At 43.8% G+C, this 113,602-nt stretch overlaps 5 protein-coding genes across 6 annotated transcripts; 1 reads left to right on the plus strand and 4 right to left on the minus strand.

Annotated features, from left to right (window-relative positions):
• Positions 1-3,033: 3,033 nt before the first annotated feature.
• On the minus strand, positions 3,034-7,709 carry LOC134100724 (bile salt-activated lipase-like). The gene is made up of 11 exons (XM_062554112.1): positions 7,647-7,709; positions 7,237-7,387; positions 6,395-6,514; positions 5,932-6,132; positions 5,446-5,576; positions 4,911-5,018; positions 4,649-4,763; positions 4,106-4,292; positions 3,783-3,986; positions 3,429-3,626; positions 3,034-3,301 (listed from the first exon to the last, which is right to left on the minus strand). The coding sequence occupies exons 1-11, from the start codon at positions 7,707-7,709 to the stop codon at positions 3,121-3,123; spliced, it is 1,659 nt and encodes a 552-aa protein (XP_062410096.1). The 3' UTR covers positions 3,034-3,120.
• A 3,924-nt stretch (positions 7,710-11,633) lies between these two features.
• On the minus strand, positions 11,634-19,553 carry LOC134100725 (bile salt-activated lipase-like). The gene is made up of 11 exons (XM_062554113.1): positions 19,467-19,553; positions 19,092-19,242; positions 17,746-17,865; positions 17,452-17,652; positions 17,101-17,231; positions 16,575-16,682; positions 16,171-16,285; positions 15,870-16,056; positions 15,063-15,272; positions 13,419-13,616; positions 11,634-12,104 (listed from the first exon to the last, which is right to left on the minus strand). Exons 1-11 carry the CDS (start codon positions 19,527-19,529, stop codon positions 11,927-11,929), a joined length of 1,662 nt encoding a protein of 553 aa, XP_062410097.1. The 5' UTR covers positions 19,530-19,553; the 3' UTR covers positions 11,634-11,926.
• Positions 19,554-21,209: 1,656 nt separating this feature from the next.
• gtf3c5 (general transcription factor IIIC, polypeptide 5) lies at positions 21,210-28,590 on the minus strand. Its single transcript, XM_062554114.1, has 11 exons — positions 28,253-28,590; positions 27,871-28,069; positions 27,432-27,630; positions 26,798-26,993; positions 25,888-25,992; positions 25,332-25,446; positions 25,106-25,186; positions 24,578-24,666; positions 23,849-23,931; positions 23,244-23,386; positions 21,210-21,429 (listed from the first exon to the last, which is right to left on the minus strand). The coding sequence occupies exons 1-11, from the start codon at positions 28,463-28,465 to the stop codon at positions 21,275-21,277; spliced, it is 1,578 nt and encodes a 525-aa protein (XP_062410098.1). The 5' UTR covers positions 28,466-28,590; the 3' UTR covers positions 21,210-21,274.
• Positions 28,591-43,085: 14,495 nt separating this feature from the next.
• On the minus strand, positions 43,086-49,552 carry gfi1b (growth factor independent 1B transcription repressor). Its single transcript, XM_062554991.1, has 7 exons — positions 49,418-49,552; positions 48,865-48,986; positions 47,601-47,789; positions 46,915-47,147; positions 46,315-46,452; positions 45,568-45,733; positions 43,086-44,374 (listed from the first exon to the last, which is right to left on the minus strand). Exons 2-7 carry the CDS (start codon positions 48,977-48,979, stop codon positions 44,196-44,198), a joined length of 1,020 nt encoding a protein of 339 aa, XP_062410975.1. The 5' UTR covers positions 48,980-48,986; positions 49,418-49,552; the 3' UTR covers positions 43,086-44,195.
• Positions 49,553-52,894: 3,342 nt separating this feature from the next.
• Positions 52,895-89,418, plus strand: tsc1b (TSC complex subunit 1b). Of its 2 annotated transcripts, none has more exons than XM_062553667.1 (22): positions 52,895-53,071; positions 58,701-59,039; positions 60,275-60,378; positions 63,521-63,673; positions 64,511-64,655; positions 65,707-65,861; positions 67,552-67,625; positions 68,169-68,347; positions 68,809-68,921; positions 70,673-70,838; positions 71,202-71,317; positions 72,015-72,111; positions 72,627-72,722; positions 73,377-74,253; positions 76,167-76,225; positions 77,290-77,456; positions 77,901-78,083; positions 79,671-79,781; positions 81,346-81,468; positions 83,156-83,343; positions 83,982-84,152; positions 86,065-89,418. In XM_062553667.1, exons 2-22 carry the CDS (start codon positions 58,931-58,933, stop codon positions 87,068-87,070), a joined length of 4,392 nt encoding a protein of 1,463 aa, XP_062409651.1. In that variant the 5' UTR covers positions 52,895-53,071; positions 58,701-58,930; the 3' UTR covers positions 87,071-89,418. The 2 variants fall into 2 exon arrangements, with proteins under 2 accessions (XP_062409651.1, XP_062409652.1); XM_062553668.1 differs by having other exon boundaries at positions 76,167-76,210.
• The last annotated feature ends 24,184 nt before the right edge of the window (positions 89,419-113,602 follow it).

Genomic DNA, 113,602 nt, shown 5'->3' on the forward strand with positions numbered 1-113,602 from the left:
ATTGCATGCGATGTAGATGAAATTTTGTGGCCGTACCCAGAGAGATGTCATGATGTAGACAGATTTTTATTTTATTTGTCTCAGTGAAATTACTCTTTTGTGTTTTGACTTTGTATTTGTTTTGATGAGTGTGAACACCAATACTTAAAATTTGGGTCCCTGTATGTCTACAATGACAAAAGTATGACCTCAAACTGACATACTGTAGCCTACCTTGTGCACAGAGAAAGCAAAAGCCAGATGTGTCTTGTATTCATACCATCAGTGTGTAGTTGAAACATTGTGTGCTTATTAAATGATGGCTTGTGTCTACTGTTTGATACAGAAACACCATTTTTACGAAGGTGTGGAGAGTTGATCAAGCTGTGTTCGCTTTTGCAAGAGAACTACAAATGTTTTGATAATTTGGTGAAAGGTTTTGTTATTTGTGTGTAGAGTTTTGCAAAAATAGCCAATAGTTACAAAAAATGTGCTTAAGCAATCAGAAAAAAAACTGTAAATGTGCAGATACTCTGTTACAGTCAATACAGACAGATAGCGTCAGCCATTCCTGGAGGAAAAAAATGAATTGGTCAGTTTCCTCAACAAGAAAAATTTAAAGACTAAAGCTAAAAAAGAGTTATTGTCCTGATTAGCATTGGATGAAGAGTTAACTATTCCAGTGAACGTGGAAATCCGTAACTTGACCTTGAAAAAAGACAAACCAAGCCAAGCACTGGTAATTAGGTTTTATTTGTCCCAAAATATCATTTAGTTTTTTTCTTGTAGATGCAATTTATAATGTGTTCTATTTTGCATTTGTGTATTACAACTCACACATGCAAACACAACTACAAGCTGTTAAAATTGTTTTCTAGTGTTTGAAAATGAAAAATAAATATATCCAAATGTACATAGACCCATAATGTATTTCCCCCCCTTTTCAATTCAGTCTGTTTCATTCAATGTCATTTGTATGTGCCTTTAGAACTGTCTGCGGGGTCTTCACAGACAACACCTAAACTTTTAAGAAAGCTAATACCTAAGGTCAGTTTTTATTTTCGTTTAAAAAAAACTTTACATTTTTAACAAGAAAAAGACTGGTCCAGAGTACTTTTCTCTCAGTGTTGGATTATAGTGACACAATATGCATGCACCTTTATGTCTTCTCCAAAAGCTGGATGCAGTTTATCACTCTGCATTGTGGTTTGTAACAGTGGCCCCCGCAAGAACTCACTGCTGTGATCTGCACTCTAAAGTTCAATGGCCATCTTTGCATTTAAGGCGGAAATTGCACATGTTACTTTTCATTGCTGAGGCATTGTTGGGAAAACTTCCCCGCTATATCTGTGATCTTCTGACTTTTTGCACTTCATCATATAGTACACGTTCCTCACACAAGTTATTACTGCAGTCTGTCACCCCTCGTACCGAATTAGGGAAAACAGGCTTTTCTTTTTTTGCTCCACATCTCTGGAATGAGTTGCAGAATACATGGAGTATGGATTCTTTGCCTTCATTGGTGACTTTTAAGAGAGAAATTAATACTGTGTGCACTGGGGAATGTCATTGCTTTTAGAGGTATTTCACAAAACTCTTAGCTGCTACTGTGTTTTATGTAAATGTATGGGTTTTTTTTTTTAATGTGTTAATGTGTTTGTCTGTGTCTGGAACTATTTGTTTGGCTGCCATTTTGACCAGGACTCCCTGGCAGAAGAGACGCTCAGTCTCAATGGGACAATCCTGGCTAAATAAAGGTTAAATAAAATTAAAATAAAAACTGATGTCCAAATCTAACCACTAAATTGAAACCTCACTGAAGACCTACTGAAGAATTATCCGACAGCTAGCTTAGGCCTATCCTATTTACCCTATTTACCTCAGTTAACCTATAGCTCCATTTTAGCTAGGCCAGCTATAGGCTGGCCTAGTGAATTATGATATGATAGGCCAGCGGCGTCAGAATATTGCACACACAGCCAAGATAAGGATAGCACCCTCTTGTCTAACTCTTGAGTAGGCAGAACATAAGCGAAATTTCCAAAAAGGTGGTGTGATCCTTTAACCCAACCCTACTCTTGTCATGATCATTTGAAATTTCACAAACCATGACGTGACCTCTCAAACTCAACCAATGTGGTGTACATTTCCAATTTTAAGCCTCCCTTTTTGGATGATCTCGTACTACAACTCATAACCACATGATATGATAACTGTAAGAAGCAAGTGCATTAGGACTGTGTTAGGACTTTTTTTTTCATTTGTGACGCTGTCCATATCTTGTACAACAGATGTGATAGCTGAATCGAAAGATTTAGCTTGTCCAGCGACAGGCTTTATCAAGCAATATCAACTCAAGCGTGCTCAGGTGACGTGAATGACTAGGCACAGCTGTTGCTCATCTGTCCATCATTGTATAAAGCCTACTCAGACAATTTGATTGATGTGAACCGGTTTGGTGCGGGCACAGATGCTTCTCAATAGAGCCAGTCCAGACTGAATTTCCCGACCTCAAATATGGTGTGCGGGGTAAATTGGGAATGGCTTCCAGGCTAAAACATAGTCATGTTCCCCTGTGCTTGGTGCATGATCACATTTATATTTGCATTCATTTATTTAGCAGGCACTTTTCATCCAAAGTGACATGACATACTGTATGTGAATTCTATGACAAGGGACTATGTTGTCCCCGGAACAACTTGGGCCTTGCTCAAGAGCACCATGGTGGAGGCCGGGAATTGAACTTATCACAGATCAATACGTTTTTTTTTTTCTAAGAAAATCATTTGAAATGAGCAACAAGTATCACTAAACAGCATGATTCTGGCATATAAATATTTCAGAATTACTCCTCATGGGTTTTTCTTAAAGCAGCTTTAGAAAATGTAAAGCTAAATGGTTGAATTACCAGTCAGTATTACTTCCAAGTATATTTTGGAGTTGAATATGCATAAAAGCATAACTACTATAATACAAATCATTTACATTTTTTATTGCAATGTTCTGTTTCATTGTCTTTAACAGCATGGTGAACAATCAGTTGATGTGCTTTTGTGCTGAACGTTGTGTATTTTTCAGTCTTGAGAAAGTCCAGAAAAAATAGCTGGCATTACTGATGACTATATATGATTCTAGGCCAATTTACTCAGAGATGGTGGGCAAGCTGGCAAAAGTGTTGGTCCAGTAGTTGACAAAGCGCATCCTCAACTTCTGCTTGACAGAGTTTCTACCCATCCTGTGGTTGATGTCCACATATTTGTGGCTCTGATTGTCGAAAGCAGGCCAGTTGACGGGAACATCAGACTCACCTTTGTTAGGGTCTCTGTTGGAAAGAGAGGGAGAGAGAGAGGATTTAATGGAGCATGTAAAATAATTCAATAGAAGTTAAACCATCTATTTTTGGCCAATGTGTCTGACTGATCTGATTTGAATGTATTTTTCTCTCATACCCGGTCTTTGCAAAGTTGGTCCAGTAGGCGATCATGTATCCAGAGACATCACGGTGCTTGGGCCAGTATCCCAGAGGCGTGGCGAAGGGCTTGCCGAAGACATACTGCAAGTCGTCGGCGTGATCAGCCCCCATCCAGCTGGGGTAAATGGGCATTCTAGAAGGCTGAGTGAACAAGTAGGAGTATGTGCGTCCGGTCCTGAATAAAGACAGGATAGAGAAACTTGTGACTCAAAGACCAGAATTGATATTTACTTATGAGCACAGGTGCCGTGCAAAACGAAGCCCTTTGCTGCCTGGACTTTGACTTTGTCACCTACAGATAGACAGTGTTTCTACCATGATGGGACCTTACGTGGCAACGCTGTTATGCAGGTAGAGAGCGGCCTGAGTGGGCACCAGGAAGATGTAGTCGGTCTCCACTTCCACAATAGCCCTCTTGATCTCTTCCTTGCTAGGCTTGTGGCCCCAAGTGGAGGTGTACTCGTTGTAGGCCAGGTCAACAGCCTGCTGCCCCTTCTCTTTGGTTAAGGCACCGATGAGGGCCTTCAAATCCTCACTAAGATAAAAGAATAATTATAAGTGGTTAGGTCTGAACTGACGGCATGGAGTTTAGTGATCCTCATGGATACGTATGAGGAGGTTAGGACAGAGATAGGATAGCGGCTAGCCACTCACATAGGAGTAGTAGGAAGAGGCCGGTTGATGGATGGCACATCAACACCGGTGAAGAGGTGGCCGTCCATGTCATTGGCACCGATAATGTAGTCCCTGTCTGCAGCATTGACGAACAGGTTAGCAGGCTCATCAGGCAGGAAGTCTCCATCGATGACAGGAGCGAGGACCAGGTTGTTGACAATGGGAGCTGATGGAGAGAGACCCCCACTCAGAAGTTAGCATCCATGATGAGAGGGGAAAGGGGGAAAAAAAACACCCCCACCCACCTATAAAACCTGCAACTTTCCAAACACACACACACACACACATACACACACACACACACACACACACACACACACACACACACACACACACACACACACACACACACACACACACACACACACACACACACACACACACACACACACACACACACACACACACACACACACACACACACACACACACACACACACACACACACACACACACACACACACACACACAGATATATATATATATATACACTTTGTAATATGGTACACATTCTGAACCCACCATCTGGAGACCCGTGCATGTTCAAAGTGCCAGCAAGAGTCAAAGTAACAGGATCAGTCATCTTCAGACAAGCCGCCATCTTATCGTCAGTTGGGCAGCCCACCCTTTCGGCAACCTGTGAAGGATTGATTTCATTAAACTTGTGGCAAAAAGAAGATTGATTGAATGTCTCCACACCTCCAATCGGAATGAATATTTATGAATACACATGTACATGAGGATAATGTAGTAATAATCAGACAACAGGGGTCATGATGTTTACCAGCTCAGCAAACTCTCTGGGGTTCTTGTTGATGCCCCAGGGGCAGAGAGCCACTCCACTCTGGGAGATGCCTCTGCGGATGAGCCCCTTATTCATGGGAGTAATGAGCTGCGGGGAACATAGAGAAGATGGGTGAGAGGGGTAACACTATAGATGTGCGTTTCAACTGGATAACTAAGGCCAGTGACTGAAGCCTTTAGCTATAGGCACACCTGCTGCAGGTGTACGGCCATGCTCACTGTGCCTACCATCACGCTACACAACAAGTGAGAATTTCCCCTGTGTGTGTATATTCACACCAAATTGGCCTACCATAACTTCTCAACTCTGCACAGTATCCCATTAACTGGACGACAGTAAGCTATTTACAATTTTCTGTAAAGTAAACTTTGCAAACACGCTATTGAAATCAGCTTAATGCAGAACTATATGCACGTACACACCTTTTGTTTCAGCAGGAGAAAGAATGGGGTGTGTGTACCATAGCATTCATTCCTGCAGGCACCCTGAGAGACAGAGGGGGGTGGGGGGTTACCTGGAAGTTAACACTGGCGCCTCCAGCAGACTCTCCGAAGACGGTGATGTTGTCGGGATCTCCACCAAAACCCTTGATGTTCCTGTGCACCCAGGCAATCCCAGCATGCTGATCCCACAAGCCGTAGTTACCTATCAGTGGTACGGATCACTCATTTTAGTTCAGGTCAGTCTTTAGATGAATTATTCGATGTACAACATAATGCCTCTTCTTAGTTTAATCCAGATTCAGTTCATTTTCAGCTCCCATTCATTCTACTCTCCCATCCAGTTCAGTAACTACAGTAAATGACAACAGATTTTCTCGGTCTGAATTCTATATATTAATTTATATTGTGCCTTCTTAGTTTAATCTAAATTCAATTCCTTTCAGATCCAATTTATTCTATTTGGTTCAGGTTTATATAATTTAATCCAGCTCAGTAACTACAGTAAATGACTAAAGATGCTCTTGGCTGCTGATGAGTTTGTGTTGACGTTTGTTTACCAGGCATGCCGGCGTCTCCCGTACTGAGGAAGCCCAGAGATCCCACACGGTAGCTCAGTGTCACCACAATGACATTCCCCCTGTTGGCGATCTCCTCTCCATCATACAGATGGTTGTCGAGGAAGTTTGCTCCGTTGGAAGCACCGACAAGGAAGCCACCCCCAAAGAGCCAGACCATGACAGGGAGTTTGGTAGAGACCTCTGCAGAGTCAGAGAGAAGACACTGAAGCCATTAGTGGATATGCAAGCAGTAAAGCATCTATGTGAGGTGCTAGCCTATGAGGCATAAATGAGGAAAATATGATGGTGAAATAAGGTGAAATAATGAAATGTGAAATGTGAAATGTGAAATGTGAAATGATAAATGATGGATCTAAGCACTCAAAGCTTTACAATTTCCTGCCTCGTATGTTCTTTGATGTGTATTCAAACCAGTCTTTGCATGCAGATAAAGAGGAAGTACCTTTGCGTCCCTGGGGTACCCAGATGTTGAGGTAGAGACAGTCCTCATCACCACGAGTATCTGTCTGCAAGAGGTTGAGCTGCAGACATCTCTTTCTGAAGTCTTTGGCTTTCAAAACACCTGTAGACAGGAGAAGAAATGGGTAGTCATTACTGCAGTCTAACAGAAATAATCAATGGTTGTAAAATAGTTGTGCTTGCCTTACAAATTGCACACTCCTGCCTACATTTTTTTTTTTTTTTCTTTATTCACTTTCAAATCACTACTTCACTTCTTGCTGGTTGTCTCACTTGAAAATGCTCACCAGTGATGCAACTTTACATAAAACCTCATAACCATAATTAACATAACCATATCACAAATTGATCAATTATGTCCAGTTTCATCAATGTGTTAGGGTAATAATAGTAACTGTCAATGGCCGGGTTTCCCAAAATTGTTAAGAAGCTCTTAAGTGCTAAGAACTTCTTAGGAGCGTTGTAAGAATGTTCTAAGAACGCTCCTAAGAAGTTCTTAGGACTTAAGAGCTTCTTAACGATTTTGGGAAACCCGGCCATTGCTTGTTGACTGTGATGACCAGGGGTGGAAATTCAAATTTGAAAATGTGACAATCTATCAGCCAATAGCAGATTTCTGGTGAAATTAACCAGCCACTCAATGTTAAAATATGACTTTGTGTCTGAAATCTACCGGCCACTCTCACATTTTACCAGCATTTGGCTGGTGGCTGGTGCTAATTTCCATCCCTGGTGATGACCACTTGAAAGTGTCATCAAGAGACATGTTACTACATTGACCACACAGCTTCAATAATTCCCATAGGAAAATCTTAAGACACCCACCATCCCAGCCAGGGTGGCGTTGGGGCTTCTCAAAACGACCGGGAGGAGCGGCGAATGGGATTCCCCTGAAGACGTCCATGTAGTGGAAGAGTCCAGAAACAGCATAGTTGTCTCCAGAGACCATGCCACCTTCGGTCAACACAGTTCCCAACTGAAAACAAAAACTCAATTAAGTAAATCAGGCCCTGAAGATGTATATGTAAATCAACAAAAAATAAGTAGAAAAGGCGAAACAGTAATTTAAGTAATAATTACACCACTATATAACGGTAAAGCCTCTAGGTTTGTATTTCTAGCTCATAATTATAGTATACTTCACATGGTGAACTTTAATGTCATCCTGTGTACACACAATCGGTTTAATTAAACTTTTTTTTTTTAAAAAGGTAGTCAAAATCAAAAGAGCTCACAGAAGCAGCAGAGGCAGAGCCCAGACAAAGGGCTGCTGCCAGCAGGAGTCCCAGCATGACCATGGCGAACACAACAGCAACACAGACAGGACTGAGAGGCCTTTTCTCAGGCCATATATACCATCCCTATCTCCCTCTTCCTATAGCCGTCTATTTTTGCCAACGTTGCATAATTACCCATCGGCCTTTACAGTAGATAACCTGTGAATTTGCACATCTTTCTCATGAGGAGTTAAAAATAACATGTAGTCAACTGTTGTCAAGTGAAGGGGTCCTCCCCAACTGAAATTCAGATTAAAGAAAAATATCTAGTGCATAACATTTTTATATATATATTCATATATATTCAAGATGTTTTGATGCCTACATTTCATTTAATTAAATATTATGTTAGACTTTTTCAAACCCTGCTTTATGTAACAGCATGGAAGACTGACACATTTAGGAGCAATTTATCCCTTGTGCTGTATTTTTTATTTATTTATTTTCCAATTCAATCATTTGACATTTGATTTATTGTGCCATTGAAACCATCACAAGACAACACACCCAGTGACTCAGATCAGAACACAAGTTGGTCAACATATAAAGCATGACTCTCCCTGAGGATCATGAGCTCCTCTATTGCCCTATCACATCCTTACCCAGACCCTATTATCTCCAATAATCACAAAATTATAGGACAAAAAAATAGTTTGATCTAAATTTATCTGATGTCAATTTTCCCTTTAATGATCTTATCCCTAGTTTTATCCCCACATGTACAGTATGGTACAAGAAGGAATTTCATTAGAGCTGGCAAAAACTGGTGCTTAAAATACAAACTGACTGACGTGTTTCTTCAGAGAGTGTGTTTCTCAACCAAAAATGCACAACAAAATACCATGTTTTTCAGTGGTCCAAATATTCATGTTGTCAACCATGTTTGTCAGCCATCTCATTCTCAGTGCCACAAATGGCTGATACTCTTTGTTCTCCTCCTCATTCCCTTCATCATCATTGCTTTCTACTTTGGAACCATGTTAGTCTAACTTGCAGTGGTTATGGCCATGCTGTGAAACAAAACTGGCTGAGGCCCAATGTGGCTACTGTCATAACCAAAAAGGAATGTTGTGCATTCTTCAACTTTTCCTGTGTGAGTGCTTTCCATTGACTGACAGTCCTATAGGCTACCTGATAAAACACTTTCAAGAGCTACACATTTGATTGTCATAACACAGAGAGAACATGATTTAACATTTTTCTTGAAACTCTAATCGCTAAGTTCCATTTGGCTTATGAGCTCTATCACAGTTAGATACTGTCCCATCTATAAGTATTGGAACACATGCTAAAGTTGACAATATAAAGCTTTTGGAAACTGATCTTAATGCCTTAAATACAGGGGTCATAAGTATTGGAACACTATGTGTTAAAATTGCCATAGAGGCAGGCAGATTTTTATTCTGTTTATATTTTAAATGCCAGTTACAGTATTTCATGTGTCCAGGACACTATGCACCCTGATCAAGTCCCCTTGGCTGTTGGAATTAAAATAACTCCACATCAACATTATACCCTTCACCATACCAAGAGATTGGCATGGTTTTATTTCAGTTAGCCAATTAGCTGGTTTCATTCTCATTGAGCTCAACGCAATTCAAACCAGCTAATAGGCTAACTGAAATAAAACCATGCCAATCTCTTGGTATGGTGAAGGACGTGTGATGATGTGGGGTTAATTTAATTCAATTTCAAATTCAATTCAATTAAGATCAGTTTTCAAAAGATTATTTTACATTGTCAACTTTAGCATGTGTTTCCATACTGTACTGTATGTCAAACTCAGGGCCCGCAGCCACGCTACAGCTTGCTTTTTAGAGTAGCCTACACTTTGTTATTCACTTGAAATTTGTAATCTTTGATGGAAGAGTAATGATGAGGGATTCTTTGTCTGATAAATTAATAGCATGTGTTTCAATAACACAGAGTAGTGCGAGTTTGTACCCACATGAAAATGCACATTGATGAACAACCATAAATTGCGTTAACAGAATATAAAAATATCTGATTGCCATAATGCTAATGGTAACTCTACTTTCAAAGATGGTTCATTTATTGGTAATCAATAATAATAGAATGGAGAGGCAATTGTGCAATAATATTATACATCTTATGAAGCATTTACATAACCTTTCAGCTACCACCGTCCCTTTAAGGGCAAGAATAGTGCTGATGTGGCCTGTGATGAAAATTAGTTTTACACCCCTGTTCTAACCCAATCCTGGAACAGCTTTGCCAGTGACTCTGCCACTGTTTAATATGTAACTGGAGTCCTTGAGAAACAGATAGTACTGACACATTGGGAGTATAATCATCACATGTGTGATATGAGCCTTGGTGCAATGCAAATATTTTTCAATTGTCTCTATGCAACATTGACATGTGAAAGATTTGTTATAGAATTGTGTTTCAGTGATTCTTGATATTTGGGACAAAACATGTCCACCAGACATTTTAGAGGTAGAAATATGCACAATAATTAGGAAAAAAGTAAAATCAACAAAGGATGATTTAATATTGCCTTGTTTTTATTCTAAATGATATAAAATGTAAACGTCGGTGCCTGGAAAACCCCACGTCCGGAAGCAGATCTCCTCACATATCATATCCTCACTAGCATATCTTAAAAAGATGTAAAAGTAACGTAAAATACATCAAAATGATTATAATGTATATATAGTTCATTTAATCAGTATCAAAAGTTTAAATTTGTATATGTTTTTCGTTTTACTTCTGTATAATTGATCTTGTGTCCAGAGTTTTGGTCAACACCATCATTTTTTTTGTAATTAATACAAAATCAGGAATAGGCTAATTGTGGGCAGCTAAAACTCAGAGGACCCGTTTAACACTTCTTAGTTCTTCCTCATGTCATGATAGCTTTCTAGCTCTGGTAAGTTTTTCATATCGTATCTAATATCCATCTATTAACACCTGGCATGTAACAACCATAGTGTCAACACCAAACTGACCAAAATGTAATATCTGTGAAAAATGTATCTTAGGTATGGTGTGCCACAGGAGTTGGCTTAGGGACCAATTTTATTTTCTTACATGATTTCCCACTATTCATAGACTTTCCATTTCACACTGACAATATGCAGCACAAACACGTTAACAGTACAGATTCAACAACCCGTTACATCCTCAGATCCTAGCGTGTTAAAATGTACTATCTTAACTTTTAAAAGAACAGAGACTGTACAGAGGTCTGATGCCAAGCTTCTAACCAAGGCCAAAAAATGTAATCACATCTTTCATGCTTTAGCCTGCCTCTCTCTAAATTGTTTTCATTGAGAACCTGATTGGGGGGGCTGTGGCATATCCCAATCCCACCCCATCTCTCTCTCCCACTTGTTTCCTGTCTACCTCTTCACTGTCCTATACTAATAAAGGCAAAAGGACAAAAAAATATACTTAAAAAAACCCCCCAAAAAAACCTGATTGTCTGTTTTTGAAGATACATTGGTACTGTGGATTTTGAAAACGTGCTGTATAAATAAATAAGATGGAAATGGTATTAATGGTCATACCACTGTGCCCCATTAGCTAGAGCAAGCTCTGCACAGTGGATGCCCTGAAAGAAGCAAATGTCTTTGGTACCGTCTTTGGAGCAATGGTCACCACGCCCACCCTCAGGTGAGAAATGAGGGAGGGCCTATTGCGCCACCTCCTATAGATAGAGCACACCTATCTAAACAACGTTACTTAGACGGCAGCTACGGGCTCTAAGGTATGTGCACTTATTAGTATAGGCCTACTGCTTTACTGTGAACCTTTGTTAAAACAGGGGGTTTATTATTCAAAATAAATAAATAAATCTGTCAAATATTTGAAAGGACTAATAACTAAGCTATAAACTAAGCTAAATCCACAACTGACAATAATGAATATCATGTCATGAATATATTGAATTAAAAACACAATATGTGTATGCAAGTGTAACGCTGGAATTTATTCTGTTTCAAAACGACTGAGAATGGGATTCATTATACAGTTTAGACGCGAAATTGAAGGATTCTAGGAACAGACCTCAGGGAGTCCCAGGTATGTTTTCAATTGAAATTAAGACGGAATCACCTCTCGAGTCATTTCTAAATTGCTAAATGGCTGTTCTGGAGTCAGGAGATAAAAACATGACTACTGATAAAATGCAGAATAGGTTTTAATCCATTGATCAATTTTAATGACCTGATGTGCAATTGAGTTGTGGAGACTGTATGTGATTGTAGGTCAATCTACTGCACCAAGGTGGGCATGTTGGCGAAAGTGTTGGTCCAATAGTTGACAAAGCGAAGCCTCAACTTCTGCTTGACAGAGTTGCGGCCCATATCGTGATTGATGTCGACATACTCATGGTTCGCTGTGGTAAATGCAGGCCAATTCACAGGAACACTCTCACCTTTGTTAGGGTCTCTGTTGATGGAGAAGAGTTGAAAGACAGAGAAGTAGAAAAACAGAGCAATTAATGTAACATGTACAGTACATGATTACAGTTTTTTCCAATCGTTTACACACTAAAATCAAGATTAACAGACAGTTAACAATACTTAACACTTAAGAAGCAAAACGCCTGCGCAGAGTAGTACAACAGTAAGCACAAATTCAGCTTCACACTTTTTGCGAAACATTACACACAGTGAATGTCAAAACGTAAAACACATTTTCACACCTTAGACACAGATAAAGATTGTTAGGTACTTCCTTGTCATTATAAAGCCCTGGCTTGCCAATGACCACACCAATGAACAAATTGAATAATCACATCCACCAGGTGTGTAAGCACACATGTGCAAAATTGAAAACGCAGCACTCAGGTGTGTTATGCTCGATCCTCGAGGGGCGTTCCCACTGATCTATAACTAACACTGGATAGACTATCCCATTGTTTCGCCCCATCATTCACTATGTCGATCAGTGAGGATCGACGCCAGAGGAGCGAGGGAGGACGTATAAAAGCCCAAATGAGAGGCACCCATAGCCTGTGATGTGGTGAACTCTTATGGCCTGATCCAGCTAGACAGAGAGATGATTAGAGTATTATGTATTGTTGTTACTTGTTTGTATTGTTGCTTTAGTTTTTCTTCAGTGACTGTAAGTGTACAGTACTTTTTGTTTGTGTACAGATGTTTATTTTTCTACACTTTACAGTAGCAAGAACTATAATTTTGGCATTTTCTGTTGATTGACTTGTCACTGTAACTGAACATATGGTTCAGTGAAAGAAAGAAATATTGTCTGCAGCATCAGTTTTGTGCATTGCTTGATGAGGGTTCATCAAAATATTTTTGTCATCTAAATTATCCTAATGCTCTCAAACAATATGTCTGAATAAGATCCATATATTGGAAGAGGGTTTTTACAGATGTGTTTTGAATTTATTGTGTTGGTGTTTATAAGATAGCGACAGTGTGGAATCATTCAAAGAATGTGTTAGTGATATGAGAACAGTATAAGGTTTTATCAATGTGTTTATTGTTTTGACAGAAATATTTCATTTTGCTAACAATCTGTTATGTTCTGCTGATTGGGTGTTGTGTTTGGTTAATTGTGTGATATGTTTAGACAAAAAGAGCCCCGTTTTCAAAATTGTGTGTAAACGATTGGAAAAAACTGTAAATTAATATTGACTTTTATCTTTATTTTTTATCGTCGTTCAGTCTAAATAAACTAATTTGTCTCATTATAACATCATAGCTGGAGGCATATTGAACTTATTCTCGGTCATACCCGGTCTTGGCAAAGTTGGTCCAGTAGCGGATCATGTATCTGGAGACATCACGGTGCTTGGGCCAGTATCCCAGAGGGGTGGCGAAGGGCTTGCCAAAGACATACTGCAAGTCGTCAGCGTGGTCTGCCCCCATCCAGCTGGGGTAAATGGGCATTCTAGAAGGCTGAGTGAACAGGTAGGAGTAGGTACGGCCAGTTCTGAGGAGAGAAGGAGTGAGAGAGAGAGAGAGAGAGAGAGAGAGAGAGAGAGAGAGTAAGAGAGAGAGCACTAGCATTCGAGGGCTGAGAACCAAAGGGGCGTAAGGGTCATTCCATGCCAAATCAACCAGAGTCCACGCACTTGCGTCTCAAAAAAATCTGGAAAAAATACCATGTGTGCCTATGTTACCCAGGAGACACTCTGTAAAATGTTTTTGTGCTAAGATCAATACTTTTCAAGTAACAGCCAGTTTTACGGGGGGAACATTTAAATTAGCACCGTAAACGAACACAACTCCAATAAAATTTTGATCAACTTTGAGGGACTGTTATGACCATGCAGGGTCATCCAGACTACTCATGGTGATTTTACTGCATACTATTCCTATTTATGCACCAGCCTGCAAAATTTGAGCCTCCTACAGATTCTAGTTCTTGAGCAATGAGCTTGTGAACTTTGACAAAAAAAAGAGGCAGAACAAATTTGACACCCCCCTCCCCCAGTAAAACTGGCTGTTACTTGAAAAGTATTGATCTTAGCACAAAAACATTTTACAGAGTGTCTCCTGGGTAACATAGGCACGCATGGTATTTTTTTCAGATTTTTTTGAGACGCAAGTGCGTGGACTCTGATTGATTTGGCGTGGAATGACCCGTAAATGACATTTCACCAACTTTACAGGAGAGCCAAAACAAATCTAACTGCTTCTATATGTTCACAGTTTATGCCTTTAATCGGACAGGACAGTAGAGAGTATGACAGGAAACGAGCAGGAGAGAGAGTAGGGGTGGGATCCGGAAAGGACCACGGGGCGGGAATCGAACCCGGGTCGCCGGCGTGCAGTGCAGGTGCCCCAGCCAATCGCGCCACGGCTGGGGCCTATAACTCAATTTTGACCAAAATGTCACTTACGCCCTTTGGTACTCAGCCCTCGCATTGACATATAAAGTCCACAGTAAGGAAGCGTTGTGACAGTAGCCCAAACCCAACAACCAAGACAGTATGCAGTGTGCAGTATCCTCCGTTCTATCAGTGTGTGCTTGCTTTAGCTAGTTATCAAAATCAGTGATGCTACATTAACCTGTATAGTTGTACAGGTCTAAGATTTTCTTCATACAGCAAGACAAAGTGGTAATGTTTAAGTAAACTTAAGTTTGTGTCTTAGTAAGTTAAACTTGTGCGTGTGAGTGTGTGTGTATGTGTGTTTCAGTTTTCTTGTGAACAGTATACAGATGTAAGGTTATCATTATTCATTTTATTGATTCTGAGTCTATTGAAATGAAAGTGTCTTAACCCTGGGAGTCCTGTATCTCAATAACTTTGGGTCTAAATCAAGGAATCAATCAATTTCATATCGGTTGGTTTGTATTTCGAACAGACACTTTAAACAGTCAAGCAATCATGCAGGTAAAACCCTAAATTGGGTCTATATCAGAGATGCTTACGTGGCAACGGTGGCGTGTTGGTAGAGAGCGGCCTGAGTGGGGATTAGGAAGATGTAGTCGGTCTCTGCGTCCACAATAGCCCTCTTTATCTCCTCCCTGGTAGGCTTGGCCTGGTCCCCCCAAGTGTAGGTGTACTCATTGTAGGCCAGGTCAGCAGCACGCTGTCCCTTGTCTTTGGTGAGGGAAGCCAGGAGGGTCTTCAATTCCTCACTAAGATGCAGCAAAATGTACAGAAGTGAAATAGTTAAGGGCTGAGCTAACGTTATCAAATGACTTTAGTGAATGATCTATGTGGTGATGTATCATAAGCATACATGAGATAAAAACAAAGGGCTCTAGTTTGTATGACATGTAATGTGCAATGCAATGTGTTTTTACCGACCTGCACAAACTAATGCTTACTTAAGGAACTGGGCAAAACATATTGTAGATTTAATACCACACAACAACACATTACATGCAAGTGCACGGATGAGGAAATTCTTAGTACATTAAATTGTTGAAAGAGATACTGTTTACATGAAGTTTCTGAAAATGATAGATGACAAACTCATTTAAAGTCAACATCCATCAGGCAACTCGAGATGTTACTGTAGATACAATGCAACAAATAACTCAACTGGTCTCTGCTACATTGTGCTATGGCGTGTATCTATAAATGAGCAGATATTTGTATTTGTATAATATTTGTATTATCGTCTGTACTTATACTTTGTTTCTGCAAGATAGTCGTATACCGGTAGTCGAAAATCGCACTGTGGATTCAAATTGGTGTCCGTAGTGTTAAAACAGTTGACCATCGCTTACACAGGTGTTGCCTGAAGAGGTTGATTGACAGAGGCCACATCAAGACCAGTGAAGAGGTGGCCGTCCATGTCATTGGCACCGATAATGTAGTCCCTGTCTGCGGCATTGACGAACAGGTTAGCAGGCTCATCAGGCAGGAAGTCTCCGTCGATGACAGGAGAGAGGGCCAGGTTGTTGACAATAGGAGCTGAGGGAGAGAGAAGTTAGAAGTTAGCATCTATGAAGAGAGGAAAAAGGAAGAAAAAAAAAACACTCTCACCCATCTACATAACCCACAACAATCCCTGCTGTCTCTACTTACTGGCTGCAGACCCATGTATATCCAAAGAGCCAGCAAGAGTCAGAGCTGCACCGTCAGTCATCTTCAGACAAGCTGCCATCGTGTCATCAATTGGGCAGCCCACCCTTTGGGCAACCTGTGGAAGATACCTGCCATTAACCTAGTGGCAACATAAGCACTGTGTAGGGTGATGATGATGATGATGTACTCTCTCAATAAAGACATGATTGATGGTCTCAGTGTGTGGTAACTAACAGTATGTCGCACAAACTCTGAAACAAATTCGTTTTTGCGTCTTCGATGACTTATACCTCAATCCTCACTATGGCCCAACATTAAAGCACGACCTCTGTGTAGTAAGAGAGTAAGACATAGACTCACACACAAAAAAAAAAACATTATCTGACAACAGGGTTCATGTTTACCAGCTCAGCGAATGCCCTGGGGTTCCTGTTGATGGCCCAGGGGCAGAGAGACACTCCACTCTGGGAGATGCCTCTGCGGATGAGCCCCTTATTCATGGGAGTAATGAGCTGCGGGGAACATAGAGAAGAGGGGTGAGATTGTCTGGGTCTGGGTCTGTGTGGGAGAGATAGATTCAGCCCAACCAGACTCCCTATCCACAGTCACTGATACCAGACAGAGAAACACCTTGACCAGGTACAGACTAAGCAATCACAGCCTGGCTATTGAGAAGGGCACACACACAGACACACAGACACACAGACAGACACAGAGCAGTTGCAGTACTGTATGATGGATGTTTTGGTTTCATACATACTACTACTATTTACCTGTACAATAAGAAATTGTCAATAAGATTTTTTTTTGTCACGCCAAGCTCAATTGAATTGAATTTTGATAGAGAGAATGAGAGAGAGATAGAGGGAAGGAGGGAGAGAATGAGAGAGAGAGAAAGAGAGAGGGGGGGGGGTGACATTTGCTATTTACCTGGAAGCTGGTACTGGCGCCTCCAGCAGACTCTCCAAAGACGGTGATGTTGTCGGGATCTCCACCAAAAGCCTTGATGTTCCTGTGCACCCAGGCAATCGCAGCATGCTGATCCCACAAGCCGTAGTTACCTATATCAGTGGTATGCATCACTCCTTTTAGTCTGAATTCTACATATTAATCTATATATATTGCGTCTGCTTAGTTCTATTAATCTAAATTCAATTCATTTACAGATCCAGATTTATTATATTTGGTTAAGCCTTATATCATTTAATCCAGTTCAGTAACTACAGTAAATGACTACAGATGCTCTTGGCTTCTGAGGAGTTTGTGCTGCTAATCGCTTACCAGGGATGCCGGCGTCTCCAGTACTGAGGAAGCCCAGAGCTCCCACGCGGTAGTTTGCTGTCACCACAATGACATTTCCCTTGTTGGCGATCTCCTCTCCATCGTACAGATAATTGTCAAGGAAATTTGCTCCCATGGAACCACCGAGCAGGAAACCACCTCCATAGATCCACACCATGACAGGGAGGTTGGTGTTGACCGCTGCCGGAGAGAAGATGTTAGTTAGCTGAAGAAAAGTTTAACATGGTCAAGAAACATTTAATGTTTAAAATTGTCTGGGGCAAAAAAACGTACATCCCATTCCCTGGGGTACCCAGACGTTGAGGTAGAGACAGTCCTCATCACCCATTGTGCCCGTCTGAAGGAGGTTGAGCTGCAGACACCTGTTACTGTATTTTGTGGCTTTCAGAACACCTGCAGACAGTAATGGCAGTACCGGTGATGCAAATACACGTCCATGTCTGTGAATATGTTATTGTGTAATCAAAAGTTTCAACCAAAGCTGACATTTATACAGTCAATGCATAGTATACATACTAGCTCATTTGTGTGGGTCATACAAAAACCATGATCTTTGTTTTCTGTTTTTTTCTTTCATCATCATTTGCCAATTTGAACTCTTACATCAGTATACCAATCTGCAATGCTTAAAAGCTTTTTAAAAAAATATTATAGCATTTTGTCCAAATAAGCACATGCATAGACGTACGTAAATTAAATGCTCTTACTGTAGTATGCGCATAAACTATGCGCTACATCTCATATTTGCATGCCGCACTTTCAAAATAGAATTGACTTTCTGAGCCCTGCAACAGTTTTCTTGCCTGCTATTAATGTCTGTGTCATACCTTACCATACCAACTATAACTATAATCGTCACACGGATGTTTCCACCAGAATTTATATGTTACATTTCTTAATAAATATAACAATCCAGAAAGAGGACCATTTTAATGAAGTAAATGTTGTGTATGGAGTTGTAGCTTGCAGTTAAGACATCATGGACAATTTGTTTGAAATTGGGAGAACAACTTCTACATGGCATTATATTTTTGGCTACATTAGCTTCTATTGACAGCCACAATTTTGTTGAGTTAACCAATATGGCCAAATATACTTTATGAGATGTGTGAAAATGTATAGAAAAAAAACTTAATTTAAGTAATTGGTTCTTCAGATATTGCAATTTGCCTGTTGTAGTGCCCCCTATGGATGCACTTTGGGCTGTGTCTATTGTTTGTACTGATGGTGTGTATCAAATGTCCGTCTAATGTCAAATGACCATCTTCAAAACAAAAGATATTTTGTTTGGCCATAGAGTGATTACAGGACATAGCTTCAAATTAGATTGACCCCCAGCTATATTCTTACTTTATATATTTTACTTTCACATTACATTTTCAAAAATAATGGGGGAAATGAGGCTGACAGAAATGGGTGAGAATAAGTGTGGTAGATTTTGGAGCTAGGGTTAGGGCTATCTGCTAAGACCCTTTTTACAGTCAAGACAAGTGCTGTATACTTCTTGATGCCCAGTATCATCAACGTACCATAGTACCAATAGTAACTGTCATTTCACATTCACTGTGATGACTACTTGAAGTCTCCTCAGGAAAAGGGAATACTATAGTGAAACGTACCATCCCAGCCAGGGTGGGGTTGGGGCTTCTCAAAGAGACCAGGACGAGCAGCGAAGGGGATTCCCTTGTAGACGTCCATGTAGTGGAAGAGTCCAGAAACAGCATAGTTGTCTCCCGAGACCATGCCACCTTCAGTCAACACAGTTCCCAACTGAAAACAAACAAACAAACAAAAGTAAATATGTATACACTATCAAATCCTGAACATGTAAATGAAACTCATTCGAACAGGTGAAAAAAAGTGTTACAATAACTGTTAAGCTTCGGATGGGTTTGCCATTTCTAGTACACTGTTATAGCATGCATCCTGTGTATACATGGTCATCTGATACTTCAAATTACTCTTTAAAGGTAACCAAAGTCAATAAAGCTCACAGAGGCACCAGCTGCAGATCCCAGACAAAGGGCTGCAGCCAGCAGAAATCCCAGCATAGCCATGGTGAACGATCAGCAACACCAGCAGGACTGAGGGCTATTTCCTCCGGCCACACATATATATCCCCATCATGACCTCCCTTATCTCCCTCTCCCTATCACAGTCTGCTTTGGTCAGTGTTGCATAATCACACCATCTTTCCCTCAGTCTCTTGGAGAGTTAACAAAAACTTCTGGTCAGTTTCCAGTAGTCCACTCTTAGACTCCATTGTGGTTCTTTTAGGTCGCTAGACTATGTATGTGAAAACTTCCCTACATATGTGGTGGGAAAGTAAGAAGTTAACTTGTTGCTCCCTCTCCATTCACTCAATGAGCCCCTCTGAGACAGTTGAGCAGTGTCATATCATAGCAACAAACTTTTCTAACAATCAGAACTCCATATGAATTACCGGAGTGCATGTTGGAGCATTAGTTCCTTTCCATCTTTAAATAAGGACGTGACCTAAAGAGACCTTAGGGCACTGAAACACTAGGGGAATTCAACTTGATGTAGCCGCCTGCAGCTGTCTTAAGATGACAGCATAGCGTGATTATTTCTGAGATTCTAATGGGTTTTCAAACCTGAATTGTGCATACATCATGGTTGAAAACTTATCAGAATCTCAGAAATAATCACGTTATGCAGTCATCTTAAGACGGCTACATCAAGTCGAATCCGCCTAACCTCAGTAACATATCTACCACGTTGTAATTTACATTATTTCAATTCATATTCATAGAGGCTTTTGCCAGTAAACTTACCTTAGGCTACACACAACACATTGACTGATGACTTAACTCAAATTCCTGATTTTCCCCTTGGGGATCAATAAAGTATCTATCTATCTATCTATCGACCTTAATTTTTACCACACATACACAATTTTCTACCACACATACCCCCATTCAAGTTCAAGTTTCTGGGTGTCTTCATCTCTGAGGACCTCCCTTGGACCCTCAGCACCTCTACCCTGATCAAGATGGCTCACCAGGTGTACTGTACTGTACATATCTATTGCTGGTCACTAGAATTTAATCTTGCACTGTTGCACTGTTGGACTTATTTGCACTACCAACTTGACACACACCTCATACTGGATCACAGTACCAATCCTCAGTACATTCATGCACATCTTATCTATAGTATTTTACTGCTCCTTTAGTCATGTTGATTTGTTGATTTGCTTTGTATTTTCCTGTTTACATTGTATTGTATGTTGTGTGTGGTGTCTTAAGCTGCTGGGACCTTGAATTTCCCCTTGGGGATCAATAAAGTATCTATCTATCTATCTATCTATCCTTTTCCTACGACCGAAAAGCACTGCAGATAGTGGTGAAAACTGCCCAAACACATCACCGGTTCCTCAGTTCCCCCCATCGAGGCCATCCAGGGCAAGTGACGCTTGCGTAAGGTGCGCAGCATCATTAAAGACTGTTCTCTCCACTGTCCTCATGCAGGTGTTACAGGTCTCGCACCCAAACCAGCAAGTTCAGAGGAAGCATCTTTCCTGCTTGACTCGAGGAACCACAAAGACAGCCCCATTGCAGCATCATCGGACTAAACTGAACCCTATTCCTGTTCTCATATAAGCTTTCAACCTCAAACCTCCCTTTTCGAACAATCGAAAGCCATGTCCACATGTTATTATGCAATTTTGAGAAGGAGTAGCACTGACCAGTGCTTACAAACACACAGTGAAACGCTTACATTTTTAGAAAACATAATTTATTTCTTACCAAAAAACAGCGTATTTTTCAATGGTCTAAGTCTACATGTAGTCAAGCATCTCTGTCTCCATTTCATTCTCACTACCATCAGATGCCGGAAATTCTTCTGTTTCCTCTTCATCTTCCTCCTCATCTTCAGCTCCTTTGCTGGTACCACTTGGATCAGAGCCTCCTTTTTGCTTTTTTTGCAGTGCAGCTAGAGATAAAAATAAATATAAATGAATAAATAAATAAACAACTAGTCATATGGAGAATGGTCATAACCATGTGGAAGGGTTTTAATTTTACAATAAAAGTTAAATGTTATAATGGTAAATTGGAGCTACAGAATTACTACCAAGGCACAAAGTAAATAAATTGCACATTTATCTGTTGAAGTTGCAAATACAGTTTTGTTACATGTGATCTATCTGTACAGTTGAGAAAAATAACTACAATAGCTAACAACTACAATCTATGCCACCAGAATTCATACGATTCAATTTGAGACTTTTTACGGCCCGTAGAAACCCTGTGTTGTGAAATTAACATGAGAGTTCTGCTGAGGCTCAAAGTGGATATTGTTATAACCAATGAAAAGGAATGCTGTGTGTACACTCCCACTTTCGTGAATATGTGAATGTTATGTGAATGCTTTCAACTGCCTATGGACGATCTCACACTTTCAGGGGATATACATTCCTCTGACAGACTTAGATTGCCACATCACAGAAAGAGCATAATTGAAGCCTTTTCTGAAACAACTGAATCAAAACAGCAGATTTCCACTGACTCACATTAAATCCCTATATGCTTTAACCCAGTTTTAGTCAAATTGATGCCCAATCATGGTTAGGTGTGTTAGTTAATGTGTGACTGTAGTCCTTGAAAATCTCACAGGTGGCATTGGGTCATTGGCTCATTGGTTTTCTCATCTGATCAGCCTTGGCTTCCTCGTGGAGTAGGGGCCCCCACTATATTAGCTGGCCAGTGTTTTTCCACTAACTTTTAAAAGGTGATATTGGGTGAGTGAAAGAAAAAAAAAAAGAGACAAGGACCCGTAACAACCTGCTACGGGTCAAATTCACAGATTTAAATCAGTTTTTTAATCACGGTCAGAGATGGGGCCTGGTATTTTAGAACCACTGCACTTAGGACTACTCAATAACGCATGGTTAACCGCGAATCGGAAAAACGCAAAAGCACAGTTTGCAGTCAAACCTTCAACCTCCCATACCATTCTGGAGGTGCGCTGTGAATGACTGGGAAGCTAGTCTGGCTATCACCATACTAAGCTCAATCTTTTAAGACTGAACATTAGTATGGGGAGTCTGCGCTTTATTTCTACTGCACAAGAGGCGTGATCAATGGGCATCGTTCAAATGATTCTGTGCTCTTGGATAGTCCTTCAACTAGACCAACGATACGGTGCATATTTTGGATAAGCTAGTTTGTGATTGGACCCAAAGGTTGTGGACAGGAAGCAGGGGAGATAGATGCGCAGGTTTCCAGCCTGAGCTGCCGGGCAAAATCCAAATTGGCCGGTAGGTCAGGCAGGGTTCACCCAGCCTACAGGGAAGCTACACCGGGCACATAACTGAGGTGCTCCGTTCGCGGCGGCGGCGCACAACAATAGTCTTAGATGACTGGTCCATCCACCATCACGCATAGTGTAGCCAGATCTAAAAATGCTAATTGTTGCAGGCAGTAGACAGAATGCAACAGAACGCTTCAGTTACATGCCCGGTGAGTTGTGATCCCTACTGAAGATATCACCAGTTCAAACAGAGAGACTGTGTTGCCTGTGGAAACCATGAGATGAGACTAGGGCCAAACTATCAAATCAAATAAAAAAATCAGATAATCAACAGGGGAATTAACAACAGTGGACATCCAAATAAACAGGCACAGATGAGGTATCTGGCAGTATGATAAAGATAAGTGGCAAGTCCATTCAATTCCTAGAGGGGGGCGAGACAAAAAACGGAGCAGGGAGCTGGCATTGACCGGTCTGCCAGTTGGTGGCCTTACCAGATTTGGACTCGCGGATGGTATTCTTGATCATGGTGGACATGATGTCTCGGAGCTCGTCGGGCGTGCGGGTCACACACCAGCCGTCCCGTTCGTCACAGGTCTCCTCCCGTCCGTCGTTTTGGTGGATGATCTTCTGTAACCTGTGAGGAGGCAGAGAAGTACGGGCTCATGCTGATGATGTCACAATGGTCTGGGTGAGGTGCAGTGAGGAGGAGAAGCAAAACTTACCAATAATCTAGTAATGGAGTGCATGTTAAAACAGACATTTACGCACGTCAAAGACAGAGAGATTCTGCTGATTTAAGATTTAATGAGATAGAACATTATTAGCATGTTCGATGAAAAGACTAACTACTAACAACTAATAAGGCCATATATCAATTAAATATTGACTAATTTATTATCCAAACTCTTTGCAAACACTGAACCATACAGTCATGAACACCTCAGAGAAAACAAAAAAAAGACTAAGAGTATTATGTGCGTATCTTATTGTACAGCTTCATCTGGGAAGGCAGAACATGCAGAAACTATATCAATATAAATAATCACGGAAGCAAAAACATAATGCAACTGTAACTGTTGCAGAGTGTGGTGCTTACTCCTCAACCTCCAGGTCACAGAGTTGGTAGAACATCTGCCTATATGGTGGCAGCATCCCGGAGTGAAACCTGTATGCAGACTCCTGAAAATAAGAGGTAAACAGTATCCTAATCAATGATGGAGCACTATATAAACTGACGGACTATCATACAAAGACCCATCAGGACTGCCACTGTACTACTGTTGATATCTGGGCCACCATTCCAAAACGATGGAAAGGCCCACTGGGTCATCTTTAAAAAGATAGGCTCCAAATGGCCTGTCAATCATGCCAAGCCTCAGGCAAAAGAGAAACAATTACCCTATAATAATTTAAAACCCCTTTTTTAGCACTCATGTCCTTAGAGCTGAGTGACTTTAATGGACATTTCAGTACTATTATGGAATTGAGAGCATTTAACAGAGGTTCAACTACCATGTCCTTTAATCCAATCATTTCTGTTTATAGTTTAACCACTTTTATTTATTTATTTATTTATTTATTTTTGCGTGGCAATGTGGAACAATTGGACAGCTGAGATATTGCCATGACACGTCTGCGTGTGCATGAATCTGGATGAATATAATGCATTTGAAGTATTATGAATAGTTCAAATTCAAGTTTATCGTCATGTACTTTTTCATTTATAAGTAATGAAATTCCTTGTGCTCAAGTGTCCATTCAACTACAGAATTCAATTCAAAACACTGTATACAGATGTGCCCTGTGTGAGACACGGTGGCGGCACCTTGAGCATGTAGCGGGGCAGCGCGGGCTGGCGGGAGGTGCTGGGGACGCTCTCCTCCGTGATGTCCTTCAGGCTGGCCGGTTGGGGACCTAGAACAGAACACAGCAAAACAGTTCAGTTCACTTTTCAGTTTATTACCGGTAATAAATGGCCAGTGCATTATCAACATAAAGTCAACATCACAATCAAATGTGTTGGATGAGGAAAAACAGCAGGTTGACATAACAACTAGAACACTAGTAAAGAATGAATAGGGCAAAGTATCGTTAAGTAATTAAATTAAACCATCAAGATGAATTAAGTTAAAATAGAACACTATAAATGTATGTAAAATGAAGATTTAAGATAAGTGACGATGCAGCATTGTTGCACATTAGATGTCTTGAACATTGTTCCATTTACCAAAAGAGACATGTATTTTCTCTACATGCAAGACAAGGAAGCAAAAGTCGCACAGTCAAAATGTGATTAAATGTGTGACCCCTTAAGCGTTATTATGGATACACATGCCATTGTTGTCCAACTGACCTGATTTGTTGAGTGTGGTGTACAGACTGTGATGGTATGCACTTCTTTTGGCCTTCACGGGCATATCACCAACACCATAACCTTTATGAGGGACAGGAGGAACAAACACTTGGGCTAATGTTTGCAGGCAGCATATGCATACCACATGCTCACCAGATGGTGACCTATAATATTGTGTTTGTAAATTGCATTAGTTCTGATTAGCGCTGGACTTTGGAGCCCTCACCATGCCTCATCCCACAGCGGATTCGGAAGTCCAGCACTTGATAAATCTTGGCTTCTGGAGACTTCCGCGGGTCATAGCCAAACCTCACCCACATGCTTCTCCATGGGCCAGTCAACTGAATGAGAGAGCACACACACATGAACAAAACATGAACACACACACACACACACAAAGTTCTGATGTGATAATACAAACCATCAGAATTCGGATGCACAATTATTTTCGGAAATCGTATGACTATTTATTTACTGTGTATAGACCATTTTCGTTCCAAGACACAACCATAAACAGTGTTCACCAGAGCAAAGGCAGTGAAAACACACTCCAACTCAATCTAAAGCATGACTTATCTCCACCACGTATCAATCACTTTTTGATGTCAGAAATGCATCACTGTCAAAAACAGACAAGATTCTACAGTAAACACATATTGGGTGAGAGAGGGACAGGAGTGGAGGTTGACCTCTCTCTTGTCCTTAACCCAGGCAGAGGCCAACAGTTACTGCAAGTTATCAAGACTGGGCATGATGGTAGCCTGGCCCATTCACACACTCACCATGTAATATGCCACGTAGGGCAGAAGCAACTTGAGCTTTTCTGGATGCACGTCCATGTTGGCCTTGACCGCATTGCGCGACCAGATGGGCCTTCTCTCAAACAACTGTGGTAGGAGGAGGGGGAGAGAGAGAGAGAGAGAAAACAGGTGGGGTAGAAGATAAGTGTGAAACTGCACTAAAACATTGCATAACATTTCTCAATTTCATGGAATTCTGATCACAGTGACACAATCCATGTTTACACAGTCTCAGTACATGCTAACTCTCTCTCTCAAATTAAAATTCAAAGGAGCTTTATTAGCATGACTGTTTGGGCACAGTGTTGCCAAAGCCAGTGTTACAGATAACACAGGAGAATCACAAAAGAAAGAAAATAGACATACAGCAAGCAATATACACAATAGTGTGTGTACGTGTGTGTACGTGTGTGTACGTGTGTGTGTGTGTGTGTGTGTGTGTGTGTGTGTGTGTGTGTGTGTGTGTATGTGCGCGTGTGTGTGCAATCTGTGCATGTGTATATTTGTGCACAAGAGCATATGTGTCTGTTAACACAGGTGGACCTGTAAAGAGGTTTTTGTTATTTGTTCTATACCATGTCCCTCAGGCTGTAACACTTTAAGACATGTCATGCCAGGGCAGCAGAGGGCCTTTCTCTAAGGCCATTTTATTATCATATTCAATGTCTATAGAATTTGGTATATAACTTTTTGGATGCTAGCGAAAGTGTCTTAAAGTGTCATATTTTTCACAGTGAAGAAGAGCGTGTCTAAACCTCCTCTGCCTGACAGTGACCACACACATTCTTTGTTCTCTTGGCAGCGAGGTCTGTCGTTTTCTACTGCTAGGTTGTGGTCTCTCCCTCTCTCTCTCACTCTCACACACACACACACACACACACACACACGCAACCTTTAGAATCTCTTCTTCTGCCCTTTTCTCACTGGGATGGATGCTGACTTTCTTCCAGTTGACCTTGGCTGCCTCCAGTGGTTCGGAGGGCACTTCCTTGTCATCAAAATTCACAAAGATGGCGTTGTGTGGCCGTCGCGCCCGACTCAAGCCAATTAAGTTGTCGCTGGAGGCCAGAGGAGGACCGTAACCCTCTCTGCAGAATCACACACAAGAAACAGTGTGGCGTGTGAGATCAGTGTTGAAGCATTTTAAGACAGAGAGAAACAACAGTCTTCCCTGATCGTAATGTAACCCTCCTAAACACACCAGCTCTGAGCACTGAGGCAAGCATTAATATCCTGTTAGGCATTATGAATGGCTTACCTGTAACAATCATGGGACAAGACTAGCCTAACTTTGCAAAACACTCATGCAGTAAACTTTCATATTACTTCTATATCTCTCAGTAAAGCAAAGTATGACTAAACTAAAAAGTGCAGTTGCATTAGACAAAACATTACACAATAAACCCTTTTGTGCTGTTCATCATAGCTAAGAGTACATGTCATTCAGAACATGGTAAGACAGAGAAAGCAGTGTACTCCAGATTGAAGTTAAAAAAAAAACTAATACAGCCCTGTCCTACACTGACTTGTGCTGTGTGTCTGGGCGGTAATAGTAGTCCACGGTGCTGTCCAGGCGAGAGAAGATTGGTGGAGGGAGAAAGAGAGGCACATCCTGGTCAAAGAACTCCTTTTTCTCTGGTTGGCGCAGAATCACTCTGTTGTACAATGAGGTCCATGACTTGTCTGATTCTGAGTGTGCAGCCAGATACTGGATGTCTGCCATTGCTGTAAAAACAAAACCACCAAGACAATACAGAACTTGTATAATAACCAACATTTAATGTAGTTCATTTTAGTCGCACGCAGTATTACCTAAAATATGATGTGATTCATTTTCTATCATTCCCGTAATTCTTACACTTGACCACAACAGAATGTCAGTACAATCATCAGGGGTAAATTAAGCATCTGCGACCTGGAGACAGCAAATTACAGCTTTGGGATTTTTTATAATCTAATTGCTACCTTGAAACTTGTACGTCGTCTCAATCACACCCAGAATTTCCATGCTGATTTGCACGTCTTGACTGTTTCCTTTCCGAACTCTTCGACGAATCCGAAGCAGGAGGTTAGTGGCGGGATAGCGGTTTCCATACACTGGATGGCAGTATGGGTCTTTAGGGCGATACCGAAGTTCTAGACGTTTAGTAGAGTCTGTATATGTCTGTTCAAAAAAGTGGGCACATTTCATTAGCAATACAGGTTTAATGAAATAACGTCAAAATATCAAATAATTTATTAAACTTTCATTAGGCTACATTATCTCACTATGATACCTACGGTCTGGCGCTTAACGTTACATGACAAACACACAGCACAGTAGCCTACAAGTGTCAGTGACAGTTACCTTTGAAACTCCCTTTTCACCCCCAAGTGTATCCAACATCTTGTCGACATTGAGAACAACTCCTGGATATTCCACGCACACCAATTTGGTACGTGGGAGACTGACAGTGGCAGAGTTGCCAGGTACAACAGGAACGTTTGTGTACGTAACGTTGGCGCCATTTAGTTCGTCGTCTTGAGTTAACGTTGAAGGTAAAGACTTGGCAAAAGCCATACTGCCAAAAAATGTTGTTAGCTGAATCTCAACATTCAGTGAGATAATGGTGCATCAAATTAACAATAGAGAAACATTTCAGCTCCCTCCATGCTACTTCCCTAAACACATGAGATCCGTCTGTCTAGAAGATCCGGAGGGAAACAGTAGGCAACATGTTGTTCCGCTTAAAATCTAGCATGGTTCTCACTCATTTATATTATGACAATTGAAATAATTATAGGCCTATGCAATCTTGCTTTTAATTGTTGTGTGCTAGATGTTTTTACATAGGATATTCCAAATAACTAGTGACATTTAGTTGATAATGCTTTTTCGAGAGAGACCCACACATTCTGTCCATATAGCCAGGGCAATATACATTGTTGGCCCGTATTGTAGGCTATATGTTTCTGTTTGCTCTTCTTAAGTTATCTATGCTTTATGTCCCTGAGTAGCCACACCTGTTCTGTCCTGATTGAAGCTTATTCTTGCTCCCTCAATCCTGTAAGCAAACCATTCATTTGTTCTCTCACTCATTCTTTCTTTCTTCTTTTGCTTGAAAAGTGGCCTAGGTGTTGAATCTGTAGGCAAAATCCCTACCACGCCACTCCTAGTTTGGACAAGGATTTCAGAGGTAATCCACGCTTGACCCAAATATTTATGTCTTTCCATTTGCAGGGACACACAGAGGTCCGAAAAAGAAAACAATTGATGTCAGGATGACCAAGCAAGCACTCCTTCCCGTCATAAAGTGATGCAATGTCGGCTATAGTGTGTTAGGAGAGCTTGCATTCAGAGCTGACCCCAGGAATGGATGGGTAGGGGACATGTATAATAGGACTACTTTGATTTGTGCTTGTTTGAGGTGAATGCATGTTTGAAAAAGGAGAAGTGTCTACTTTATTTTGCATAGCCTATTAAGCCTATAAAACAAAGGGACCTTTTCTCCCCACATGGTTCTTTCTTCAAATCTATAACCTGACATTTCAGTTAGAGCAGCCTTCTAAAGTAGTCATATCTGCCACTGCTCACATACATTTTCCTTTTCTCACAAATAATAGACTACATTAAGTACACTGTAAAAAATTTACTGTGAAATTTACAGTAACTTACTGGCAACAATTGGCCAGTAAGTTACTGTGAATACCTTTTACAGTAAAGGTACTGTATTTCCATTTACAGTATTTATATATTCACTGTAAAATGAAAAACAATTACATACTGTGATTTCAGTTGTATTTACAGTAACTTACTGGCCAATTGTTGCCAGTAAGTTACTGTGAAAACCTTTTACAGTAAAGGCACTGTATTTCCATTTACAGTAACTTACTGGCCAATTGTTGCCAGTAAGTTACTGTGAAAACCTTTTACAGTAAAGGCGCTGTATTTCCATTTACAGTAACTTACTGGCCAATTGTTGCCAGTAAGTTACTGTGAATACCTTTTACAGTAAAGGCACTGTATTTCCATTTACAGTAACTTACTGGCCAATTGTTGCCAGTAAGTTACTGTGAATACTTTTTACAGTAAAGGTCCCGCATTTCCATTTACAGTATTTTATATATTCGCTGTAAAATGAAAAACAACTGATTTTAAATTAAGATTATTTTTTTTTTAGTTGTATTTACAGTATTGGTTGTTTCCCTGTAGAAGCTGGGTCAGTTAAATACTGTGAATTCAATTGAACTTACATTAGCCATCATTAATAGAATAACTCATATTCTAAAATATTTCAGTTAACTGCAGACAATAAAACAATTTAAACTTTTGTTATTTATTTAAGACATTTCAAATGTATGACTGAAGTGGATGTTGACAGACAACAGTAGACATGGTTTGAACACATGATTTGACACAGATAAGGGGGTTAAAAGCGCAGTGTGTGTAAGTGCAGTATGGCAAGTCTATGTAATGTAGTATAAGGAGTTGTGTGTGTACAGGATGCGGAGTAAAGAAACTCATCCCCAGTCTGTTTTGTGGGTGTTCCCTCAGTCTGCCACGTGGGAACAGAGATGTCTGCTTGACCTCAGTGGTTTAAACAGTCCGTGGTCAGAGCGTGAAATGTCTTTTGAAATACTTTTGGGCTGTTGTTGTACTCTTCTGGTATAGGTATCCTGCAGGGTAGGGAGAGGTGCTCTGATGGTCGCAGTAAATGTCAAGTGTCTGAAAAAGAGAAAGAAAGCATACATTACAATTGACCCCGTTCATGAATATACAGTAATTAATGCAAACTACTCCGGTTGTGTGACAAATAAAAGCAAACCCACACTAGTCAGGTGCAATAGATAGAAGTAATGCAGATGTGTACAATACACCACCATAGCAAAGTTTGGGAGTTCACTTTGATATGTCCAGTGTTTTTTTTTTTTTTTTTTAAAGGGACATTTCGAAGTGACCCTACACTTCTGAACAGAAGTATGTCTGTGATATCATACCTAATCTCATCGTTGCCTGCGGCAACTCTGCCTTCATGCGTACACCACTTTTCTGATGCCTAACATACTGTAGGCCATCTCCCATCTGACTTGTAATAGCAGCCTCTGGCTCCAGGCTGGCTCCTAAAAAGAATAAACAGCAATTGCCATATAATGTGTTAATAGACAGCAATTGCCATACAAAACAAATCATAGCTTTAAAAAATAAGCAAGGCAATCAGATGTAGAAATAGAAATGATAATTACCTTGCCATGAGGCACCCTTGCCACCCTTGTCACCATCTATGTTACTTCTTGATATCAGTTTATTTATGAGGGCTCTGTCAATAAAAATAAGATTGAACAAAATGATGCATGCTGTACACCAAATTGAATTTGTTACAACAATGGTAAACATCGCTAAATTGCAAAATTTAAAGGAATATTTCGGTATTTTACACTTTAAGCCCGTTTTCTGTATTGCCTAGCATGAAAACTTGTCAACGACACCGAAATCTCGACGATTGAGCCCATTTGTGGAATTTGTCAGCTTTAGAATGGAGCTCTGTATGGCTTTAACATTGCTCGCTTTGTGCATGGTCTATTCTGTCCTTAAAACACCCCAAAACGTTCGTTTTAAAAAATGTCCAGCTCACTGAGTGGTTACTGGTCTTCAACGATCTTCTATAGCAAGTTTAGCAGCGAAATACAGCTTCTGTCATCTGTTATCAGGGATTTTCGAAATCCCAGAAGTAATTTTTCAACCGTGTGTGCCTAATATAACACAACAGAATTTGAGTTTCACTGCGAAACTTGCTATAGAAGATCGTTGAAGACCAGTAACCACTCGGTGAGCTGCACATCTTTTAAAACGAACGTTTAGGGGTGTTTTAAGGACAGAATAGACCATGCACAAAGCGAGCCATACAGAGCTCTATTCTAAAGCTGACAAATTCCACAAACAGGCTCAATCGTCGAAATGTCGGTGTCTAACACTCGTTTTCATGCTAGGCAATACAGAAAACGGGCTCAAAGTGTAAAATACCGAACTATTCCTTTAAGACTGTTTTAGTAACTACAATAATCATGTTTACTTTCTGGATTAATGTATTACACAGCACATATGACAAACAAATTAGAGCATGCTCAATAAAATACCCCATAGCCCCCCCCCCCCCCCCCCCCCCACAAAAAAAAAGCATTCAAAACACAAACACTTACACCATGTTGAGGGCAGCAGCCATGGCTAACATCATCAGGGTAGTGCCATCAGGTAGTGCCATCAGGGTAGACCGACTTCGCCCTGGACAGTTGAGCCCACTACGAAGTCATAACAGACACATGAAAGGAGGGGATAAACTAAACAGTTACAGACACAAATACATGCACACACATTAAATGCTATATGCGTGTGTCTCTATCTGGTGAGTGAACTCACTTGCGGGCTTGGAACTTCTTCCTTATGGAAGTGACACACATTTGGAACATTCCAAAATGCACACAGCCTAAGTGTCTCTGACACAGCGTTCTCAGGGCAGCAGTCCTCACACCACCTACAAACAGAGGGAACAGAAAGAGGCTTACATTAATTAATACATTGCAAAACACACAGAACAGGAAAAGACCATCACTGAAGCACTACTACACTCACATGCATCTTAAATAAACACATGCCTCAATACCCAGGGGGCAAAACCCCCTATTTTAGGGAAATCAGACATGGGCTGCTGTAAAAGGTTGTCATACAAAAATAAAATCTAGGGTGTCCCAGGATCACAACCTGGGTGGCCAACCCGGTCAATAAGCTGCTGTTTGTGTGTTATCACCCTCTTTATGCCCCATTATAAGTCTATGGACGAATATATTATGGGGTGAATAGGGTAAAAATTTTAACAAATAGATATTCCCACAAAAATTCCTCAGATGATTACTCACTGTAAGATAATACTTTTTTGTATTGCAAGTTTTCTGAAATACTTTATACATTCATGTAGATGAACCATTATCTAATGAAATATGCAAAATGTGCATACATTTATAGCCTTGGACTTGGGGGGCTTAAAGTGCACCTCTATCAACCCAACAAACTTTTTGTGAAAGATCTGGCTATGCTGAATATAAAAATTAATGTCAACATGGGACAATTTTGGGTTACACTAACCTAAAGCTACATGGGTGTTCATTGAGAATCAATGCATTACAATACAATGCAAATACTTTAGAGAGATGCATTGTCCAATGTTGTGGAAGAAGGTGAGACTCGTCATAGCACATATTAAATCATATCTACAGGGTGTAAGATCCTAGAAAATATATAGGTTAGGCTCAGCCTAGGCTGTTTCTTACTGTATTTACCCATAAGGTACAGGCCAAACATTGATAATTTGGCTATTGCGTACATTTAAGTGTATGATGCCTCATTTACATACTTGTACATGATATTTAAAAAAAAACTTGCAATACAAAAAAGTATTGCCTTAATGTAAATAATCATCTGAGGAATTTTTGTAGGGATATCTATTTGTTAAAATTTTTACCCTATTCACCCCATAATATATTCATCCATAGACTTATAATGGGGCATAAAAAGGGCGATAACACACAAACAGCAGCTTATTGACCGGGTTGGCCACCCAGGTTGTGATCCTGGGACATCCTAGATTTTATTTTTGCATGACAACCTTTTACAGCAGCCCATGTCTGTAAAACCCCCTTTGCCCCCTGGGTACAATGTAAGTCACCAAACATTGGGCAAATAAAGGCTATAACATGAATACCATTTAGCCAAACACTACCCTTCACAAACTAAAGATCCCTTTACTTATCGGCATGATATTTCTGGTAATTGAAATTCCCCAAATGCTCCCCTTTCACATCCACTATATGACGGATCTATGAGCATGACTATGCAAAACTACAGTTCCTAAATTAGGGGTGAGATAACTTACACATCAGCCTACTTCATTAATTTGTTTTACTGGTCCTCTTTCCAGTTATAGCAACACTACATATTATGCATCAGCACTACATGTATGAAGTTTAAAGTTAACTACCCATGCCCCATGAAGTTCGCAAAGTAATGTTACTAACTAACTGCTAACGTTAACAACTTTCACCTGTGTCTGTCTGTCTGTAGCTAACTTCAGCCTGCATGGTAACAGCCACTTTAAGCTAAGCTACTTGCATCTGATATTTCATTCAAACTAAAACTCTACATTCATAACGACATATCAGACTGAATTATTGCTAGATATGATATTGACTATCATTCGAAAAATCCCACATGATGGTTAAGTTAGTTACTGGAAAAGTTAACATTAACAGCTAACATCGCTAACGCTAGCGACGTTAGCAGCTAGCTTGCTAGTTCTCTTTATATGGCTCTGGTTCTAGCTATCGATATGTGCTATGCTATGATTCTAACAGGACAATAATGGCTTTGGTTAACATTTCATTGTGAAAACAATACATTTCTAATAAATTCCCGTTTTCAATTGGCATACAAAAGTACTGTAATTCTTACCTTGAATATGATGTTTGTACAGAGTTGAAGATTGCAGTCAGATTTATGACTGGAAAGTGACGGTTGATGGTTGAAGTGAAGTGAAGTCACTCTGGCTTGAGTTGAAAAGTCAGGGGTGGGGGATGGGAATTACTGCGTGTGCGCATGCGCTTATCAAGAGGCGATAAGCAGCCGTTAAAAACCAAACAATCGTGGAAAATGATTAGCCCTTTCATGCACGCATTATGAAAAAAAGTGTCTAGATTTTTTTAGCATTGATTTTATTACTCTATATGAGCCCAATATTGAAAATCAGTTGGAATTTTTTAAAAATATGCTTTTATATAGAAGTTATGTTATTGTCCACGTATGTGGACAGTGCGCAACAAAGGGGTAAAAAAGAATAAAATGTAATGACAGAAAATGTGGAAACTATGGCCCCCTACTTCCTCCATACTACCCACCCAGCCCTCTACTACCCCCATACTACTCACCCACCTCTCTACTACCTCCATACTACCCGCCCAACCCCTCTACTACCCCCATTATTGCTCACCAACCCTCACCCACCCCTCTACTACCCCCATATTACCCACCTCTACTACCACCACTACCCAACCACCCCTCTACTACATCCCTACTACCCACCCCTCTACTACTAATCCACCCACCCCTCTGGTACTCTCATACCCACCCCTCTACTACTCACCCACCCCTCTACTACCCCCATATTACCATACCACCTTGGCATTACCACATGTAATTAGGTCATTATTTATAAATATGTTTACCAAATGTTTGTTTCTTAGTAATTTAAAGCAATTAAAATCATATTTGAAAAAAAAAAGAAAAAAAAAGTCCTAGTTACAAAATCTAATTTTTGGCCATTTAACTCCTCTGTTGCGCAACGTCCACATACGTGGACAGTTGCTTTTTAGGGTCTACAAACTCCATTTTACATCCGATTTAATTTCTGAAAACATAGAGTTGTTCAACACACTCTCCTGTACAGCATAATATTTTTTTTTACGTGATTTTGCCTTCTTGAGTACTAGATTTTTACAGATATGCCTGGAGCATTCAGCATATGGCCATTACTGTCACTCATGTTGAATTGATGATGTCATCAAGCAGTCAATATTCCAAATATAAGATGATACATATTGTTAATATATTGCCAAGGACCTACTAAAACTGCCCTGAAGTGGATTGGTGTATATCAACATGATACATAAGTAGAAAACAGAGTTAAAGTTACTGTCCACGCATGTGGACGTTGCGCATGAAAGGGTTAGGCTGAAATGTGTTATGCTCGCTCAATAGTGTGATCAAAGTCTTAATTCTTGACATCAAATTGACTTTCTCAACCGTCTCTGTATGTCATTAGGAGTTAAAAGAAAGATAAGATTAAAAAAAGGGAAAACACAGTAGTTTACTTAACTATTTACAGTAGCCTATGGCTATATTGTGATTTGTTTACAGTAGTGCTTTGACTACTGTAATTTCTACGGTAACACTTAACTACTGTAATTGTAGTTTACAGTAGAGGTAGGCTACCGCATTTCCATTTACAGTATTTTATGTATTCACTGTGAAATGAAAACCAATTAAATACTGTGATTTCAGTAGTTTTACAGTAACTTACTGCCAAATTGTTGCCAGTAAGTTACTGTGAATACTTTTTACAGTAAAGGTACCGCATTTCCATTTACAGTATTTTATGCATTCACTGTAAAATGAAAACCAATTAAATACTGTGATTTCAGTAGTATTTACAGTAACTTACTGGCCAATTGTTGAAAAGAAAAAATACAGTAGTTTACTTTACTATTTACAGTACTATAGTGGCTATACTGTGTTTGTTTTACAGTAGTGCTTTGACTACTGTAATATCTACGGTAACACTTATACTACTGTAATTGTAGGGGTGTTACTGTATATTTTACAACATTCTACTGTAAAAAGCATATACAGTAGTGCTACTGTGAAATTTCCTGTAAATAACTGTGAATTTCACAGCCATTTTTTACAGTGTATTACATTAATCATGATAGATAGCTACACTCAGACCATTTGACCATTTCAGACCATTCAGGTTCAGACCATTTGACTTTTGCAAGGCACTTGTTTTCTTACTGTATTTTATTGTGTTTTGTAGAATACAACATGAAGATGTTGATAGTTCTAACCTTGAGTTTTAATGACAAAACATTTGTCTATATTCACATAGCAGCACATGATCACTCGGAACATTCTGTTGACTTTTTTCAAAAGTTTATTTTTCTGTTCTGGCTGCATCTAACTATAGCATGAGCTCATTTGCTACAGAAAACAGTCCAGGATTAGCTTATAATTATGTTTGGAAGCCAACTTGGAGCATTCATAGTGAAGGCCTCAGATGGGGAGAAGACATGACAACAAGGTCCAGGAAGTGTGCATTGTCCCGAACATGAAACCATGTACCTAGAGTACTCTGTTCTGTGTGACATGATAAACTGCTCCCAAATATCAGATGTTTAAATAGGCACCAAACCATGTCAGTGACTGTGTTTAAACACACAGTGAAACAAATATGTGCATATAGCCTACCTTGGTATCACTCTGTTTGAACATACTGTAGGTTGTCAAGGTTTACTTTATACATCTTTATATTTCTACTCTACCTTTCTCATTTGGATTATTGTAAGGTCATTAAATTGGACCACTCAATGTGGCATGAAATGGCCTGTCCAAACCAAACACAAACCAATCCCACATTTGCTAGTGAAATAACCACTTTGTAGCTGTGTGTGTCTTTGGTGGTGTGATACAGAGAAACTAAACTAAAGCAACTAGGATTTATTTTTGGCGTGTGTCAGCTGCTGTAGCCTGACTGCCGAGTCACCCACTCCCAACACTCTGATAAGGCATCCTATGCTGTCTTATGAAACTCTGAGCTTTGTAGAGGAGGAGGGTGAAAGGAGACTGGCAGAAAGGGAGTCACAATCTGTCAGGGTGTGTGTGTGTGTGTGTGTGTGTTTGTGCGTGTTTAGTGATATTGGTGCTTTATAGAACAGGAGGGTACAAGACAAGGGTAGCAGAAAGGGAGTCACAATAATGTCAGGCTGCCACACACACACACACACACACACACACACACACACACACACACACACACACACACACACACACACACACACACACAGTTTCAGTTTACTTGTGAACAGTATATTGATGTAAGGTTATCGTTGGTTTTATTGATCCTGTGTCCATTGAAACTAAAGTGTCTCAATGATTTTGGGTCTCAATAAAACAATCAATCAAATTCATTTTTGTTGATTTGTATTTAGAACAGACACTTAGACAATATCCTGTACATTTATTGCAATTTACTTCGGTCTGTGAACATGATGCAGGTTGATCATTCATACAAGCATATGTTGTGTGTGTTTGTGTGCATGAATTCATTTGCTCATTGGTCCATAATGTGTTTGTCTTGTGGAACGGGTCTGTTTTGCTAGCTGGCCATAGTGCCGCTGTAGTTTCTGTGTGTTTCTGATTACTGCTGCGCATATCTCTATCTGCGCACTGCGGCTGTTGGATCCTCCCTTCAGCACCACTTGCGAGTTTTGACCGTTACGGCCTGCGCCGTATGTGATAACGCCTATCACACATGCATCACAGCCCGGCCTGCTGCTCGGGCCTCTGCTGACCTCAGATTTCACTCCCGTTCTGTGTGAGGTCCTCAACATTGGTTTCCTTTTCATTCGAGACACTATCTTTTTTACTTTGACACGCTTCTTCCTATTTTTTTTTCTCTTTTTGCTCTAATCCCTTTTTTCCTTCACCTCCCTCTAACCCTCTCTTAATGACATATGTCTCTCAGTCTCACACACACTTTTCCCCGGTCTGTCTCTTCCTGACATCACACAATGCCATATTTGGTTGTTGTGTAGAAAGCTTCACTGAGAGCAATGCTCTTCATGCCTCAGTCACACGCCGGGAAGGCTCTTCCCACTCTGCTGTCCAGTAACTGTCAATCACTCCGTATCTCCTGCCAGCCACTCAGGTCACGTGACCAGGGACATGTTTCCTGTATCCAGGCAAAAAGACAAATCATCCCTCTCTGACTTCTCCAGTCATTATTGCTGCCCTATAAGGCCTCCATGTTGTTTTCAGCTTGCACTATTTCCCACTAACTCTTAGCCAATATGACATTTTCTCTACTTAGGTGTTAGGACTGTTAATGAACAATTCAATTATCATGTCATATTTCAAACGACTGTGTCTGTTTCAGTTTAATGCACTCAGTGCCTGTAGCCTGACGAGGAAACAGACACACATGATCACGCTTCGCTGACTCCGGTGAAAGACACCATGTAGAATGGGCAGCTGTGATCATCATTTAAGTTCACAACACACCGCTCTGATTGAGTGGGAAATGTGTCACCGTGCCACACCTTGGAAAGCAGCAATGGCTCAACAGCAGATGTCACATGCCGATAGGGAAATCAGAGGTGATACACTTCGCTTTCCTCTTTTCCCAAATGCCTCTCTCATCATTGGGCCCAACTCACCTCCGGTTGGCTCTCTGTTGCTAATTAAGGGGAACTTTGCACGAGTAAATACTCGCCTCCTTTGGATTTAAATAATGATTGGCTCTTATCTGCCTGTTCTCCAGTAATCTGTGTGCTTTGGGATGGTACTGCGTTACATTCACTGCTGTATCGTCTTCGTCTGTTCTTATCTCAGGCCGTTTAGAGTGTTGAACTCAATAAAGCCTGCAGAACTAACTAAGCCATTGTAAGTTATAATCTTTTCCTCCTGATACATGAGCATAGGCCATCATACTTAGTCTACTAAGAGCTTATCTGTGAGAGTCAGTGAACTAGTATTATTGAAACGTATTAGACTGTCCACTTAAAAACAGTTCATAAAAGCCATCATTGCTGTGAAACAAGTTACAACATATGTAATTATGCATGCAAATATACAGTGCAATTTCACGTTTATACTTTAATATACATTTTTGTTTTCAGCATTTGTTTTTGTTTTTATTTAGAAGGTGCACTCCTAGTGAAATCATTTGTCATTTATTTGTATTCGCACAAACAAAAACACAAATGAACTGTGAAGTTAATGTAACAGACTTGTTGTTTTGGGCCAACGTAATCCTGTGTCAGATTTCTAACTCATTGGTCTGTCAGGCTCCTATGCACAGTAACACTTGCCCAAGCAAATTCTTGGCTAAGCCGGCTGTTTGTTTTGCCATCATGTTTACATTTGAGGTGGAGAAGATATATGAACATGCAGTAGCATGGATTTGTTGCAATAATTAACTTGACATTCCTGAATCCCCATTCTCCTGATGTTTCTTTGGATGTTTGCATTGCCAAAAAGAGGAAATGGCTGAGTCAAGGGCCTATGCTTCTGCTCAGCTCATCTTATGACTCCTTGATACATCAGGTATGTACCCTTAACCCAGTGAAACAAAAACAGTTTGAACACCACATTAAAAAAAAAAGCGTAGTGTGAAAATACCTGGTATAAAAATTAAACAGATGAAAGGAAAATAAACAGATGGGAGAGGACTGGGAGAGTCCCTGCTCAGATAAGACAGCTCCACTTCTAACGCTGGTCTTCCTGAGGATTTAGCCTCTGGCACCCAGCATAGGCATCCACCAGACCTGAGCCAGGTCGCTTTGCATACATAAAATTTGCAAGCCAAATCTCCCTTCTCCCGTCTCTCACTCCTTCCTGACCTAAACTGTGTGCGTGTGTGTGTGTGTGTGTGTGTGTGTGTGTGTGTGTGTGTGTGTGTGTGTGTGTAAGAGAGTGTATGTTTGTAAGCAGTTGTATGATAAATCCAGTTGCACTTAGACATTAATATAAAAAAGTTTGTTTGTGTGTTTCCAAGGAAGATAAACATATGGGTGTGTGAGGGCTGATATTATACTGTTTGTGCGCACAATAACTGTACAAGTTTGAGGACTCAAAAGTCAATCGGAGATCACAGTCTTTCAGTTGTATGTTTTTACAGTTATGTTGCCATAGTAACTCTCTCTCAACCCTTTGCATGTTCACAGGAACTGTGTTTCCGACTCCAGTAAAACAGTCACTGTCTTCCAGGGCCCAGTTTCACAAAGCTATTTTAGACTGGCTTGTAATGTCAGGTCAGTCTTAATTGTGCTCATAGACTTCTTAGACAACTTGGCATCAGAGTGAAAGTGAGGGAGAGAGAGGGGGATGGTTGGGTACAGAAATGGGGAAGTGTGGCATGAGGACGTCTGAGTGTGTGTGTGTGTGTGTGTGAGCACGCATTCCCATTTCCTTTAACCCACAGGAGCAGAAACCTGTTTTCTGCCTGAGCCATCGCCCTTCCCGCCCTTCCCGCTCTGATTGGCTGGGCTGTGCAGGATTCTGATTTGCTCGGTTTCCCCACAACAGGATGCAGCCCTAACTGTTCCGTGGCAGACCCCATTGCTGCAGTAATATACATGGCTATTTGCATTGCCACCACAGATTTGTTTACCAACTGTACCTGTGCAAGGTCGGCCCTGGGAGCCTTGCCTTCTGTTTGGACACTGATTTCCTCTTAAATCCCACCACCCGCTGACCCTATCTTAAACAAGTTTGACTTTGTTTAGTTCAGCTGTGTTACGCACTTTTAGGTTTTTAAGAGTAAAAACAATTATCCACAGGTGCAAAATGGAAGTTTAAATAGTAATGTGGTGTCAGTAGTCACAGCTGGCAACAGTTCAGCCTTTCCCATGCATTCTAGACACAGTGGTCCTTGTAACTTTTGAACAGTACCACTGCTTACCAATTAAATATATCTATAAGTTTATGTGTGGTGTGTATCAACAATCTAGCATCAGGTGAGAGGTTCTACATGCAAAGAAATCATGTGTATTTTTTTATTTTTCTTTTATTATTATTATTTCTCTTGTGATACCATTGAGAAAAATCTCATCTTGGGAGTCGAGGACAGTGACTAGAGAAAACAATATAAAAATTTAAAGAGCCTTTATTGATTTCTTGATAGGCCCATGGAGTGCCACCAGCTGTCACTGGTCATAAAGTGCGACGTGGCAGTAATGTTTTTCTCCCACCCGTCTCCTCCTCCTCCTCCCCCCTCCTCTCTCTCTTGTTTGCAGTTTTTGCGGGTGTGACACTGATCGTTGACATTAGAGGGCAAAATAATCCGCTTGTTTGCCAGGAATCACTTGAACCTCATCCCTCCACTCGGTGTGAAACGCCCTCCTGTCTGTCCACCAGGAATCTGTACCTGAGTTCCTTCTCCGTGTTTGCGTTAAGGGCTTCTCTGGAACTCCCAGTAACCGGCTTTGTCACGGTGCACTTCTCCTATTTCCCTGTGTGCTTATTCAAAGGGATGGCACGAAGCAGTGCGTGACCTGTGTAAGAAGGTACAGTTAGTCGCCATGTCGAGAGACAGTTTAAATAGGAATCCTGGTGCTGGGCATGAACGCATCTGTTTGGCTCCAGGATGTGCTCATTCACTCTGTGGTTATTGTCCTTTGCGGATAAAATGAAGAGGGTGTGTTTCAAATCACAACAGAATGCTGAGGACTAGTGCCATAACCACTCACCCTTTATGCCAAAACAAATTTAGTTCAAGAACTCTAAGAGAGAATTAAACTCCATTAATTGTCTCAGTAAACTAAATGACTGGTGTAGTGGCTGATGTTATCAAGATAAAAACTCTATACCAGAACAATGGGAGTTGCTTTCTTTTCATCGTACCACCAGGATCCACGAGACAGAATGACTTTGGTTTCCCTGGATCTCGTGTGTGCGCAGACGTATTTATCTTTTTTTCTATCATAGGTGTAGGCAAATCTGGTCTATGTAGCAGCATATTTACATGGACAGATATGTCCACAACACCCCATTGTCCAGGAATATCACTGTGGAGGAGTCCTGAGTCAAATGTGGTACATCATAACAACTACACAAGCCTACTCAATGGGGAGTCTGTCATAAAAAAATAATTTATAACGCTTCCCTAAATGTACTGAAATGTACTAAATGAAAACCAGAAGATGGCATATTTAATTTGTTTTCCAAAATGTAATTATGATATGGTGTATTATATGATAAACTCTTCTGAAAAAGACCCTTGAAGTACATAAACTTGGTTGACGGGATATTTGCATAGAGCTCCAGGCAAAAATTTGAATGTGCTGCTATCTGCAATTTCACCAGAGATTTCACCGGGCCTTTGGCACTGCTCACAGTAGAGCCATTTCACAGTAGGTGACAGGAATTTTAGCATCCGGATCCTTTCGGACACTCACGCAAATAAAGAGAGTGAGAGAGAGAGAGAGAGAGAGAGAGAGAGAGAGAGAGAGAGAGAGAGAGAGACAGAGAGAGAGAGAGAGAAGACAAATATAGTTCTGTGACACAGAAAATAGAGACCGTAGGCCTGTTCAAATTCAGTTTTTTTTCTGTGAGTCATGGCTTTTAAAGACAGTGTCAGGTAGGATTTAGACGGATTTCCTGTTTCTATAGAGCTACTGCTTGTATTGTTATTCTGAACATTGCATAACTCTGATTGTATTGACTATATTATTTAAATGCAGCCTAGATTATTTGTTAAGCAGAATGCATTACTTTATCATCGTTATACTGTGTTATTTGAATATATTTGTATGGGAGAGAGAAAGAGAGACAAGAAATAATACTGATGGATACTCTTAGATCACAAGTAAAATACAGTACATACAATACAAGAAAAATGACATTTATTCAGTGTACGCACAAACAACATAATGCTTAATCTCTTCATGTGGTCACATACCACTGGCAGGTGAACATCCATTCATACAATTCTTACTTTAAATAGTTTTGCTGGAATATGGCACAATTTACAAAATACAAAAACAATATAATCTCTAAAGTCACCTCAGCAAAGACAAAAAAGCAAACATAAGCCCAAACACCACATCTTCGAAGAAATATCATTCTCACTTCAGATTTTTACTAGAAGCCATAATTACTGTGAAAAAAAACCACCACAATTATGGCTCTTTGTGATACTTGCTTCAGGTAGATTATATAAAAGCTCTACAATGAGATCTTGGTTCATGCCAGGATATTCTAAGTAACCTATATGCTTAGCTTTTCTATTTCAGATGCCTAGGCTATTCCTGTACATGCTTGATAAAATTGAGGCTGACATTTTAAATGAGTTGAAAGGAATCCTCTTCCTGGAAAGCTGCACTGCGATGACCTTCCATTCAGGTGAAGATAAGGTCTGGGAAACTAGGTGGATGCAGCCGGAAGCCTGTCTGTATCTTCTCTAAATTTCCTGAAGACTACAGAAGTTCATTGGAAATCATATGCATTACAATACAGCACTGATTGTACACTTTCATTACCTAAATGATTCATTTTTGATTATAAAAGGGTCCTGATGTCATTGTTGGACGCTTCCTCTTGATGTCGCTATAAATGTTTCCAAAACCAAAGTGAGTATAAATATCTGTACTTTAGTCTTTTTGTGTGGGAAGAAGGGAGGGAGCAATTACAAAGCAGTAATTTGTGTATATATTTACATTCACAAATTTAGCTCAATTTTTTTCCTCCAAATTGACTCACAGGCCCAGCCTGGTAGATTCCAGTCCCTGAAAGTTTGAAGGCGTAAACCACTGGCGTCATTACATTGCACCCACACTGAATGCACCCATCCCTGAGTCAAGGAGCCTCTCCCACTGGCCTGAGTGGAGAGAGGGTGATGGCTGATCCAGGATCAGGTGTGTCCCCGTCGTTGTCCCACCCGGACTCCCGTTTTGTCTGTTCGTGCGTCCCTCCCACTTTGGCTAACTGCAGCCTACTTCAGGCTGTGCTGGCTCTCGTGGTGCCTGCGCAGGTCCACCTTCCTCTGGAAGCCCTTGGCGCAGATGTCGCAGCCGAACGGCTTGAAGCCGGTGTGCTTGCGGCTGTGCGTGATCAGGTTGGAGCTCTGGCTGAAGGCTTTGCCACACACCTGGCACTTGTGGGGCTTCTCTCCTGTGGGAACACACGCACATGTCGCATTTTAGGGGCAGTGATTCTGCTGATCGGTTACTCTTCCGAGCGTAATGTTTGCACAAAACACACCAAAAATGTCTTTAGCACACGCACATGTCGCATTTTAGGGGCAGTGATTCTGCTGACGGGTTACTCTCCTGAGCGTAATGTTTGCACAAAACACACCAAAAAAGTATTTCGGCAAAGAGCTGGTGACAAACAGATTTGCACAAAAAGTGTCTGCATATTTCCAGTGATCTCTGACTTGCGTGCAAATCGCTGATCAGTTACTCTTCTGAGCATAATGTTTGCACAAAATACACCAAAAATGTCTTTAGGCAAAGAGCTGGTGTCAAACAGATTTGCACAAAAGCTGTCTGCATATTTCCAGTGATCTCTGACTCACCACGCCATGCTCTCCTCCAACCAGGAAAATATGCAAAGCAATCATGTATTTGTTTAATTTTCTTTTTTTCTTCTTTTTGATTTTCCTCATATTACTCTTTGAAGCACTTGAAAGGGCTTGAAACCAAAACACCTTTGGTGACCACCAAAAGATGTCGGCTCCATCAAAGTCAAATGTAAATAAGATTAACCAAAACTGTTCCACCAAATGGTAGGATACATTCACTGTATACTCTGTAACTATTCACCCTCACGCAAGGTCTTATGTAAGAACTTAGAGCAACACTAAAACACTTTTCCTCTGTCGTAGGCACGCTATTTGTTTATCAAGCAAATAATGATGTCCACAGACAAGATAGAGTATGTTGCATGATTTAATGAAAGTATGATGTACTGTGACATCAAAGCAAGTCAAATTTGTAGTTTCATATGTCTCATTCCATCGAACTACAAATCCGCTACCCGATCTGGTAAACATACATAGTGCGGTTCGATAGAGGGCCGCTAAGCGAATGAAGTAGTGCCGCTCACCCTGTTATGTGTTGATGAACCACTGAAACGATTTTGGAAACATTATTTTAAGCTACAAAAAACGATTTAGTGTTGCTTTAAGTCACATTTTCATTCACTTTTTTCCCCTTTTTTTGTTGCAGGTGGAACCTAGATGGTAAACACATGTACATCCACACATCAGATACAAAATGCTTGTCTGTCCCTTCCTCCATCTCTCTCTCTCACACACACACACACACACACACACACACACACACACACACACGCAGACAAACCTGTGTGGATGTAGGTGTGCTTCTTCATGTCAGATTTCTGGTGGAAGCGCTTGCCGCAGTACTGGCAGGGATAGGGCCGCGTGTCTGAGTGGATGAGCAGGTGGGTGGAGAGGGTGGAGGAGCGCTTGAACGTCTTCCCGCACATCTTACACTCAAAGGTCCTCTCCTTAGGATAGAAAAGCACATGGCATAACATCAACTACTGCTCTAACTGCACCTTGTGTGTGTGTGTGTGTGTGTGTGTGTGCACCCTTTTTGCAAAACTGGATTGGAGTAGTGCTTTTTTTACATACATTTACATTTATTAATTTAGCAGACACTTTTATCCAAAGCGACTTATGTCATGTCATGGGTCATTGTCTCTGGAACCCAACTCAGGCAGGGTTAAGTGCCTTGCTCAAGCAAAGGTCACATGGATATTGAACCCGCAACTTTTTCAGGCTACTCTATGCTAGCTTAGCTTTTTCCCTGTTGCTGGCCTTTCTTTATCTTGCCTCAGGCAGGATTTACATAACGAGGAAATGTTTACAGTAGTATCACTGTTTTTCAGTGGCATAGTGCATTATCCACCCAAATCCCTTCATCAATCATGACCTAACCAAGCACAGGTGAAAAGCAAAGGTCACTCATCTCATTTTCCTATTGGATCACCTCCCTGTTTTTTAAAAGGAAAACTGGACATGCTGAGGTGGGGGGGGGGGGGGGGGGTGGGTACAGATAGCTAGCCTGGCTCGTTACTGGGCGTACCTGGGAGTGGACGTTCATGTGTTGCTCCAGGCTGACGGCGTGGCCGAAGGTCTTCCTGCAGATGCTGCAGCCGAACGGGCGGGTGCCGCTGTGGGAGCGTCGCACGTGCACCTCGAGTCCGTGAGGAGTGGAGAACACCTGAGAGAACACGTTCCGTGAGTACTCTGCTCTCGGTGCATGGATTAAATAGATCCAACAAATAAATCAAATGTTCTAACAACACAAAGGTCGTGGGTTTGATGCCTGGCCGAGAGGAGGCCTTACACTGATGGAGACAAATTTAACTGGACTGTACTGTAATGAAAGCAATGTCTGTTGAAGGACCGGAATGAAATGGTGCTTAAAAACTACCTGCTTCAAAGAATATCACAACAATAATAAACTAAATCATCTCTGAATTCATTTAAGTCTGACTATATGACAAAATATATTTTCAAATCAAAACCTCCCTGTGGATATATTAGGCAGATGAGGACGGGAGAACCAAAGTAAGTGTGTGTGTATGTGTGTGTGCGTGCGTGCGTGCGTGCGTGCGTGCGTGCGTGCGTGCGTGCGTGCGTGTGTATGTATGGGGTGGGGGGTGACGAAATAAAGCCTGACCTTCTCACAGGTAATGCAGTGGTATGTGTCGGAGGTAGGCGAATAGTGGGTGCTGCAGTCCAGGGGCTGTGGCGTGTCTGGGGGACTCTGCTTCAGATGAGCCCCGTACAGGCTGGCAGTGTGCTGGAGCAGGGAGGAGGGGAAGCCCATCGGGGGGAAGTCAAAGGGTGTGGGCAGAGGCTCCCAGCCATAGGAGTGCTTGTAGTACGGAGGGAACTCAGCCAGCTGAGGTTCTGCACATGGAGGGACAGACAGAGGTTATGGTTGGTTATGGTTATGGTTGTGTAAGAAATTACACAAAAGTACATTTTTCTGTTACCATTTAAGGAGAATATTTTTTTCAGATATACACAGCACAGATATGAGCATTTCACTTATTGTGTTATCAACCTTCCTTCATCAGTGTTTTCTTGAGTTCATTTATTGCCCATTTATTTGTAATCCGATCAGCAACAAAACCAGAAAAAATGCATACTCCTGATAAGGGCACCAAGAAATTGACTATATACTGTAGATAAAAGTGATCTGACAGGTTATTTTGAAAAATGAAGGAAACACCTATAGAATTATGAAGACTTTCATCCTTGGCATTGTTGAACGTATGATTTTGTCATCCTGATTCCTCCTTGTGAAAGATAAGAAGGAGAGTCGCCTTACTCAGACACTGTCACAGAACATGTCCATACCTGACATATAAAATGGCCTCCCTGGGGTCAGTGGGGGCATGGTGGGCTCTGGGAGTGATGGCACTGGGCACTGTTCCTGCTCCTGCTCAAACTTGATGTTGCTGAAGGTGTCCAAGTGTGAGGGGATACCGCCGGAGCGCGACTCTTCTTCCTGGGACAAAGTCCTGGAAAGTTCCAGGGGTTCAGGGGCTGTAAGAGTAGATGACGAATATTAGGCACTGACAAATATTCTGATGAGGTTTCTGATGAGGTTAATTCAAAATTAATGAGTTCATTAATAAATGACTTTCTCATAAAAATGAATTTGAGATGTAAAACATATTTTTTTTTTCACTTTAGGCTACTTGAAATGCATTCCTCATTTCTTCTATTTTCACTCCACTTTGGTTGAAAATGAATGAACAGTTTGGCTTAGGTGCTAACATAGTGCAGGTGGAATCTGTTTTCCATGCTCTCCGTCGAAAGCAATAAAAGTTAGATAAATTCACTCAAAGATAAAAAAAATAAATAAAAAAACAACGGAGGCCTTCTTCTTAGCGTCTTCAATTTGCATATCCGTATAATCCACCCTAACCGCCTGGCTGTGGCAGGATCAAAGTTGAGGAGACTTCCACAGAGTAACTTGAACGGCAAGGATCCATGACGAACTTGTAACTGTCGCTAAAGCCCACACAACCACCCTGGGGCTGTGTAAACTATCTGGAACTTTTAGTCTTGCATTTGCAAATGTTTACAAACCGCTCCCTGACAGACCATCTATAATTTTGTTTTCTGTTAAATTTGTTATTTATCGATAAGAAAACAAGTTAGTTAATTAATGACCCAGATATACAGTACAATAGAGAGGCCAGTCGTTAAAGCCACAAATTAGGCTAAGCATCGCTTTAACGGTGATGGCAGAAACGTGGCGTTGAAATGAATATGTCTTGCGTTTTATTTGGACATGTTTGACAATTTAAATGCTGTGAATTTGCGTTAGCATATCACTCTTAGTGCGTATCTTACAGCTTTTATACCAATATGTTCTGTTACCTGAAGAACAAAATATGTCTGTTGCAAACTAATTTAATTAGGGGAATTCGTCTATCCTCTCAGGAGACATGCGTAAAAGTAACATCTTCGTTTGGAGACCATATTACGCTTTGAAATGTGACTTCCCCCCCCAACAGAGTGAAGTCAAATAGGGATGATTAATTGAATCAATGCTGTTATTTCTCAAACCAAATATTGAACTAACACACTTAAGAGTGTAGCAACCACTTACTTGAGACGGGGACCGGGTATGACGGGTGTCTTGGTTCAGCCGGGACATCCTCAGAGACACGGTGCACATTGTACGACGCACATCTTTTGCTCTTTACCAGAAATGAGCGAGGCATGGTAAATCTGTTCAAAAACAACATTTTGTTTTTTAATGTGGAATAATTCTTACAACCTATGACTTAAAACAGACAACTGTAAAACATGCAATAATACACTGTTAAAGACCATCAAGGCCCTGTCATATAGATGAGTCAAATGTAAAGTAATACAAAAATGCTATAGATATATCATCTATAGAATGAATATAGATGTCAAACTAGATAAATTAGCCTACTGAATCTATGAATCAAAAATCTAAATAAAAAAATACCATTAGCCAACAACTAATGAATAAAGTAAACGTTTTTGTCTGTGATGTCTGACGTTTTTAAATATCAGTTAGTAATGAAATAGATTTGGAAACGTATAATTGTGCGTTGCAGCCTAAAAGTTATTATCACCGCGGCTCAGAACACAGTTTAAAAGTTGCGTCGTTTGGGCTACACAAAACATACCTGCAGTTAAGAAAGGCTGATTATTTCCAGTTGGCCCTTGAAATAAGTTATTTCCCAAATGTGTGAAAAGCCAAGCTTAACGGCTGGAAAGGTATAGCGCATTGCTTGACACTTCTGCGCCAAGTCCCTGTTGCTCCCCTCCCTGATTTTCAATCAGATAAATTTGTCGGAATCTGACAGTGGTTTGACAGCCAATGAGAGAGCAGCGTGCTGGGTGAATATTTGCGTACAAACACAGGGCGCAAAATATGCTGTCTAAACTGCTGACATCTGATTTCCGCTGATTATCCCTTTTATTTACGATTTTCATTTTTTCCTTTACATGTTTTAATTAAGGTGATCACAACGGTAATTGCACACAAACAATCGAAGTTTTGACATTTACTTTAACATGTAGCCTAACTTTGTCTTTCTCTTTCTCGTTTCTTCCTACGCTTCAGAAAGGCAGCCGTTGTCTCTCAATTTAGGCTAGCCTACTGTCGAAAAGTTATAGACTGCATACGCTTCTTTTACCATTTATATTTACAGTAGGACAAAGCATATTAAACATGCATGTTAAGCTTCCAGAATACACACCAAACCAGTCTTTCGGTGCTAAACCTTGTTTGCACAGTGATGTTTGCTCAGAAGTGTAATGTGTATGTAGATGAGAATGTAGTTCTGCAAAGGTTTTATATTTGCGAAAGTGATTTCAGGTTAAAAATGAGGAGGGTTTTTATTTTTACAATCAGCAAAAAAATAAAAAATGAGATGATACCGTTGTCTTCAAATGAATTAGCATTATGATGCAACGGTATGCGTTACCTCTCTCCTCGCGCTTTTGACAACCTGACACACCTGATGCGCACTGCATGCTCTACCCTCTCTCCTCTAAGTTCTTCCTCTCCACTTCCCTCTCTTCCCCACTCTACCTCCATTCTTCTACCACTTGTTCCTCCTTTCACACGTTAACTACACGACTTAATATTTATACTTACTTATAATGTTACTATTGCTGATAATGTTATTCTGTTGCTATTATTCGCTTTGGATAAAAGCGTCTGCTATAGTACATGCAGATGAAATGCGATACCATAAAATGTCAGTTGTATACAGTTAGAGAACTCTGGCATGCGTTAAACCGCACAAACTTGGTCTTTGAGATGGTGGTGCAAACTTAACTTACAGTAGAGTTGTGGATGTTCGTTTTGGTAATAGCGTAATGTCGCTATAAGTCATTTTTATAGCTATCATTGCAGTATTTTCAGAGTATGCTAATTGTGTTTCAGCAGACAAAGTCCAGATAAAACATATCCACATCGTAAGTTGCTCGACATTTAGGCCTAAATCAAGATTATGAATAGCTTTACCCCATAGGTCTTGGTAAGATATCGCTCATTGCTTTTTATCCAATCCTTTCCTTGAACACGCATTAAACCACCAACATTGAAATGCCGTGCATTACATTCTCCACTAGATGGGGGTGTTTGATCTCTGTAAACTTCAGAAATCAATCAGTGAGCACAGATTGAAGTGTCAGTGAAGCTGAAGGGAGGAAGGCCATCTTAAACAAAATTGAGATGAGGTTTGGCGTTGTAAAATTTGTAAACAGTCTTTTTATGATGATTGAAAACCAAACCAGTGTTGTCAATGGTATTCCTTCTTTGTGCTTTATGGCTTGTTAGACAACTGAGGTTTGTAAAATGATGCTATTAGTGGTCATTGTCTTTGAACTTAAAACAACTAGACCTGATATAGACCTGTATATTTATTTCTTTGTAGTTGAGATGACCACCTTGTCATGGATAGAGTGAAGCTGGTTTTCCAGTTTATGAAATACATTAGGCCTCATAAGAGAAGATAAGTGTAAAGATAAATGCAGATACAAACATGAATGCCAGTAATTTCTTAACATTTGTCAATAGATCTTGATATACATCGCACAAATTGTTTGTCTAGATTTTTGTATGCAGTGTGTGTGTGTGTGTGTGTGTGTGTGTGTGTGTGCGTGCGTACTTGCGTGCGTGCGTGCGTGCGTGCGTATGTGTGTTGTGTGTGTGTGTGTGTATGTGTGTCTGCAGTGCTTCACTAAGACAAGTCTACAACAACAGACCAATTATACTTTGGCGGCTGCCAAATATTCGTCCGTATGTGTGTGAGTGTGTGTGTCTACCAAAAGCCTCTTGTAGATATGCAAGCCATCACGAACACTTCAATGGTGAAGGGATGAATCTTTGCTGTGAAAGATTAAAAAAAAAGTCCACCCTGTTTTTAGACATAGATACAGTTAATTTTCTATGAAAAAGTCAATGAGACTCCAGTGTTACATTGTATAGCATGCCACTTGGCTAGGCTACATTATGTCAGTCAGTCTTCAGAACAACAGGAAATAACAAGCTAGCAACTGCCACTCTCACACTGCGCATAGGCTGTGTCTTCCTCATAATACTTAATCTTCTCCTATCTGCACACTCTGAGCTGTGGACAGTGGAGGGCTCCAGGAGACGTTTTGTTAGACCAAGCTCTATTCAGGGTATACAGCTCCAGGCTGATGTGAGCCACAGTTAAAGTGGATTGAGATCCATAATCCTATTGTTTATATATAGATATATAGATATATAGATAGATAGATAGATAGATAGATAGATAGATACTTTATTGATTCCCAAGGGGGAATTCAAGGTCCCAGCAGCAGACACCACAACATACACTACAATGTAAACAGGAAAATACAAAGCAAATCAACAAACTTGACTAAAGGAGCTAAAATACTAGAGATAAAGATGTGCATGAATGTACTGATGATTATTTACATTACATCCATTCTGGGATCTTATAAGTAGCAGAATGGATAAGCCGCCTTACTGTATATGACACCAAAAAGATGCTAAAGTGAAGGTGGTGTCATGGCTCATATAGCCCATGTCTCCCAACCTTTTTTCCTTGAAAGGCCGAAAGGAAGAAGTGTGCAAGCTATCTTGCTGGCCCAGTCAGAGGTTCAATCTATCTGTCTGTAGATCTCTGATTACACCTGAAGCTGAAATCCATTCAATATTGAGCCATTTGTTTACAAAACATGAGATTAATGTTGTATCTGTAGGAATAAAATGTAGCCTGTTATGCAAGTGCTGAGAGGAAATCACACACAAACATTTATCATATGGCCTAAGCTACTGGTCAGCTGGTGCCAAAAATATCCGGTATAGGCTAAAGGGAACTTAAAGCATGTGTTTAGACATTTTTTACAAGTGTAATGTACACAGTTGTCTTACATACTTGTCACATCACATTTATCCTAAAAGGCATGCAGCTTCATGTGTTTAGCAGCCTTCTGAGATTCTCACATGGCGCATGCGCTCAGCACCTGAGTCACGCGAAAACCGCATTACACTAGGCACATCCCTCCACTTTGCAGAAAAACAATCATGTTTTTAGAATTTCATCTGAAGTTCGCCAGCTACAGGTTTCTAAATAGCCTGAAGTGGTAAATAGTTTTATGTTTTAGATATGAAAGACGTAAAATAAGTAAGTAAGTCTGCGTTCTTAGAATGAACAAACACACTACAGTGTAATCGGGGATTACTTTGCCTCCACGACGGCGGAGGGTAATTGCAGAGGGAGGGGTGTGAGGTGTTCAAGATGGCGGCGCCCTGTGGAGTGCAGTTACTCTAACAGGTAAACAGGTTTATTTATTCATGTATTTAAAGATGCATTGCAAATTTTCTAATACTGTGTCACTCATAATGATAAATCTGAATAGGAAAGTGGATTTTCTGACCTCGACAGTGACTGACAACGGATATCATTTTTTTGTACAAAGCGCACGATTATAATGCCTGGTGTAGGGACTGGCAGCGAATTACAGTTTGCTAGCTTCAGCTATCTTAGTTTTTGACTTCTAGCGTTGTGGAAATGTGTAAGTCGTGTAATGTTCTGCAGATGCATGTGTGTATCGGAAAGATTTAGCAAAGCATACGCGGAATAAGCCGAAGGGGTTAGTTTGGCCAACGATCCCCATTGTTCTCCGGAGTTGTTTACGCCAAGCAGTGGTCATTCCAGATTGCTAGCGAGAACGCTAGCAATCTAGCCACGGCAGTTAATCAAGTCGTTCTGTGTATAGAACATTTGTATTACACAGTGACAGGCATATGCAGTCTCATTCCCACACCTCAAAGTTATTTTTCATCCAGAGCAATAAATGATAATCGCCCCAGTTTTGCAGTCATCACTTTTCGCAACAGCGAGCTTTTTAACGCAGCGTCATAGCTGCACAGCAGCATTAGCTCGCTTCACAGTTTATATCGAACTCTCCACGTTAATTGTGCACAGACCGTTTTACGGACAGTTTTAGGAATTGGCAGCGTTTCTTCCTTAGCTTTACTGACAACACATTTCATAATTTAGAACAATTTAGTAAGATTTGGAAGTGACGTCGTAATCACAATCTATATCTGAATCTCCAGCATCAGTATAACCTATCATTTTCATTGAATACGGAATATTTTTCATAGTGGACACGCATAGCATGGTAGTTTGCTATCTTTCATAGAGTTACATCGTTACACCCACAGATGCGCAGTTTTTCACGTGGTGTTATATTAGCGCTTTAATCTTGGTGTTTACAGCCATTCTATTCATCTACTATTTAACCAAACTCCTGCGACAGTCTTGTCTAAAGTAAGTTGCCAACGCCACTGTGAGACCCTTTTACATTTTGCAGTGGCATTTACCAACTCACACAGAGCTAAATGCAATTTCCAGCGTTTGAATGGAGGTGCACAGGCAGCATAAGGCCTCTTTGTGTGTCGTATGCCGGGTGATGTGTGGCTGCTTTGGCCGAAGGTCATGGTAACGTTTGTTTCTGTTTGTGTCACTCCTTACTCCCTTATTAAGCAGTCTGCATATGAATGTATCACACCAACCAGCTTCATGTATCTCTTCTCCTGTGCTTCAAATTGGGGCTCTCTTCTGCTTTGGCAGGGAGGAGTTTTGATTGATTGTGACCGAAGAAGGCTTGTCTTCACTGAGTGTTGTCCTCCAGCTGTGCTTGCCTGTCAGAATCTGTCAGCACCATAGAACACTCATTCTTCAACTAATCCTCCCAGAGATGGAGGTTCAGTGAAGTTAAAGTGACCCATGCCTCATGGCAGTGAAATATTAACTTGAGATGTCAGCTGCTCATCTGGTTAAATAAATTAAGGAGGTGTTTTTTTTCTCTAAGATTTTGTGTGTTGCCTTCTTAATGCTATCAGGTTCTTGACTCCTTGCTGGGATGTCCTTTCCCGCTTTGCTTTGCTTCGCTTCGCTTCTGGAAGTAACCATGTGGGTGGGATCTGACAAGCACATTCTTTCGCACAATATTACTGCATGATATTGGGAGACATAGAAAGCAGCAAACAGAAATCAAGCGCAGGATCTTATGGAAAGCAGGCAGCCATTGCTTTTGAACTATCATGATTTTTAAAAATTATTGTTATTACTTTTCTTTAATTGTAAACATATAGTAATAGTTTCAGATGATGAGGCCTAACAATAATAGGTGGATTGCAATAAATAAGGTTACTATCAATGCATTCATGAAATGATGGCTAAAGATCACCAGCAGTACGTTCATCAACTGAATGGTAATTCTTTGACAAATGTGCATCAAACTGATTTTGCTGATGATGGCCAACTTGTTTTGATGTGTGCTGCTGCACACATGCGGATCGGTGGGATAATGGCCTGTCAGTCAGAAGTTATTTATGCCGTCTTGTCTGGAGGAAAAAGATTTAGGAGAGCGGGCACTTTGAGGCAGCGATCGCAGGGGTGTCACCACAAGTAAAGATCACTTTCACCCGCATCTCAGCCCCCCTCCCCTCCCCTCCCCTCCCCTCCCCTCCCCTCCCCTCCTTCACATCCCATCCTATCCTATCCTATCCCTGGGCCCAAGAGTGTGGGCTTCTTCACACTTCAGTGCCCTCCTTGTGCGTGGGGAAACGGCCGGCCTGGATCAGGAGAACAGATTGGGATTATTTTCTTGCTGTGTGCTCCCATGATCCCTGTGTGGCTGGAGTAGCATAGCTACACCCCCACCCTCATCACCACCACCCACTCCTTACTGCCTTCCCACCACCCGCCGCCATCCGCATGTTTTGCTAATTTTTGTAGACTTCACACAAGTCTCAAAAAACGTCATGGATGCCTCCACCACCTTTCTTATGGGTGCTCACAGCTGAGAGATAGTCACAGGATTACTTCAGCATACTTGGATTGTGTTGCCTTCTTTTTTCAGCTACTTTGTTACTGTTGATGTTTTAAAAAGTATCCCTGCACATAGGTTAAGATACTTGGATTTTGTACATCAAAAAACCTGATTAGATGGTATGACTTAAATTTACAACTGCCATTAGTGAAGTAACCTCCACCGGTACTGAAATGTGAGAATCGCCCAGGGCTGGTAGATCACACAAATCAATTTTGGAAAGGAAGGGAAAGTGTTAACCGTGCCAAAGATCAGTGGGAGTCGTGGTGGCTGTTGATCGTTAAAGCGTGCTGGATGTCAATCCAGTGAGGAGGGCTTCCAATCCCCCCAGCCCCCCACCCCCTCCAGCCAGCTGAATCAGCAGGCAGGGAGTCACGTCATGCCTTTGGAATACCTGTTCCTGCTAACGGCATTCGCTAAATGCCCACTAGGAAGCCGGCCTGGCATGAGAGGACAGATTATTTTGTTATTGTGAATGCCACTGCGCTGTCAGTCTGCATTTGAATGTGTGACTGGGCCCTAATGGGCTCCGAGGGTGAGCAGGGACGTTGGGACACTGCTCCCCACCCCAGCCCACTCACGACCCATGAAGCATCCTCAAAAGCCCACATTGTTCCCACTCCGTTCGGTGAAGGTGATCGGCTCTCGCTGTGTTGATGAAGCAGAGAGACTGGGGAAGAATCCCAGGCTGCGTTTGAAAGGGTCACTCTTTTGAAAGGGTTACTCTCCTCTGGTTTCAGTCCACTCCTCATGTTTAGTCACACACACACAAACACTGGACTAATCCATGTTGGGACAGAATGAATATTCAGTCAAGATTAAGAAACCCACTGACCCCCGATGCATGCTTGGCTATTGAGGATAGCCAGCTCTTGTTCATTAGTTTAAGGGCCAAACAAAATCATTTGGACCATGGAAGTGGATTTGCTCCCATTGTGTCTCACCAGACCCATTAGCACGGTGATTCTTTCCTTCCATGCTGTGAGTGCATTTATCCCCATTAAGCCACAAATCCAAGAAAACGTATTCAGCTGGAGGGTGCTGTTTAACCAAGAGGAGAGGACTTAGCCTAGCAAAGCTTATCGATAAAGGAAATAAAACCACAGATCTCACGGCAGCATTTTCTCTATGCTGGAGTTTCTCATTTTTTTTGTAACTGGACCTTGTTTCGGTTGGATTGTCCAGTCATACTAATTCACACCCATCGATTGCACATATGAGTTGTAGCCTAAAGGCTGTTTTATACTTCTGCGTCGACGCAATGCCTACGCCTGTGCTTTGACACTGGTGTGAACCTTTCAAACCTTCAACCTTTCAGTGTCGGGGTCACTCACCACCAAAACGGTACTCAGGATAGCAAACTCCATAGACTGCTGTGCTGAAAGTTTAAGTTTATTTGTTTGGCCTTTTCTTGCTTAGATTTGGTAAGAGTTATCGAGAAATGGACACAGTACATTCCAATGACCCAGTTACTGTAAGAAGAAAATAAGTCTGAGGTTATTTGCCAGGTGTCTTCCTGCCAGTTTATGTTATGTTAGCATGCAAAGTTCCCACAACTGCCAACTGCTTTTTGGAGTGTGCTGATTTCAAAACGTTACTGACAAATAAACACTTTGCAATCGGATAACCCCGTCATTGGACCCAAAATATATCTGAGTTTCTTTGCAAAGCCTATGTCAGTGAACTAGCATATTGCTACTCTCCACAGAAGGCCGCTTGAAGCAGCTGGCTCAACAAACAAGGCAAGTGGACCAATCACAGTCCTTACGGTCTGCGTCGCCTCGACGCGAGGTTCAAATATTTTCGGAGAGGCGCGTCAGGCAATGGCGGAGGGCTTGAAGGGGGTACACGGTGACGCAGAGGGTTCTGTGGTGCTACGCCGTTGATTCGATGCAGAAGCATGCAACAGCTTTAATTCATGATGATCATCTCACTGAATAGGTGTAGACAGACTTAGCAGAAATATGTTTTAGGATGACATTCACTGTTGGTAACCTTCTGTCCTCTTCAATTTATGCACTCTAGTGATATGGGTTACAAGTTGTGTTCTGTTGAAATGCAGGCTTGCAGTTTTAATGGATTGTCCCTTGAGTTACCAGTGGTCTCTTCAGGGAATGTAATTAAAACTTGGATAGATAAGTAAGAACCTTAGAAAAAAGTAAGAAAAATATGTAGAATATGTTTTCACCCTCTTCGGTGAAGGATATTGTAATCTGTCCGTCCACTGTGTGTGTTGTGATATCTCAGTTCCTGCAACTTAAATGATCACTATCTTGCTATCATAACTCATTTTTATAGCTGCTAGGGCTGGGACGGTATGGATTTTACCATGGTTGAAAAGGAAGAAATTACAGACAGCTCGGTATACCACTTTTCACAGCTTTCAAGTCCTGTCGTCTTGGTGTAAATTGTAACTTGGTGTGGGTTTGAACAGAGAAAAAAGAAAAGTCTCTCAAATGTGTGCTGGTTCTACCCTGCTTTCACACAGTAACAACACACACACACACACACACACACACACGAAAGCTTGGGTTTGCTTCATCTTTTGATGATGAGTTTTGAAGGTTTGTTTAGAAAACCTTAAGATGATCTCTCACAAAACACATTATGACATTACACATTATGCACAGGCCAATGTTTCACTGATTTGTTTTTTTTGTGTGGTGATGACGGTGACGCGTTCAGACCCACGGTAGGCGTCACATGACCTCGATATTCCGATAATGTGGTTACTGTCTCCGCCCTCATAGCTGCACTTTTCTTTTATTCCTTCTGTGTGATTGCAAACTTCAGCTGCTTTGTTTGAGGTTTGTGTTTGTTCATATTTACACATGACATACAGTCAACAGCGTCAACAGCCACAAGTGGAACTGGATTTTATATTGTTTATTCTGGTGCTGTAATAGTGTTTATCTTTTGGTATTTATCTACACCCTGCCCAAAGGATACTTTCTGGACTCAAAAGCATATGGCTAGTCCAAATGAGGGGGTCAGGGAGGGAACGAATTAGAAATGGCGACGTGGACTTTAACAACGCCCATCTTCCTCTTCTCCTCCCAGTGGTGCCAGGAGACTGTTTCGGCAGGCGGCCTCGGGACCCCGGCGCCGCTGGACCGGAGGGTGTTGTGACCGCGACTGAGCCGATCCTCCCCCTCCCCCCTTCCCCTCCCCTCCCCTCGTCCCGCGCCTCACACCCCCGCCCCTCGGCTGTTGTGTCTGGGAGCGGCGCCCGTTGCCCTGACGCCCCACGCTCCGCCACATCCGCCTCGACCGTCGCCTCCGCCTCCGCCATGGCCCGGGAGCAGCCCAACGTGGGGGACCTGCTCCCTCTCCTGGAGTCCTCCGACATCAGGCAGCTGGAGGAGATCAAGGGGCTCATCAACGAACACCTCAGCTCAGGTAAGAGAGAAAGGGGACTAGAGCTCTCTTTTTTTTTGCTCAGGCTAGGGGTTTAAAAGGATCTACTCAGATGCCTATAAACCTTCTCTCTGACAGTGTGGGAGTTGGGTATTGAGCCGCTCCCTGAATCGCGGGCGATGATTTCAGTTGAATGTCACACTGGAGAAATACTGTGTAGGAGCTCTGTGACTTTGAACACCCACTCCTCTGCAGGGAGATTGAGATGCAGCTGTTGGCTTTTAAGGTGGAACTGCACTTGAAGTTGGTGGGAAATGTCATGTCTCCTAGAAACAATGCTCAAATTTGACAGCCAGTTATCACGGCAGAGACCTTGGCTCCCTCTAGAAAAGGGTTGTTTTCTGTTTCTTGGAGAGATAATTGGGGTGAAGACTGTTCAGCAGCAGTTTTAGCACTATGGTGGTTCAGCCCATATATACCAACTTTTTTGATGTGGATCATATATATATAGCCCATCCAAGCACTTGACAATGTGATAGGATCTATTTCTAAGCCATTGAATTTGACAGTGACTGGTGACATGTATGTCCCATGTGCTTTTATTAAGGTAGAGTCCAAAGTCACTTGAAGGAAGTGCATTAACGCTTGCTCAACAAATTATGTTGCATTCTTCTTTCATTAAACATTGGCATGAAAGTGCATAGGCACTGAAAGTACATAGGCAAATAGGATCTTTTTGTGTTTTAAGTGCCTTCATAATATGCCTATTACTTGAAGATGGTGAGCCTTTTAACTACTTTTAAAGATCCATTCAAGAAAAGCGGTCTTGAATTGGTGAATGTATTATCTGCCACTGCAGTGTCTATGTTTACAGTAGGCTAAACTTGTAGCTTACTTTGAGTTATGGGTAATGTACTAAAGTTGAAGGGGGGAGGCCGAGCACATACTCATCCATCTCGTTTCTGAATGATGCCAGTGTCTATCAAATGCTCAAACAAACGACCGTGGACTGGGAACGGATAGGTTTGTGCGCTCCCTCTGCTTCCAAAAGTTTTGATTGAGTGCATGTGGCCAAAGACTCATGATGCACCATCTGTGTCAATATAACAGACTTGTTAAAACCCTCCAATTCCTTGGCTTTTTGCCCTGTCCTTTTCGCAGAGGGCCAGTTTGGACTGGGGTTCTCCTCGTTAATTTTGAACACAACGCAGTTATGCCTTGAATGGTTTTCAATTTTTTTTGATTATGATCGCTGATTTATTTCCTTTCCCTTCCAGAGCGAGGGTCGGTGCTACTTAACAGCCTTGTGGACTACTTCCTGGAGACCAACTCCTCCCAGGCCATGCACATCCTGTCCTCCGTGCGAGAGCCGCACGATAAGGTTTGAAAGACAATATACAATTCGAATGACCTTGCTTTATGTTTACGCAGCCAATCCTGGTCAGGTGAAAATATACAAAGAGCTTTTTTAGCCAATTCATCATGATTCACATGCCAATGGATTGACGAGATGTATTTATTGGTAGGGAGAATAACATTTGCGCTATTACGTTGTTGGGCTTGGAGAACCAAGGTGCTGCCCTTCAGTGTGTAAAGTCAGTGAATTAAGACGGCAGTAAACTAGTGTGCTTATTTTCCAGCTCTGTGAAGTTTAAGGTTGTGTTATTCTGACATGTTGTAAACCTTAAGGGAGCCTTTTTGGACTCCATAGAAGATTCTGGTTCTACCTCGCCTCCCCCCGTTGAAAGGATCTGTGCAGAGACATTTGAAGTGGATTTCATGGCTGTCAGCCAGTGGTTTTGAGGTGTGAAGAGCCCTTCAGAGCTTGAGCAAACTGTTGGTTCTTTGTGTCGAAATAATGAGTCGAGTAGAGCTTTCACCTTTCAAGGAACCATTTCTCAGCATTTGCATGAATTCGCAACAGATCAGTTACGCATTGGAGTGGCAACGGTTCTATGATGAATACCTCTTCCTCTGTGGAGATTAGCATTATCAACGGTGGTACACACTAACACATGTCATCGTGATGAATCTATGCATTGATCCAAGCAAGACACCCAAGAACTTTCACCAACGTGAACGCCGAGCAAGTGCCCTTCATGTACACGCTGTTGTGATTGTAGTTACAGTTGGTTTATTGTGAGGAGAGTTGTTGAGGCAGTGAGTTGTTTGCACAGTGAGGCCACGGCACTGGTTATTAATCGTCAATAAAAAATCCTCTTCAGACAACCAACCGTGCAGAGGGCTCGCGCATGACTGGTTTAGCCATCCGGTTGACACCTTTCCCCCCCGCAAATAGGCTGTTCACCTTTTAACTGCCGTAGAAGTGGAGGGATGAACACTGATCTGAGACCCTGATGTTTATTTGAAATGCAGATTCGGGTCCTTGAACACTCACTTCGGTTTTCCCCTCACTGCCCATTATCCGACACACGCTGTTATCTGATCCTTATACTCCGCTCTGTTGCACAGCGAGCCGACGTCAGAGAGCCTTCAGCTCGAGCCTGTCTCCTGTTGCTCCGAGAGTGCAAGAGGGAGCGAGCGAGTGGGCGTGTGTGTGTGCTCCCATCCGTACCAATCAGGTTGAGTGCGTTTCGTGGGCCCACCCAATCGGCATGAATATATCCTCATCTCCGCTGGAGAGAGCGATGGAAACCGTGGGTTAGCGCTTAGCGCTTGCACCTTCACACTTTAGTATCGCTTCTGCTTTGCAGCCCACTCGCCACCAGCGGCCACCCAGTGACCCTTTAAATGAGAAATGATCTCATGCTCATTAAGGCCAGCACAGGATCTGAAAAGAGACCCAGAGAGACACAAAGATTGTGTGTGTGGGACACAGGAGAAGAAAAAAAAAAAAAAAAAAAAAAAATATATATATATATAAACACACCCACACGTTCCTTTCCAAGGTAAATTTCCACTACATCACTTTTTATGATGTGATCGTGACACAGCAGCTAGCTCTGCAGACGGCATCACCTGCAGCTGGGCTCTAATCATCCAGTATTGCAAGGGCTGGCGTCTTCCCGTCAGCCTGTCCCTTTGAGGCATGTCTTCCTGTCGGTGAGAGCAAGCAATGGCAGCCCCTTCTCTACAGGGTTATAATGTGTCATCACTGTATCCCTGAAGGCCTCGCCATGTCGTCAGGATGCTGTTTACAGTCTTAAGCAGTTTCTGATTGCCATGTTCACAGCTGAGTCACAGGATTATGAGTTAACTCTCCGTTCCGTTGATCTAATACGGTTCTACTACGGCACAGACACCTGCTGATGGCCGTTAGGTATAGTTTGCGGTTGTAATGAAAGTGCTTTTTAGCCTCTCCCCCTTTATTTAAACAGGTGGTTGGGTTGATGTCATGGAATGTTACGACCGTTTGCTCAAGGAATATTACCTCTGCCAAGGATGGAAGGATGTCTGAAAGGATGTTTTCACTCTGGTTTATTTATCTGCTTATCTGTGCCCAGTATTATGCAAAACCTCAAGGTGTGATTTTCAGGAAGGCTGGTGGGAATATGTCACATCACATCAGACAAACCCATTCATTTCAAGAACGGGTCTGACCCGCTGTGCGGCTCCACAAATCTAGTTTCACTCACTCACACTGAGCAATACAGCACTTTGCCCTCTGTGATTCTCCGAGTACTCTTCTTGTTCAGAATGAAGTTGAGAGGTTGCGTGAGCACAAGAAAAAAGAACCCTTGTGTCAGTCAGCTTCATCAGGACCTCTCACGGAATGCCCTCCTTGATCCAAATCAGTGGCTGCTCATTGCCACCCGAATCAAATTCATGCCACTAATGCTTGCCAATAGAGGGATTTCTGGTTCTGCATCATCTACTTTAACTCAATTAGACAGGCTTATGCTCCTTCTTGACCACTGTGTTCCTCCGAGAAACATTGTCTGGCATAGCCATCCCTAATCACAAGGCGACATTAGTCCAGACTGATTCCCCAATGGTTTAGCAAGCTACCAAATATTTCATTTCTTGAGGACTGATTTCTTCAGATAGCAGATCCCCTCCTAATAACTCTTAGCATGTCTAATTTGCACGTAATATGCACTTTTGGACAATGTCACACATTCCTGAACCCCTTGCACTTTGTGTTATTGAATAGATGGACTACTTTGCTCTTACTCCCAAGGTTTTCTGCTGTCCTAAATGTGTGTTCCTTATTTGTATGTAGAAGTGTTGTGATAATAAGCTGCTTTCCACTTACTTGATTATGGTACAATTTCAGCCAAAAAAACTAAAAGTTTATAACCAAGGTTCAGGGTACATCTCGTTTTATGATATTGGCACATCCTGTTCTGACAACAGGTGCAGAAAAATAGAATAAATAGAATAGTGATGGAACATTTTGAGCAGGCTCTTTTGTTAGAAAGAAATTATGTTTATTTAGTTTAGTATTTATACGTTTAATTTGGCTGACGGTAAGCTAATGAAGTTAGTTAGGTACTTTATGTAGAAAATAAATGAATTTGGACAGAATTGATGACCACGTCTGTTGCGTGTCTCCCTTGCAGCACCTTCTGGATAAGATGAACGAGTGCATGGCCAAGCACTCGTGCAGGCTGCCCACACTCAGCCTGCTGGGGCACGTCGTCAGGAAGCAGCCGTCCTGGATCCACAAGATCGCCCGCTACCCCCTGCTGCTCTCGCTCCTCAAATGCCTCAAGGTATGCTGGGAACGGCGAGACCCACCAGCACCTGCCAGTGTGGTCCGTCGTCAAACGCGAGCCTGGTGAAATGCCATTTGGCTGCCCAAGTGCCCGCAACTGAACGAGTCCCCCAAGCTCTTGTTTGCTCAATCAAAATCAGTATGCGGTCTATGTAATTCAACGACAATTCAACAAGTCTACCACAGTTCTGTAAAAGCATTTTTTGCCACACGTTGTGTGGCTCTAGGAAAGTGTATTTTGTGTTATGGAAGGAGGACTACTTTAACTGAGCAAAAGAAATAGGACTCAAAAATTGCACTTGACTTTTGAAGGCCGACTGACTCATTAGTGCTCAAGTCAACTGTCAGACATCTAATCCGAATATTGTCATGACAGTTTGAGTGTGCAGACACTCTGCCAGTAGAGTCACGCTGACTCACCGGTAGCCAAACTCACTGACGGCAAATCAGAGGCATATAAAATAGCAGTGCGTTGGTACTTGATGCGTCTTTGGCTTTTCAAGTGCTCTTCTGTAATAAATACGGCTCAGGGACACATAATGACTGACAAAAGAGTCTTATATTTTTGCCATGACTCATCTATCATAATAACATGGTTGGCTGATAGAAAGTACGTTACTGTTATCTAGGTGTCACTCTACCACACACATGTCAAAAGTGTGATAAAAAGGAGGGCTAGTATTTGCATTTTTGTGTATGCATAGTTGTATATGCATGAAGTCCTTTCAGTATTAGCTTAGATGAACATAAATGACGTAAGATCCTTTTGGATGTAGTTGAAATTAGTGTTCTGTCTTGACCGGTTCTGTGTGTATGTGTGGGTTTCTCTTTCCAGACGGATACCGATGTGGTGGTGCTCATAACTGGAGTCTTGGTGCTCATCACACTCCTCCCCATGATCCCCCAGGCAGGAAAACAACACCTGTATGAGTTCTTCGACATATTTGGACGATTGGCGTCTTGGAACCTCAAGAATCCAGGTACGTTCGATGTCCAGTCCGAGCTCCCGTTGGGTGGTGAAGATGCCCAGTTATGCCCACAACTAGACACAAATGGAGCTAAAGGCAACTTCAGCTCTCTCTGTGTTGACCGTGGGAGCTACAGTAGAAGCTGATATGGCTTGATTCATAGGTCTGTGAGTACTACTGTACCTCTTGAGTAGATTTAATTTGTGCTGTGAGAAAGTAATGTGTTTTTACATGAGTGTGACTGCAGAAAATATCTTCCTTGGCAAAGTGCCTGGAAATGCCAAGATGCGTGGCATTTAATTTAAACCGTGCGCTAATTGTTGCTAATCCGGTTTGGTCAGATTGACGAGATGATTAATGACTGGGCCGTGCCTGTGACTGAGTTCTCCGCTGCAATTGGTGGTCTTGGTCTCTCCCAAGATGTTTACCGTCTCACCCAAAGCATGTCCACATGTTCTCAGTTGGATTGAGTTAGAGCCAAACGCTTCAACGTGACGCACTGAAATTAAACGGTGCTAGCATGGCCTAGGGTTGCCTGCTCTGAAAAAAATGACTGTTGATGATGTGCCATGCACGCTTCGGTGGCCTGGCCCAGATCACAATGCAAACGGAGCCAGAGGCTCCCTTTTGTTATTGATGGAAGAATCAGCATTTTTTAATCAGCAGGTTGGCTGCGTGTCAGTGCTTTTAATATTTTGCGAATTGGATTATAAGTGCTTTGCCTTGCGTAAGAGGATTTTCTTTGCAAGTAAACAGGGGTGATTATTTTGTGAGGCACTATTGAACAGACATCCTGTCCTCTTGATGCTATTGTCGTGTAGAAAGTGGCTGTCTGCAGAAACATCATGTTGAAGGGTGTTTATCAAGGTTTCAATCTGTGAAATATTATTTGCTTTTATGACCCTCTCTTGTCTTCCCATTCCTTCTCTTCTCCTCTCTTGTCTTCCCATTTCTTCTCTTCTCTTCTCTTCTCTTCTCTTCTCCTTCTCTTCTCTTCTCTATTCTTCTCTTCTCTTCTCTTCTCTTCTCCTTGTATCTTCTCCTCTTCTTCTCTCTGCTCCAGGCCACGTGTCAGAGGTGTACCTTATCCATCTGCATGCGAGCGTGTACTCTTTATTCCATCGGTTGTACGGCATGTACCCCTGCAACTTCGTCTCCTACCTGCGCTCCCACTACAGCATGAAGGAGAACGTGGAGACCTTCGAGGAGGTGGTGAAGGTGAGGACCTCTGACCTGAGCAAAAAAAATAATCATGCATTTGGTTCATATTCAGGGGCGTTTTGTATTAGCAAAAAGGATCTATATTTTCTGGAGGAAACCTCCCTGTTACCCCGTGGCTTGTGATCACTATACCATAATGATTCTGACTTTGATAAATTCTTGACATATCCTGAACTCAAAACGTTTGTTTTCACCGTGCATAATTTGACTAGTCCTGCCTGTGGAGCTATCACGGCACAGACCTGCCATGGTGTCCGCTTGCATAGTATTAAAACTACAATTTAGATTTTCATGGATCGTACACCCCTATTCACCCCTATTCACATTAGGAAGGTTTGTTTGACAGCAGGCGTCCTCAGGAAGCCTGAGTGCTCTTGCCCAGTTAAAAATCTTCCTTGTCCTCACTCTTGTCATTGTTTTGAACATTTTGTGAATCCCAGAGCACATGACGGACCTTTAGAACTAGAGCATCTCCATGCTAATTCAAATGTGTCTGTCAGTCACTCATTTCCGCAGGATAGCCCCTAGCCATGACTGTCTAGCGCATCAGGAGGCACGTTCGCTCGGCTCCTATTGCAGGCGATTTCACAGGCACTCTGTCAACCACAGGCTTGCTGAAGTTGGTCTGATTACTCAATGATCTCACCCCACCCTCGAGCGAACAGCTAATCAATGTTTTGCAGCATTTCCACTTGCTTATGTCCGCTTTTAGAGGCAAGGGTGCAGTGTTTTATGTGTGTGTTTTATGTGAGTGAGTGAGAGGTGCTGTTCACCACACTGTTTCACAAAATGTGAAGAATTGCACTGTATCTGCTGCTGCTGTAAATCTGTGATGACTTGGATGCATGGCATACGAGCAACCAAAATACATGCCTTTGCAAACACGATCCTCTGCACAACACAACATGCCACCAATCTAGATTTTTCGCCTAGTAACACCAGTTCAAGCTTTGGACTCAAATAACATGATACTCAAGTATCACATTTTATGGGATTATGTCAGTAAGGCAGAAGCTACTATTAGCATGGCATCTGTGTCCTGTTGCATTGCCAAGGGTACCCTTAATTCAACAGCTTGTAAATTACGGACGATTTTTGGCATTTTTTAATTAATCGGCATCAACCAATGTCCAAGTATATTAGGCCGGTTAAGCCAGCCCTGTGTTGTTGTTGCTATAAACTTTGTGTCAACTAAATTACCATTAGACCCCAGCGAGAAAGTTTGAAGAGAACTTGAATTCTTATCGTTTAAAGCCCTAAATATTGAATTGGTTAGCACTGCAATGTTTCTGTTCATTAGAGACAGAAAACACAAATAAAGACAGTTGCATTTTATCTTGCCAATAGAGGGAAGAAAAAAACGGCAAAAAATCTGCAGCATACATCGGCCATCGGGTGACCCTTTCGGGAGAAAGCCAAAGAAGAGATTGGCTGATTTTTTGTTAGTTTACACTATCTGCAGAGTAGTGACATTTTTAGTAGTTGGGATTTTGAGAAATGTTCATACAGACAATGCTAAGAGCAGCTAAAGCTTTCCCCAGCAGAGAAGTGGGGACCAGAGCTTGGTACAAGGATCAGTACTACTTATTAACACAAACATTTTTTAAAGCGGAATGCTTTCATAGGCCAATCTTTTGCCATATTTTTTTGGCCATCACTTTATCTATGTCTTTTCTCTGTTCCATAGCCAATGCTGGAACATGTTCGCATACACCCAGAATTAGTGACTGGAACCAAGGACCATGAGCTGGACCCAACAAGGTGAGACAACTATTCAACTGTGAATAAACTACCAGAGGGAAAAGGCTGAGGGTTTAGCACAGTGCTTCTCAAATTGTGGTACGGGTACCATTGGTGGTACGCAGACTCTCTGTTGTGGTACTCTGGGAGTCCCCAAGATGTTTTATTTTATGAAGACAAAACAATCACTTCAAATTATATTAAAATATATTTAATGAGAAATCGTTAAATTTAAACTAGTTTAGATCTTTCTTGACAAAAAAAACAAACAAAAGCACATGTACTAAAGCTAGCATGAACTAAAGATTGCTATGCGTTATTAACTTTAGTTAGCTTTACTTCATGAGTTGATCGTTATGCTTTGCTCATGCAAGTAGCCCGTCAATGAAACCAGAGCCTTAATTAGTCATAATGTGGTTTCATTGGATACCTAGATATGTGAAAAGAAACTGTGACATTGAGCTTCTATTAACTGCTTAACATGAAATCATAACTCTCTGGTGGTAACCGTAACTGCTAATGTGTGCTGAAACTAAGCCATACTTCATACATCCCTGGCCACAGGTGGAAGCGCTTCGAGGTTCACGACATCGTTATCGAGTGTGCCAAAGTGTCCCTGGACCCCAAGGAGGCGTCATGTGAGGAGGGCTATGCCACCATGCCCGAGCACTTCAGTGCCCACCTGCAGCTGCGCCCAACAGACTGCACTGCCAGCCCCTACACTGACTTCCACAGCAGCTACGGTCAGAGGCCAAGTGCTATTAGCTCAGTGCTAATATGCTGCAGTCTTGCATCACACACCGTAATGTCCTCCCACACATGACACATACATCAGCTCAAAAGGATTTACTCATAAGGATTTACATTGTTGTGAAAAAGATTTTGTATTAGTATAGTGAGGATCTGTTGTGTAGTGTACAGTATATTCAGATCCTTCACTTTGCCATTTTTTCCCCCCCGATATCAATGAATAATGCACAGGGAAGTGCCTATGCTCATTGCCCCATACAGACAGAATTTCAGAATTTCTGCACATTTATTTAAAAATATGGTTGATTTGTCTATTATTGTGTGTAGGCTATCTATTAAACGGACTCTATTGACTTTAAGTCTGGTGCTGTGCTGTAGTCTTGTTGGATCGTTTTGTCATGTGTGCTCATGTCTGTTCTCTGTGTTGTTGTTACCTGTCCACACCTGTTCACAGGCAGTTCCTCCTCCACCCAGTTCTCCACCCCTCGCCAGTCGGGCCCCCCGCCCCTCTCCCTGCCCCCCCTCTCAGGGACTGTCTGCAGGAGCCCACCCAGCATGCAACGCCAGGTAAGGGCCCAGCCCCCCCCACCCCCACCCCCACCCCCACCCTGTCCTACGCCCACACCAGCCACTGATCTAGATCTAAGCATCTGAGCCCCAACAGCAACCAACGGCCATTGCGGAGTTGTTTTGCCGTTTTACAGTGCCATTGAATGGCATTGGGTTTCAGCCAATCGTAATCAAGTACCTGAACTAGAATCGTTTTAGAATGGTGGCTAGACCTGCCCGCAGTGGAAGAACGAAGATGGAAGAACGCCATTTCTGGCATAAGTCATGCAAGAGTTAATGCCCCTTAAATGTCTCAGGCCAGACGTATAGTGGCATGTATTTGTGTTGGCGTCTACAACAGTAATGGGCTAATTCCCATCAGAAGCCCTGTGGTGAACTTGATGATTAAGACTCTGGGATTTTGGACCGCAGACCGTTTGACACCAAGTTTTTTCAAATCCAGGCAGAAAACAGAGATCTCATTGATTCTGCAAAGCTGTTGAAACATACCCTACACAGTATCTGCAGATAACTCGCCCCCTTTTCCTCCCATCCACCCCCTCTCTCTCTCTCTGGCGCTCTCTCTCTCTCTCTCTCTGGCTCTCTCTCTCTCTCTCTCTCTCTCTCTCTCTCTCTCGCTTTTTCTTCCTCCCTCCCACTCCTGCTCTGTCGCTTTTCTCTCTCTCTCTTTGACATTTCTTGTGGCAGTAAGCCTGAGTTTAGCAGAAGGACAGAGTGAGCTAGTGAGAATGAAACTCTTCTCCTTTGTTTCCTCAGTGTACCTCTTGCGTGAAGTGTGTATGTGTTTGTTTGTTTGTTTCGCGAGGGTGTTTACTCCTGATAAATCAGCTGTGTCAGCTGCTGTTTCTAAATCACCCGTCCCTGACCAATCCAGTGCACCCAATGCACCCCCCCCCCCCAACACACACACACAGACACACACACACACACACACACACACACACACACACACACACACACTCGCACAAACACGCACACAGATCTCCCTCCCCCACCCCCCCAGCTTATGAATCGTGTCCTTGTTTTCAGTTTGTGTGTGTGCGTGTGTGTGTGTGTGTGTGCGTGTGTGTCAGGGAGAGAACGTTGAGTCATTGGGGTGGGTGTGCAGCTCTTTTTAAAAAACAGAAAAACATGCCATCCCCGGAGCTGACGCAGCGCTGGTTGCTTTGGCAACAGGCCCCGATTGAACATTCATGTAGAAAGGTTAGTGTTTACGGGGCTGCGGTGCTTGTACCGGATCAGGTAATGTCGGTTGTTGTGCAACACTCTCTTATTTTTACGCCGTTCTTTGTGCGCACAATGTTCCTTTTAGGGTGCAGCCGTCTCTGTACTCAAGGCCGGTAGGCAGGCAGGCAGGCAGGCAGATCGCATAGATCTGATATTGCAGTTCTCCCGAGTTCACTTCTCCCCAGATGTGCTGTTTCTAGGGGCTTCTCGGGCTGTTTCCTTTCAGTTGAATCATCGAGTTCATTCAGTCCTGTTCAAAGAGTGTTGATGTGTGCAGTCCACTCCGTAGTCAAACCATGCGTAGCTTTTACATATATGAATGCATAGGTAATGTTATCTCACTGTATGATCTGTAACTCAACTGAAAGAGCAGTGTTTCTACTGCACCCTGGCCACAAGCATACATACTGATGAGATGTATATGGCACGAACATTTGCATGAAGGCCTCTGTAAACTGAAGATACAGTATGTAAATATGTAAATGTGTGATCTTGACAACGCGTGTCCTGTGCGCGTGCAGAACTCCAGCTGTGAATATAACTCCACGTACGGCATGAAGGACCCCCTCTGGAGCCCCTCCTCCCTGTGTGGGATGGCCACGCCTCCTTCCTCGCGCGGCATGTCGCCCAACCCAGAGCTATCCCACAGTGCCTCTCACCTGCCAAGCCGCGTCCAGAACACCTCGGGTGAGTGTGGCACCAGGGTGGGGTGTTTTTTTGGTGAGGGGGTGGCGGCTGGTATTTTTAGCCCTTAGATATTTCTGTCAACAGTGGTGCCAGGGGTCAGTGATTGCTATTATTACCGTGTTTGTTTACAAAAGGAATATTGTGTCACCAGAGCTTGGGAATCTGTTTGTTTGTCTTACTGGCACAAATCATACTGTTATTAATCCTTAAGAATCTTGAAGTTAAATTGTCTCTTGATTTTTCGGCAGTATTTATGTCATACATAGCATATATGTACTATACTATAGATTTAAACAAAAAAAATAAATATATATATTATTTATGTAAAATCCTATCCTGTGTTTTGTTTATATTTCCTGTTAGCTGGAGGGAAGGGCACCCCGTCCTCCAGCACCCCAGCAGCTTCCTCCCCTCCCCCGTCCCTCTCCGACGACTTCCCACCCCTCGCCCTGGCCCAGACGGCCAGCCCCCCATGCAAGGTACGGCCACAGACGCTTCATCTGCTCTAAAGGGTCTTTGGTGTGGCCTAGGCGCTCAAAACCAGGCTAACCCAGTGTCCCAGGAGCGAAGGATAAAGTGAAAGCATAATATGTAGTAGACTTATTTTTTAATCTAATTACAGATTTCTGAGTAGCTGTGTAACCTTATGTTAGCACAAATGCACCTGTCTGGGTTAAGAATTAGCAGGCTAATGCAAAAACGTTCTGAACAAAAACAGCACCTCCGTTGCCTTGACCACAGTGTTGCACCGTCTATCAAATCTAATGGCGTATGAAAAGTGCCTTAAAAGTGCTGCATAATGTTGCTTGAGGTGGCGACACATTCGTGTGTGTTTTCACTCACATAGCTCTCCTGACTCATTCATCTTTGTTCAGGGCAGTAGAATAATCCCTGGCAAATGAAAAGATTACATGCCTACTGTTCCATTTAATGGCTCACCATGAAATGGAGGTAATGGTTCAGCGCTTAACAAATATGTTTTACCATATTAGCAGTGCCTGCCGAGGGGTTTCTAAAAACAGGTTGTGGTCTTTAATTTATGCCCCCGAAATATGTGTACTGTAGGAGGTCTGATGTATTTCTATCTTATTATTTCCAACTTTAGTCTTGAGGTTTAGTAATTTTTTTGTTTTGTTTGTTTTTTCATTGCCATTGTCATTTTTCCTCCCATTTAAGGATGGCAAACCTGGAGAGTCACACAAGCACCACTTGGTCAGACAGGATCCCATCAGAGAGCTGGACAAAGGAAGCGCAGAAGTGAACAACCACAGAGGTGAGCAAGGCTTGTGTCTTATTATCAATTCATTACAAATCGATTCGTCTGCCAGAGAGCCACTACATTTCTCAGTTGCCTTGGAATATATGTCCATCAGACTCCAGTGGTTCTAAAGTTTACTTTCTGTATCACAGTTACCTAGCAGGTCAGACCATCACACCTAATGGGAAACCACCTTACCAAAGACGGTTAATTAAACGGTTAAGCAGTTAAACGGAAGACATTTCATTTGTTTAGATTGAACCTCAAAATACTCATTCTTTCAAGTGAAGTATGCTGAGGTGTAAGGCAGGGCTTCTCCATGACCCCAACCTAGCTCCTGGCCATGACAGTTAGTTGTATTGCTGGAGGGATAAAAAAACCTAACACTTCTTTATTCTGGAAAGTTTGATGTAGACTCCCCTCTGAAGCACAGTGATGTCTGTGTAATATAACAAATAAAATGTTGTCAGTGTTGATAGAACATTAACCTAATTGGAGCTAAATGGTTCTCTCGCCTGCCCTTGTTACAGATGGAGCAGGTAAGGGCTCGTCCATGACCCTGACGGAGCTGTCTGTCTACATGAAAGAACAGGAGCAGCTACGCACGGAGAAGGAGCGAGAGGAAGGTGAGGCCCAGAACGGCACGCTCTGCTCGTCTCTCACCTGGGCGTGGCTCATCTTGATACACTCACTTGATACCTCACACTGACAGACCTTTGACAAGATTCGGGAAGGATTCTTGAACGATTGAGTAAAGCTTGAATGAGCGGCATTAGTTAAAAGACTGTAATCTTTCAAGGATCTTTCCCAAATCTTGTCAAAATCTGTCCGTGTAAAGTAGTCTATATACAGTATTGTATTCTCCAGTCTCTTTTTCACCTGAAATCGGATCCCTTCCGTTTGATCACTCAGTGACACTTTTGCTTGCTTATTTAAATGTCCTCTTTTTATTTCCTTTGTTTGCCTCCTGGTTTAAGTAAGGGATAATGGAAGACACGCCGTTCGGTTATACCAAGTTAATGCACGTTCTAGATGTTGATACGGCCCGACTCTTTTTTTGCATTATCTGTTATAACTCTAAATTATATTTTACATTTCATTTTTGCCATTTTCATGCACTGGTAATTCCTTGGTACTTTCTAGTTTCCTATGTCTGCCTTCTGGTTTAAGGCCTTTTCTTATTCCTTATACTTCTATCCATCTCCTTTCTGCTTTGTTTGTTGTTGTCTCTCCATCTTCCTGTCTTTCTGACGGCATTCCCTCTTCCTCTCTGTCTCCAGCTGCCATCACTGAGGAGCTGCTGAAGCTGACGGAGGACAAGCGTGAGTCCTCGGCCCTCCGTGGCTTCGACTCGCCCTTCCTCCGCACCACGGAGACGCTGACCAACGCCGTGGACGAGAAGCCCGGTGCCGGCCTGACTTCCTCCTCCTCCTCCTCCTCCCGCGACGGTCCCCTCCACCCTCTCCACCCGCTGCACCTTCACAACGCCACCTCCACCCCCACGCCTTCCCAGGACAAGTCCGGTGGCGGCGGCAGTGGCAGAACCAGCCGTGGCGGAGGCAGCCGCGGCCCCCCCTCCCAGGACGGGTCCCTGCCCTGGGCCTTCCAGCCCGTCTTCACTCCCATCGAGGCCCTGGAGCCTGGTGGTGGTGTTGGCGGCGGAGGCGGAGGAGGAGTTGGAGGAGTCGACCACGTGGCCCAGCGCAGCCCCTGCACCTCCACCACCACCGAGGAGGACGCCCTCAAGCTCGGCCTGCTCTCGCCCAGCCCCTGCCGGCCGTCGGCCGCGCTGCCCTACGAGGCCCTCTTCGACCTGGCGCTCCCGCGCGCCGCCTCACTCTTCGTCGCGAGGAAGACGCTGGAGGCCACTCGGAGGGCCTCCGTGGAGAGGAGAGGGCAGAAAGGAGGAGGAGGAGGAGGAGGAGGAGGAGGAGGAGGAAGCAGCGGCAGCATTCTAGGATTCGGGTTTGGGCTGGGGGAGGAAGAGGAGTCCGAGCTGGGGAAGCTGGTGCTGACCGACGGGGAGGCGGACGGAGAGCTGGGGCTGGGCGAGGGCGAGGGCGAGGGGGAGCTGACCACAGCCACGGCCTCCCCCCTGGAGGTGCTGGATCGCCTCGTGCAGCAGGGAAACGACGTCCACGACAAGGTGCTAAAGAGGTGAGCCGCACGCAAGCCACACAGTGGGCCCTTCTCAATCGTCTTTCTTATCTATCCTCCCTTCCTTCCTCGGTCCTCGTTCCCACTGATCTAGATAAAGAATGATCGGGGGGCAACAATGGTATAGTCTATCCAGTGTTCTTTATAGATCAGTAGGAACAAGCCGGAGGACCGAGGAAGCAAGGAAGGGAGGAAAAATAAAAAGACGAATGAGAAGGGCCCAACGTCAGAGTATGTGAAAGTGATCTGAAATATCTTGTCTCTAGTGCTTCTCTGCTTCTTTGCTCTTTTCCCCTCCTGCCAGCTGGCCTGTCCCCCTGTGCTTCCTGGTTGAGGCTCATAGAGCTGGACAGAGTGGTGTCCAGTCATGGTGGAGTTCAAGAGCGTATCATTATACACCCTCTGACATCTTTGATGTGACAGTGTGAAATGGCTGCTATTAGAGCTAGTGTAAAATCTCGCAAATGCATTAACGGACCGACCCGAAGATTGATGGGCCTTTCCTGAAACAGGGCGGTGACACTGGATCTGTGAAGGAGCATACCGCAAGCTCTAGTGAGATTAAAATGTCACATGAAGCTCACACTGGCCCTAGCAACACAAATGCACACACACACACACACACACACACACACACACACACACACACACACACACACACACACACACGACACACACGACACACTACCACACACTACCACACACTACCACATGCATTTTAAATCTGCATGCTTTCACAAACACTCACACAATCTCTTCAGCATCAGCTCACCAAAACAACGTTTGCCAGATGCATGCCCTACTTCTCCCTGTGATATTTGAAAGGGCATTGTGTGCGTGTGTGTGTGTGTATGTGTATGTGTATGTGTGAGAGAGAGATAGAGAGATAGAGAGAGATAGAGAGAGATAGAGAGAGATAGAGAGACATAGAGAGAGAGAGAGAGAGAGAGAGAGAGAGAGAGAGAGAGAAAACACTAGGTTGGTTTTCGAAGGCAAGAATGTGAGCATAGTGGATAGACGTGTGTTGGTGTGTGTGCGCACATGCCAAGCCAAGCAGACTTGGGCTGCGCTCCAGACGTGCTGACCTGTTGGATGGCCTCTCTGTCTGACACAACGGCAGCCATTGTCTGTCCTCGCGTCCGCAGTGCACTGCAGCTGACCCACACAGCACAAGATGCGCTCACAACCAACGGCAACAACACGCAACAGTCAGACCCTTCTCCCTCTCTCTCTCTCTCTCTCTCTCTCGCTCTCTTTCCCTCTCTCTCTCTGTCACTCTCTCTTTCTCTTTTTTTCCTCTCTTTCTCTCTCTTTCACTCTTTCCTTCTCTTTTTTCCCTTCCTTTTTTGTCACTTTCTCTCACTATTAACTCACTCACTTTCTCTCAGTCTCTTTCTTTTGTGTGTCTTTCTCTCAATCACTCCATCTCCCTCTGTCTTTCTCTTTCTCCCTCTCTCTTTTCTTCCTCTCTTCTCTCTCTCTCATTCTCTCTCTCTCTCTCTCTCTCTCTCTCTCTCTCTCTCTCTCCTCCCAGTCTGTTTTTTGACCACCTCCTGCCAAAGAGCTGGGTTTGCAGAGCATGTTGTTTGAAGGATGGGCTCTAATTGAGTTGGACACAAGGCATACCGAACCTTGTGTCGTTTGTGTGTGTGTGTGTGTGTGTGTGTGTGTGTGTGTGTGTGTGTGTGTTCGTGTTTTCAACCACTGTGCTTTGTTTAAGACGCCCGGGTGCTGACCCATCGTTGGCATCCTGTTTACTTCAAATGCCTGGTGCACCGCTGAATCTCTTCCTTCTTTTGCTTCTGTTGCTTTTTTTTTCTCCTTTCGCATTTTTTCTCCTTCCCTTTTCGCCCTTTCCTTCTCCACCTCCTCCTGGGTCCCGCTCGCTGACCATGTTTGCAAATCTCTTCCAGATTACCTTTGCCAAGCAAATCAGCTGACTGGACACACTTTGGAGGTAAACAGCATCATTGTGAGTGTTGTCCTTTGTTTCCCATATTTCCATTTCTCAAATCCATTACCAAACTGGACACAAATCAGATAGCCGGAACAAACTAGTTTAGTATAAAATGGCTGGTATTTACTGCAATGTCTGGAATAGGGATTATTGTGATTTCATGAACTGCAATCAAGAGAGTCCGGTACATTCCATTATAATGTCAGTACATCCTATGAAGAAGCCCCTTGCCAGTGTGTATGTTTATGGAGTCCCTCCAATTTCCTATAGCTCTCGGCCCCTCTGTTCCTTGTGTTTCAAATGAGCCAAATGAAGATGAGTGGATAAGTGCCCCCATTTACACAGCTTACGCACATGTAGACGTACACACACACACACACACACACACACACACACACACACACACACACACACACACACACGCACAGAGCTCATAAAGGCCTGTTCTGTTCTCAATCATATACGCGCAGGCTTGCTCAGATTAAAGTCATTCATGTCTCCCAAACACTACTCCAATCTGTCCATGCACAGTCGCCTGTTATCGTCATCCTCTTCATCGCCACCGACTTCCTCATCCTCACCCCCCATTATAGTCACCCTTTACTCGTATCCTGCCACCCACTAGTGCTGTTTTCAGCTTAATCAACTTCCACGGTGTTGCATAACTTATAGAAGTCATGTATCTCTGATTGTGAGAAACAGGCTGCCCAGGGAGACGGCTCTGGTCTGGTCTGGCCACTGGCTTATGTAAGCCTCTACGGGCCAGGTCTGCCTCGGTGGTGCCTGTTTCTCCTGGTTTTATTGACATCCTTTTCTGCTGTACTGACTGCCCTCTCTGTTGTTTTTTTGTCTTTCTTTTTTCCTCATTTTGTTTGTTTCCTTTGTTTGTTTGTTTGTTTGTTTGCTTGTTTTCTTTCCCTCCCTCTCTTTCTTTCGTTTCCTCTTTCGTTGCTTTTTTGTCCCGTGGACGATGACCTCTCCCTCCCGTTGTTGCCTGGCGCTGCCTTCTGGCCACTTGGGCCGTGTTCGCTGCGGCGCGGTTTTGTGGCGCTGCGTGGCGGGGATTGGGGCGCGTTCAGGCTCGGCGCCTCTGGACGAACTGCACACGCTGCGCAGCCAGCTGCTCCTGCTGCACAACCAGCTGCTGTACGAGCGCTACAAGCGCGAGCAGCACGCCGTCCGCAACCGCCGGCTGCTGCGACGCATCATCAACGCCACCGCGCTCGAGGAGCAGAACAACGCCATGGTAACGGCACTGTTTGTTTGTTTGTTTGTTTTTTGTTTTGTGTGTGTGTGTGTTTGGAAAGACCTGTCATGCACTGATGGGGTCAAGCGCTGACGAGTTGCTATCAGTAAGCCTGTTCACAGAGTTTACAGGCCTAATGTGATATGAGTTCATCAGTGATGTAGGAATAGCCTTGGGTGTGGCTGAGTGGAAACACACACACACACACACACACACACACACACACACACACACACACATACTCCTCTTAACTGATAAAATGTCATGGCAAGAGTACAGTTGTAGCCTGGAGCTTTGCTGTTTGAAGTAGGTTTGTTTACTATAACAATGTTAGTTACAGTGCAAATGTGCATTCGTGTAATGCTTTGTGTGTGTGCGTGCGCGTGTGCGTGTGCGTGCGTGTGTGTGTGTGTGTGTGTGTGTGTGTGTGTGTGTGTGTTGCAGAAGGAGCAGATGAACCTGCAGGGTGTGGAGATGCTGTCCCTGCGTGAGAGCCTGACGGTGGAGCAGCAGCGCTACAGGCAGCTGTGGGACGACCGCGAGACCCTCGTCACCAGACTCCACAGCCAGGTCCGCCAGCTGCAGCAGAGCCGCGACGACCACTACACCAAGAACCAGGAGCTGCAGGTACACACACACACACACACACACACACACACACAGGCTGAAAGCAGCCAGCCAGGTCCCAGCGCAGGGCTGCAAGTGTGCAATGTCCTGCAAATAAACACACATACACACACACACAGTTGTGCATGTAAAAATGCCTCACATTTTCTTTCTGTTGTCTCAATGCCGTTCTTCTACTCCTAACACACACACACGTAGTGTGTCTGTTTCTGTTATTACACACAAGTACACACCGATACACACACCTTTTGGGACTCTCCCAGACTCACTCCCTCACTCCCACCCACACACACACACACACACACAATCAGGAGCTTACATGCACATACAGGTTTGCCAACTGTATGACATAAAGTTGTATTTAGTATCACAAGTGCAGTGCCCGTTCAAACATACCATTTCTGGAGAGAACCCACATTACCCAATTACATGCCCGCAGGTAGGCCTGCTTCAAAAATAAGATGATAGGGAAAAACGTCATTCCAGCTAAGCATTCAATAATGAATACTGAATATCATATTATGTTAGCCTGTAATTAATGTGCATTGAGCAGAATTTTGACATGGCTTCATGCAACATTTTTACAGATAAAAAATGGCATAAGCCTAACAGCTGTTTTGAGTTAAGGTTATACAGTATGTTTATTGCTAAGCTTATTGAATAGCTTCCTGATCGACAGGACAGGCCATTTTGTGGAATGATGCATCATTGTATGAAGTTGGCATCAATGTGCCTCAAAAAACAACCTTGGGTGGTATAAATGTCGCTCTAAATGTCTGCCACTTGTTGTCTAGTCGTGTGGCATTCTGAAACACTGTTCAATTCTGGACCATTAGCCTATCGCTCGTTTCAATTTGGGGCTTTGCAGTCAGAATGATTGTTTGTTTATTCATAGTCTCCAGTCCAAAGTAGCCAGGGCTATTGGAAGTGTCAATTTATTGTTTGTCATTTTTACGTAATTTCGAACAGTTACTGCACTCCTGTATTTGTTGGTGTGTTGTTTACAAAGTCCGCAGAATCATTTTATGCACGGAAACCTCATACAGAGGCATTCATGATAGTCATCCAGGCCTCTCGCATCCTGACCGTGCCGTGCCATGCATGATTCAGTGCCACCAAAGCTCCACTTCTGTCCTCTCTGTCTCTGGTCCTGTCCTGTGCTGTGCTGTGCTGTGCTGTGGGAGAGGACGAGTGGCCAGCGGCTAGAGGGACAAAAGCTAATGTGTGCTTCTTATGCCAATATGGTCTTTTGCATTTCAAACAAGGGCAAACTTGACATTGCACTTACTGGTGCCCGTAGCAAGATACCTGCTAAGTCGGAAAGCAATCACACGATCGTCACACACACACACACACACACACACACACACACACACACACACTGACACACAGACAGACGTTCCTGCAATTGATAAATAGAGGTATTTAGAATGTAAGTAAAATGCTATTTAACACTTGATTTGTAATGCATTGTCTTTTATTGATGAGATTGAATTGTGTGCGCGTGTGTGCGTGTGTGTGTGTGTGTGTGTGTGTGTGTGTGTGTGTGTGTGTGTGTGTGTGTGTACCTTTCCTTTCCTTCCCCAGAGCAAACTGCAGGAGTGCCAGAAGCAGATGGGCGAGATGGAGGCGGAGCTTCAGAGAGCCAACAACAAGGTGTGCCACACTGGGCACCTGCTCAACCAGCTGACTGCCAAGGTAAGGAGCGGGGCAAACCTTTGGCAAACACACCTGATTTGGTTAGCATATGAAGATACCTCCATCCCATACGCTTCCGCTGATTTTATGTGGCTTGGGAAGATTAACATACATGTGAACGTTGACTGCCAGCCTCTGTCTTAATGAAATCGCCTAATGATTAGATACGATGACTTGCTGACTTTAACTTGAACAAGGTTGCAAGGTACTAGCCAAAGGTATCAAGGCACCAGCTATGAACTTGCTAGGGTGGCCTAGCGTGATAGCGACACTGCACACCATCTTCCGTTTATTTGCTGTTGGCACACCATTGCCAAGATACTGATAGCTGACTTCATAATTCGATAGAATTCAGGAAGTTAAAGGCAGCATGAAGGACACTTGAAATTCAACAGAACAAAGGTATCATTACAAGGCAGGCAGGATGCAGTAATAAGGGCTGTGAAGCAAGCGATTGTAAGTGCCGTTGCAGTGTTTGGTAACACTTTACTTGAAGATATCTACTGAAGAGTGACTTGGTCCTAACCTTAACCCTAACACTAGCCCTAACTTATCATGACAAAAAAACACAAATGACACTTAATGACTGAAGCGTTATGTCATGAATGTTTATGACTTGTTTGTAATGTTTGACATGTTTGTGACCGTGTCATGCCACTCTTATGTGGATACCTTGAAGTAAAGTGTAACCCGGTGTTTAGCCTGATCCCACGGGCAGTGCAGGTGTTTTGTTGAAGGCGGTGTCTTGTTGCGTTGAGGTGGGCCAGCTTCTCTCTTTTGGTCTTCTCCCTTGTCCAGCCCACACAGATGGCTGCTTTTCTTGTATTTTGAGCTTGGAGACAAGATGGCCCAGAGATTGACCTAGAAGTTGTTAGTCTGCTGTAAAGCCCACTCTATATTTGACACATTCTTAGGCCACATGACCAGGGGCCTGTCAGCAGGTGGTCAAAATGTGTAGTTCCCAGTATAGCGTGTGTGTGTGTGTGTGTGTGTGTGTGTGTGTGTGTGTGTGTGTGTGTGTGTGTGTGTGTGTGTGTGTGTGTGTGTGTGTGTGTGTGTGTGTGTGTGTGTGTGTGTGTGTGTGTGTGTGTGTGTGTGTGTGTGAGAGACAGCTAAATGCCACCAGAGATGTCAGGAGTGGGGTAGGGGCCAGTTTTGGGCCCTTGGTGACGGATTGTGAGGGGGTCAAATGATGACTGAGGACTGCAGCCTTAGTGTCCAGCTCTGGGATAGATGTCTTCATTCCACTGGGAGAAGCACCTGACCACTAAAATCATTTGCAGACTCTGCCTCTGAATTGGGGTCAGGTGATCATTTTTCCAGATGCTACATTCAGAAATGTTCAGTAAACCCTCTCTCACTGCTCACTGATTTAACCATGTAGTAACATTTCTAATTTCTAATCTAAATTGATTCATATGATTTCATTTTCTCCTGACTTGGGGGGAAAAAACCCCTCCTCTGGGTCTACGTGGGTCACTCCTCTTTCCTCTGCACTCCTGTATAAACCCTGCCTAGTGCCTAGTGCCTAATGTGTTCCCTCCTGTTCCTGTCTCCCTCTCAGCTGTTGACGAGCGAGAGCACCCAGCAGCAGATGAGTTTCCTCAGCAAGCAGCTCCTGCTGCTGGGAGAGGCCCACAAGCTGTGTGTGCAGGAGCTCCAGCACTCGGGCCCCGACACCACTAAGGTAAGCTCACAGACACTACTCAGACAGAATCACAGACACCACTAAGGTAAACCCACAGACACCACTAAGGTAAACCCCCAGACACCACTAAGATAAGCCCACAGACACTACTAAGATAGAATCACAGACATCACTGAGTTAAGCCCATAGACACTACTAAGATAGAATCACAGACATCACTAAGGTAAGCCCACAGACACTACTAAGATAGAATCACAGACATCACTAAGATAAGCCCTCAGACACAGCTAAGGTAAGCCCACAGACACTCACAGACACCACTAAGATAGAATCACAGACACTAGTGAGGTAAGACCAAAGACATCACTAATGTAAGCCCACAGACACTCACAGACATCACTAAGATAGAATCACAGACACTAGTGAGGTAAGACCAAAGACATCACTAAGGTAAGCCCACAGACACTCACAGACATCACAAAGATAGAATAACACACTCTAGTGAGGTAAGACCACAGACACCACTAAGCTAAACCCACAGACATCACAAAGATAAGCCCCAAGACACTCAGACACTAGAGTGGTAAGACCACAGACACTCGTAGGACAACAGAGAGGTAAGCTCACAGACACTCACCACTTACGTAAGACCACAGACACCAGACACCAGTGACCAGTGAGGTAGGCCCACAGACCGGCTACAGGGAGGAGACCGACTAGGTCTGAAGCTCAGGTGCCACAAAATAGTGTTAATTGTGTCATGAACTTGGAATCGGTTCTTAGACTCCACTCACAGGAAAGGAATGCAGGCCATTTTGTATTGCTGTCATACTTTCCTGTGTGCAATATTAGCCGTGTTCAAGTTCAACTCAAAATGACCTTTTGCAGCAACGAGAGCTGCCGGTGGCAGCAGGGGCGGGGATGCAAACGCTGCTATGAAGTTGTACACTCTCTACTTCCCGTAGTGTAGACTTGGCTAGACTTGACCATGTGACGAATCACGAGGCACGGACCCGCACGGACTCTTGTGGATATGGGGAGGCATCTAAACACCTGCACACACGTCAGGGATGTAAAAGCCAATTAGGGCAAAGACCTGACGTCATGAAGGCAGGGTCTAGGCTCCGCTGCTCTCCGCAGTACCTCCAGACCGGCTGCTCTTTTGCGGAGCAGCCGCCTGGCCACGCCTTGCTCCCGCGATAAGTTGAGGCCATGTGATACCGACTGCCGAGTCGAAAACACGCCCATCTAGACCATCGTGGACAGATTTTTAACCACGTGCATCTTGTGCTGCGCAGTTTTTGTGCTGCGCAGCCAACTTGAACGCGCCTAATGACGTCTCTGTTCACATGTGGTGTAGAAGTTAAAGGTTTTTGGAAGAACCCCTCATCTCTTTGTTAGCAGTATTGCTGATCACTCTAAAAGACCGGCATAGCATGGCGCTGTTTTTGTCAAAGGTTTCAAGATTCTTTGAAGACTTCAAAGAAGTTTTGGTTTGAGAAACACTAGCATGATATGTGCAGTTCAAAAGGATTAAAAAAAAAAAAAAAAAATCAAAAACAAAAGAAACTGTCCACATTTGCACCTTTTTGATTCCCAAATGTTTGGACTGACCTCTTTTCCCCTCCCCTCATTCCTCCTCAACCTCTCTGTCGTCCCCACCGGCCTCCTCCACACCCCCCATCCCCATCCTCCCCACCCCCATCTCCACCCTCCCCATCCCCAGGAGAAGCAGATGCTGCAGTTGTCCAGCAGTAAGGAGGCGGAGCGTCTGCGGCAGAACCTGCTCTCCCAGGCCCAGAAGCTGGAGGCGGCCCAGCAGCGCGCGGCCGAGCTGGAGACGCAGCTCTCCAAGAAGGAGCACCTTATCGCCGAGCAGAAGAAGTTCCTGGAGGACGTCAAGCTGCAGGCCAAGTACGCCCTTGGGCACACACACACACACACGCACTGAGGCGTGGAGTTAGTTCATGAACACACACACTCACACACACACACACACACACACACACACACACTCACTCTCTCTCTCTCTCTCTTTCTCTCTCTCTCTCTCTCTCTCACACACACACACACACACACACACACACACACTGAGGCGTGGAGTTAGTTAATGAACACACACACACTCACACACACACACACGCTCACTCTCTCTCTCTCTCTTTCTCTCTCTCTCTCTCACACACACACACACACACACACACACACACACACACACACACACTCGTACTGAGTTGGACATGTAGTTTTGTCTCACACATGGGAATCCTTAACGTTTTTGTTGTGTAACCCAAGTGAGATCCAAGTTTGTATTCACAAGTCCTGATGAGTGAAATGATTGTTGCAACAGATTTCTTAATATCCTGCTAAATGGTTTGCTCAGCTCTGGATAATTATTTTTGTTTCATTTCATACGATGGTTCATTGTGTCCCTTCAGTTACTGTGTAAATATTGACTCTGAACGCTTTCAACCTTAACATATCTCTAATTAAATTGTTTGTGCGCGTGCGTGTGTGTGTACGTGTGTGTGTGTGTGTGTGTGTACGTACAGAGGGGAGCTGCAGGCCTCAGAGAGCCGGTACCAGGCGCAGCGGCACGTGACCCAGGCCCTCCAGGCCGAGCTGCTGCAGCTCTACAGCCGGCTGGAGATGGAGGCTCCTGTCAACACCACCAACTCTCCAGCGGGGGGCGACACTGAGATCTACGGCCCCACAGAGGCCAGGTAACACATGGACGCACACATATACAAACACAGACACACATTCTAGCGCTCCTATTGTACTGATAATGGGCGCGTTTCCCAAAACCATAGTCGCTAACTAAGTTAGCAACTTTGTTGTTTGCTATGCAATTTCCCATTGCCAATCAACTAAGTTGCTAATAGGTGAGCAACTATGGTTTTGTGCAATGCACCCCATGTGTATGTATTTGTTAAGCACTCACACAATTCTCACTGGAAGTATCTGTACAACCTTAAGGACCCTATTTTCTGCCTGGGCGGGTTGGCTTAAACTCTGGTGATAAATGAAACTTGCTGCAGTGGCAGGGATTTTGGGTGTGGGATTAGATCTATTCTCTGATCGGGAACTTGTATCCAACGATCTCACCCAATCACTGCCCATTTCTTATGTAGGAGCAGACCAATGTTGTGGGTTAAAGCAATTAATTTATCTTGGTATCCTCAAAGTTAGCACATATTCTGACAGGGTTTAAAAGAAGAATTAAATATTTGTTTTAAAATGTTAAACCTCTTGAAATACTGGAGACTGACTGGGGGAAGAGGTAGTCTAATTTGTTTGACTTTAAGTAAATGTCAGCAGTATGCCAAGGGTAATTATTTTAAAAGTTATGCAGGAACAAGGAAAAGATGTTGCTTGCATTGTTGGATTGTTGGACTTCCCTCAGTGGCCAAACATCTCACTATCACATGCAAATACTCATATCCAACAACCTACCCTAATACATGATAATGTAACAGGATGCACATCAACCATCATACCAAGATGAGAAGAAGGGGGTGGTAGTAGACACCCAACCACCCAATTGAGAATAGGTCTCAACACTCATAGTTCACTTGGAATTATAAAGGCAACCACCGGTGAAATCACCTAAATTGCCGGATTTGTCCTACATTAGAGGACAAATCCGGCCATTTTTCACATAGATCTCCGTTTCTTTAGGTCACTGTGTACTGTCTACGAAAAACCCCTCCTGAAAACAGTCGGTTTTACCTAGCTCGATTTGCTGCATCCAACAGCTAAAGCAGTCTTACACTCTGGGGGCCATGAATTGTGCAGGCATTGGTTGTGTACAAGATGGTACCAACTGCCCTCCTCCGTCATCATATAATGATACCTGCCTCATTTGTAGTGTGGAGAGGACAGGACATGAGTGAGGGAGAGAGATGGGTGGGGTCAGGAAAAGACCTCATGCTGGACTCAACCCTGGGTCCCCATAGGCACTGTGCCTGGTCATTATAGGGATGCCAGTGCCACTGGGGTGCAGCCCCCCTCCCATTCTCAACCCTTTTACCCCTGACCTGTTTGGATCCCTGACTATTGGTTTGCTTTTATAGCAGCCCCTTTTAAACATCTTTAAAATGCCTTAGAGATACAAATCCAACAGAGGATTGAAATAAAAAAATGTTTATATTTTCAATTAAATTAATTCTCCACAATGGTTGTATGCTATATTGATCTCGACTCAAGAAGCCTCATGAAATAATTCATAGGTCTTTTTTATTGACTTTTCATCACAATAAGCCTCATGAAATCCAAGTGAACAAAACACTTTCTTTTTCTTGATAAAGGCACTCCAGGTGTACACTATCCACAGCAATTTCAATGCACATTGCAATCTCCTCTGATACATTCACAAAGGGATTGCTTGACAATGCTATTGGTTGGCTTTGACCAAACCTCTCACTAAGTATCTCTGGCCTGGCTGTGCCCATTAAGTGCCCTGACCCCACCTGCACCACCTCAGCCTCTGCAGCATCTCTTCGTTTTGAGCAACAGTGCACGTGCTGTCATTTCAGCCAGCTGTTTTCAGCATTAAAAGCGGGTCCTAAAGCTTTCAGTGAATGTTTACAGGACAGTTTATATGTATTTCTGTGTGTGTGTTTGTCGCTCCAGCGTCTCCATCCCTGACGGCCTGGCCAAGGCTACCACCAAAGAGGGCCCGGGCGCCCAGCCCTCCCCTCCCCCGCGCAACGGCAACGCCAGCACTTTATCGCCCGGGCAACCCAAGGCCAAGCCCTCCCCGTCGTCCTCCTTATCCCCCTCCTCCTCGTCCTCCTCCTCGTCCGCCACCTCCGCCACCTCCTCGGCCACCAACTCCATCAACGGCAGCCGGGACGGCCCCCAGCCTCCCCCCCAGCTCCTGGAGCCCCCGCTGTTGGGGCTCCCTCCCCGGGGCTCCTTTGCCCACGATGAGCCCCTCACCGTGGGCTCCTACCCCAGCGCCAAGAGCTTCCTGGGCATGCGGGCGCGAGAGCTCTTCCGCAACAAAAGCGAGAGCCGCTGCGGAGAAGAGGAGGAATTGGGGGACCTGGAGGAGGAGAAAGAGGAAGAGGAAGAGGATGCCGGTGGCAGTGGTGGAGGAGAAGGAGAGGACGGGCTGGGTCGACTAGGAGGAGGAGGAGGAGAAGGAGGAGGAGGAGGTGGGGGCCGAGGCCGGGTGCGCGCCTCCCCGCGTCGCCTCACCAGCCTCTCCCAAGCGCTGAAGAACGAGCTGTGCATGGAGCCTCCATCGCCCGGGTCTGACTCGCCTCCACCACCTGCCTGCCCCCACAAGCAGCAGCAGCAGCAGCAGCAGCAGAAACAGAAACCGAAACAACTAGAACCACAACAGCAGCAGCAGCAGCAGCAGCAGCAGCAGCAGCACCCACAGCAGAAGCAGCAGTGCCCAGGTCAGGGCAGTGCCAAGCCCGCCACCCCTCCTCCTGCCTCGCCCCCCGTCGCGAGCACTCCGAGCCCCGGGCCCCGGTCCTCGCCCGCCAAGCAGGCCCTGCAGAGGGCCAACAGTCGGGAGCGGTCAGGGGTCGGGACCGGGGTGGGCTCGCCGGCCGGCACTGGACGGCCCAGGCAAAAGCAGCTGAAGATCATGGACTACAACGAGACGCACCAGGAGAGCAGTTAAGAAAGACATACTGAGAGACAGAGCGATGGAGTGAGAAGGAGAGGGAGAAATAAAAGAGACAGAGACAGAGAGAGAGAGAGGTAGAGAGATGAAGGGAGGAGGTACTGAGTTACTGAGTGACTGGAAGGAGAGACGAAGCTTAAATGAGTGGTGGAGAGAACTGCTGGCTTCTAACAGTAAAAGAACGTTTAAGGCAGGACTTTTTTTTTTTTTTGGATTTTCAGTGTTATTTGTTCCATTCCCTCGAGTGGACAACAGGATTTTGGACTATTTTTCTTTTGGCTTCCTCTCTGTTTTTTTTGTATTCTGATCTCCCAAAACTGGAAAACAAATGATGGAGGATTCACCTCGTGCAGTCGCAAGTGTTCACCAGCAGAGGGCTCTCAGTGTTCCCATCATTTGCCCCCCCATCATCAAGTCCGTTCTCACAGGCCTCTCTGCACTCAACTGAACACTTAGCGCTTAGTGTTGCCATCCGTTAGCCATTTTAGAGAATAAGCTTTTTACCACAGCCTGTCCACATCAAGACGACAGACGAAGTATGTGCCCTGACTGCAGCCACTAACGACAGTCAGCAAAAGTGCTAGGTTCTTTCGAGCAATATCTCACTTTGAAGGAATCAAGGTCCTTGTTGGGCACCGATGATTTGCTAATGAAGGTGAATGTCCAGTGTTTGTTTGGTCATCGTGTTTCACTCTCTTTTTTTCAGACACCCCCGTTAAAAAATCCAAGTAACGTCAAGTAGAACTAAATCAAAGGCATTCATATCATGCATATCTGTCATCAGTGTGTGTCTTTGCCAATATCAGTGAACATATGAAGGTCTCTGTGTGTGTGTGTGTGTGTGTGTATGTATGTGTGTGTGTCTTTCCATTGTGTATGAGTTTAGAAAGCCTGAGAGTGTAGAAGTGCAGAGGCGTTTTTTTTATTAAGCTAGTTTTAAATTATTTATTCTCTTGTCACATGCTTTCCTGCTGCCTTCGTATACCCATTGTGCATGCTGAATCCTGCGCGGAGAGAGAGAGGGAGATCTTCAAGGTGCACTACATGAACATCGGTTCACTAATGAGGTGCTGAATGTGGTCGAAGTATAATTGAGGAAATGGCCAATGTCCGCAGGTGTTTTTCTATGGGATAAACACCATAGAGAAACCCTCCCCACCCCTGTTTCACATATCTTGAGCACAGCTGTTAATGTAGATCTCTTCTACCAAGACCTTCTCCCACTCTTTTTTTTTTTTTTTTTTATAAACGATGGCATCATGGTGTGTTAAGTATTTCACAATTCTGCGTGAGAAGTGCCAAACCATGACATGCTGCTGAAGAGGTACTTAAGGCGAAGGAACGCATACCTTCAAAGTGTGAGCTATCATTTCAGTTTTCTTTTCTTGTTAGAAAAGAGTCATGTAGAACCTTTTTTTTATGCACATATCACTTTTGAGTTGCATCGCTCTCTGAATGCACAGAAGGCCATGAGCTAATTCACTCCCTCTCTCTTTGTCTTTCTTTCTTTCTTTCTCTCTCAGAAGGCCATGAGCTAATTCACTCTTTTTCCTCTTTCTTTCTTTCTTGCTTTCTTTCTTTCTTTCTCTTTCTCTTTCTTTCTCCCTCTCAGAAGTCTATGAGCTAATTCACTCTTTCTTTCTCTCTTCCTTTCTTTCTCTATCCTACTTGTAAACACTCGCAGCGGAATGCGCGCACACTGACAAGTGTGACGACGCTCACTTTTAGTCACATTTCACTCACACGCACTCCTGTTTTTCCCCATCGCTTTGCTGCTGAGTGTATGGAGCATAGCTCAGATCAGATGTGCGGAGGTGGAACTTGGGTGTCATTCTTACACACACACACACACACATACACACACTCACACACACCAAACATATCTAATACATTATTTCAGTCAACACATACTAAAAGGGTGTCCGGTGTTACCTCCTTTTACTTACTTCTCTGCCGTTTTCCTTTTGCTGTGAACAGAATGTGAAAAGTCTTTTGTCTGTCTGCCCAGTTGTTTTAATATCCCAAATCCTGTTGTCCACCTGAAGCCTCTTTCAGTCCTTCTGCCTTGCTATCTAAAGCATGTACAACAATCCACTTTAAACGCCAACCATAGGAAATACAACATACCAAGATAACAAGGTACAATCAGTGAAAAATTGACTGGAGAAATTGAATGGGAGCTCCTTTACTGGAGATGGATGTTACGAATAAAGAGGAAAAAAGGTTTGGAGGGGGACAAAGTTCTTAAGAAAAAAAAGCAGTTGCTTGTGTTAACTGTGAACGATTAAAAAAAGAAAAGAAAAAAAAATGAAATAAAAAAATTGTCTTCAATGTTTTGCACTACAGTTCAGCTCTCTGACTTTTTTCTTATGCTTGTGTATGTGTCTGGATCAAAATTCATCATCTTTATTTCTATATGACATTCAACAAAGTGAGGACTCTGGCACAATGATACTCCTTGCGCTTACAGAGCAAATGTAACTGTCTGGCAAAGTAGGCCTGTTCTTTAAAAATACTTTTTGGCCCTGAATGCATGAAACTAAAAGGGCCCTTCATAGAATTTTGCAGAACAATAAACTAAGTTAACCATTAAAGGGACACTTCGCCGATTAGCATTAAGCTTTATATCTTTAGAAAACCAGTCATGTTTTTGAATGGTCGTGCATCATTCCCTCAGTTTGCCTTGAGATGGGAGAAATGCGGATTTCAATGAAACCCATGCATAGGACTTCCTGCTTTCAATGATGTAAAATGATGATTTTTACATCATTGAAAGCAGAAAGTCCAACATTGAAATCAGTATTTCTCCCATCTCTGGGCAAACTGAGGGAATGATGCACGACCATTCAAAAACATGACTGGTTTTCTAAAGATACAAAGCTTAATGCTAATCGGTGAAGTGTCCCTTTAAGGACCTTCAGGTAAGGTGGCACTAGTTGTCAGCCTTTTTCAGGTGTGCATAAGCGTGTTTCCTGGAACAGTTTATTGCAGTCTGTAGCAGAAGAAACGTTGGGGACATGGAGACCTTCAAGAATAAACAAGCATACCAATCAAGCATCCTTCAGAGGTGACATGCAGGATGAAAATTGCTATGTTATTTATTATTACTTTTTTTATGGTATGGCATGACAATAGCAATAGCCTACCAGATTTTATACTACCTTTAGATGTCATATTGTGAGCCAAACACGTATAAGGGAGTCTAGATGGGTCATTCATGCTAGCTAGAATCGGTAGACTGTGAAACTCATCTTCCTCTGAAGAAGCCCACATGACCGTAACACGTGTCATGTTTAAAATAAAGTTGCGTATGAACTAAATCTGTATGCGTAAAGCGATGCTCTGGTACAGGAAACAGAACTGACTGTACTTTAACTTAACACACTAAATTATCTTGTATTAACCACCAGAGAGCGCTGTTGTTCCGAGTACTCGTGAAGTCTTCCACGATCAACAGGTAGTGACTGGTCCTGATGCGACTACAGTCGACCAGACAGTGATGGGCTCACGGAAACCCAACGCATGAAATAATTTTGGCCTATTAGTTCGAGTAGTCTCGAGACAGTCATTCTCGATAGGGTTAAAAGTCGAATTTAATTAACTCGTTTATTCTTCGAGACAGGCAGTCACCAGTTTTCAAGACAAGGCATGGGCCCAAAATAATTGTAGGGAAAGGAAAAATACTGCTTCTGTGCTCACGCAGCCCCATCTATGGTAACACTAATTTTATATGCCAAACACCATCTCCTGTTCCCCCGCACTTCCCTCTCCCTCTCTGTCGCCTCTTTACTTAATATTTTAATACCGTAAATTAAGGCTGCTATATTTGAGAGATGGAACACAGTGTATGCTGTGAGCATATAGCCTGCCGTTGTCCAATTATTCTCCGTGGTTCTTTGGCTGATGTTTCCCAGCTTCCTCGAGTTAGTGCCGCTGACACTTACAGCTTCAGGAAAAAAAGGAATCATTGTGAGCATAACCGAGCAAGTATGATTAGTTTATCAAACGTGTGCATATGTATTTCATGATTTAGAAAAAAAAATCTTATGATTAATTTAGTAGTACTCCGAGGGGTCAGGGAAATTGATGCCGGATAATTGGGCACTGAGGGAATCCGTAGCAATTTGTGATTTCAGACTCGACTTGAGGAATTAGATGTCAGTGCAAATGTGAAATTGCTCCTCAATGTTCTCAAAGATTCTATGAAAATTTAAATATAAATCTTAAATATTTCTCAGCAAAGGGATCAGGATTTTCTCCAAAACTTTATATGCAACCCTGTGAAACTGTCAGTACTGAAAACAGACACATGTAAAGTTGAGATTGAGCTTGACAATGCGCTCTCTCTCTCTCTCGCTCGCTCTCTCTCTCTCTCACCAGAAGTTCCCCTTTTTAAAAAATAATAATTAGGCAATGACTTGTAAATAATTTATCTGAGTTAAATTAAATATATATAATTGAATAAGAGCTCACTTTTCAACCTCAATGATTAGAATATGTTATTCGGCCAGTAGGCATATTGTTATTGGTGACCTACACTGGTGGTATAGCCTAATAACAATAACAATACTATGTTATTTGTTAGGCTATAATCACCAGTGGTCCGAAAATGACCATAATTTAACGATCTGGGTGACAGCCTAAGATTAAGACGTCATATTGTATAGCCTACCCAAAGCTCCATCATGAATTCTGTTGTTATTGCACGTTGCACGTGTTATTTAAGGAGGAAGCCAGAACTTGGGAAACACAACTCGCCAATAACTTCGGTATATTTCATGAAAATGGAAGATGCATTTGCATTTTTTTTTTTTTAAAGTTTAAATGTTTTCATGAGAGGTTGAAACAAAGAACAGGACGCGTTTTGCAGCAACTCAATCACGGTCAGGACCAGTCCCTTGCCGGAAGTCTGGTTGTATTAAATGTTTATACTCATCCCTCATGGGTGCGTGCTGGAGCGGGAAAATGCTAAACAAGATCATTTTTGGTAAGCGTACTTCACACTGACACTCTGAAAAACGAATTCATTTGTCCTCATTAAAAGCTTAAAAGTCCATGAATAAATAATCATTAAAGTGAATACTTTTTTGCGCTTGCTTTTTCTGCGCTTGGCTTAATGCGGAATGCACCAAAACAGAAAGAATTGGTATGTGCTAAAAAATAGCCTATTTATTCACCAACCCTCCCCGTTGCATCAGTCAAACAGCTGATAACCACTTCAGAAATCACTCCATACTGTCTCCTGAAGACGTGGGGAGGAAGGGAAAATGAAAAGAGCCTTGTGTAGTTGGACCACTGAGGGAAGAGTTAATGCAATTAAACGTGGATGGTGTGTGCTGTTCTCGTTTTCTCCGCTTTTTTGATTCCGCAAGCACTGTAGGCTCCAAACTTTGAAAAAAAAGAGTGGAAAGAAAAGAGGGAGAGAGGGGAAGCTGTCCCTGTGGTTTAATTATTTTAATTATCATCCCTCTCAGCTCCTCTAAAAAAGCCCCATTAAAGGATGCCCATTTGGGTTAATCTGATTAAAAAAAAAGAAGCAAGATGGAGGAGAGATAAAAGCATGCAGATGTCAAAGCTAATCAGGGGAGTTAACACTGCTATTTGTGAACTGGGACGGCTGTACAAGGGGGCAGAAAATGTGCTCTCTCCTCTCCTCTCCTCTCTCTCTGGAGTGCGCTTGCTCACTGTGTAGGCCTATATGTGTGCAAGTGTGCTCTCCAACTCTTTTTTAGTTCTTTATTCCCATTTTGCGCAACTTCAATGCTTCTTCAACCGACTCCTTGCTTTTATCCATCTTTTGTGGATATCGTGTCTGGATACATCTGTTATGTTCCTCAGCTTGTGCTGCACACCCCTATGGCATTACCGAATGTTCGTTTTGATGAGAGGGCTGCAAAACCCCTTTAACAGTCACTGCTAGTCAGACTGATAAGATAATTCATATTGAGGCCTTCATGTCATAAATTGACCTTTACCCACTTAGTGGTAAACCCTGTGTTCAGATCATCTGCTCATTCACTATAAAGTGCACTATATAACGAAGAACCATATAGTTATTCGCTATGTAGGCAATAAGTGGATGTAACAAACACAGGGTTCGTGTAGCCTCCCACACAAAAGGCTGCCATTACCAGCGATATGGTTTTCGAAAGCCACCCTAACCGCCTAACTAATGAATTGCCATTGCCTCGCAACAGCGCCTGCCACCTGCAACAGCCAACTCGACGTCAAGTCCCCGAAGCCTCTTTAATGGCAAGCGTTGTCTAATGGGGAGTGACTGCTCCATGCACGCTGGATAAACAGGTCACGTTTGAAACCTTGTCCTTGTCCTAGCGAGCACAGACGCACACGCGAACACATTCACCCAAAAGCAGCCTTTTGGCCCGCTCAAACTTTGGAGTAATTGGCGAAAGCAGTTCAGGTGAAAGCGTAGATGGAGTTTTACATCTAAAAAAAAGAGAAGGGTGATTCACAGCATGAGAAGAGGGGAGAGAGAGAGAGAGAGAGAGAGAGAGAGATCCACTTTCAGAGTAAATCAAGCAGAGGCAATATCCTGTGTGCGTTTATGATCGTGTGTGTGTGTGTGAGTGTGTGTGTGTGTGTGTGTGTGTCAGTGTGTGTCGGTGTGTGTATGTGTGAGAGAAAGATGGACAGCAGCCCATGTAATATTAAAGCGCCGTGTCTGGCAACCAGAGGCGTGACGCTCCTCTCCTCCTCCACCCCCCCAGCCCTTTCCCTGTCTCTCTCCTTCTCCCATGCAGGCTGGCCAGTGCCTCCTCCCTCAAGGTGACACTTCAAAGCAGGCAGGCAGACGCTCTCAGCCTGGCAGACAGCATGGTGCCAACCCACCACCACCCTCCTCCCTCACCCACCTCTCCCAACCGCCCACCCCCCCCCTTCCCCCCCCTCTCCCCACCCCCGTGTTTCCCCCATCCCAAACCAGCGCCCGCTAACCCCCACTGGGCCAGGTCAGAGCCAAGGCCCGCATGGCGTGGCCCCTGCGGGACGCCCCTGTCAAAAACCTGCCTTGCACCCCCCCCTAATTAATATCGCCTCTCTCTCTCTCCGACGGGTGTGCCACGCGCTCTTATCGCGGGCCAGGGGCTGGGGCTACGGTGGCACAGTGGCAGGTGACTGAAAGAATGGTGCCAGCCGGTGCCAGTTTCGCCCGAGATGACTGGTGGCGGCTGACGGCTGACTGTCTTGTGTGCGTGTCTGTTTTTACGCGGGGACGGAGGTGGCGGTGGCGAGTGATGGAGAGGGAGAGAGTAGAGACTGATGAAAGGCAGGCAGACAGAGAGAGAAATAGAGAGAGAGAGAGTGACAGAGAGACAGAGATGGATTAGAAGAGAGAGAGAGAGACTGAGAGAGACCGTGTGGGTGTAGAATAAAGCCAATGAATTCTGAGCTGGTGTAAGTGTTAGCTTTGGGTCCACTTGGTGAGTTTTTTTTGTCTCTTTTGTGTAATCCGTTGCGTCGGTTGGTTTGTTTTTAGACGGCCTTTCACCTGTGTTGAAGGTGAATCTGGGAGTCGAGTGAAAGGTGAGAAGACCCCACCGCTCTGCACACCCAGGGATCGATACCTGTGTGTGTGTGTGTGTGTGTGTGTGTGTGTGTGTGTGTGTGTGTGTGTGTGTGTGTGTGTGTGTGTGTGTGTGTGTGTGTGTGTGTGTGTGTGTGTGTGTGTGTGTGTGCACATCGCTGATTAGGGAGTGTTCCCAGACACCCACCCTCTGCCCGCTGCATCAGCTGGGCCTGCTCTAATCACCTCAGGAGTCTGGTGGGAGGGCTTTGCCACGGTGAGGTGTGATCGATTTGTGCCAATGGGTCATCCTCGATCATGAATGAAAAGATATGTATGTGTGTCCATGTGGGGTATAGTGGTCTTTGTGTGTTCTGTTGGTTTGACTGTGTTTGTGGCATGTTAATGTTTTGAAGTTGCCAGTATGTGTGAGCGAGCACACTATCTGTAATATCTGTGTTTGGAATTGGAGTGGGAAGTCTTTAAAGCACTCTAGAATTTGAGTGTTTTAGTCTATGTATGTTTGGTGGAGTGACAGTGGCAGACTGTTTTGTGAGAGCTGTGTGTGTGTGCATGTGTGTGTGTGTGTGTGTGTGTGTGTGTGTGTGTGTGTGTGTCTGTGTGTGTGTGTCTGTGTGTGTGTTTTCATGTGTGCACGCAGGGGTCATCGGGAGCCTGGCATCGCCAGCGTTTGAAGTAAGTCCTGCTGCTCATCAGTGTGAAACGAGGAGCTCACCTCCACTGGGCAGCCCACAGTCAGTCCTCGCTTCCTCCCCAGCACCCCCCTCCCCAAAACACACACACACCCACTGATTGTCTGACTGTTGCCTCAGGGACTGCTTTACTGTGGTTACAGGATGCGCCACACACACACTCACACACTCACACACACACACACACACACACACACACACACACACAGAGACACACACACACACACACACACACACACACACACACAGCACACACACACACACACACACACACACACACACACACACACACACAGAGCACCCGAGAGAGTCAGGCAGGCCTGGGCTTTAATGGGGCCTCAGCTCTAGACTTAAAGGTCTGCCCATTCACTGCTCACCCCTCTGCTTGTTTACAATCTCCTCTCCCTATATTTGGTTTGATTTGGAGGCATGTCGAGCCTTGTTTTCATTCCCCGCCGCACCTGCATGTTCCTGGCGCATTCACTCCTGCTGGTCCAGGGCCTTTAATGGGCCCAGCCAGAGATGCAATTCATGTTTGTGTTTTGGCTGGCTGGGATACATGTTTTCCTTGGGTAATTTTGGAGGTATCACTATCTATTTAAAAGTATACAATATTTTTATATTGCTGTGTGCAGGCTTTATATTTTGTTTTTAATCGGTCACAGTCAGGGCGCCTGGGTACACCTATCTGCTCTCATAAGACTAAGTATGCTAATGTGTTCGCTTCGCTTCTCTCCTAAGGGGGGTATGTTTTACTGTGTTTTTTTTTTTGCCATTGTTTGTCTGTTTGTCAGCAGGGTTACGCAAAGACTAGCAGCCCAATTTCCATGAAACTTGGTGGTAAGGTGTGGATTGGGCCAAGAAAAAAACATTACATTTTGGTGCAGATGTGGACTGGGCTGTTGCAGGAATAGTTTTTTCCACTTTCTTTTTAACATTATGAGATTGCAAGAGCATTTTGCCTTGGCAGTTGCAACTCTCAAAGCAATTCTCTAGGCATGCCCTACATAATACAAAATATCTCATTCCAGTAGTGCACTGAACACTGAGTTAGGCACATATTATGGAGGATCCATCAGCATAGATGCATTGTGCTCAGTTAGATTGTTAGTCATTGTGACTGTGAGCAAGTCTGCAACTGCCAGCGCTGAGCGGCAGGGTGCATTGGTACCATGATGCGTTTGTGCCACTGCCTTCAGCATTCGGTGGACCTTGAATGGCATAAACAGCAGCTGCTTTGTGCCCGAGTTGACCCCGGTCCCCAGGAAGGAAATGGGTTGCGCCAGGGCGAGCCGTCTCTTGTCTCAGTTAATAGTGATGCCCAGCGCTGACAAAAGGTGCCACTTTCAAGCGCTAAATACATGCAGGGCAAGGGGGCCGTCTGAACGGGAGGAGTTTTGAATTGATATGTAATGTTTTCAAGGTGCACATAGTTTACGCTTCAACAGAATAACTAGCTGGAGAGACCAATGCTGCAGAGACATACAAAGGATTGAAATACCAAGCCTCAAGGGTGAAAAGAGCAAAATAAACTAGACGTGTTTTGAATGAAATTGTACAGCAGTATCAGTTTGAACTATGGCATACAGGAGGCCATAGCATACACTTTAAACTTTATACTTTATCCCAACATCTAACTCCAATTTACTGACCTCTATCTCATCCAAGTATCACTTTTTAATCCACAATTTTATGCTTTGACCATGGCAATAACCCATATGACCCCATCTTTAATGAGGAGAGAAAATGTGCATTCCTATTAGCAAGTGAACATACATGTATGTACAGTAGGCCTACGGTATGTATAAGATATGTACATCCTAAAAGGGAAAGATGTTGAAAGTGGGGTGGGGGTAATATGGGGTGGTTTGACACTAAAATCAGGAAGAGAGTAAAAGTTTTATTAATAACTGCCCATATGCAATACTGTTTGTGGGACCATTTTGCAAGTATACAGAATTCCTGCTCCACCTTCAGTGTAATTAACTACAAAACAATGTTGCAGTGAAAGTTATACTAAGCCTACAATTTTGCAAACTTGGTTTTCATAAGATTGTGGTTGGTGCAGTTGTAGGGCTTTCAGGTATGCAGGCAAACATAAATCAACGCTTGCATTTCCATTTGTTTGCAGTTCTGAGTTCACCCCCAGATGTCCTATTTTAACAGGTCGCTGCACAGAATTCAGCAGCGCATCTTTAAATAACTTCCTCCCTCTCTTCCTGTCCTTTCCCCTCCAGACACTGACCTATAAGTGCTTGGAACAGGTGACCACAGTATCTCGGCCACCACGTTCCAGCCCTATCCAGCTGGTCTATCGCTCAGGCCACTCTCTGAAGGAGAGCGTGTGTAAGACGTGAAGGAGACTGGTGTGTGCTGGTGTGTCGTCCTCGCCGAGCTCGTGTAGGGCCAGCAGGTTGCGCAGATGCCAGTGCTCCACTTCCGACGCCAGCCAATCGGGAAGTGGCGCGGCGCAATCCCAGAGGCCTCGGCGGTTAAAGCGGGAGGATGCCGAGCGCCGGGGCTGATGCAGACAAACTGAGGAGGTTAGCGCCCCAAACGGCACTAATGCCTACACTTACAGCACAGCCAGGAGCTGGAGGCTCAAAGCAGCCAGCCAGGTCCCAGCGCAGGGCTGCAAGTGTGCAATGTCCTGCAAATAAACACACACACACACTCACACACGTAAAAATGCCTCACATTTTCTCTCTGCTGTCTCAGTGCTGTCCTTCTACCCCTAACACACACACACACACACACACACATACACGTAGTGTGTCTGTTAATACACACAAGTACACATGTAGTGTGTCTGTTTCTGTTATTACACACAAGTACACACCGATACACACAGTCTTTTTGGGACTCTCTCCCAGACTCACTCACACACACACACACACACACACACACACACACACACATACACACACACAGCCTTCTGGGACACATACAGAGGATTTAGCTTGATTCCCGCTGTCCCCTTCTTCTCTTTGTCTGGCTCGCAAAAATCACGGCAGATCAAAGTTTTCCCCTCGGTCAAGAGTCCCTGTCTCAGGCTGCGCCTCCCTCTCTGCCACGGGAATCAACCCCTGCTGTGTACCAAAGATCAGAATAACTCCCTGGCCATATTTGCCTTTTCCTCCATGTTTGCATGTGTGAGTGAGTGAGGGCGTGATGGCGTGATGAAAGAGGAAGTGAAGGAGAAGAGAAGGGTGGAGGAAGAGAGGGAGGGAGGGAGGGCTTTCAATAGGCAAATGCTCCCACAATAATAGATCCATCTATCCTTTGTTTATTTAAACTGGTGGTTGTGTGTGTGTGTGTGTGTGTGTGTGTGTGTGTGTGTGTGTGTGTGTGTTTTCAATGCAGATTTATGTGTCTGTGTGTGTGTGTGTGTGTGCGTCTGAGTTTATTGCGATGCCTTTTCTGTTTGTGTGATGTCTGCATGAGGCAGGCCGGTAAAGGCAGTGGGGTTGCTGAAGCCACCTGGGGTTGATTGATTGGTTCCTCATCGTGTGTTGGAGTGGATGCAGGGGACCAGAGATTTATTAGGGGTGAGGGGAGGAAGAGGAGTGTGCATATGTTAATATGGCAGCTGAATGAGAAGGTGTGTGTGTGTGTGTGTGTGTGTGTGTGTGTGTGTGTGTGTGTGTGTGTGTGTGTGTGTGTGTGTGTGTGTGTGTGTGTGTGTGTGTGTGTGTGTGTGTGTGTGTGCTTGTTGAAATAAGCGTGCATGTTAATTCACTGGCTGAACGATGATCAAAGACTGGAACAAGCAGTGGCCCACTGTCAGCCTCAGGGCAAAAACAACAGCAGAATAAACGAGTGAGTGTGTGTTTATCAGGCCGAGGGAGTGAGATGGAGAGAGTGAAAGGGAGGTAAACGCTACAAAACTCAGTACCACTTGGTGGTGGAGGAGCTACAGTAGACCTCTGAAGAGTGTTTGGACAGGTTAAGAGTTAGACCAGGTTTTGGGAGTTGAATTAATTTAGTTTTGTTGGATGGCATGTTGCCAAGATCCTTTCAATTTGGGTATCTCAGTGTACAGTAGTTTTCATTATTTCAATAATTGAGCAGTTCAAATGATTTTTACCTTCTCTAATGGAAAATACAAACAGTCTAAAACTAGCCTCATTCAGCCAAACAAACATCTGAAAATAATAGTCCAATCCTTGTTTTCATTGCTTCAATTATGGCACTAATCAGTGCTTCCTGAAAGCCTCCTCAGGATGTCCACAGTACTGACTGTAGTTCTGAGAAGACGAGTGCTCTCGGGGGATACTGGCAATAACCAGCACTTTCAGACAGGCACCAGGGACCCGGCACTCTATCTGGGCTGGGGAGAGCTTGACGGTGTGTGTGCTGTTGTTGATCAATCCGGCTCAGTCAGTTCACATTCTCATTGTGTTGCGGGCACGGTGAGCCGCTTTGATATCGACTGATGTGAATTTCAAAGCTGAGGGGAATGCATTCACCGCGTGTGTGCGCGCACTCACACACACACTTGGGCACGGACACACACTGTGCGAGCCTGATTAATTTTTTATGTCTTTATGCACGCACAACCTCTGGCATTCTAACATCACACACACACACCCATACACTCACACCTGCATGTCCCAGGAGTGATATCACCCAGGGTTCCGTTGTCCCATGGGGAGTTGACACACTTTACTGAAGTCTGACTGGAGCCCTCCCAGTCAGTTATGACTTGTTTTGGTCTTTAGAGCCAATGAAATGACAGATCGCTAGTTGCTGTTTGTGTTTTGTGCCAATTATAAACGATATTGTTGGTCTCAGCCAGGCAAATAAATTGTGCAGAAGCTAAAGCGTATAGCAGGTCCATTGCCCAAAGTTGAAATCTTAGTTGATTCTCCAGACATGTTTTCCACTGAAATATTTAAGAACATAATTAAGTAATACCCACTGTGTAAAGATGTGTTTTAAAAGCCTGTGTTAGTAGCAACAGGAGTCAACAGTAGTTTCCATCTCTGTGAAATACCACTACTGTTGCCTTTGTGGGAGGAACAAAATTACTGTCATTTAATTATGCAAGCATCTTTTTAATGTTTTGTTTAGTTCCTTTTTCATAATTAATTTGAGAAAACAGTTTCTATTTCCCTCCAATTTAAGCAATTGAAATCATTTTTGCTTGTTTATTTCACCCCCTCAGCTTGGCATCTTTTAACATTTTGCACGTTTTAAGATGAGTGACTGCTGGTGATTGCTGTTGTTTAATCTAGTAATAGATGCTCATCCCCTCAGGCTAGCAGCTCGCTGTGCTTATCGGGTTATTTATATATTATTCCAATTTATCTGCATAAATGCCATGGACGTCCGCCAGGAATTTGCCTCTCTCTCTCTCTCCTTCTTCACTTGACTCAGTAGGAAATCATTCATTGTGCCAGTCACATCCAGTCTGTCTCCCCCTGTGCCGGGCATAGGTCTACCAGTGGGATGCCAGCGCCCAGGTTTGCATGGTGGCATGACTGGCAGCTAATGGAACATGACAGATCATCTGACAGGATGATTGACACATCACATAAAGACAGCTGAGTGGTGGTACCACGGCTTCATTAAGGCGTGATGGAAGAGCGGGTGGTGAGAGTGACTGACTGGGCTCCCCACCGCTCTCTACTTCGATCCACTGGAGTCCATTTTGGGTTTTCATCTTCAGGCTGTCGTTACTGATGGTTACTTTAACTGACTGCCAATAACATTGGGCTCCTTTGGAATTTTGCACCTATTTGCTGAGTAGGCCTAGATACTTACTTGGAATACATACAGTTTAGCAGTTATTTTCCATGTCTACAGTAGATATGGATATTTGAGCCTTCTCAGAAATGTTGTTTAAAAAGCTATACACACACACATACAGTATAATTTAGACTTCGAGGCACAGATTAGAAAAATGACAAGAGATATGTCAGTGACAGGGAACATTCATTAATGAGCCTGCTCCCAGCTAATTCAGTGGATGTGATAGAGACAACCAAGATTTACAAGGGATATTTGCTGGGAAGTTTGCATTTTATAAGAGAGAGGCAGGCACATCATGGTTTTTCACCCAAGGAAAGAGCCCTTTGGCATGATGGACAATCATTGGACAAGTCAGAGTTGATTGTTTATTTATTTTTTTCTTGTTCAGGCATGCCTCTACTTGCCAATACTCATGTTATCTCATACAGGACTTTAGATAAAATGCCTACAAAAATGTTTGTAAATATGTGCTAGCAGTCTATTCACCTATTTCTAATCTACCTTAGGCCATATCTTTGGTCAAAGTGGGGATACCAATGTAAAGATGGAATTAGCCTTTTTGGGAACACAAATTTAGTCGCGGCCGACAGATGCACAGTTCGGTCATTAATTCATTCATGGGCTGCTCTTCTCTCGCGCTTCCCGCCTTCCCACAGCTGGCCTCCAGTTAGGCGATGCAAATTTTTTTCGCCAAATGAAAAGAACGGATGAGTATCAGCATGGCTGAGTAATTGCGCCTGATAAAAAATGCATGCGGGTGGCACCGGAGGAGAACTATGCCTTGGTGAGGTTATCTCTCATTACCGCGCTGTGATAGAGTGCTGGGCTGCCTGTTCGCCCTGGCCACTGCCATGTGTTGGGCTTTGATCTAATCGACTCTGCTACATGGCACATGCGTTAGCATACCATACTCATGTCATAGGCCTAGCGTACGAGTAGAAACCTCTGACAGCTGCGCTAGCTCTCCCTCAACCAGCCACAGAGGACTGCTGCCGCTCTGGCTGGTGTGTCAAAGACCGTTTTAACATAGGCTATTTGAGGCAGATACACAATTTAAATATTCCACATTGGGCGCAGTTGGAAGTAATGCACGTGTTGTCAGATATTCCACAAACATTCCGAAAAATGTTTTGCCCATTTCAGTCGCTTAAGCTTCGTTTATGTCAGGTGTTCTATCCATTTCTAAAGATAGCCACTCAGAGGCAAAAAGACCAACACGTTCCCATCTAAACAGCATCTCAGTAGCCTTCTTGAGAATGTAATGTTCCCTGTCATAAGGCGGTAGAGGTTACTAGACAGGCCTATATAAAGTGACAGTGACAGAATGCGCATTGCTCGGATCTTTCCATTTCTCTGTCTAGACCGTGCGCCGCCGTTATTCTCGCCTCTCCTCCTCTCCCTTCTCCCCTTTTCATGTTAGAACAAATGCTTGTATACAGCCATGGAAAACAGCTGTTCAGAGGCACCCGTCGACCGGGTGACAAAAGCGGTATGCATGGGTAATGAGGATGAGATGCGGTTGTTGTCTTCGCAGCTCGGCAGGACGCCTCACTCTGCAAAACAAATAAAGAAAAACAAAACGAAACGCAAACCGCTTTGGAGAGTAGCGTGGCAAAGTTTAATTTGCGCAGTAATTATGTTTAGGCTGCCTCGGCAGAATAGTGAGAATGGCTGTTCGAGAAAGGCGAAGAAGAAGAAGGAGAACGAGAGGGGTTGAGGAGGGTGAGGTTTTTTTGCCAAAGATATAGCTAAACGAGGTCAGAGAGAAGAGGTCCCTGTTATCCCTGTCTGGTCTCACTATAGCAGAGTAGGCCTACCTGGCAAAAGAATACAGAATTGCCCTACCTCTAAAAGCTTACCACAGCAGTAGTTGAAAATAATGCAGTAGGTAGCGAAAGTGCATAAATATCTCCGCCTGGTCACTGAATCATCTGGATGGGATGCATCCATTATACTTTGGTTATGAGTTGTTTTCAGCTGTTAAGTGTATACCTCATATCTTGGTTGTGTGCTGGTGGTATCAGTTGGGAGCCTAATATTACAATACCACAAAGTCAAAAGATTTTCCTTCCTTCCATAACTGATCCTTCTTGAAAGCACCCATTAAAGTCATTGTGTGTGTGTGTGTGTGTGTGTGTGTGTGTGTGTGTGTGTGTGTGTGTGTGTGTGTGTGTGTCTGTGTGTGTGTGTGTGTGTGTGTGTGTGTGTGTGTGTGTGTGTGTGTGTGTGTCTGTGTGTGTGTCTGTGTGTGTGTGTTTCTCATGTGTTCAAAGGGGATCACTGATAGGGCTTGATTGCCAGGTCATGATAAGACTGAAGTTCAAATCCTGTGTGTTTGTGTGTGTGTGTGTGTGTGTGTGTGTGTGTGTGTGTGTGTGTGTGTGTGTGTGTGTGTGTGTGTGTGTGTGTGTGTGTGTGTGTGTGTGTGTGTGTGTGCGCGCGCACGCCAGCCAATGGTGGGTGTCCTGAGGGAGTCCCATGCATGACATGGCTTAAATAATAGAAAAAACAGACACATAATGATTAGCTTATTAGTGCCAGGGTGACTAATTAGCTAATTGTATTGTCAAAGGAGAGAAGGGAGGAGGCAGGAGGATCAGAGGGGGGTCTCACAGTCAGGGTAGGAGAGGTCTCACTTCACAGGGGATGTTGTAGGCTCTCTCTGTGTGTGTGTGTGTGCTCGTGTCTGTGTGTGTCTGTGTGGCTATGGCTGTCTCTCACAGCAGGTGATTGGATGTGTATATGAATGATGTGTGGCTTTGTTTTTTGTGGATATGTATGATGCTATTGACGGTGTGCGTGAGCCTGTGTGTGTCTGTGTGTATATGTGTGTGTGTGTGTGTGTGTGTGTGTGTGTGTGTGTGTGTGTGTGTGTGTGTGTGTGTGTGTATGACTGTATGTGTATTGGATGCTTCCAGTGCCCAACCTGTTGAGAGGTGACTCCCTCATGGCTATTGCGGTGCCTGCTGTTTTGCTCCCTATGACATCTGCTCCAGACTCTTGTGTGTGTGTGTGTGTGTGTGTGTGTGTGTGTGTGTGTGTGTGTGTGTGCGTGTCCCTCCCCGTGCAGATGTTGTGGTCCCTGGGTCCGGTGTGTGAAGCCGAACGCCAGCCGTGTTTGATGTGTGATGAAACAGAATGGAGCGAGCCGCTCTGGGCCACAGGGAGAGTGGGGAGGTGTGTGTGTGTGTGTGTGTGTTTGTGTGTGTGTGTGTGCGTGTGTGTGTGAGTGAGTGAGTGTGTGCCTAAGCCAGGGTTGGGGGTTGTTGAAGGGATAGTGAAACGGGCTCATTATAATATCAATCAGATGGGTACGCTGAGGACTGGGATGGCCCTTATTACAGGTCGGGGTCCCCGTAGACACACACACACACACACACACACACACACACACACACACACACACACACACACGCATACACATACACACACACACACACACACACACACACACACACACACACACACACACACACAAATACACACACACACGCATACACACACACACACACACACACACACGCACACACACACACACACACACACACACTTCTGCAGCCAACTTTCTCTCTTTGTGTGTCATATTGCTTCATCTACTTTGTGTCACACTGCTTCATCCATTCTGCTGTTCATTACCTCGGTAATAACAAAAACCATTTGGGTATTACAAGCCTTTACTGATCATTTGAGCCATAATTATGGCTGCCGCCGCTGCTGCCGTTGCTGCTGCTGCAGAGAATAGATACTGCCGAGGAGGAGTGCACGTGGGTGTGACATCGCCTCGACGGTGGGCGTCGGGACGAGGAGTCAGAGGAGGTGTAGACGGAGCGAGGGAGAGGGAGAGGCAGAGGAAGAGTAGATGGAGATGGAGATGGAGATGGAGATGGAGAGGTTAGCTCTTAGAGATCAAAGGCAAAAACAAAGCCCCATTTCAAACGAGGGCCCTGAGAGCCCGGCAACAAACTCCAGCGCTCCACTGGTGATACTTAGATCTATAAATGTTTCTTTTCTTCCACCCCCACCCATCTCCCCACCTCCTCCTCCTCTTATTTATTTATTTACCCACTTATTTATTTTTAAAAATTATTCATCGCCATAATAATTTGGGCCTAACAAGCACTTGAGGGAGACGGCTTCCTCTTGCATCCTCCTCCCAGCCTCCACCAAGCGAACTCCATCTCTTTATTTTCTCCCGCTCAGCGGCGTCGGAATGCTCGGGGACTTGGGGAACTATTAGAGCGAATTTCTTTTATTTGTGGCTAATGAATGATATGCATGCTATTTTCTCCTCTTCTTCTTGTGTACTTTGCAAGGGTAAGTATGCGCGAGCAGGCAGAGGCAGGAACTGGAGAAATTAGACCCCATTTCAAGGATCTTTTCTTTGTTATTTAACCCCCCCCCCCTGCACTCCCTCCCTCTCTCACACTTTCACTGTGTGTGCGTGTGTGTGTGTGTTTGTGGATTGCAAAGAGTTTTACTTTCTTTTTCTTCATTAGATTTTTTTCTCTCTCCCTCTCTCTCTCTCTCGATTTCCCCTCCCGTGGTTATTCGGGTGATGCTCCCAGATGCAGATATCCTAATAACGACGCGTCGCGTCTCGGCTCGGCTCTTGATGAGCGGAGTTTGTTGGTTGGGTTGGGTTGGGTTGGTTAGTTGCACGCGCTCGCTCGCAGTTGCACTCGCTCGCTCGCTCGCACGCGGGGGGGGGGGGAAAGAGCGAGCGTGCTCGTGGCACTGAGCGCCGCCGTTGCGGTGGCAGGAGAGGAGCTCCATCCTTTATCTGTTTCATCTCGGCTCTAGCCTCGGCAAACTCCCCGGAAACACCGGCGGCGGCGGCGGGCGCGGCAAGGCGAGGGGAGGCGCTGCGCGGCAAGTCTCCGAGCGAGGTTGGCGCCTTGACTCCTCAAACTCTAATAAAAAAGAAGGGAGCGCAACATCAAGAGGAGCCCCTGTGAACATGCCCCGATAATGACCTCCCCGCAGAATCCACCCGCCAGCCCTCCTCCAAGACCTACCCCTCCCCCCCCACCACTGTGTGTGTGTGTGTGTGTGTGTGTGTGTGTGTCTCTCTGTGTGTTTTTGTTTGTGTATGTCCATGTGGACCCGAGGGCTCGGGCTTTGATGTGGCTTGTGTGACTTTCCTCCTTGTAAACAGGGGGCTTTATTGTGAAAAGGAGAGGGAGCAGTCAGGATGGGAATAGGGCGCAGAGGGTGTTGTGAGGTAGAGTGTGTGTCTGTGTGTGTGTGTGTGTGTGTGTGTGTGTGTGTGTGTGTGTGTGTGTGTATGTGTGTGTGTGTGTGTGTATGCGCGTGAGTTTGCATCTGACTGTATGTGACTGTGTGTGTGCGTGCGTACGTGCGTGCGTGCGTGTGCATTATTGTGTTATTGTGATTGTGTGTACATGTATATGTCTTGAGATTGAAGTCGCGGAGGCATAGGCTGATGTTCTCTACCTTGTGAGATAGAGCATGTGGAATGTGTGTGTGTGTGTGTGTGTGTGTGTGTGTGTGTGTGTGAGAGTGAGTGTGTTTGTGTGTGTGTACAATAAAATGTGGATTGTGTGAGCATGTACTTGTAAGTTGATAGAAGAGTAAGCCAGTGTCATTTCAGCAATACCACTTTCTGTGTGTGTGTGTGTGTGTGTGTGTGTGTGTGTGTGTGTGTGTGTGTGTGTGTGTGTGTGTGTGTGTGTGTGTGTGTGTGTGTGTGTATGTGTGTGTGTCAGTAAGGTCAGTGTACTTGACAGAATGACCAATGTTCTTTTTCTGCTACAATGAAGCCATTGGAGACAGTGAATATGTGTGTATGTGAAACCTTGTAAGCCAGATTGTAAGTCAGAAGCCCAGCATCACATAGTGTGTCCAGCTCTCTCAAATACCCACTAACAAGAGATATGTCCTTGTGTGTATCCTTATGCTAGACCTAAAAGCACACGCTCTATGTGGGCTCAACTTCTAATGAGAAATGAGCTCTGAGGGGATCAGGCATCTGGGTTGAAATGGACGGATACTCCATACAGATCCCGTCTTCTGTAGAGCAGAAAGTACTTTGCACTTCTTGGATAATCTTGGACATTTTGCACAATTTAAGCCATAGTTTCCCTCATCCTTGAACTAAGGCTTAGCAATTGTCACTAGATTACATCAGTTCGGTTGTTTTAAATTTTCAAAAGAAAGGGTAGCAGACTAACTGTTGAAAGAAGAATATTCAGAGCAAAGTAAGGCTCAAAGCATTACACTAAGATAAAGATGCTCAGATTTAATTAAACATTAAAAGTGAGATTTAGGCTTAGATCCATTTTTGCATATGGTGCTAAAGGAGAGCTCTCAGCAGAGTCACAAATCACGCTTGTTTTCCACCCTAAATGTTTACACATCTGAATAATACCACCTCTGGTTCTCCCTCTGAGGCATCTTGGTGTTTGGGGGTGTGACACATTTTCATAATTAATTGTCTATGACAAGAAGACTGCTCAGTGCTCTGGAGGGGGAGCTCTACAGTAGCTTGGAGATATGCTTTCAATTACAGTATGGTAGATTGTTTTACTATAAAGTGCCTTCTATCTCATTTCTATATCAAAATGTTTCTTAGTTCTGCTAACTGTCTCTCCCACCTCTTGTTTTTTTGTCTCCCCTGTCTGTGAGTGCAGTGTTAAATAAAAATTGTTCCCAGGCCTTGATCCTGCTACAGTGGTGCTGCGAGTCTCCTCCTTGGGTGCCGTGCTCCCTTGAACCTCCATTGAAAAGGTGATATAAGGGTATTATTGTGCATTACTTTTCACATTCCTTTTTCCTTTTCTTAACACTGTTGGCTTGGTATATTTCTCATGCTTGAAGACGCTTCAATTACATTCTTTTTTTTAAAGTATATTTTTGGGGGCTTTTATGCCTTTAATTGGATAGGACAGTAGAGATACAGACAGGAAGTGAGTGGGAGAGAGACTTGGGGTGGGATTCGGAAAGTACCATGGGGCGGGAATCGAACCCGGGTCGCCGACATGTGGTGCAGGTCTCCCAGCCAGTTGCGCCACGGCTGGGGCCTTCAATGACATTCTGGAGGAACCCAGATGGTGCTACATGTTACGTATTAAGTAGTGTACCTTGCCCGTTTTGTTAGGATTTTCCCCCAGGTATGGCAAAATACCAAGTCTACTATAGTTGGTGATCTTCTAGACAGTATCTTCTATACAGATATCATCTCCTAGTCAGTGAAATTCTTTAGTTAGTTCTTGATCAAGATGTTTCCCTCAACATCGATAAGACAAGATTTGAATAGTTGAGATGAGGTATTTCATTTGTTAATTCATCTAACATTGGGGAGGTGCAGATATATCAACCTTTCCACTTGACCCAATTCTCCCGACCCCTGTTCTGTCAAGCCCAAACCCAGCTTAGCTGCTCTGACTTAAAACCTTAACAACCTAAATTCTGCACACAAATTGCTGTCCCTCTTCAGCAAGACCCAGCTGCACGTCTCGACCCCTCCACTGAGACCCCAGCATCAGCCAACCTTTCAGCTTTCAGCAGCACAGACACAACTCCCACGAGCCTGACCTGTCTCCCAACAGCGTCCAGCGTCCTCTCCTAATGTCCTCCCCATCCAACCAGCACCGGACCTTCTGGTCCTGCCCGTCCTCCCACACGGAGGAGGATATACTCTCTCCTCCACCAGAGCCTGGGCCCTCAACCTTGCTGCCACCCAAGCCTTCTTCCTCAGCCCTTCTGCCCAGGCTTGCCTAAGGCACAGCCCAGGGCGAGCAGCTCCTCCTGCAGGGCACCTGGAGCAGCTGGAGACCCACGGGCCCCTTCCGAGCCCATTAGAGGAGTGCTCTCGCCTCCCACTCGGTCCCCAACCCCCTCGAACAAATGACTCTATTGTCTCCCCTGTTTCCTCGTTAGAGGTTTTTAGGGCACGAAGTGAGGGGGGGGGGTGGTTGCGGGGGTTGGAAGGTCCTGGTGATGGCGAGATGTATTTTTTATTTTTGGGAAGGGTTGTCCTGAGGCGGGAGGTCGTGGGTTGTGAAGGGAGTATTTTTGGGAGCGGAATCACGCGCGCGCAGTGCACGCACGCGGTCGCTGTTTTCTGGCCGTTGCGCTGATGCGGTCTGACTGACACACACTTGCCGTGTGAGGCGTACCGTCTGTCCCTCTGGTGAGTTAGCGTGTGGCACGGATGCGCCGTCTTACCTGACTGTGTCCTTCTCTTTCTCCCTCATGAAGCTTTCTCTCTCTCTCTCTCTCTCTCTCTCTCTCTCTCTCTCTCTCACACACACACATACACATGCATGCGCATACACACACACACACACACACACACACAGATGCGCACACAGGCACTTGCACTCCCTTTCACACAGACCCATACTCTCTTGTATACACAAGAACCCTCATGCACACACACATACATGTCTTTCGTTCACTTTGTCTCTCTTTTGCTTTGCTTTTCCTTGTCTCAGGCTCTCCCTCTTTCTTTATCCATAACCTTTCTCTCCATCCCTGAGAGGAGGGGAAAAAAACTACCTCAAACCCCTTTTTTGCTTTTGTTGTATTCTCTCCCTCCTCTGCTTTTTCTTTGTGTCTGTCTCTCGACTTTCAGCTTTAATGAGAAACTCCGCGGCCTGTGTGAGGAACACAAAGGAAAGGTGAGGAGGAAACGGTTTGATATTGTGGAAATTCTCTGATTCTCCATCTCGTGGAGTCTTTTTGATCTAAATGAAACACAGAGTGCGAGATGGACCCAGCATGCCAAACAGGCCTCGCTCCTTCCCTGCTGAAACGCCCGCAGAATGGTGGTGTCTGTGTGTGTGTGTGTGTGTGTGTGTGTGTGTGTGTGTGTGTGTGTGTGTGTGTGTGTGTGTGTGTGTGTGTGTGTGTGTGTGTGTGTGTGTGTGTGTGTGTGTGTGTGTGTGTGTGTGAGAGAGCGTGTGTGTGTGTGTGTGTGTGTGTGTGTGTGTGTGTGTGTGTGTGTGTGTGTGTAAAAGATGATCGTGCATAGCCTGCCCAGTGTGTGGTAGAGCCGAGGCATTAATGCATTAATAGTTCAATATATATTTAATAGTGAGTGATTTTTCCTGATTGCTGGAAAAAACCCCTTGATTAAATATATTGCTTCAAGAGGATATGGGTGTATTTTTCTCATTAAAATATGTTAATAATTCATGATCCTTGATAGAAATATAAATGTCTACGATAAAGCCGTCTCCTTGAATATTGATTACGGCTAATTAAAAATGCAGTTTGATAAGTCACCCAATCCTCGTTTTGACTTATCCTCCCGTTTAGCTTCAACGTGCGTGCAATCCGTTTTCGCTGGCTTGCGTTGTCTCACCGCTCGCGGTGTGCTATGGCAATTAGCAGCCGAGAGCTTAACGAGGCAGTCATTAGTTCTAATTAGGACGTGGTTAATGGCAATCCATTAGATAGGCGCGGCACACCTCACGGTGAAGAATGGCTGCGTAGCCTCACAAGCTGACGGCAAACAGCTGTTGACTTTCCTGAGAGGGTCACACTACAAACAAATACTCCCCAGGAGCCGAGCGAGCGTAGGGAGAGCGAGAGAGTGGGAGACGCTGGTGATTAAGTGGATCGCGTTGGTATTCGCAGAGCGTAGCCTCTCTCTGTTCATTTCAGCACAGCTGCACTGTAGGGCCCACACTCTTTAAGTCTAGACAGCTGATCAACAGTCACTTTTCACCATCCTCCACTTTTAGTAAATGGCGCTTGGAGACACGGTAGAGTCATGGTCCCCGGCCTGATGGCCCGGCCAGAGCGGTGTGTCTCCAACACCTGGTCACTTTCTGAGTCCGTTAGCGTTGTGTTAGCATGGTGTCAACATCCTTCCACAGGCCCAGGTGGGAGGCGAATCACCTGCTAGTCTTTTTTGCTCTGGATAAGAAGACCACGCTCTGTTACCGTGTCCTAATTTCTTCCGCAGTCTCGTTCCATATATCCACAGCAGCAGCAGCATCCTGAAGCCACTTTTCTTGCATTTTTTTTTTTGCTGAAGATCATGGAGATTCACAGAAGTTTATTCAAAATGGCTCGGATTTATATGTTCTTCTCTGCAGTGATTCATTGCTGCCGAGGGCCCTGCAGGTGTAATGTTAAAGCGGGTTTCGTTCCAAGGTGCTGTTCCTGAGTTTCAGGAGAGAGTTATGTGGGTCACAAGGGGGGGTAGCACTCCGGAAGGCTATTCTTTGGCAAACAAAGATGGCCAAAACTTGCAAACTCTGAAGTTCCTCAGCGACATTAGGCAAACTTTATGTGGTTTGCTGTAGTTGTAAAGCTATGTTTCTTTGTGGTATTCAGTCCATGAGATTATGCATGTGTCAACTTGTGCACTCAAAACTACTACTCCAGGAGCATGATTTGAATAGTGTGTCCTTTGCATGCTCTAAGCAGGGATGGTTCACTTCAATTTAAAACCCTTATGCACACAATCCTACAGCTTTTACGTGTCCCTGCTGGTTCTTACTACAGACAATGTGAAGATAGATCAGGATGAGCCTTATAAATATTCTAACCCTCTTTGTGTCTTCTGCCAAGGCAATGTACTGTGTATTATAGATATATAGCGAAAGAAATCTCTTTGACGGTTAATAACACATCCTCCATTCTGCGGAGGGGTAAAGGATAAAGATGATTGAGATGCAGCGACTACTCTATATTCCGATGCTATCGTACTGCTGTGCTTTGGAACGAATCTCTGCACTTCTGCTAGATCACTAAGTCCGTCACAGTGGAGTGGAAGAGTGGCGTTTTTATTATTTTTTTTTTTTTACCTTTCTCCCTTCTTGAGGAAATGAGATGTAGTCAGGCTCAAAGGTACAGTGATGTTTCTCCTCACGAGGGCTTTTTTTATTTTTTAATGCTCTGTCTCTCACTACATACTACAGTAGTATGTGTGTGTGTGTGTGTGTGTGTGATTGTGTGTGTGTTTGTTGGTGCAAAGCAGCCCGTCAAACACAGAAAAGTGCACAATTGCAGATGGCAGTTTACAGGGGAAAGCACCCTTCTGGGCACGGGAGCTCGGAAACAGACAGATGGATGAGAGAAAATACAGCAGCTCTCTGCTGCTTCCAAAAACTCTGATTTGTGTACAGACTGTGTGTGCCTTCACTCTCAATTGGTGTGCATCTGAGTGAGCCTTTGTGTGTGTGTGTGTGTGTGTGTGTGTGTGTGTGTGTGTCTGTGTCTGCTTGCATGCGTGCGTGTGTGTGTATGTGTGCACGTGTGTGTGTGCACGCGTCAAGAGAATTCACATGTGCATCTTTATGCTCTTTAGCATAACATCAGTAGCCTACACAAGACACCTCGGCAGACGGATGCCACATTGAGGCAAAAGCTCGTTTTCTTCACCTATTCACACGCGCGCCATAAAAAACTGTTGACATGCCGTGTAGCAGCGTTCTTAATCAGAACCCAGAGGCCTTGCTTACACCCCTCCCTTCCTCCTTCCCTCTTCCTTCCCTTCCGCTCTCTATCCTCCGTTCCGAAGAGCCTCTCCTTCCCTTCAGGCTTAGGGCTCATGCAGAGGCCGGCTAATTGGCTGTAATCCCTCCCGCCCAATCTCCCCTTTAACAGCCCCGCTAGCCCTCGGCTCGCTCCCTTCGCCATTTTACAAGAGGCCCAATGCCCAGAACAGCAGTTAACGGCACCAATCACGGCTGGTGTTTTGGGGGGGGTGGGGAGTGGAGGAGACGGATGGAGTGGGGGTGGAGGGCTTTGCGCGATTCTCTGCCCCATTTCCCTGTGGCTCATGGCTTTTAGTGGCACTGTAAACATTGCTGTGCTGGATAGGGTGGGGTGGGGATGTTTTCTTCTGGAATGGTTTGTATGAGAGGGGGTGTTGGAGACTAGGTTTGGATTTGGTTGGAGGGGGGGTGGGGGTGGGGGTTGGTAGTGGCGGTGCTGCTGGCGCTGGTGGTGTTGGGATCCGAAAGCATCCGCGAGGGGTTTCGGCGGAGGAAAGCGGGGAGCGTTTCTCGGCGCCGCTGATGAAATAATAATGGGGGTGCGTCGACGGCACGGCAGAGATTTGCACATGAAAATGGCCTCCGCCCGAGTCTCCCCGCGTCTAAATGTGCCGCCCATGACAATTCCTGCCTCGCAGTTTATATGCTAATATCTCGCCCTCCCTCCATTTCTTCCTCTCTCTGTCTTTCTTTCTCTCGCGCTGCATCACTCCTCAGAGAGCCTTCAGCCCAAGGAGGAATAGAGAGATAGAGAGAGAGAGAGAGAGAATGGCGGGGGTGGCAGCGGCTTTTTTGTCATGTTTTGTTTTTGTTTATTTTGTTTGTTTATGAAAAGGATTTAAGGGAGATGATTAAGGCTGTTTATTTCCGGCGTTTGTTTTTGAAAGGGGCAGAAATAGTGGTGGAGGCCCTGTTGCCGAGAGTCTCGAGTGAGAGTCTGACGCTAATTTTAGAGGGAGGTGCTCCCTTGCACGGTCTCATCCATGAATAATGTCTCTTAACTATCCACATTATGAAGATTACCAAAGCTTTTTGAAAGTTGGTGGCTTATTTTTATCAAGTATGT

Source organism: Sardina pilchardus, chromosome 14, assembly GCF_963854185.1.
Source record: "Sardina pilchardus chromosome 14, fSarPil1.1, whole genome shotgun sequence".
In the NCBI taxonomy this organism is placed as follows: Eukaryota; Metazoa; Chordata; class Actinopteri; order Clupeiformes; family Clupeidae; genus Sardina; species Sardina pilchardus.

Bases quoted from the DNA above. Each gene is read 5' to 3' on its own strand.
- tsc1b (XM_062553667.1), top strand. From the start codon at position 58,931: ATGGCCCGGGAGCAGCCCAACGTGGGGGACCTGCTCCCTCTCCTGGAG. The intron at 65,862-67,551 runs GTGAGGACCTCT...TCTGTTCCATAG, and splicing joins CCTTCGAGGAGGTGGTGAAG to CCAATGCTGGAACATGTTCG. The intron at 77,457-77,900 runs GTAACGGCACTG...TGTGTGTTGCAG, and splicing joins AGGAGCAGAACAACGCCATG to AAGGAGCAGATGAACCTGCA.
- LOC134100725 (XM_062554113.1), bottom strand. From the start codon at position 19,529: ATGGCTATGCTGGGATTTCTGCTGGCTGCAGCCCTTTGTCTGGGATCT. The intron at 16,286-16,574 runs GTAAACATGAAC...TATCTTCCACAG, and splicing joins CCAGGGCATTCGCTGAGCTG to GTTGCCCAAAGGGTGGGCTG. The intron at 15,273-15,869 runs GTAAGCGATGGT...GCTGCATCTTAG, and splicing joins CCTCTTCAGGCAACACCTGT to TGAGGAATTGAAGACCCTCC.
- LOC134100724 (XM_062554112.1), bottom strand. From the start codon at position 7,709: ATGGTCATGCTGGGACTCCTGCTGGCAGCAGCCCTTTGTCTGGGCTCT. The intron at 5,019-5,445 runs GTAACCCCCCAC...TGTTCCCCGCAG, and splicing joins GCGCCAGTGTTAACTTCCAG to CTCATTACTCCCATGAATAA. The intron at 3,987-4,105 runs GTGAGTGGCTAG...CTTTTATCTTAG, and splicing joins CCTCTTCCTACTACTCCTAT to TGAGGATTTGAAGGCCCTCA.
- gtf3c5 (XM_062554114.1), bottom strand. From the start codon at position 28,465: ATGGCTTTTGCCAAGTCTTTACCTTCAACGTTAACTCAAGACGACGAA. The intron at 28,070-28,252 runs GTAACTGTCACT...TTTTTTGAACAG, and splicing joins GTGAAAAGGGAGTTTCAAAG to ACATATACAGACTCTACTAA. The intron at 23,387-23,848 runs GTAAGCACCACA...GCCTCCTCACAG, and splicing joins TGTGACCTGGAGGTTGAGGA to GTTACAGAAGATCATCCACC.
- gfi1b (XM_062554991.1), bottom strand. From the start codon at position 48,979: ATGCCTCGCTCATTTCTGGTAAAGAGCAAAAGATGTGCGTCGTACAAT. The intron at 47,148-47,600 runs GTATGGACATGT...CTCCATGTGCAG, and splicing joins GAGGCCATTTTATATGTCAG to AACCTCAGCTGGCTGAGTTC. The intron at 45,734-46,314 runs GTACGCCCAGTA...TTCTATCCTAAG, and splicing joins ACATGAACGTCCACTCCCAG to GAGAGGACCTTTGAGTGTAA.